The sequence below is a fragment of the Epinephelus lanceolatus genome, chromosome 3 (assembly GCF_041903045.1).
Source record: "Epinephelus lanceolatus isolate andai-2023 chromosome 3, ASM4190304v1, whole genome shotgun sequence".
NCBI lineage: Eukaryota > Metazoa > Chordata > Actinopteri > Perciformes > Serranidae > Epinephelus > Epinephelus lanceolatus.
In genome coordinates this window covers 28,456,636-28,565,417 of record NC_135736.1, presented here as the reverse complement: position 1 = coordinate 28,565,417, position 108,782 = coordinate 28,456,636, and the positions used below count along the sequence as shown (strand labels likewise).

At 39.8% G+C, this 108,782-nt stretch overlaps 5 protein-coding genes across 8 annotated transcripts; 1 reads left to right on the top strand and 4 right to left on the bottom strand.

The window, feature by feature from the left end:
* Positions 1–262: 262 nt before the first annotated feature.
* spag5 (sperm associated antigen 5) lies at positions 263–14,994 on the bottom strand. 2 transcript variants are annotated; one of them, XM_078166219.1, is made up of 25 exons: positions 14,863–14,994; positions 12,948–13,010; positions 12,726–12,854; positions 10,341–12,634; positions 10,057–10,249; positions 9,773–9,889; positions 9,525–9,617; positions 9,287–9,421; positions 8,777–8,896; positions 8,581–8,673; positions 7,679–7,813; positions 7,467–7,560; positions 7,218–7,365; positions 6,998–7,048; positions 6,326–6,500; positions 5,536–5,669; positions 4,870–5,038; positions 4,426–4,567; positions 2,761–3,007; positions 1,597–1,729; positions 1,404–1,484; positions 948–1,097; positions 759–833; positions 525–605; positions 263–442 (listed from the first exon to the last, which is right to left on the bottom strand). In XM_078166219.1, exons 2-25 carry the CDS (start codon positions 12,984–12,986, stop codon positions 371–373), a joined length of 5,100 nt encoding a protein of 1,699 aa, XP_078022345.1. In that variant the 5' UTR covers positions 12,987–13,010; positions 14,863–14,994; the 3' UTR covers positions 263–370. The 2 variants fall into 2 exon arrangements, with proteins under 2 accessions (XP_078022345.1, XP_033479013.1); XM_033623122.1 differs by lacking the exon at positions 14,863–14,994 and adding an exon at positions 13,466–13,571.
* Positions 14,742–21,781, bottom strand: trmo (tRNA methyltransferase O). The gene is made up of 6 exons (XM_033623439.2): positions 21,572–21,781; positions 21,166–21,323; positions 18,886–19,060; positions 18,014–18,171; positions 17,195–17,788; positions 14,742–15,154 (listed from the first exon to the last, which is right to left on the bottom strand). Exons 1-6 carry the CDS (start codon positions 21,658–21,660, stop codon positions 14,919–14,921), a joined length of 1,410 nt encoding a protein of 469 aa, XP_033479330.2. The 5' UTR covers positions 21,661–21,781; the 3' UTR covers positions 14,742–14,918.
* Positions 21,782–24,523: 2,742 nt separating this feature from the next.
* hemgn (hemogen) lies at positions 24,524–26,898 on the bottom strand. 2 transcript variants are annotated; one of them, XM_033623547.2, is made up of 4 exons: positions 26,703–26,898; positions 26,237–26,315; positions 25,139–25,770; positions 24,524–25,003 (listed from the first exon to the last, which is right to left on the bottom strand). In XM_033623547.2, exons 1-4 carry the CDS (start codon positions 26,764–26,766, stop codon positions 24,897–24,899), a joined length of 882 nt encoding a protein of 293 aa, XP_033479438.1. In that variant the 5' UTR covers positions 26,767–26,898; the 3' UTR covers positions 24,524–24,896. The 2 variants fall into 2 exon arrangements, with proteins under 2 accessions (XP_033479438.1, XP_033479437.1); XM_033623546.2 differs by having other exon boundaries at positions 26,225–26,315; positions 26,703–26,896.
* A 4,552-nt stretch (positions 26,899–31,450) lies between these two features.
* Positions 31,451–39,991, top strand: anp32b (acidic (leucine-rich) nuclear phosphoprotein 32 family, member B). Its single transcript, XM_033624723.2, has 7 exons — positions 31,451–31,675; positions 34,051–34,200; positions 34,293–34,415; positions 35,284–35,476; positions 35,815–35,939; positions 36,046–36,112; positions 39,312–39,991. The coding sequence occupies exons 1-7, from the start codon at positions 31,622–31,624 to the stop codon at positions 39,392–39,394; spliced, it is 795 nt and encodes a 264-aa protein (XP_033480614.1). The 5' UTR covers positions 31,451–31,621; the 3' UTR covers positions 39,395–39,991.
* Positions 39,992–49,571: 9,580 nt separating this feature from the next.
* On the bottom strand, positions 49,572–107,842 carry coro2aa (coronin 2Aa). Of its 2 annotated transcripts, XM_078166218.1 has the most exons (13): positions 107,551–107,674; positions 80,658–80,746; positions 70,157–70,357; positions 64,505–64,621; positions 61,935–62,084; positions 61,243–61,422; positions 58,967–59,083; positions 56,467–56,571; positions 56,284–56,380; positions 55,047–55,159; positions 54,816–54,906; positions 52,754–53,013; positions 49,572–49,848 (listed from the first exon to the last, which is right to left on the bottom strand). In XM_078166218.1, exons 3-13 carry the CDS (start codon positions 70,355–70,357, stop codon positions 49,714–49,716), a joined length of 1,566 nt encoding a protein of 521 aa, XP_078022344.1. In that variant the 5' UTR covers positions 80,658–80,746; positions 107,551–107,674; the 3' UTR covers positions 49,572–49,713. The 2 variants fall into 2 exon arrangements, with proteins under 2 accessions (XP_078022344.1, XP_033479908.1); XM_033624017.2 differs by lacking the exon at positions 80,658–80,746 and having other exon boundaries at positions 107,551–107,842.
* Between the last annotated feature and the right edge of the window lie 940 nt (positions 107,843–108,782).

Genomic DNA, 108,782 nt, shown 5'->3' with positions numbered 1-108,782 from the left:
TTAACTAAATCCTGGGCAAGTTTTTAATTACCTGCTTTGATATAGAAATGAATGAAATCTAAACAAAATACAAACCCAGTGATGAACACACAGGTCTGACATCTGACACTGGAGAAATGTGTCAAATTTAATGTCCAGCTTGGAGCATCACACATCTGTTGGTGACATGGTGACACAAAGTTGCCAAACATTTTGAAAACATTTTTAATAATCATTTGCTCTTGAAATAAAAAAAACAAACATAAGGAGCAAAGACAATCCATAAGATATTAAAATTTTATTTAATTTTAATCATACTAAAAATATGAACACTTACAGCTAAAACACAACACAGACATAAATACAATAAACATTGGTGACGACAAACACGTCAGCCGATATATTCAACAAGCTGCTGGAGTTGTTCGCAATTCTTCACGACCACCGGCAAAGCGTGCAGAGTCTGTGTGGAGAAAATGAGCACAGTCATTATCTCAAATATCCACACATGCAGTACATATTCATGACAGAGGAAGGCACCTCACCTCTCGGACTTTATTGATCACTCTGCTTAACGTCTGAATCTCATTCTCAATTTTCTGCTGATTGGTCTGGTAGATGAGTTGCTGTAAGAGACGTTACAACATTGTGAACATACTGGATTACATCCTCATTTAAATGACGCTTCTTCAGCTCTTTTATTAAATATTAAAATATTTTATTCCTTTACATAGTCAGCAGTGTCTGTAACTGATACAGCACATCAAGCCAATACTTACAGATCTTTTTGCTCTATCGAGGAGTTTAGCTCTGGCCTGCTCCGCCTCCTGAAGACTCAACTTCAGTCTCTCCACCTGCAGATAAAATATCAAAGGGACCTGTGTTAGAGAACCTGAAGTGTCAGCCTAAAAAGGTATCGAACTACACTGTATCTGGCAATGCTCCCACCATAAGTGACGGGATCGTACCTCTCTCAACAACTGGATCTTCTCTTCCATGAAATGTGCCGGGTAAGCTGATTGGCTACCAGCTTTTCTCAGCTCCCCCCGCAGGAAGTGAGACTCTGCCTTTGACTGCTGGAGCGAACGACGGAGCTCAACCACCTCCTTCCGCAATTCCTATGGAAATATTGAATGAAATAAAAATTACAAATAAAAGAATAAAAATAAAAGAATGCTAACTGATTTACAAACACACAAAGAACATAGAAAAAGGGGGGTAAAAAAATCTAATTAAAGAAATTAAAAAACAAAGAAAAGAAAAGGATGTGGGGGCTTATATCTATACATATAAGACATCCATCTCGTCTACCTGATCCAGAGCTGGTTGCAAAATGGTGTAGACGTTGAGGGCACAGCCTCCTGTAGCATACATATAGCCAACTGTATTCTGAGTATTTTAAAAATAAAGATTTTGTTCCTTACGTTACTCTCAGTCCTGTGTTTATTGAGGATTTCCTGGGTCTCTTGTATTTCCGCCACCAACTTTGCCACAGTTTTCTCATCCTGTGTAAAGACAAGTCATCTCTTAAAGAAGTCGGTGCTGTTTTAAAAAACTCATTTTGAATTTTTGCCAGGCATCACAGATGAAGTACATACTATTCACAGTTGGTCTTACCAGAGCTTTCTGCTGCAATGCATGATTTCCCTTCTCAAACAGGCTGTTCACACGGCTCAGTTGATGCTTCAGCTCAAACACCTCCGCCTCATGTCTGTTGTTTGCAGCCTGCTGCTCCACCTGCAGGCCAGAGCTGGAACAATGCATGAGATAATGTTGGAAAAGAAGGAATACATACAGACATACACAGGCTGGACTTTTACATTAAGCTTCTGTGAGAAATACTTTTTTTTTCTAAAAATGAAAAATTCAACTTAATGCAAAAGAAAACTTGACAAATCCCTGATTCATTTCTCTCAGACGCAAAATTCATAGAACATAGATCCAGGAATCTTTAGCTATATTTACTAAGACAATTATTATCACCTCTTCTTTGTTACAGATCTCGATACCAAACCTCTGACAAAGGCCCTGTATGCTAAAACAGTGGTTCTCAACCAAGGGTCCAGTTCAGGACCTCCCGGACCCAGAAAACTAAGGAATAGCTTGTTTTCAGTATTTAATTCACTTTAGAAGGGAGCCAAATGCAAGTAGGAGCCATAAGAGTAACTACTCTAATCATAGGTTTTACTTTCTCCTCGGTTATCTCCTCAACAGGAGTTTACAATGATAGAATTATGAAGTGAAATCTTACCAAATGGGGGTCTGTGACCTAATGTGTATCAGTTTAGTGGTCTTTGACATAAAAAAGGTTGAGAACCACTGCGCTAAAACATGGTGAAGTGAAGTAAGGTGTCTTTCACATTAGGTGCTCCTATCACTTCAGCAACTAATAGTCTATTAGTAGCAGCAGTACAGTCTTATTACATGGCAGCAATATAGCTAGTGCTGGAGGGATTTATTCCTTAATTAACAATCAAAAATATTGGAGATTAAATTTCTATGGATCAATAACGATGCAAGTCGTTTATCAAGCAAAAAATGCCAAACATTTTCTGGTAACAGGTTCTTAAACACAATGACTTTCTGCTTTTCTCTGTTATATAATTGCAAATTGAATATATTTTCATTTAGGACTGTTGGTCGAAAAAAATAATTTGACGACCACACCTTTGATCTGGAAACTTGTGTTGGGCTTTATATTTTATCAACAGAGTGGTTCATTGATGAATCTAAAAAAATATTAAGTGACCATTTTTATTTCACACATTTTACAGGACTTACATGGTGTTGCGCAGCTCCTCCAGCTGAGCATCTTTACGCTGTCGCAGCAGCTTCAGGTTGCTGAGGAGCTCTGTGACGGTGCTGCCCAGGCCAGCCAGCAGCTCTGCCAGGCTGCTCTGATCGTCCTCCTCGGGCTCAAACTCTACTGCGTTCAAATTCTTTTTAGGGGTGACGGCTGTGATGCGGGTGAAGGCGCTCGTCTCGCTGAACAAAGGTGCACATTGTGGCTCAGGCGAGTCTGAGGGGACTGAAGAGACAGTGAACTACAACTTAGATTGCCTTAAAGGGTAAATTTGGTCATTTTTAACCTGGATCTGATTTTCACGTTTTTGTGTCTCAGTGAACAACATTTCTTTAAATTGGTATAACAGCGAAACAGGATACAACATAACAACTCAGGGTATTCATGAATCGTTAATGTAAGTCCACTAAAAGTGCTTGTTTTTGCTACTGACAGGCTCAAATTATTATTATTATAAGTGTCTAGGTGTGTTATGGGAAGGATCCCAACAGAAGCAGACCTGTTAGTTAGAGAGTAAGATCCTTTTTGTTTAACCAAAAACAGCCCCAAGACCACAATCGCCAAAGCCACCAGACTCCATTTAAATTTCAGAAAAAGATCTATCTCTGTAGGGATCCTTTCCATAAGTTGCCAGACACTTAGAATATCTATGTGAGTCTCTCAGTGGCAAAAAAAACGAACACTTCTAGCGGACAAGAAGAGACATTGCGAACATGCCCCGAGTGTTTACACTGCAGTCGGTCTCACTCAATACTAAACCAATTTCATAAACTGTTGATCCCATGAGTCATTTAGACACCAAAAAATGAAAAAAAAAAACGGGTCCAGGTTGAAAAATACTGAACCTACTATTTAAATTATTAGATGACGTTTAAGCCGCCACTGAACTAAGTTTGAGGCATGTAATTAAATGTGGCATGCACAATTTTCAGCGTCACTATGGTTCCAGTAACTACAATGCTACTTCTGCAAATCAATAACTGCTTCAAAATTACTCTGAGACGTGTTAATTCAAAATACAGAGAGCAATATAAGCCGTACATTATCCGTGAGGGAAATAGCATAACTGCAACAGCAGATAATGTGGGAAGAACAAGTGTAATAGAGTATTAAGGAAAAGGACATTTACAGCATGAGAGCATGTCCTTCTCACCTCCTACTAAGAAACATTGTTAGTTAATTTTGGGAAAGCGACTCTTTACCATTCTTCACAGGAAGATATTTATACTCCCCTTTCATATATACATGGCATGGGTCTGCTGAACACTCATTTAACCCAGGTTTGAGCCATTCAAATCAGACTGCTGTCACAGGTGAATCTCTCATGTCACCGTTTAGACACACTTGTTTGCACCTGCTGACCACTACAACTACATTACACCATGTTAAATAAAATTTTCATATCAACTCTCATCCCCATTAGAAATAGATGTTCAGCAAATCAGTGCAAGTGTCTGACTGGAGTTTCACTAAGGTTAGGAGGAGGATCATGAAGCAAGGTTGGATGATGCAAGGTTGACCCACTCAGACTGATTACCAGCGTGGGTTTAACCAGCTGCTGAGTAACTGACTGCTTTTGTAAGTAAATCAAAGCTGTAACAAGTTTATACTATGAAAGACATATGCAGGGTGAGCTACAGTACCTGGTTCAAGAGGTGTCTCTGCTCCGTCTTCCTCCTTCTCAGCAGTTAATGCAACAATGACGCTGTCGACAAAGGAGCTCGAGGGGTGACGACGCTCCAAGTTGAGGACTTGAGACTCTTTATCCAATAGTGATTCTGGTTTCTAAAGTAAGACATAAAGGCCTGCATGAAAATGTGTTTTCTCCACAGTGCTACAGTCCACTTACTTACAGTTCATTTCAGTTTTTTTATTTGTAAACCATGAAGTTTGAGCCAATGCATGTCGAGAACTGAAGAGTCTCTCACATGACTGAACATGAACACAATTAGAGGCTCATTCTCCAGTCAACTACAGTTACAGCGAGGGCACGTATGTAAGACAAAGGTGGTGAAATCCAGCTGCTCTTCTGCTTTAGGCTGTGTTTAATCTCTCTAAACAGATAATTGCGTATTCTTTTGCGTTACCTGGTCATTAAGAGCTTCATGTACTTCATTGGTCGTTCCTCGCAGTGTGTGATGTAGCAAAGTGATTTCAGTGACTGCCTGTGCCAGTTTCTCTCCGAGCTCCAGCTGGGTTGCACCAGCTCTGGATTTTGTGGTTTCCAGCTCCTCCTGCAGACTCCTGTTCTCAAGCCTGTATCACACATACACAGACAAGTTAACATTTAGTACACAGACTAAATGTTGAACAACTTTCATTTGCTGTAAGATTAGCACCAGAGGTTTAAATTTAGCTGACCGAAGACTTGTTTACACACTAAGGATTTTATCTTGATCAAATACACTATAAAGCCATTATTTCCTTTCGCTTTATATTTGCTACCTTCATTCACACAAAATGAAAACAAATCTGTTTATTAAAAAGCTTGTTTAACAGATATAATACAGGTATCTAACACAATATATAAAGTTTATCATGCTGCAAAGAACTTTGTAGGCAAAGCACAATTTTTTTTTTTTATGTAACCTAAAACACTGGATGATGACAAAATGCTGCCGTAATTCAAACAGATCTAATCAACATTTCTCACTTGCATATAACTGCACATCAATACATCATCATCTAATACATTTTGGTTTTCTTTATAAGATAAAAAAGCGAAGGTGATTCCATGGGTGCTGTTAACTTACTGAAGTTGACTAAGTTCTCCTTTCAGGTCCTCGCACTCGATGTTCCTCTCCCGCAGCCCCTGCAGGTTGGCCCTCAGCATACGCTCACTTTCAGCCACCTGCTCCCTCGCCAACTCATTCTCCATCTGTAAGAACTGACACACAAACACAACAGAAAATTTTAAAGCAAAAGTCACGTATTATGATGACAGCACCTTATTGAAAAAACACTTGATTTTTAGATCAAAAAATAACTGCTGATCATTTGAAATCTTTTTTAAATGTTACCAACAAAGGCTCAAATTTAAAGAATAAAGAAACTCAGCTCCATGTTGGCTAAAAAGCACAAGTGATACTACGGGTAAAGAATGGAGGACCAGACAACAAGCAGAAACAAAAAAATGAACAAAAAATGAATTACAGCAGTAAGAGGGCCTAAATCATAGAATAATTACAAATCAATAATCTACTAAAGTACGGTAAGTCAGGGCTGCATGATAAGGGAAATATGCAATAACATTGAATATCACCATACCGATGTTACTTGTAACTGATATTAAAACACACTCAGTTCTGCCTTTCTGCTGCTTTAAGTGTACAGCGAAAAACTAACAAATTGTTCGCTGAATTAAAATATGAAATGAAAATGATTTCAAACATTTTTAACTAAATGAACATTAACACAAAGGGCAATATATATATATTTTCTTTCAGCTAACTCAAACAAAATCCCCACATCATGCAATATCACATACTCATCACATACTATACTGTACAGCCCCACTGTTAGGAATATAATCTAAAAGCTTACCTCGTTCATATCCCGCACACCACTGAGTTGTGTGCAAACATCCTGGAGCTGCTGGATTTGCATGGTCTGGGACTGTGAGAGGACCTGCAGCTGACTGAGCTGCTCCTCACTTTGAGCCAGAGCCTGACTCAACTCACACACGCGCTGCTCCGACTGACCCAGTGACGTCTCCAATCTAGGCGCAGACAAAACACAGGCAGTGGGCACTAGTTTCAGTATTTTAGGTGACATTTGTAGATGTGTGGCAGGGAAAGAACAAGGTCGCCTATTGGTCCCATTCTGCTGTCATAATTCAAGTAGTTTGAACTCTTATTTTGGGAAACTTCACTGCGTACTGGTGAGGGCAACTTGTCAGCAGCAGTAAGGATAAGTGCCCCATTAATGCCTGTAGAGCTGATTCTCTACCCGAACCCAATGTGTTTGCAAACACATAATTTTACTAAACTGGTCTATGAATGCATTCAGAAAGTTATCAAGGATAGAAAGAAATCTGTGACAAGTTTTAGTCCAAATTTTGACAAAGGCTTTTCTCAGATAATCTCCAATGTGATTTTGCTTTAACTTTCTGATCATATCATTGGCCCCTTTCAAACGGAAATGCTTTTTGCATTGTTATGCATTTTCTTATTGTTCCACCCCTAATAAACAGACAAAATCAAAGTCACCACTTACTCATTGGCTCTGTCATTGGTGAGCTGGATGTCCTTCCACGACTGCTGCAACCTGAAACAACAATGCATTTTTTAGCACCAAGCTGTGCATCACTCAGTTTCTGCTTCTTTAAGATCCCCCTTGATAAAAATGTTTCAGTAGCATTTCACCATATGTTTCCTTTAATGTTCCTGAGCACATGTATGTTATTAGCACATCAGTGTTGTTGTGGGTGTCATACTTTGTAGTTTCGGCACCAAGGGCCTGCTCCAGGAAGGTGTAGGAGGCCAAAGTGGAGGAAACAGTAGCAGACAGCTCCGTCACCTTCCTCTCCAGCTGACCCCTCTCTTCCTCTCTTTCTGTTAGCTTCTGACGGAGCACACCCATCTCTGAAATGTAAGGATGTCAAGGAAATGTTAGCACATTTATAGGCTGATAAGGAAGAACAATTTGAAAAGAAAAGTAGAACATATTTATTTCATCTTTTTACCTGAGGTCAGAATTGTCACCTGCAGATTTAAATCACCAATCTGTTCTCTGGCAGTTCGGAGATTCATATTAGCTTGGTCCAATTCTTCTTCAATCTGTTGAGTACAAGTTCATGTAAAAAAACAAAGAGTCATCTTCATGATCTGCAGCCATCATCATTCACATACGACAAGAGTTGCAGCAGTTTTAGGAATTAATTTATAAACATCAGACCTGCTCTCTCTCTTCAACAGCTTGGTCTCTTGCAGAGAGATACTCGTCCCTCTCAGTCAAAGCAGCAGCTGCCTTCTCATTCAGCTTCAGAAGAATGGGAGCAGTTTTCTGCAGAAGACCTCTGACTGCGCAGAGCTGTGACAAGATGAACACACAAATGCATCTGTATTATGAGCATTTATCAGGGTTCCCACAATTTTTCATGGACAAAACTTTAAAAACTTTTCCGTAACCTTTCATGGACCCATAAAAGAAATTCCTTGCTAAACTTGCCTGGCATTTTTTTTTGACATATCAGCTTCAAACTCTATTCAAACATTTTTTCAGCTCACTGACATACATAAAAAGGGAAACGAAACACGTGGAGAAAATGAAGAAACGTATGTGATGGTAAACAAAACGCTGTCAAACACTGACCCACATTACAGCTACGTTACGTCAACAGCTACAGAAAATAAATTTGCTGTTTTATTACCTTATCCACAGAAGATTACTGTAACAATTTCATGACACACAACAGAAAACCATGACTTTGCCAAAAAACTTTAAATGATTTTTACTAATTCCTTGACTTTTTCCAGGCCTGGAAAATGTGATGGTGAAATTCCATGACTTTTCCAGGTTTTCCATGACCACGAGAACCCTGATTAATGCATTTAAAACAAAGTCGTAAATGCTGTATCCACTCAAACGCCACATTAAAGACCAAAATTATATGACAGTACTATTGTGCTGTTATTATATTGTGAGCAAATGCCAGAGATCAAACAACAATTTAAACTTTCTCATCTTTGTAGCTTTTGGCAGACGGTGACTTTTGGAGATTTCGACATGCTTGATGGTACCGTTACATGCCTACAGCGCTTATAACATTCACCTTTAAAAAGTGATATAAAACATACTTCTTTCATCAAAGTGGATTGTTCCTCCAGTGTCATGGACAAAACATCAGTAACAGACTTAAGCATTTCAGCGTGGGCCTGGTTTAATGCAACCTGCATTAGAAGAGGGAAAAAAGAGACATTAAATACACTCTGATGGATGTTGTGCTGAATAGATTAAAATAGACCTGTTTGTTGCCTGTTCTCTGTAAAGTACCTGTTCAGGGTACGTCTGGTCTAGGGCAGCTGACAGTTCTTGCTGAGACCCAACAATCCTCTCCAGCGCTGAGATTTCTGTGGCACAGTGTGTCCTCAGCTGTTCCATCGCACTGAAGGCCTGGAGACAAAAACACATTTATGCTCCTGGAACAAAGGATGCTACGAGAAGCAAAAAGCATATTGCTGTAAATAATCTCAGACAACAAACATGTTATAAATTTTCTTTGTAAGGCAGCTTGAAGATTTTCATAACCAGAGACAGAAAACTACCACTCTCTAAATGCCTTAATTTGCTCCTCAATAGCAGCACAGGAATTATTCAGTTATTCTATTTTATCTTTTCACAACCAAAGCAAAGCCAAAAGCCCTGGTTTTACTGGCCTCAACAATACCAATAAAAAAAAATCCTCAACGTGCAGCAGAACCACTTGAGCAATAATTAGGAATAGGTACGAAGACAAAACATTTATTGAACTACCTAGGTGAAGAGATTTGTCACTGTACTTACTGCCTCCTTGGCTGTGAAGGCCTCCTCCATCTGTGTCCTCATGTCATCTCTTTGGTGAAGAGCATCTTGGACCTTCTGCGTCATTGTTGTCTGCGTCTTCTTTGTTTTCTCTAACAGAGACTTCATCTGACCGTACTGAATAACACAAGGAAAACACACATCAGCTAATTCATACCCACTGGATACGTACACAAAGAGCATGCAACTGATGTCAGATGGCAAAGACATGTTTACATACATGTGAAACAAGGCTTTGGTGGTCTTCTCTGACAACGTCTCCTATTTGCTTCATATTAGAGAGAGCAGCATCTGTGTCACAACTCAAAGAAGTCTGTTGGGACAAATATACAAACAAAATCAGGCGTTTCAATGCATTCTTTTCACTAATGTAAATCATTAAAACGCATGTGCCAGTGCCTTTTATCTATTAAGTTTAAACATGGCATTGCAGCATAGATCATGTGTTACAGATTGTTTATGTCTCACCATGGTGACCTTCATGTCCTGCATACACTGGCTGAGGTTCTGCAAAGAACTTCCATCCAACTCCAACTCACCAATCCTGCTCAGAGCCTCCAAATATAAGTCTCTGTGCATTGAGGTCTTTATAAAATACAAAACAAATAATCCGTTAAAACAGAGATTGTGGATGAACTAAAAGAAACTCAAGATGTCATCACAGCGAAATAATTAAATCTACAACAGTGCAAACTCTAAACGCTTCACATATCCCACTGTCAACCCTTATAGATGTCAGAGTGTGTCCTTACCTGACTGAGCTCAGTGTGGTCCGTCTGCACTAGTTTCTCCCTGAGGTCTGACGGTGCAGGGCCTGCAGAAGGACATCCACTAGCCCTGGATGCAGCCAACTGCTGCACCAGAGCCTCCACCATGATCATGCTCGACCTTAACCTCTGCTCCAGCTCTTGTCTGGGAAGACCCTCTAGGCTGCCTGGAGGTACACTGAAAGCACATCAACAGAAGGAAACAGTGAGAGGCAGACACAGAGAAACCATGTCATATACAGCCTAACTAATCCAGAGGCAACACTTACTTCCACAGGAGAGGGTCGGTCAGAGTGCAGGAATCCACCACAGAGAAATCCCTCTTTCTCTCAAACTGGCCAGATGTATTGACGCTGTGGTCTGACCATTTAACAGGAGTGGCGCCCACACAGATGCTGCGGGATTCTACAGGAGTAGCTTTTGCCGACGGGACCGTGACAGCAGCAGGAGGCAGAACGGGAGCAGAGACAGCAGCAGGTCCCATCTTTCCTGATGCCAAGAAAAGAAACTCCGCCATCTGCCGAAGCTGCTGCTGAAGGGGACCATCTGGAATCAAAGGTATATCCAGAGCCGGCTTCTCCACTTCAGACTGAGGCACTGCACAAGGCTTTACACCCACATCCTCAACTGGCTCAGGGACTGGGTCTGGCTGGAGCTTGCAATCTAATGCTGTAGAGTTAAACCGAGGATGTGGCATGGGGCTCTCCAAGTGCTCTGTCCACAACACAGCTGGGTCGATATTGGACGGAGCCACAACGCTCTTTTCACCCTCAAGAGAAGACTCATCAGCTAAAAACTGGTCAAGGGCAGGACGCTTGAAAGCCTTTAATACAGCGAGAGAGGCTCTCCTAACAACAGGACTGAGGATCCCAAACGCTGATGCTACTGAGCGACGGTCTGACAGCATTTTCAAAGCATCAGGGAGGTTTTCCCACTGGGGGTTTTCTGCAGAGTTACCGAGAATTGGTCCATTTCCAGATGAACCGAGTGCGCTGTCTTTTGCCTCATTGGATTCTCGGGGTTCACTGCTGGTTTGCACTTGAGATACGTGTTCCACAAGTGTCTCCACAGGTGTAGGAGTCTCTGCTGAAGCTGCAGTGGGGCTACAGTCTGGAGACTCAGTTCTGTGAAGCACTGAAGGCAAGGCACTGTCGTCAGGATGCACTGAGTCCTTTTTTGATGCCTCTTGCATTTGACAGTTAACAGATTCATGATCCAATTCCTTCAAAGACGTGTGAGTCTGTGAGGATGTACTGATAGCTGGTGCATCAGTATCAACCACAATTTCATCAGTATCCATTTGGCTGTTAGGTTGTTCATAGTGACCTTGAATGTGATCCTGTGTAGCAGAGGTAGGTACACTATTGTTGTCCAACGGCTGGCAGATCACTGCCTGGTCGTCAGGGAGAGGGACAGTCTTCTGAGTGTCATCTGACATTACTACTTCACTTCTGGCACTGATGAAAGAGCTGATCATAACGCCCTCTTGACTGCCAGTCTGGCTATTAGTTTCCACCAAGCTTATCTGTTTAACCTCATCCTCAACATCAAGTCTGACTGGTAATGACTCCTGGGAAATGGGACGATTGCCACTTGGGGTTGATGGGTAATTTTCAAAAACACAGTATTGGTGATCCAAATGATCATTACCGTTTTGTACATCTTGGTCACCAGCTAACACGCTTGGATCTAGACCATAGTTGTACGACTCACTGCAGGTCGCAGTTTGGTCAGCTGGCAGAGGAACAGTCTCATCTGCAAGTCTGGTGCCATGTGAAATTTCAATCACACCTCCAGTGCAGTTAAATGATTTGAAAGTGACATCACTCAGTCCATCAGCAGGCTTTTCAGGACTACCGGTGGTGTCAGAGGGAGTGGTGATGACATGATCACCATTTTCACCGCTACAGTAGGGATGATCTGCATGTTCTGCTTCACACAGTTGGCCACAGACAGAGATATTTGTTGTATTCATGCTGTCCTCTTGTAAAGGTTCACCCTGCTGTGCCTTAGGCAGAGGAATGGTCTCATCTTGAAGTCTGGTGACATCAGAAACTTCCACCTCACCCCCATCACAAACAAAGGATTTCCAAGTGATGTCTTTCTTTCCACAGCAGTCACTCTGAAAAGCTCTGAAATCTTCTGTGGCACATCTGTCATCCAAGCCACCAGTGGCCAGTGTAGTGTTTGAATTTTCACGGAGACATGCTGCGTTAATGTCAACCACGGAAGCATCTTTCATCTCAGGATTATAGTAGGGGTGTTCTATGTGACTACTGCATGACTGAACTATCATACTGTCAGAGATGACTGTTTCCTGTGTTTCACACATGGTTTTCATCGCCTGATCCTTGGGCAAAATGATACTCTCTTCCTCTGCACACAGTGAAGAGCCTGTAACTTCAACCTCCCCACCGGGACAGATGAAGGATTTAAATGTTACATCTCCAAGTCCACAAGCTGTCTCAGTAGCTGCCACATCAACAGTAGAAGCACTGATCTGAATCACTTTGGTGGCTGGAGAGTGCATGTGTGGCTCTGGATCACAAAGATTAGATTCGCCCTGTTGATTAGAATGAATGAAAGGTAAGGAAAAAGTCACAAAGAAATGTGTAAACAACATGAGCATTTTCCACATATTAGTATGAACCCACCTTGGGTGTTTTCACAACATCAGCACTGAGCAATGACTTTGATTTGAGTCTCGATGACGGCGTTGACAGATGCAGCATTTCATTCTGCAGACTTCTCAGTGGGGTACGCTCTCCACATCTGCTTGAAGGCTGACATCAACAGAAGTCAAACATAATATTATAAGCTTGTTTGGTCATAATTTAAAAACATAAATTGTGCACAGCAGAGCACAAAAGTCTTACCAAGCCTCCCCCACTGGAACTTGACTTCCTGGAGGACATTACTGTGGAGCTGTGAAACTATTACTGCAAATGAAGACACAGAATTTCATATTAAATGAGTATTTAAAAAAAAATATTTGATTGAACTGCTTGGTTGATGCTAAAGATAAGACGGTTTCTAAAGAGAAATGATAACCAGCCAACTTTAGATAACGTTAAGCGCTAACGTTATTGATACTACGTTACGTATCGAGTACAGGCAGTGAACCATTAGTAACGTTTATACTCATTGGTGCGTACATAAGCGGTAACAGCTAACCAAACCTAATTTGTAAGTATAGTGTAACACTAAATTATCAAACAGTGTGTTGGTAAGAATAACTGTAGCAAGGGCGGAGGGCTAGCAAACTCGTCGTAAGCTAACGTAAGTTACGTTAACTAAAGTTAGTTTGTACACGCCTCACAACGGCAGCTAACGGACATTTTAAACTCACCAAACTATAGTATATAATCTGTGAATTCAAGTAAAAGAAAATTACCTTCAAACTTTTACAAATAAACTTTAACCAACGTTGAAAAAGTGAGGAGAGCAGGGTAAACAAACCCTTAGCGTCGAGCAGCCATCAACCGCGTTTCATTCAAAACACAAATGTCAGCTCTGCTATTGGTCCTTTTATCTTCTTCGTTGGTTGTGTGATGCACTGGGCGCACGTATCACGTGCTGCCACACACTGTTGCCCTCAACAGGAAGTTAATGTCACTACTCCAGGGCGTTTTTGGTGATTACATAAAAACTACAACTGTCTTCTGTGTTGCCTTTTACTGCAGGTATTCATATTAGAATTATATGCTTAAACATAGTCAAGTTTAGTATATTATTTATGTAGCGCCAAGTCACAATAAATGTTATCTCATGACACTTTTCATCACTTTCATTACACATTTTCAAACATAAAAATGACTCCCATCATTGTGTCTCTTAATAGTCACCATCTACCCTTCTAATGAAAGACGTTTTTGATATTTAACCTGGTAAATCAGAGCCTTCCTTTTAGTTAAAGTTAAAAAAATACTCTTTTGCTTCACCGGTCCATTCAGGTCATCCCTTTTTCACATTCAATCCCCTCCTCTGTTTTTTTAGACACTGTGTATTTGTGTTTCCACCAAACATTTCTCAAAAGATGACTCTCAGTGGTTTTGTCATTGTTACCTTTAATTTTATCCAAAAAAGTATGGTAAGGCTTCTTCAGCTGAAGGTAATAACCTAATTTAAGTTATATAAATTCAATGCTTAAAGAATAATTTCAAGATTTCACTCTCTTCCTCCCCCCGACTCAAAAACACATCTGTAAAGCTATAGTTAGAGAGTGATGTAGGTATGGTTTATGACTTATACCAGTGATAAATTACAAGGGGAAAAAAAACAAAAAAGCCCACTCATTCATGATGATTCAGTTGAGTAGAGGGGCATTTACTTTCTCCAAATTAAGAAAAAAGATATGAAAATGGAAATGATACAGAAAAGAAACCTACACCAGAAAAAAACAAAAGAAATCTTGACCAAAGGTAAACATGCAAACAATTTTCGAAATCACGACGTTGTGCAGGCCAGGTGGACAAGCCATTAATACTTCATGAGAAGAGCTTGATATTGTAGTACCTTTGTACAGTCACTACTATTCTAGATAATTTTTACCGGACCAGCCATAGAAATGAACTACATCTTTTATTATCTACCATTTCTGCCCCATTATTACTTCCTGTCAGTAACAGAGCAGATAAGGACAAAAAACAAAAAAGCATTTGTTTCAAAAATCTTTTATTAATTCTACAGATAAAAAATTTTATGTTCCACATCTTTTATATGTCTGATTTAAAGAAAGTCTACATGATCAATCACACCACTGAAATACACATTTGTATGTAGAGAAATTACCTGCAAATAGTGAGAAACATTTGACAGGCTTCGTTTTTGAGTCTTTCCAGAGTTTCTCACATTGAGGCAACGTGCTGCTCCACAGGTCGGACCTGCAATACCTCAGCAAAGCCTTGTCCAAACCAGCAGGTGATGTCAGCCGTGTCCAGGGTGAAGAAGAACAGTCTGTCTCTGCAGCGTGTCCGCCTGTAGATTGACCGTGGGTCTGCTGACAGCACCCCTCTGATGGCCGCAGCAGCCTCCTCCGGACTGCGCAGGAACTTGAATCTGGGTCTGTCACTTTCAGAGGCTCCTGTGTGACATGGAAGTTGATGGGGTTTTTTTCAGTGGAAGCACTCTGTTATACTGTGAATTATTTATACACCCATCATTGTCATCAATGTCAAATATAACTTCATCCTGACAGAAGTACATTAGACAGATAATCTGTTAAAAAAAACAGATTCCTCCAATTCGTGGTGCCTCTAATGGCCTTACTGTATACGAATGAAAACAACCAATCAGACCTGATGAGTCCTGCCTATTTGTTGCCTCAAATGTTTTCAACTTATAGAGTGCTCTAGGGATGACGCTTTTCTATAGGTGGAAGTTAGCGTGCCCTGGGTCGCTCAGGGTTTTTTTCCCTTGGATTTCCATTGGAAGCTCTGTAGAAAATACATTTATGATACTTACATGTTTTGTTCAGCAAGATAATCTTCACAAACGAACACCACTTTTGTGATTTTTGAAGTCTAAATGAAATCATCATAAGTAAAATCTACCATTAGGCTATAAACAAACTACACCACAGTCACATGACCTTGGCATTGCCACCACAACAGCATGATGAAGTTCTGTAGTCTCATGTAGCCACATGTTAGCAACCACCATTTTTAGACACACAAAAGCTTCAAAATTCACAAGTGGGGTATTTACTGATGTATTTTATGTTGTAGAACAAAATATGACAGTCTTATTTCAGGCATTGGACCAAAAACCCATTCTTAAACCAAATGACTTCAAGACAAGGGAACTAGGAGTGTGAAATTTTCCGAGTTTTAGGACCCATTCCTGGGGCACTCTGTTTTAGTACTGTTTAAATAAGAATGTTTTGTTCTGGCCTCTCGGTGATGCTTGGTGTGTTGCATTACTATTTCCAACAAGGCAGCAGGGTCACAAGCTTTCTCATTTTACAGCAAAACAGTACAATAACACATGTGTCTGAAAACATCTGAGGTGAGAAAGTTTGACAGTTTGACTGCAGCTCATGAGCAGTGATTGACATGACTGATAGCTGTGTTAGAGACTCCGATTGGTTGTTTTCAGTGCTACAGTAAATTCTAGCAAATGCCTTTAGAGGCGATAGGAGGAAGAGGAGGTACATAATTTTTTTTCACTATCTGTCTCATGTATAACTGTGTGGATGTGGTGACACTTCCAGCACATATGAAAAAGAGTTATTTCATAGAAGTTGCCAACAGTAGCTGTAATCTAAATTAAATAAGTATGATATAAAATCTTTACTTTAATAAAAGGCTTTATAGTTTAACAAATATTTTTATTTTTAAATAAAATATAGTTCGTAGATTACGTACTAACCTAATGAAATGTGTATAATCTAAAATAAATAATTTCAAAGGATCCACATTTTAGTTAGCCTACGCATGAACTAAGAGTTAAACACTTCAATTCACACTTTTTTTATTGTGTGTGTGTGTGTGTGTGTGTGTGTGTGTGTGTGTGTGTCCTGACATGCACTTCAGATTAGCCCCTTTCTCTTGATTTGCCTTTGATATTTTGTTTATGTCCAGTGTTACTTCCTGTGGTTATTCTGTGTTGACTTGCCGCAGACATTTTTAATTCATGTTTAGTACATTTATAATACATTTCTCTTGTATAACACGACTAAGATGATAGAAGTGTAAAATAGGTCAAATAATTTCAAGGGACATATATGAGGAGGTCCCTGTTACATACTTTATCTTGTCAGGGGTCCTTGGCTGAAAAAGGATAAGGAACCTCTGCCATACATAACCACCCACTGCACACCTGTTTTGTAACATACTTGTGTGAACATACTGGTTCTGCTTTGTCATGTTTTTGTTTAGCTCTGCTGTCGCTGATTTTAGCTGTATGTCGACTGTAAATTATCCTGCGTGAGCACACTGAGAGCAACTTAAAACCGGAGTCAAAGGTCCCTCTCTGTGTACACACACTTTTCCAATAAAGCGGATTCTGTTACTGGATGCCTGGTTTCATAATCAGGTTTTTCATAACAGCACCCTCTTGTGGACACAAACAGAACATCACCCTTTTCTCTGTTAAAAAGGGTAGTGTTGAAAGTTTGGCTTACCTGACGTGGGAACAAAGTCTGCTAACTGCCTTTCAGCATTTGGGGTGAAGCGCACCTCCAGACTGCCAACAGGAGGCTCTCTGAGCCACCCAGCTATGGTGCTGTAGGCCTCCTCTCCATAGCAAGGGTGGTCCACTGTCGACTCTGGTGGTTTGGATTTGGGGGAATCTGACACTTGAACCTCACTGGCACAACTCAGCTGGCAAAGGTCACCTTGGTTCACATAGGCCTTGACCTCCTCCAGCACATTGTGGAGGTCTTTGCGGAGGGAGAACCGAGCAGTGACTGACTGAGATGAATCTGTGACTGGAGTATCGGCTTCGGATTTGTCTCTTGAGAGAAGTCTCCTCAAGTCATCGTCATCAGTTCTTCCACTTTTTAGGTCTGACTGCTCCTCTGACTCCTTGTGGAGGTTAAATGTGTCTGTTGACTCCTCTGGTGACCCAGCAGTCGCCTGTGGTCGCCCTGTGTTTGAATCATAAGGCTCAGAGCCCATCCTGGTGTGGGGGGAGTCGTACTCTGGGATGTAGGGTTTGATGTCCAGGACCGGGGTGCCATCAATCATGTCAATGTCTGACAGGTGTATTGTGTCACCTAGAAAATATAAGCAGGAATGCATTTGTTTCTGTGGCTGAGGTTAAATTTGACAACTGAATATTAGACTTCTACTATATTTAATTTAACTGGAAACAAGAAAAAACAATTTGGTATTCAGAGTTTAAAAATGCTAACATGTTTACATTCTGCCAAATTTGTAAAAAGCTCCTTACAAAGACAAATACACACAGTAGCCATTGAAGAGTAGACACATTTACTCACCTACAATTTTATCAAGTTTAGCTAAAGTCAGGCCCAAGGCATTTGGTCGGTGTGGACTGCGTGTCGAGTACACTCCGACTCTCTGACCGTTGAGTCTAGGAGGCTTCACTTTGGCTTTATAACTCAGGTGCCCATTTTTGTGAAAGACAAAGATGATCCTGTTGGAAACCACATGTGGAAAACACATATGGCATGAAATAAACAATAGATACATAAAGTCTGTATGTGTGCGAAGGTGGTTATGTCGAAAGGGTCAAAACACTGTTTGCAAAATGGAAAATTAAATCCTAAATCATCAGTCTACAAGTAATATATAGAAAGACAACAAAAACATTTGCTGCTAAAGAAAAAAGTTACAAATATTACCTGAAAGAAGCAAAATAAAGTTGTTTATACAGCCCTTAATAGCAGTCTGACATGGCCTCATACACTCTTATAAGACAGGTGGAAGGACTACTCATTCAAGGTAAGAAAATATAAGATAGAAGACAGAAGATAGAACTTCATTTGTCCCGAGGCAAATTGCTGGGAAAGTCCGCAATTCACCTCAAATGTCTCAATGAAAACGCACTTCAGCAAGTTTTAATTTATACTTTGTTGCATTCAAGTTATAAAATGAAAATGCTTTGTGTATCAACTGTATATAAGACTAAATTGAGTTTGTAGGCACACCTCAAAGACCCACAACACTTCAATACGGTGATTATATCTGTCTATCCAGCTATCCATCTATCCATCTATCTATCTATCAAACTTCCGCAATGACCTACAAAAACACTACTCTCACTGCAACTCCAAACTATGGACTGGGCTGTGACAGATCCACAGAGATGAAGTTCAAGCATGCAGTTCACCAACTGTATGAGACTCACCAGACGTGGGAGTACTGCTCCAGGCCCACCAGAGCGTGCTCGGGGTTATTGAAGACACTCTGCTGGATGCGCAGTTCGGCTCTGGAGGGACCACAAATGGTGGGCTGTCTGGGTGTGCCGTTCTTCACAGAGAAACAGGAGCTGATGAAGCCAATCGGGACTGTGTGGATGTTTCCTGGAGTGTTAAACAGACAACAACATCGTTACGCTTTATAACATTTACAGCGCTTTTTTTTCTGCTGCTTGTAATTTATAACACAGTAACCAGTACTCTGCACCTTCATTCATGAGTTCCACTGTCATTTATACTTTGCTCCTCGCATCTTTTTTTCTACTTTTATTTTACTGAACTACCATAAAACTTCAATTAATAGCCCGAGCTATTATTTGCTTAAATCACTTCTATTTGGGACAGGCCTTTAATTCCTTTCACACAAAACTGTGGCTAAGCAAAGATCTGAACTGTTTATTTAAACCAGTATGAATATTACTTGTTTAAAATTTTGGCTTCAGATAATATATCAATTATGAAACATTAATTTGATCTAGCTCTGACAGACAGCACATCAAAGAGTGAGACTTAGGGCACTCGAAGATTAAGGTACCTGGTGCACTGACAAACCACCACTTTATCCTATTAAAACAATACTCACAACTTAATTAATTTTTCTGAAAAATCCTTTTGATTCTTTTGATCTGAGGACCCTTATGGACTAAAGGAATATGAATAACTTACAGGGTAATCGAGGAATAGACACATGATTTGAGATAGCCGACAACACAGTTTTATAAACCTGAAGAACTTCTTTAAAAAAAAAAAAAAGAAAAAAAAATTAAGTGGCAACTAGACAAGGCGTCTAATTGAGACAAGGGTTTATGTGTCAAAATGTGTAGCTGCACCAGGCTAGTAGAAGGGACTTCACTTTTTTCTTTTTTTTAAACACCACATTATTCAGCATTTTATACAAGCAATACAGTTTTTACATGACTCACACAGTACACAGTACTTTGATCATTGTACAAAGTAACGTCTATCCAGTTTTAAGATACGTACAGTGAAGTGTTCAAGTGCAGTAAGATGTACCTGACATTCACACTTGCGAGGAAAAAGAAAGGAAATGAGATACCTATAATAATGATTAATAAATAAATGTGTTTATGTGTACATACAAACATACCTGTTTGACTACATGTGCACTCGTGAGTACAAAGAGAAGAAAAAAGAGGAAAAACAAGGGAAAAGCAAGAGAAGGGAAAAAATGTAAATAAATAAATAGAGTAAACTTAAAAGTATAAAAGTGGGATGGGAATAGAAGAATTTACAAACTCATTACAGGACTCCACCTCTTTATAAGGGGCTAGGCTTTTAATTGAAGTTTTACAGTATGTACTGTATATATAAATGATACGTATACAAGTTTATCTAAGAACTGAAATGATTTATCGATTGACACAAAAATAATCAAACTTGCTAATTTATTATACTGTAAATTTATGTGGATTCTCAACTGCTGGGTTACAAGTTGAAGATGTCATCTTGTACAACTGTGATTGGCACTTTTTTGTTGACTATTTTAGTGACTTTTTTGTAACTAAGTTACTAATCAGTCAATTAAAGAAATCAATCATTAAAAGCTAATGACAAAGCCCATCATTTAAGCTCCTCCTCCTTATACACAGAGCCCCACATGGGCTGGGACTGAGCTACATCACTAACTCCCTTGTTAACTATTTGCCTCCAAGAACACTGCGATCCTCTGCTGCTGGTTTATTGTAGGTTCCCAGCAACAGCCAAAAGAAGCCTTTGTTAATTACGCCCCAAAGCTATGGAACAAACTACCTATAGATGCCAGGGACGCTAACACTAAATATTTTTTGAAGAATGGAAAAACATATCTGTTCACTCTAACCTTTAACTAGCTCTGACTTCCTGATACAGGTCTGACACTCTTTATTTCTACGTTTCATGCTGCTGCAACTCTTTAAAAATCTTACTTGATATTATGATTTATAGTTTTACAACTCCATGTCTTACACTGTTTTGTGTCCATTATGTCTATTTTCATGTGAAGCACTCAGTGCTTATACTGCCCTTATTGTAAAGCACTTTTATTTCACTTTGTATACTGAGCATTTTTGACACATAAATTTCCTTTAGGATAGATCGAGTTCTTTCTTATGTGATGTGATGAAGAAAAACTAGATTTTTTCTTCCTGCAGAAGTCCTGTCTTTTACATCACTGCTGTGGGTGACTGCACAGTAGAACTAATGGTAATCACCTTGCTCTAATGCAGCCTGTGGTGACACTGCTGGTGGAGGCAGTGGTGGTGGTGGAGGCTGGTCTTTAACAGGTTCACAGGGTCCAATCTTTGACACAGCCGACTGAATGGATATCATGTGTTTGCGCTGAGCTCTAACTGCACTGTCCAACATCTGCCTGTTAAAGAAGAGTACATACCATGTCAGCAGTGGTACAGATAATATGTGTATGATGTTATGAGTGTCATGTCTGCAGAGAAACAGGGCAAATCTTATACAACTTAACGTACATAACAGAAAATATACTGATAACATGTCGCTTAACCTTACTATACACCATGTCTAAAGAGAAACATTTATAGTTACAGCTGTCACAAAGGTCAGTGGTGCACTCTGTTGACTCAATGTGCGGTGTTGTGAACATACCTCAGGTTCTTTATTTCTTTTCTCATCACAGAAACCTGCTGCTTCAGGTTGTTAATGTGCTCACCGCAGCAGTCACACACAGGGCTCATCTTACTGTTATACAGGACAACACACAGTCCTGAATAAGTTAGCCTTTAACTAGCTGCTACTGCTAAACAGCAACAAACCCACACGCTGACGAAACACGTGGGTGTTTTTCCATGCGGAAGCACATGTTGACTTCCTGTTGGCCAACCAGCAGTGTTTCAGGTGATCACATAATAACTGACAGCTAATCTGAGCAGCTCAACAACAACATGTTATACTCTGTAATGTGTACTGTAACATACATGTTGGTAGAAAACACTGCTTGGGGCCGGTAAAGCATGAACTACGCATGAATGTTGCAGGAGTCTTTGATAAAGTTGCACTGCAGGTGTTATGTCAGCAGAGGGCAGCAACAACTATGGCTCATTATTTACTATTTTTTTAACAAGCTTTATTGAAGAATGCAGAACAAGAAGCCCACACAAAAGCATCCAACAATACACTGTACAATCAGAAAGTCTGGAATGTATTTACTCAAGTATTGCTTTTGGGTACATTTAGTTTAGTCTGTTTTAATTTAGTTTAGTTATTTTAAGAAGGGACAGTGAAAATTAATAAATACACATGGTAATCTTGGCCTTCGCCTGCAAAATATCACTCAAATAAACACATGCTGACCAGGAAAAGACTGAAAATGACCACAAAGACATGCAAAGGAACTGCCGAAGGAAGGACACAAATTTACAGATAAAAGGTCCAAAACAGCTACAAAGAAACAAAATAACTACAAGGAAACACAAACCACCAAAAAATGACTTCAAAGAAATATAAAACGACCATAAATTGAGTTCAAAGAGACAAAAAAGTATGACAAAGAGACATTAAACAACCAAAAGAGACACAAAAATACTTTAGAGAGACACAAAATGACCTCAACAAGACACAAAATGACTACAAGGACACACAACCACCAAAGAGAGAGAAAAAAACACAACAAAGAGAAATAAAACAACATAAGTGTCAGAGGGCCCATTGGCCTTCACCTGCAAAATGTCGCTCAAATAAACACATACTGACCAGAAAAAGACTCAAAATGACCACAAAGAGACACAAAAAGATGCAAAGTAACTGCAAAAGGACAGAAATGTACAAATAAAAGGTCCAAAACAACTACAAAGAAATACAAAATGACTACAACGAGACACAAAATGACCAAAACAGACACAAACTGAAGCTAAAGAGACCTCAAAGAGTCACAAAATGATAACAAAGAAATACTAAACAACCACAAAATGACTTCAAAGAGACAAAACATGACAACAAACAGACACAAAACAACCAAAAAACACACAAAATGACTTAAAGGAGACACAAAATGACCTCATAAGAGACACAATGACCAAAAAATAAATAAAATGACTTCAAGACACACAAAAAGACCTCACAGAGACTAAAAAGGACCACAAAGACACACAAACCCACTAAGAAAATGACAAATGACTTCAAAGAGACACAAAACAACCAAAAAAAGACACAAAATGACTTTAAAAAGACACAACATGACTACAAAGTGATATAACAATGCCAGAATTAGCCAAAAGGCTATTTCTCATCTGTTGTCCCTTGGCCAAGATGTTACACAAGGCTATCTAAAATACAACAAAGCACAAAAAATAAACAAACAAACAAACAAACAAATCAGGGCATACAGTTTAAAAGACTTCTTTGAACACATGAAGAAGAAATGATTCTTTTTTAAGTCACACGAAAGTAATGATCATAAAATGTGTGATTTGGTGCCAAAACTTGAGGCAAAGTTGATACAATATAAAAGGACATCCAGTTATTAAGAACACTAGAGGCATTTACTTGTATCTCAGAAGGAAATATTTTTCTGCATTAATCTCAGAGATTGACACTCTACAAATTCAGATTTTACACAACATATAACATTGTCTCACTTAATACAATGCATTATCATGGATGAAACAGAATATAAAGTAGTTACAATTCCATCCTTGGAAGAATGGACTTCTAGTTGTTATGGAGTATTTTGACATTGTGGTGTTGTCAGTGTTGGTAAGGTTTTGAAATGTAAGGCTACAGATAAGGCCTAGTTACCCTAGGTAAAAATATAATAAGTAATGTAACTATTTTAATTACTGTCTAAAAGTACTGTATCTCATTACATTTAATTACTTTACTAACAAATGTTTTAAACTGGGCAATAAAGCTGAAAATGTCCAGAAATAGACTTTGCCAAAAGAAGGCATGTCTGCATGATGACAAGACGCAAATCAACAGAATTAAAGTTTTATTCTACAAATAATCTTTTAGCTAAGTTAAAGTGGATGTAACCCCTTTATGATCACCAGTATTTTGATTAATAACTGTAATTTAATAACGTGTTTTCTCTGCAACTGATTACAGTTAGATTTAATTTGTAATTTAACTGCATATAACTGCCTACATGTAACTAGTTACTCCTCAGCACTGTATCCAAATACTCTTCCACCTCAGTATATCATCAACAAAATAAAGGTTTTACAGGCAGATTAAGTAAAGCCAGTTATTCCAAAGGCCTATAAGAGCAGAAAACAAGATTTTTTTTTTAGAGTATTTGTATTTCATCTGATAAAATTTGACCATAGTTAAATTTCTCCATCTAAGTGGAAAAAAGACAAATTCTGGGTGATACAAAAGCAGAAAGATCCTCAAAAAACTAAGCAATAATAAAATACAATACATTTATGTCTCATAGGAGCCTGTACAAACACACCATTATAATCTATGATCTTCACACATTTTGTAAGATAGTAAATAGAGGGATTAATAAAAATCTATTAATAAATTTAAAGGAAATCTCTTTTATTGTATTACTGATCACACATTTATCACATAATAATAATGACCACAGTTAGATGATTGTAAGCATTTTTATTTTATTCGGTGAAAAACAACTTTTACAAAAGTCTATCAAATAAATCCACAATTACAAACACAATCATTACCAGTGATTTATACCATTTACTTTTAAATACAAACAAGCAAAATTTGCAGTTTACTAAATGCAAAATACAAAATAGAATTCATGAGCTTCGCAGTGAAGCACACCACCAGAATAAATAAGCATACAGGTTGGGTTTGAATTCATACATTTGTCAAATAAGCAATGCATATATGCTCAACGTGTTTGTTCTCTGCAACCAACAGGCTGCACACTAACCAAAATTATACTCAGGTACAAAGAGGATGTAGTCTGAGTCGAGGCAGTATCTGAAAAGTGCGTTTTGGAGAATTAGAATCCTGGGAAATATCTTTGTGGAGGAGGCGTTGAGGTCAAGGTTAGAGTTGAGAACGTTTCGTTTTGTTCGGATACGTTGATCAACGGTGTCTCAGTCAACTCTAAAAAAAAAAAAAAAAAAGACAGGATACAGTTAAAATTAAGACAAATTAAACTCTTCAATCAGGCAAATGTTCTTATGTTTCCACACCATTCATCCTCCTGAGTCCTGGCAATTATAATTTCCTCTGTATTACCTTCATCAGCCTTTTTGTCTTGAGATGGAGCAATGTCTTCTTCCTCATCTGGGCCCAAGTCCTCAATCAGGACTGGGGCAAGGGGCTCCCTGCCTTGAGACTCTGAGTAGAAGGTCACCTGGGGAGGAGCTGTGGGAGGAGCAGGATCTGCAGCTGGAACAGGGGCTTGGGTCACAGCTGGAGCTGGGACAGTGTCTGGAGCTGGAGCTGGAGCTGAATCTTGGACAGGTGATTCTTGGACAGGGATTGGCGCCATATCCAGAGCTGCAGCTAGAGATGGAGCCAGAGCTGATGGTGAAAAAGAGGCTGGTGTCGGGTCAACGAAAGCTGGAGACGTCAGAGTGGGAGCAAAGATGGGGCTTTGGATGGATCCAAACACCAGTGGAGGAGCCGGGGTGGCAAGGACAGTTGGAGGTTGTGGTTCCACAGCAAGTGAGGGCGTCAGAGAGCCTGGTGTTTGATCTGGGATGAACTCAGCAGGCTCAGGCACCACCACTACTGCAGGAGCATCTGGAGGGTTTTCTGCCTCCTCCAGAATGACAGATATCTCCGGTGGGGGCTCGCTCTTCCTGGGCCTTCCCCTCCTCTTCATGCCACCATCAGCCCTGGGTCTTTTCCTCTGTCTCTCCACCCTGAGAGAGTGCAGCAATTGTAATCAACCCAAACAAAAGTGGACATTGATACAGCTCTTTGTGATTCTTTGGCAAAAGCTAATAGTACAAAGTCCTTGACCTGGATCTGGGGCGTCAATAGAAACACCAGAGCAACCTTTGGTTTCCTCTTGCTCCATATTCAATATAAAGCAGAGGAGTGATAAGCAGCTGGAGTGCTGATAATGCTTCAACCGCGCATTGTACAGTGCAGTGTTATATACTGCAAGTTTTGTTAATGCAGCCTCACTAAACATTCCTGAATCAATCAATCATGCTTTTTATTTTTACTCTGCATTGCTTCAAAACAACTATTCACTGTATCATTGCATTAGTACATACTGTCCGCACTGCTAAACCTATGACGGTTAGTCAACATGAACATAGCTGTAAATGTAGGTCACTGCACACTGACTGTGCTTTTTTATAAATTTACCCCAAAACCCACTGGTTAGTCTCCTTCTCTTCTGCTTCAGCCTTTCTCTTCCTGAGAAGGTCCCTGTCTCGCAACCTGCGACGGATCCCACCTATAAAACAGAGAAAACATTATATCAAGGGCCGTATGAAATCATAGAGACACAGAGAAGTATATTTTTATGCATGACCGGTAAATGTGAGTGACGAATGGCACATAAAGATGTGTTTATGGACATTTTTTCTTTCAGCTACACACTGGCAAGTCTTTGACTGGAACATTTCCACACTATACTTTAAATAAAGGCTAAAAATGTCTCTCCTCTGTAGTAACAGCAGCTTATCTGTAGATTAAAGTATTTCTGTCTGAGCTGACCAAAAGCCTCCACACAGCATGTGGATGAATAACCGGTTCATTCAACTTTCTAGTGCAGGAATACTGCAGTAACAACTTAACAACTTAAAAAAAAACAAAACGTGAAGAATGTTGTAAAAGTTACCTTGGTCCTCATTGGGATTTTTATATTCCGACTCTTGTGTCTCTTGTTGCAACGTCTCCTCCATTCTGAGTCCTGCTATGAATGAATTCAACTCATTGAAGGCGCGCAAGCACAGAACAGAAGACAGAATAACTTCTGACTGTTTTCTATTCCCACCCCTTCGTGAATTATCTGGTTAACCATTACCATAGTGCTGGAAGAGTTCTTGCAGCTTTGGTCTTATCATATTTGTGAAGCTGGAGGAGTTGGCACAGTACTGACAGACAGAAAAAAAATGACCAGAGCAAGTTATGTGAGGGCAGATAGGGACAGAATATTTACGCTATGTGGTGACAGGGGAAATGCATGTAGAAGATGGATTATTAGACTGAAATGTTGTCGTAATAAAACCAATGTACAGACTGGAAATTAAAAGAGACTCCTCTGTTTTGCAGACAGGTTTATGAGCAAGCCTGCAGCTGATAATAAAACTATAATGCTGCTGTTGCTTATCAATGGCACAAGTACTGATTTTTTTTAAACTGTTATTCAATGTTTAACTTGCTAAATATTGTTGACACACACCCTGAATTGATGACTGAATGTGTCTACTGAGCACAGGCCCAGGGGCCCAAAAGTGTCAGAGGGCCCCTTGGCCTTCACCTGCAAAATGTCACTCAAATAAACATGTACTGACCAGGAAAACACTCAAATTGACCACAAAGAGACACAAAAAAGATGCAAAGAAACTGCCGAAATGATACAAATTTATGAAAAAAAGGTCCAAAACAACTACAAAGACACACAAAATGACTATAAGGAGACACAAAATGACCAAAAAAGACAGAAAATGAACCTAAAGAGACAAAAAAATTACCTCAAAGACTCACAAAATGATGACGAAGAAATACAAAACAACCACAAAAAGACAGAAAATGACTTCAAAGAGACAAAAAATGACGACAAATAGACACACAACAACCAAAGGGGACACAAAATGACTTTAAAGACACAAAAACCATGACAAAGAGACACAAAATTACTTTAAAGAGACACAAAACAACCAGTGAAGACACAAAATGACTTTAAAGAGACAAACAAGATGACAAATAGACACACATTTACCAAAAGGGACACAAAATGACTTTAAAGAGACACAAAATGAATTTAAAGGGACACAAAATGGCTTTAAATGGACACAAAACAACTACAAAGACTCACAAAATGGCCACAAATGACCTCAAAGACACACAAAATGACCACACACAATGTTATCACAGAGATTCTATGTGTCTTGCTCTTATTTAGGAGAGGTGGGGCCTTCTGCTTATTTGTGCTCAGGGGTTCATTGTCTCATAATCCACACGTGGCAGTTGCAAACAGGTCAAAAGTTATATGAAACTCTGAATATGATATAAAAAAACCAGCAAATTTCTAAAGCCTTGCATGTTGCTTTTTGTATAAATAACAATAATCCCCACTAAACATACTAAAAAACATTTTATTTGTGATAAATCTGTCTTGTTCTAAGAATGCAATGTGTTATAAAGAGCTCTGGGTAGGCTGCTGTGTTGAAAAGCTATCAGATAGCCTTTAGAGACCAAGCCAGAAATCCTGTCTTTAGCCGGAGAAGGGGCATACCCATCTTATCTCACAGATGGAGAGCTGCTCAGTTGGGGTGTGTTCTCAATCTTCTCACAGCACATTGAGCCCTGATGTGTGTATTTGAGCCACTCAGAGAAAAAAGCTGCCCAGCAGAGTAAATAACACTCAACTGCCAATTGCCTCCAGCACTGTAGGGGAAATGTTGAGGGTCTCTTGGTTAAATTCAAGGAGCGTCTTTCAGTTCACACACACTTCAGAAAATTACAGTAAGAGAACTGCATGTTAATCTGAACTACCGTCTGTCTGTCTGTCTGTAGTACATTCTATATGGATGAACCTATGAGTGTAGACAAGATGCAGTCATGGGCGGACTGTGAGGCAATGGACCCCTGCGCACAGATACGCAAAAGGCCCCACTACTTCTCCTATAAGAGCAAGACCCATGAACTTTGGGATGGTTGTGCATCTTTTTGTTTGTTTGTGGTGCATCTTTTTGTGGTTTTGTGTCTCTTTGTTATCATTTTGTGTCTCTTTGAGGTATGATTGTGTCTTTTTGGGTCATTTTGTGTCTCTTTGTAGTTCTTTTGTATCTTGTTGTGGTTGTTTGTGTCGCTTTGAGGTCATTTTGTGTGTCTTTGAGGTATACTTGATTCCCTTTGTAGTGTTTTTGTGTCTCACTGAAGTCATTTTGTGTCTTTTTGTAGTTCCTTTGTATCACTTTGTAGTCATTGTTGTGTCTTTGAACTCATTTTGTGTTTCTTTGGGGTATATTTGTGTCTTTCTTGGTCGTTTTGTGTCTCTTTACAGTTCCTTTGTATCTCTTTGAGGCTGTGTGTTTCTCTTTGAGGTCATTTTGTGTGTCTTCGAGGGAAATTTGTGTCTTTTTTTGTCTCTTTGTGGTTGTTTTTGTGTCTTTGAACTAATTTTGTGTCTCCTTGAAGTATATTTGTGTTTTGTTGCTTTTGTGTCTCTGTCGTCCCTCTGCATGTCTTTCTAAATGCTTCACATCTCTTTATAGTCCCTTTGCAGGTCTTTCTAGTCATTTTCTGTCTCTTTGTAGTTCCCTCGCATCTTTTTGTAGTCATTTCGTTTCTGTTTGAGATAAATATATATTTTTGGTCATTTTGTGTCTCTCTGTAGTCATTTTGTGTGTCTTTGTAGTTTCTTTGCATCTCTTTGAGGTTGTTAATGTTTCTTTGGGGTCATTTTGTGTCTTCGAGGTATATTTGTGTCTTTCCTGGATGTTTTGTGTCTCTTTGTGGTTCCTTTATATCCCTTTGTAGTCGTTTTTATGTCTTTGAAGTCATTTTTTGATTATTTGGAGTATATTTGTGTCTTTCTTGGTCGTTTTGTGTCTCTTTATAGTTCCTGTGAATCTCTTTGTGGTTGTGTGTGAATCTCTGAGGTCATTTGAGGTAAATTTGTGTCTCTCTGTAGTTGTTTTTGTCTCTTATAAGTCATTTAGTCTTTTTGGGGTATATCTGTCTATTTCCTTGGTCATTTGTTGTCCCTTTGCACGTCATTCTAGTGGTTTTGTGTTTCTTTGTTGTCCCTTTGCATGTCTTTGTGGTCTTTTTGTGTCACTTTGTGGTCATTTTGTGTCTCTATGAGGCTGGTACAGGTTAATTTGAGTGACAGTTTACAGGTGACTCGGGGGCCCCGGACACTTTAGGCCCCTGGGCCTGTGCCCTGTAAGCCTGTTCAGTAATCCATCCATGGATGCAGTGGAAAATATAATTCACCTGTTTTGTTCAGGATAGATTTTAATGTTGAAAAAACTCATCTTGCAAAGCCCATGCAATACCAAGTATCACAACCTCCTTCTCTGACATACACTGACTAGGATGAACAAACTGTCCCACTAGTAAAATCAAACAAAACCTAACACACTTATAATCACACATGCAAACAACCTTGAACATTTTCCAGCATCTCCAGTATCAGTGTTGATTTCCAGCTGGCCAAAAGACCGCAGTTAACTCCTCAGCTGATAAATGTCCCGCAGACATAAGGATGGACTTCCTCCAAGTATCCACATCTCTCCAAATGACTGATTATTATCAGCACTACTGTTACAGCCACAGCGCAGAAAAGGCTGTCACTCACTCACACACACACACCCCTACTGTTGCACTATGAATCTCATATTTGAGGAATGTCATAGCAGATATTACAGTGCCACCTTCTGGTGCACATTTTCAAGTACCAAGCGCTGATTAAAAAACTGTTATATTGATGTATTATGTAGCCTACATAAAACTTGCACAAAGCATAAACTATTAGGATGATGTACCTTTAACAGTGACATGTTGGCATTATAGCTTGGATCCTGTGGTAATGTGTGTTATATCTATGCACTATAAACCTTAAAATAGATCCATAATTTTATTAAAATACATAATAGAATTGCTGATTCATAATTTAATGTATAAAAAATCAACAATTCCTGCTAAGTACACTTCTACTTGAGGGCTCTGGGGTCTCAGGAAGTAAAGGGGGGTGGGGTTGGAGGGGGTGCCCTGCTCTCCATGTGCATATACAATGCTCTCTTTACTGCAAACCAAACACACCCCTCCTTTCTCGCAGGACGTCCAAACGGTTAAAGGAATCTGGCATTTATGAACCACAAGTACAACACAATTTATCCACTGTGCACTTTATTGATCATAACGGGCACAAAGGGTTACAGATTCATCACTGGCTGGGCTACAATTGCAAATATGCAGCTGGCAAACAAAGGAAGGCAACAGGTTTAAGTGGGGATCAACACAGGAATTCCTCACCACGTTGGGTTTTCACCTTATTTACACATTGCATGTGAAAGTATATGAATATGACTTTAAATATATGAAACGTGGCTGTTTCCAAGCTGTAGAACTTTAAGAGAAGCAGATAAACAAAGTTGACCATATGACCTACTTTATCGACGTCTGACTGGTTGAATGCTGTTTAGCTGCACACATATGTTCTGCATTTTTTTGCGTGTAATAAATTTGACTACACCAACAAAAGCCTCTTATATTCACTCAACATAGTACAGTAGTTTCCTTGCAGAAATAAATTGCACCATAGCACCGTTTCGGGGCAGCGTCATGTTTTGTGACTGCAATGCCTTTATAGAGGCGATGGGCGTGCTGGACGCAGATGGCGCTGTTGAGCATATATTTTGTTTCAGTCCCGTTTCCCTCCATGGTTTCTCCTCTCTCCGACTAACTTAGCGTTTGGCTCAGTTCATTATACAGTCCTATATTCTCCCTCCATTAGGGCATCTCTGCCTTTGGACTGAAGATCCCAACAAAACCCAAGAGAGAAAAGTTTTACTTTCATAGGGCAAGATGGACATGAGCAAGAGGATCCACTTGGAGCTAAGAAACAGGACACCGTCTGATGTGAGTCGTGCTTTTTTAAAACCAACCCTTAGTTTTCTGGTTAGCCTTGCTAGCCAGCTTGCTACTTTTTTGCTTTGCGAGTGACCTGTGTGGCTAACGTAATGGTGACCACATGGGCTTTAGGTTGTGATTCTCGTTCATAATAGGGCGGAAAACACTCGCACAACAAGCTTAATCCTTTATACTGGTCTGGATTGGGCGTATGGGGGCAAGGAGAGGAGAAAAGCTATATTCAATCGTTACTTTGAAACGGCGATTCCCCCTCAGCTTGCTGGCATTATTGCAGTGCTTTAACCGTTTCGCAGCCTCCTTGGTCAGTGGTGCACACACGATCCAGCTCGACTCCCCCGTTGTACCACAATTAGTAAACTTCTTTTTACGCTGATATGTGAACACATTTGCTTCCTGCGCCGCGTTTGGCATTCACAGAGCGGTATATTTTATACAGACCTTGGTAGCCATGTTTGCTGCTAGCATAACTGCTAAAATGGGGCGCTTTTTAAAATAACACAAATGCTTTTTTTACAACTCCGAAGCCACGGTGCTGAAAATGAGTTTTTGTTACATGTTAACGGGGCCGTCGGCGATCACGAGTGATGTGCTGAAATTTCTGTGGACTACGTTAATATCAAATGGCCAGATTCAGCAGCGACAACAAAAAACAGTCGCTTGATTCACGAGTCATCCATACCTTGATCACTTAACGTTAAGCCACTGTTACTATCACCGAAAGCCAGTTGGTATTTACACGCAATGTAGCAGGTAGCCAGCCATTCCTGTTAAAGTGGGTTGTTTAAAAGCCACGTTTAAGCTGTTGCAAGTTTTTTTTAAAGGGAGTGTGCAGCGGTTTATTCCCAAAAATAGCTAACACGCTCGTACAGCAGCTGCGTTACCCCCTTTTCATATCGTTGCATCCATTTGCTAAATATTGCATACTTCTTTAATGAAGTCTGGTGATCAGATGAGTCGCAGTCATTCAAGCAGCAGCAGCAGCCTAACTTAGTATTTTTGTTCCCGCCATATTACCCTCCTCGTTACACCGAGCAAAGACAACAAAATACACCTATATACATGTTAAAAAGCCCAAACACAACTGTTCTGTCGACTAGTAATGGCTGTTAAAGCTAAACTTGGCGTTGTTTGCCACTAAACGGATCGATGTGTTGGCCAGCGGCTTCATTAACCGAGCCAGCCTGCTTGAATGACACGGAGATCCGGTGCACCGCGCTTGATGCGTGGGCAGCCAAAAACTCGACGGTCGGCGTTTCCTCTCGACTCATGCACGATATAAAACTCGTTTAACATCGTTAAAATCACTTAGATAGCGTGTAAGTAGCGGTAATTACTCTTTCTAGGCAGCACTTTTTTGTCATTGAAGTGTTCAGAGAACTGCATACTGTGTCTCAGGAATCGCCATGTTGTCATTCTGTCGTCTTTGAAGCTCTGGGAGAAAGGAACTGTCTCCATCTTTGTTTTTACTAAATTTCCGTTCTCAATATATTTCCTTCGCCACTTCGACCTGAAAACGACGTCGTGCCCTGTAACAAACCGGCAATAACGGTCGTTCTCTCGACGACAAGGAATATTCCACTTCCCACCATGAAAGCTGGTTTAACGACAAAAAAAGAAAATCTGTACTAAGGGTGTATTCGCAATCCTTTCCGTTGCTGTTGGGTTGGCTAATGGCGGGCAGACAGACCTCTGTAGCTGCTCCTCTGCTGCACGGCAGCGTTTAAAAGGGGCAATGGCTAGCCTGTAGCGAGCTAGCTCACTAAAAATCATTGCATTTGTCATTAGTGACTGCATCAGCAGGCCATGGGAAGCTACTGGCTTTCTCTTCCTCGTTTCCACGAAATCACTACATTATCCGTGGTGCTCAGGTGAACGGAGCACACGGGTGTTTTTAGGTGGAGACACAGGATCCGTTTCGGTGCTTTTAGTTGAGAAATCGTGATGTTTGACGGTTGACAGCAACTTTTTTTGCAACGTTTTTGTCCGACACTGAATTGCGCAACCAGTGTTAGCTTTAACTGAGTCAAAGTAACTCCGCCTTCAGACTTGTTTTTCTAATATTTTACACCAACTACGAAATAGCTTTTAATTACTTTACACCAAGTAAAGGGCCATTTTGCTCAACAACACCCCCTAATAAACACATTATAATTATGCTGTTTGCCAACTTGTTTTAATTAATTTGTTCACAAAGTTATATAACTGTGTTTCAGAAATGCTATTTTATAAAACATTTTGCAATATTTTTTATTTTATTTCAACATAAATTGTAATTACAGATGAATAAAAGCAAGTGTAGTTTCACTAATTGCATTAAACTGTATTGGTTTTTATGGTAATATATTTATTTATCTATATTTCAGGTACGAGAACTCGTCCTTGACAATTGTCGATCAGCTGAAGGAAAAATCGAAGGCCTCACAGCTGAGTTTGTCAACCTGGAGTTCCTCAGTTTGATAAATGTTTGCTTAATGTCAGTTTCCAACCTGCCTAAACTAGGAAAACTCAAAAAGGTAAGAAAAATGATGTTTCACCCCAGTACCTCCTGTGCAAGAATTGTGATAAAGTGTCTGCTGTCATAACGTTTCTCTCCACCATCTTTCAGCTGGAGTTGAGTGACAACAGAATCAGCGGAGGCCTTGATGTTTTAGCAGAGAAACTCCCCAACCTCACACATCTAAACCTGAGTGGCAACAAATTGAAAGACATCAGCACATTGGAACCGTTGGTATGTTTTTCAGACATGTTAGAAGCAACACACCACATGTGTCCATCTGCATGCCTCCAGACTGTACGCTGTGTGTTTACTCTGTCTTAGGTGGGGGCAGACATGGTGCTTTTTGTGACAGATTTATCATAATTAGACAAAGCATTTTAAATATTTAGACAAAAACTTCTATGCACACAATGTCATTAATGTAAATATGATTACAGTTAGTTAGCTGTTATTACCCCAACCCATTGCATACAAATCACATACATGTTTCTAATTCCAGCACTGCTTTGTGTATCTTTATTCAGATATCAATATTTAATCTGTTCTTGACACTAAACACACACTGCAGCTGACCCTAAGAAGAGTTCAGGAGAGATCCTCCTTATCAATTGCAAATTTATTGAATACCCACTTATATGAATTTCAAATAATGACTGGAAATGCATTTAAGAACAACAACAAAATAGTAGACCTTTGAGAAAACTGCATATAACATTCTCCTTGTTAGAGGTGTAGGAAACTGCCATGTATTTATTTTTTGTGTAGATTCAGTTGCGAAACATAATATATTTAAAGTAATTGAATAAAAACAAATGCAAAATAGTTTTTTTACTATCCAGATAATGATGTACCTTACCAATAAAGTTAGTTTACATTGATGGAAAACATATAAATCCATCATTTCCACAAATTAGTTCTCCTTACAGTTTCCCAGTACAGCCAGTCACATTAATGAGATCTCTTTATAATTGATATTGGATATAAATATCAACACCCAACCTTGTACTCAGCACACTCACACTAGCAGCTAGTACCATAAAGACAAGACAAGACATGCAGCAGTTTGTCATCACAGCACCTCGCTTCATCTGATCAACAGAAAAAGCTGGATAACCTGAAGAGTTTGGACCTGTTCAACTGTGAAGTGACAAACCTGAATGACTACAGAGAGAGCGTGTTCAAGCTGCTGCCACAGCTCACCTACCTGGATGGCTACGACATGGAGGACAGGGAAGCCTCAGACTCTGACGGAGAGGTGGATGGAGACGGCGTAGATGACGATGAAGATGAAGGTGAGAAGTTTTTCCAGTATCTCAGAGAAGGCTCAAGGACGCCTTACTAGACAGTTGAAAAAAGGCAGCAACGCAGTAATATACAATAATAAATCATCATCATCAGTGCAGAAGTCCACAACAGCTGTAAAGATACCAACACAAGATGAATACACCACTAAATAATATGAATACAGTTCACTCTCATCATGGCTGCCTGCCTGAACCTTTGTTTTGATTTCCATAGCAACACTATTTAATAAACTGCGCCCTTCACTTTGAACATGGACTTTATAACTGTTGGACTTTGCATGATTCCACTCTGTGGCTGACCGGCTGTTGTTGCCTTTGTATTGCAGAGGGAGAGGAGGAGGAAGATGAGGACGGAGAGGAGGAGGACTTTGACGAGGAGGAGGAGGATGAGGAAGACGAAGAGGAGGTAGAAGGAGAAGAGGATGACGATGAGGTCAGCGGGGAAGATGAGGTAATTAAAAACACAAAGCTCGACAGAATTATTTGGCTGAAAATCTTCTTACAAGGAGTTTGGATTCGTCGTTTCTGTTTTAACTTGTACACTTTTGTCTACCAAGGAGGAAGACTTTGGTCAGGATGGGGAAGTGGATGAAGAGGATGATGACGACGAAGACGATGAAGACGGTACGTACTGCTTCTGTGCTTGAACACAGTCCCACTCACATTAAAAAAATGCATTCAAGCCAAAGCACCTTGAAAACTTATTTCAACACAGTAAACTACTACTCTACGTACAACACAACAGTTCCTCAAACTCTCCGTCACAACTCCAAACTCTCCACAGGGCAAATAATTGTTTTATGTTTGTATGTCCTAATAGGTGGGACATTTCTTATTCTGCCCTGTACTTCAGGTGCATTAAGTATGAGGAAACTTCACAGATTTTTCATAAGCCCTTTTAGATAGGAATTGTGCAAATTTGCAGGAAAGCCCAATCAGTCTTTTTTCAGCATTGGCAGTATAAAAACAAAATTGGGGAGTGCAGCAAAATGCCGCCTACCTACTTTTGTTTATACAGAATGCGCCTTTTTCAGGGTAATGGGGGGCGTGAGCAAGTAACAAAACGTCTAGCTCAGCGTATGACGTAAACAGTGATATGGGAGGGAAGCCGCAGCTGGTCAGTCCCTTGGTGATTCTCTCGTAAGTCGGCCTGTTCTTCATCGTCCCCATCATTTGACAGTTAATGGCCTCTTTGTTTGCGAGGGCAAGGAGGGCGCGCAATTCCTTGTCTCCCCAGTTGCTCATCTTTACAGTGTCTGTCAGGTTTGCGTTTCCCTCTTGCTACTAGCTGTTCGCTAATTCCTGCTATCAGCTGTTTCCTGTTTATCCACCGCCAGTGGCTCGCACATGCGGCGTCATCAACAGTTCCTCCCACAAGTCATCAACAACCCCTCCCGTTGCGGAAGGCCGCCTCGGTCTGTTTAAACTAAAAGGGTTCTGCCAATATGACTACCCTACGAGGCGGAAAATTGGGCGCCTCGGATCAACTCGCCAATCTGGCTCTGTGTGTCTAAACGCTCACAGCTTGCCAGCAAAACAGCCCAACATTCGCGGAAAATCTTGCAGTGTAAAAGGGGCTATAGATTGCGTTAGAGTGAATCATGCAATCTTTCTTCATTAAAAAGGCACTGAACTATTGTTGCAATGAACACTGCAGACAGAGACCAGAATCCATTGATAGTCATGTAACATAGCGACTGAACACACGACTTACCAAATCAAAAAAAATTTACTGTGATTTGTATACTCTGCAGGATTTTCTTAAAAAACAATACAAAGTAATCCCTCTCAGTCATCACTGATGACCCACTGGAAGTGTGTGGTGGTGTATTTATCTGCAGAGACTCTGCTCTCTGCCTGAGTTACCTTATTGTGCTCTTATTATGCTGTGTTAGGGACATTTTTCATTTTGGGCACAGTGCACAGGTGAGGTTAGGACTGTATGAAAGGGTAGCAACCAGGTGCCAGACTCTAAGCAGCAGGCATCCAAGGAAAAGCTATGAAAATTGTAGACACATTGTCGAAAAAACACAAATAAAGCAAGGCACAAAGCTTGTTACACAACGAGCGTGAATGTTGGGTTGGCTTTCACTTTTGCTGGCAAGTGTGTTTACAAACAGTAACTGAATATTCCTGCATATTCTACCTTTAACAGGGTGTCTGCAGGTCCTTTTAATAAAGTCTTAAATGTCTTAAATTCAGTTTTATTAAAATTAGGCTATAAACGTCATTTAAGAGTCTGAAACTTTAATTTGTGAGGTCTGAATTTCCAATAACATTTAGACTAATTTCATTTACATCTTATAATTTCTTTTTGTCAAAATGAGTCAGGTTCTTCTGCGTAAAAGTTCACATTTCTGATGTTACAAATCTTTAAACCCACCACTGAACCTAATACTCGTTTACTTTATATTTGCACTTATGTTTTGGCAAAATGTAGATTAACCTGACTCACTCTAATAACCATATTCCTATATAAAACGGCCTCTGCATGGGACAACGTACATATACTACTTACCTTTATACTTACCTGCCTTGCTTAGATAAGATAAGATACACCTTCATTGATCCCACAATTGAGAAATTCCAACATTGAGAAATTGAACAAGAAAAAGGTGATTTGTCCAAAAATCAGTCTTAAATTTGGTGATATTATCTTGAAAAAGCCTTAAAAAGCTACTTTTTAGAATTAAAAATTAAAGGTGCAAAATAATTCTACATAGCGTCATAAAGTAGGGCCTTTAGTGGTTTTAAAGGCTGCATGACAGTGAAGTGATGTAATTTCCTGATTTTACCATACTGCTCCAGCTGCTCAGTCACCACATCCACATTACATTGTGTAAATATTTGGTGAAAGCATCAATAATCAGCCCAATAATATCATCACAATGTCAATATGAAGGTATTTGGGTAAAAATATATAAATAATGGTATTTGATTTTCTCTGTTGCCCAGCCCTACTCTATTTTTTATTTTTATTGAATAATCAAAGGTCAGTTGTCAAATGTAGGAAACAAATTGTATCTTTAACGGTACTTAAGCTGCAGCTTTAAATAAAAGAAATGTGTGCATTGAATAGTGAGTACATGCACATATGTGGGGACCACAGCGAACTTGATAATGAATTATAAAAACTTGATATCAGGAATAATATGACACCTGCTGGTGGTTCTGCTTACTGAGGCTGCTCTGCACAGGAGAGTTTACAGGGCCTTAACAAGAGACTACTACAGTGATCATACCCATTACTGACCATTCATTATGACTAAAACAAGACACTGTACTGGGATAAATTATGTATTGTCTTTGGGGACAAAAAGATATGAGAATGTTAATTGTTTAAAGCAACATCTGAGGAGTGAGGTCCGGTTAATTCCAGAAAAATGTCAATACTGAAGATCCATATCTGACACTGTTTATTTTCAGCTCCTAATCGTGTAACTTCATATCATGTAGAGACAGCAAAACATGATAGGCACCATTCTTAAACACTGCCCAGACTCCCAGAGATCCCACCAGAGGATGTCTTTAATAATGCTGAAAGATATAAGTTGTTTGTAACAGTTAACACTAAATAAATGTTAAGAGCTCTGCATATGTGTTGAGATATGTAACACATAAAGATTATATCATGTTAAGATTGTAAAAAGGAAAAGCATAAATCCAGCATGCTGTGATTCCTGCATGATTAAAGGCTTGGAGTGAGTCAGGCTGTTGTTTTTTGCAAATGGAATATTAGATTTGTAGTTGCTGTTGTGCTAAAATTGGAGTTTGGTGGCACCATATGACACCACATGACACAGATTTCCTCTTTGCCTCTCAGAAGCAGAAGCTCGCAAAGGCGAGAAGAGAAAGCGAGACCCAGAGGATGAGGACGACGATGATGACGACGAAGACGACGATTAAGAGCAAAACTGAAAAACGAGAGCCTACCGAGTTACCCTTCCTCCCCCACAAACCCGAACGTCCGCCCTCCTACAACTCACACCGCCTTTGTAATCCACGTCTACCCCCCCAGCTCTGAGCTCTTTTTAAGGGGCAAGACTGTACCGGATGGGTGGGCCGAGTGGAGCTGCCGCCCCCTTTTTTTCTCCCCCCTCTCCCTCATGGAACTGAGAGCCACCCAACACCCTCCACCTCACCCACCCCACGGCCCCGAGGTTCTCAGGCAGCCCAGCACTCAGCATTCCACAATTTCACTGTCGATCCCTCTTTATGTATTCCCGTGTGAGGACTTTGGGACTGGTATCTAGTTTTGGGTCTGTGCTTTTAATATTTTGTTGGATGAATTATTTTTTGTTGTTGGGTTTATTATTTCTCATTTTTTTGTCTTTTTTTTTCTGTTCCTTATTTTTTCCCAATAAAATTATTGCTATAGCAGCTGTGCAACCAGCGAGCCATGATTTTTAGTGTGGCTGCCTGTTGCACAAATCAAGGTTGTAGCTACATTTTTACTTTCTGTATGACAAAAAAAACAACTTTGTAAATAAAATGTTAACATTTTGTGCTTTTCTCTCTTCCTGCCTTGGTTTTATTGTGTCCCAAAGTCAATGTAAAGAGATGATGTGACGCCCTTGTCCACCCCTGCTATTACTCTGTGATTATGTTCTCTGCACTGATGGTGACTGCAGACAGCAGTCCACAGGAAAAGCTTTGTTTCTAGTCTTAAAATGAGAGGGTTTGTTTTTTATTTCTCAAGTCTGTCTTGATACAATCCTCACATGTCAATTTGTCTGTGGAAATAGTTATTAGTCACTGTCATCATTACTCCTCCATACTCTTCATGAGGAGATCTTTTCTAGTGATTCCAGTGTTGAAGATGTGGGACAAAATCCCAAGATTGCTTTCTTAAGTTTGCTTGTAAATACTTCATGAGGCCTCCACAGTCTGACTTAATTTAATCAATACTCAATATGCAATTCCATCTGTAAATAACACAAAACCAGATTTTTTTTAAGACTTGATGTGGCCAACTCAGACTTCCGAAGGCTAAATTTTCTGTCTACAGAATGATGACTTCACAATTTGTCCCCCATCTCTTACACTGGTCTAGGAAGGGATCACTCCAGCACCACTATGGACAGGAAAAATAAGTACAGTGGTGGTTCCCTGCCACACTCGGCTTGATAAGCCTTTGACAAAGTCACGTCTGCTTGGAGGGCCTCTCATCACAGCCTGCATATCTCTGTGAGCTGTGAGCAGTCAAATCTGTCCCGACTGTCTCATTTGAAGAACTTTTTCAGGGCTGAAGAGGCTAAAATGTTGAGGATTTCACAAGACTAAGACATAAGTCATTTTGTAAACAGCAATAATACAGTACACGTTTTGTTCTTTCCTGTCTTGTTAACCAGTAATGACCTCTTGTGACCTCTTGGAGGGGCCCGACCCCCAGATTGAGGACCAGTGGTAGTTTACCCAAATGTTGAATGACATGGTTATTTGAGTGTTGTTTTAGGACAGAAGAGTTTTCCCACACAAGTTATGTAGTAGCTTGTAGCCAGGGGCGGAGCCCGACATAAACACTTGGGGCTCAGCCCAAACCTGAGGGGGTGCAGGTGCGTGTTCCCTTGGGGAGATTTTTTCCTATTTACGGCAGCTATTACGCACTACTTTTCAAGCCATTTGAGATTACAGAATGCCAAAAAATAAGAGTTGCTAAATCATCCTGTAGAGACGACACTACTATGTATTTAAAGCCCTTGAGATCCCGCAACAGGGCCACAATGGAGTCTTTTCATTGTGCTGGCTTTGCTTTTTTATACAGAACCAAACAACACAGGTATAATACCGCTGTAGTGTGGGAATTTAGATAGCATGCCAGCATTCCAGAAGCAAAAGAGTTGGACAGCATGACAGCGGCGGCTTCTAGTGTGTCATATAACACATTGGCAGCGCTTTCTAAACAATAACAATGGCGTAACATGGCAATCACAATCATTTACTGTCCCTGTTTTATGGCAGCTGATCTCGACCTCTACTCGGAGGGTAAGGAGCTTGCGGACCTCATTGTCTTCCAAATTTTGCGGACATTTTCAGTTGCTGTTCTTCTTTGAGTTAGCTGCTAACTGCTGCAAGCTGCTTTCTTAATCTCCCACTGGTGGGTCGCACACATGACACTTCGTCAAATGTCATGCTTGTCCCCTACTGCTGAGTGACCCTTTTACACAAAACATTGATTTGGCACTGTTAATACCTCCGCTGCTAGCTTAAAGGCGAAACAACTCTGTCTCCCTATTCCACAACAGTACCTTTTACATAGAATGGCGAGCATTTTTTTCACTCCTGAAAAGAGGCAAAAATAGTTTTCAAATTACACAACAAAGTTATAGAACGAATTTGGCATAAACAGCATTACTAATCTTGAAATCTATTTGTGTTATACTAAGCAGGAGCAGAGTTCACAGAATTAATGTTTAACTGTTAATTTAAATCCATGCTGTAATAATCTGTGCTGCTCTAATTGCAAATCAAGGACCCCCAACAAGTAAACGTGGTCTTCAATACTCTGAATAGAATATTAGGAGAACAAAAGAACATTTACTCAATTATATTAGATGTCTTTGGGGAAAAGCAGAGTAGCATAACCACAAGGGGCATATCTGCCACTGCTTGTAGCCTGTAGTGTATCAACAAAACAAAATAATCATTTTTCAATCTTCATGAACAGTGATGTCACCCTGAGACGGAGAGCACTGGTCTGTAACGCCTTTATTTTTAACATTCAGCCCAACAACAGCAGCTAAACTGCATTACAGTGCTTTTGAGGAGCAATAATTTGTTTTTAAAGGTTTTAAAGCTGCTGATCTTCTCCGGGCTGCTGCTTCTTTTGGAGCCCTTTTTTTAACTTTAAACACAAGCCAGGCAGTCGTGTACAGATGAAAAATGTTGACCGTCTACATGCTGCAGCCTGAAATACTCCAAATAGTCAACAGTTAACTGAGGAAGATACAGGACCTGCTGTTTGTGCAACAGAAATAGCTAACTCTGCTCAAATATTAATGGGTTTTAGCCACTGAGTGAAATGTTGTTATACTTTAATTTATTGTTTTAGGTAAGATAATATTCTGATCTACTAGAGAAGAGACAAACTGCATTTCCAGAAATATTCAGTTATATTTTATGTGATTAATATCTTAGAAACAATATTAAATGTAAGGGTGTAAAATCTTTTTCAGTTTTAACTTAGTACATTTAACATAATTTTAAGACATCACAATAACTGCATTAAAATGCATGCAGACCAGGCACAGTGAGGCTCATATAAACCCAGCAACAACCCTTTAATGAAATACTTTATTAAATCAGACAGTGAATTCTACAGTCGACTCCGCAGCTACATTATTGCTCCAGTATATTGTAAGAAACTGTCAGAGTGTGCATGCTTTAATACCGAGAGGTCTCTGGAATGGATTGATATTGTTGTTCTCATTTGGCTTGTTGAGATGTTTTTCTGAGGACTTGGTATTGGCCACATTCATAATAGAGCAACAGAATGATGATCCATCTATTACAAGTGTTTAGCACAGCAAAGCAATCATCGCTGCGCCACAACATTGTGGTGATTCGTTCATAAGATAACATGAAGAAAACAGCAAGAAAAAGATTTGTGAAGAAATGGCTTTCCTTTTTCATTCCACGCTGCTTATTGTTAATAATTCATACTAATGTATAACAAGTGGAGATTGAAATTATACTCTATCTGCACACGTGAGGCACTGACTGACACAGGGTGGTGCACCACAGATATCGAAGCATATGAGTGGGTATTTGTTGATCTAGCTGGCAGTGAAGTCGTTATTTTGTTGTCTTAGTATCAGCTTTGAAATAGGAACATGTCACCAAAACTACAAACATCGAATTAAAGTCAGTCATTCATAAATTCAGTGCTGCACCTGAATTAAGCTGGTGACCTCAAAATGTTAGCAGTCATAATATCCTTTTGGTCCCAATCTCTAAAATGCTGCATCCTACATTTCCCACAATGCACCCAATAGCATATTTTTGGTGAGACCCTCCCTAACTGGCAAACATTCATGTCTTTAAAAATCCATACAACCAGTTTATTACAGAGGCTTACTGTTTAAAGAAGACAGAGGGCATTATTCAACTTTTATGACTGCTTGAGGAGTTCTCATACCATTCTTCCCCTTACAAATGAAAGTTGAAATCATACCCTATAAAACTCACCCTCGCTTGATTCAATACAGTCAGAGGTTTTGCCTCCACAGCCTGACCTGCTCTGGTATCACAGGGGCCAGTTTCACAAAGGCTTGGATCTGACTAATGGACTTACTGAGACTTCAGATAGACACTGAAATTCATGAGTTGCTCAAAGCTGTCTATTTTGTGAATTGTGGGTAAACTAGGACTTTTTTTCCTCGCTAAAAAACATGGCTGACTGAGCAGCTGTGCCAAATCCACTCATCTCTCTTCGCACCAACAGAAAATGTTTGCCTTCTGGAGAAATTCAACAGTTACAAACCGTTACAAGAACACAGAAAAGACTTACAAACATGGCAAAAGATGCAAAGAAAGAGATGTCCAAAAGGAAAGAAAAACTCAAAATCAGGTGAAATACCTGGGCAACAGTATGCACCGTTCGGCTACGGTTTTTGGGTTGAACGACATGTTTCCTTGAAATGGTGTGAATGGTCTTTGAGGTATATTTCCTCTCGTTTGGTGGGTGTGTCAGAGGTGTTACCCAATTGGCAGTGATCAAATTCTAGTAGATTTTACTTACTGTATAGACTATTTTTGTTTTTATTTCACACATTCTTTGGCTGAGTAACATGTTTCCCATGCCAGTAAAGCCCCTTTGAATTGAATTAATGCCACCATATTAACTGGCAGTGCGCCTGATTAACACAACAAGGTGTTCATGTGCTACCGTTTCCATTTAAATAAACAATTGCTACATTTTTTTGAGGCTGATCGCAGCCCTAGTTTGTGCCACTGTTAAGTGGGAGTAGCATGACTTTTGAACTAACTAACTAATCTAAGAGTAAGTCAAGACTGGCCTTACCCAACAGACCAGTCTAAAATATCCTCATGAAACCTGCCCCAGTAGCGCCTCTACTTGTGTTACTGTTTCACTACTTTGGCATTATCCTGTTATTAATGTGTAAAATTGTTGGAATGCCCCTTTAACAAGACTGAATAGCTCACGTTATTCCGAAATATGAATCGGCGGTATATGAATTAACAATACCTGAGTGCTTAAAGGTTCTGCACACCCATGGTCCACCCACACAGATGTTTAAAAGCCTTCTCATTGGGACTGTAAAGACAGTTTGATTGTCAGCCAGTAAGTGGAAACACCTGTGTGTGGGTGTATGGGGCTTTTAACAGGAATATTCCTGAGGTATATTATTCTCAGAGGTTTAAGCTACAATAGGCTGGAATAGAAACATTGGAGTTCAAATGATTAATTAGTCGATCATTAATCAGAAACTATTTTGAGTAAGTAAGCTTCACAACCCAACATTTCCCTTTTATTTATTTAGTTTGACAAGGTTGCACATGCTACCTACCTGGATGGCTAACTGGCTAAGTCGATAGCATGTGTAGCAACTAGTTAAGCCAAACGTAGAAGCTACAGAAGTTTGCTGACTGTGCCTGTTAAATTACAGCAGAAGCCTCTAGTTGGGTGATTCAGAATTATATTAGTATTGTTGTTGCTCTAGCTAACAGGAGCTGGCTGGCTTTGTTTGGTAGCAGCTGTTGAGCTTGAAAGCTTAAAGGTCTAGTGTGTGGAGTTTAGTGAAATCTAGTGGTGAGGTTGCAGACTGCAGCCAGCTGAAACTTCTCCAGTGTGCCAAGCGTGTAGGAGAACTATGGTGGCCGAGGCAAAACCGTGAATGGGCCTATCTAGAGACAGTGTTAAGTTTGTCCATTTTGGGCTACTGTTGAAAGAGGCGGGAAGAGGACCTGCTCCATATGTAGATATAAAAGGTTCATTTTAAGGTAATAAAATCACATAGATTGTAATTATTAACTAATGAAAACATAGTAATCAATATTCTATTCAATTTCTGCCAATATATCCCTTTAAATCCCTCACACTGACTGGATATAATTGAAATATGACATTATAAAATAACTCAACATGAAATCCGTTATTAGAAAAAACTGTCACACTAAAATAAAAAAAGACTTTTGAAAATAACATGTCTATAATTAAATCAAAACTATATCCAATACAACGGTTATGAAAAACAATCATGAAATAACATTTCACAATAATTAGTTAATTTTAATAATTTCTTTAAGGATTTTTTATCACACCAATTATTCATATGGTTATTTTAAAATGTTTTTATTTATATGTTATTAAACATTTCGATAGTATGTGATATAACACAATCTGCTGTTGACAGTTCAGTCACTATAAAACAGTGCTGAATAAACGGGCTCAAAAATGGCAGCTGCTTTGTTATTTAGCTAGAGATGTGCAGTATTTATTTGTGGTATAAACTGCATCAAGCATTGAATTCCCAAGTTAACCAATGATTGTTCTTTAGATGCACAGTGCTGACATTTTAAACAATCATTTGTCATTTGAATTTCCAGGCAGACTTTTGAGATGCAGGACATTTATAAAAAAAAAAAAAAAAACAAATAAAATATTTTTTCGGATGGGGAAAAATCTATTTGTATAAACGCTGGTTGGAATGGCTCTGGAAGTACAATCAGTCACGTTCAACTGTTGTGATGTGATCAAACAGCCAAATCAGTCCTTGAACAACTCCACTGACCGACTGTAAAAACAGCAGCGCACTGTGGGAATGTGTTGAGACTCGTCCACCAGCAGCAGTGGTGGTTTAGAGTTTAAACTGGCTGGGGCGTAGCTGCTCCTGGACAAAAGTCAGCCAGAGATGAAGCTGTGCTGGAACTGTCTCTGCCAGAGGTCAAAAGGTTCACAATTGTATTGAGGCCAGTGTGTCTGTATGTGTGTGGGTTGGTGTGGCAGTTTCCATTTGTTACATCTTTGACGAGTGGTAATGAAATGTAAGCCAAATCTGGAATATCATTATGGTGCTTGTGCCTCTGACTACATAAACACAGGCATGCATGATAGTTTGTGCTGTATCTAAGTGGTTATGTTAGGGTGTACAGCTATGTTGTTTGTGTTGCCTAATATCTGCAAGCGCTTCAGTAACATGGATGCATATTTACATGCCAATCAGAACTGACGCTCTCAACATACAGATGAGAGACAAGGGAATGTTTGAATTCTTAACGCGACATATATGAGAAACTGGTCTGACAGCACCATGGGAAAAACTGAACATCATTGAGGACTTCCTTGAGAGAAAACACATTTCTATATGCCATTAGGATTACTGACTGCTCGGTGTGAATTTGTGTACATTTTACAGTTATGTAAGTCTTTGCGGTTGCATTAACAGATCATCAAAGCTAAGCATTAAAAAAATTAATGAGTTCTCTGTCACATTTAAGTAAAATGTTCATATTAAGGGATGAAGTCTCCCTGTTGAGCTCAGTTCTGTTCCACGAGCCTCGTCCAGGCTTTGTCATTACACTTGAAATGAAGTGAAGAGGTTTCTAACAAAGCTGAAACATCATACTGGGAATCTCTCTATCCATCTCCTTGTCCAATTAGTATTTATCAGCCCTGTTGATTTAAAATTGATCTTATGTCTTCTTGACTTTGGTAACAGCAGTTATTAAAATCAATCTCTACTCAAGGTCCACTTACTTCCAAAATTCATCTACTTATGAAAACTGTTTAAAGCTCTAGAACAAGCGAGTAATAGGCCTTGAGTGTAGGCTGCATTTTAAACTGTAAATTAACTCTGAGTAGGGCTCGGTATTGGTACTTGATTCCAATTAAGATATTGATCGAAATAACCCAGTACCAAGTAGTACCTAGTGATAGTTAGTACCAAGTGATCCTGGACTGTCCTGACTCTGCAGACTGTCTGTTGTTGCCATCACCGATCCCGCACTCATCCCAGCAAATGGTCAGTTCAACGTCTGCCCGGTTAGTACAATCTAAAGGCCCTGACACACCAAGTTGACAGTTGGCCGTTGGTCAATGTTAGGCCATCGGTGAGTGTCTATTGCCCTAATAGATGTGGTGTGTCCTGCACTGCTGGCCCTCATTGTCGCGGTCGGGTTTTTTCCCACCAACTCATCAAGTTGAATCAGCGACGGCGGAGCCCATCCATGAATCACTTGGATCAAAAGCTCAGCTCAGTGTATGAGAAGAGAAATGGAAGTGAGGAAAGTAAACAAACAACTAAAGTCAAGAGGGAGTGAGACTAAAAAAAAACTTGTTTCATTAGGTAAGATTATTTTTCTTTATCCATGGAGCTCTTTAGCGGAAACATTTCCTGATAGTTTGTGTTGTTGTCCACTGGTGCACAGTAAATATGCTCTGTTCTTTCAACACTGGATTGTGTTGTTAATGTGCTAACTGGCTAACTAGCATCAAGACAGTCTTCACCGTCACTGTCCCTTTTTGAATGACAAATACAGACTACCGCCCTGTGCTGGTGTGGAGAGTTATTTCCTCTCATGTAGGCGCAGCACATGTGTGCTGGTTGGCCGTCAGCTGTAGTCTTTGGGGTGTGTTCATGTGCAACTTTTTGGCCAAGACACAGGCGACACAAGGTGACGCAGCAATCAGCTTTCATTGCGGCTAGTTCTCTGAAGTCGGCTTGGTGTGGCTGGGCCTTAACACAGCAGCAGCTAACATTCAACCATTTAACCATTTGGTAACGTTAGCCATGTGATACTAACAGTTAGTCCTGTCACTGTGCATGCAGGCAGACTCTCACCAACTGTCCCCGGTTGGCGGGTGTAGTTTGGTAGAGAGAAAGTAGTTCCTACATGAAACTGCTCACAAAAAGGCTGTGGAGTATCTTGAGTAACCGCGTCATGAGTTCTGGAAAGAGACATTATTGTTGAGTTTTTCAAATGTATTTTTGGGCGCTTTGAGCACCACAAGCACCACAAGTGCCGTCTAATTCCATTACATTAGAGACAAGGCAAAAATCTCTACGGCCGATAACTCAAACACTCTGCAACTCACACCACAACAATCTAGACTGATAAATAGCTCCACAGGTGAGAGGGGAAATATGTATTTTTGATTTTGGGGTGAACTGTCCCCTTAAAATACAAGCAGAAACCCCCAGTGTCATGTTTCAGGTTTTTACAATAAAACCACCGTCTTAAAGAAAACACATTCAGGACTCGTGGAACACAAACTAACCCAGAGGTGGTGCAGGACTGTGGCTCTGCAATGGCTTTAAACTGTTTCTTCACAGTGACTCCACATCAGGAAAAATTAAAGCAGGCTTTCCGTCCTTTTTAAAACAGTTTGCGTGCTGTATTTTCCAAAATTACAATCGCGAAATTGATTAAATTGAATTTTTTTTTTCTTTGACTGTACTTTAAAATAAATAAAAAAATTAAGAACTGCTACATGGCATCAGTTACAGAAATGGCTTACATAATAGCTGCTGAGAAACGGATTGATTTGTCACCAATTTTCCAGTCATTCAAAACTAAAAACAAAAATGCAGCTCAACAGAACGAATGAACACAGCTGAGATCATGATACTGTCATTCATTTAGATCGCTCTCATTCAAGCACACATACATTAAAATACCACAGCCATCTCCACTTACAGTAGTTTAAATATTGAAAAACAAAACAAAAAAAAAAAAAACAATCACCAAGCATAGAAAATAAATCCAGCGTTATCGTACAATCACACAGGATGTCTGCTCCAGCCCTGCAACAACTTTCAAACAGCACGCAGACAGCCACATCATTCAGTCAAGACAGGCACAGACATCCTTTTTATCTCTCAGCTACAAAGAGCATAAAAAAGCTAAAAATTACAATTAACTTGCATAGCTGTGAAGCATAAAAAAAATAAAAGGGGTAAGGGTCAACAGGTGCAAAGAGTTTTAAATCATGTTACAGCTGGGTGAGACTCCGTGTCTGAGTGTATGTACACCAACAAAGAATATGTGCACCCTGTGTGGAACTGACAGACAGAAAGAAAATACAAAGTCGAGGCTGAAATCACCCCCGTGTGTGCGGTGAGTATGGTGGGCTCATTAGAGGAGAAGAGGTGAGTCAGGACCCTAAGAAGAGGTGTGGTGGTTTGAAGGCGGGGTTAAGTTTGTACAGTAATGCATGTGTTCCCACGAGGGGGTGAAGGTGAGGTCGTGGCTTGGGGCAAGTCTTAAAGTGAGTGAGTCTGGGAGTTTTTGATGTTCTTAATCTCCAGCTCCAGCTGTTTGATGCGGACGTCCCTCTGGCTCAGGAGGTCCCTCAACCGTCGGATTTCCTCCTGCTGCTTGTGGAACTTCAGACGCAGCTGCGGATGAAACACATGCACAATATATTGGAATATATCAGGGGTTTAATTTACACCAGATACGGAGGAGACATGTACTGTTTCACTACTCTTACTGCTTCAGTTTCAGTTGAATGTACTAACTAAGAAGGCAACCCAACACCTACTCTTTGTTAAGGAAGCTGAGGAGTTTCGATCAATCATGAAATTGTTCTATTCTGCCTTTATTGAGTCCGTTTCTTTTAACATTGTCAAGAACAAGTTGGAGAAGGTGGTCAACTTGTGCTGTAAGATCAGTGGTGTTACTTTAAATAACCACCAGCATCTGTATGAAGAGAGGGCCACCTCTAAAGCTCAGTCTTTTGTCTCTCAACAGGGTGGAGGTTTTGCCTCCCTATACATAGCACTAAGCGGCACAGATTGTCCTTCGTCTCGTCTGCTAATGCTTATCTTAACCAGCAGTGACCACTAATTGTCCATGACTTACCCCTGACAGTGTGAGATACTGGATTCTATGTGTTTGTATTGTTGTACTCATGACTACTGTCTGTGTCCCAAATTGCCCCTTGGGGACATTAAACCTTACCTTACATTACTAAAATCTCTCTGAACCGTTTCCTCTCACCATCTAGTCTCACGTGACCAGCCTCCCTTATTTTGGAATGGGAGTCTGGGGACATTCGCCTTTCGTTTTGTAATAGAAATGGGCGGGGATATCCAAACCAAGTGACGGCGTTGCCATAGGTACGGCACGCTGTAAATCCTTGATTTCTCCAATCTTGTGGACGTTGCAGCTCTGCAATATAGCTGAATCAAATGAAATCATATCCATTTTAATCTCTTCTTGCGATGCACTGAACACTTCCTTTTCTGTTGTACTACGGACAACAATTCAGGGAACAGCAATTCCGGTGTAGGCGGGTTTAAGGCAAAGCTAATCAGCCGTTGGTCGAGGAAGTACAGAAGTACACGGATTTGGATCCAATCACATCACTGCCGCTGGGAGCCAGCGCTAGTTCTATTACAACTTTCCTATGGGAATGTCCACAGATGACAGAGTCAGCCAGCGTGCTGACATCATCAGCGTCTGTGTGAGAAACTACTCACCATCCAACTGCCATAATCCGGTTAATGCTGATAAAGGATGGGTATCAAGAACCAGTACAAATTTAATATCAGTTCCTGACTGGTCAGTACTGAAATAAGTAAACTCTGAGACAAACAGTGCTGCTATTGGCATCCTCATAAACCCTCTTGATTCTTCCAGGAGACTCTCGTTTGTCATTACCCTCGCACAGTTTCTTCCCAGGGTCACAATTCACTTGTATTTCTCCCAATTTACGACACATTTCCACACCTTTTTTTGCTTCTCATTATCAGAACCTGTTACTGACACTGTACAGCATCAAAAAGCCCTACGTCTTAACCATACAGCTGCACCAAATGACATTCCTTGGCAAACACGTGATGCGGAAGTAAGCTGCTTGCGCCTTTTTATGCGCCTTGTCGCCACGTTTAACTATGATAAGCATGTCTAGATGGCCATAATTGGTTTGTGAACTGCTGTTTTGAAGCCTCCAGTTTGGCATTTTGGCCGTCGCCATCTTAAATTTCTCCAACCAGACATGCAAATATTTGGACACGAGGGTGGAGCTGTAGAGATGCAAGGGGTATGCCAGAGATTTAAGCAAGTTTACACCACAAGGGTGAATTATTCTGTATTTTTTCATGAGAATTAAAAGTAAAATTAAAAGTATTTAAAATAAAAAGCTGTTGCAGTGTACTTATTGTTTTGTTACCAATATACAGGAAACAAAGTCTCTGAAACTCACATTTTTCTGGGGGAGGACCCTCAAACCACACAGTTTTGGTTTTCAAAATACTCCCTATTTTTAAGGTCTCACGTCTCAAGGTTGCTAAGTATGGCTGTCGGTATTTGCATAACAGTGATTCATTCTAACATAGCTGGCATTTTAAAATTCCTTAATGTCCCCTAATGATGACAAAGCTGTGTCAGGTGATTATGTTTAACATTACATAGCTACATGTTTACATTCTGCGTTCTTCAGTAATGGCTCAAAAGTGCAAGCTCACTTTATGAATGTTATTTTTCTATTGTTATCTATTTCGGTAAGCTCCAGAGAAGCGCTAGGCCTGCTGTAGTTTTTAGCAAACATCACTCAAACAGGAGTAGACAGTCATCACGAAATAAACTGCAGGGCCTGTGTTTATTGTAATGAAGGAACCGTGACACACACATCTATTATTTTAGTCGACAGTGGATACAGAGCAATAAAAAATATCAGTCTCTGCATACAGAGACAATACTTAAGTAGGATTAGTTTAATGTTGGTTTTGGTCTTTTCATGGGATTTATTGTCAATAACAAAAATATAGAACATCACCGGCCTTATCCTTAAGCTTTCTGAGCAGCAGCTGGTACGTAGTGGGCTTTTTTTTACCCCAGGTTTTGCCCCTCAGGTCACACAGAGACTGCTCTGACCTGATTGGTGGAGCTTCTTTACACAGCCTGACAGGACTAAAAATAAGTACTCAGCCTCCTCTTCATGTTTATTGGGAAAAAAATCATTAAATTCAAGTTTTTATTTACTGCTGACAGTGTAATTGTATTATTTTAATTAAAAGAGGCCAATTAAACATCAATCAAAGTGACAACTATTTGATTAGATTTTTATTTAAGTCTTGACATTCTTTATTAATTAATTCTATTTTAATTTTGTGGTTAGAAAACAGTTTTATCTCAGTCAGTAATTTTCAGGGTTAGTGCATTAACAATATAAAAGTTTAGGCCACATTTCTAATTCTTTAGTTGGACTTATGAAATTATTTATTTCGTCATAAATAACACTGACATGGTTTTAAAAAAAATTGTGTACAAACAGCAGGATATAAAATCATCAAATACCTCATTCTCTGTCTTGGGTGGAGAGCAAAGTGTGAAGTCTTCCCCATTGCTAACAGGTGTCCGACCCCTGTCGTCCCCTGTATCGCTGCTGTCCTCCTTGCCATCTTTGGTTCCCAGTTGGTCCTGAATGTACGTCAGCTGCAGCATGCCCGGTCTGTTGTTAGACCTGCAAGTGTCCTGTGAGATTCCAGTCACCTTGCTCATCTCTGAGTACGACTCTGCTACTTGACTTCCAGGCTTCAGAGACATCAGCACCGGACCTGGAAGACAAAGAGAGAGACAAGAGGATGGAGATGAGCTGGATGATCCTGAGAAAATGTTCTCAGTGATTAAATCTGATGAATTGTTATTGTGTGTGAAGGGGGGAGAGAGAGAGATAATGACATGCAGCAAAGGGCCACAGGCTGGAGTCGAACCCGGACTGCTGCGGCAACAGCCTTGTACATGGGGCATCTGCTCTATCCACTAAGTCACCGACGCCCTGCAGTAAGACGTGAGTTCCTGCTGGGCGATGCGATGGACCCATGTGAATGATGCAGAATACGCAAATGAAACAGCACGAATGAAGTGAGTTGCACAATTTTGTGTCACACGCTTATTCACAAGAGTTGAAAAAAAAAAAAAAAAAAAAAAGAACCAATTCACACTGCAAGCCAATCAGCATTGAGATGCTCCAGGGACATATGGCGCTGAGGACGTACCGATGGAATTTCATTCGTCAATTCAGCGATTTCACGCGTATTTGACGCAAGTTATTTGCGTATATGAAGCGAGTCAACACAAAATATTCTGCCATTCAAAATTCGAGTTTTGTGTGAACACAACATAAGTGACTAATGCCAACAATATTTTTTTTAATTGGTCCAGTACTGAGTAAGAGGGCTGCGGCCAGCAGCTGTGAAACAGTCTACAATGTAACCACGAGGAAGAATTATGCACCGTTAATTTAGGTCCTCTAAAAGTTATTGTTTTTGCCACTGACAGGCTCATATCATTATTCTTAATGTTTGACAACTTATGGAGAGGATCCCTACAAAGATAGAGTAAGATCCTTTTTATTTAACTGAAAACAGCCCCAAAATCGCCACTTAACTGCATTTAAATAAACAATAATTTTATCATGATAAAACACACTTCATTCTAAGTCCACAGAAACAAAATAAAACTCACAGAACAGCCTTGGTTTGTCTTTTCACTGTTTTAACAATCACCAGCTCTGGTTTGGTTGAAACAAACCCCTCACTCAAACAGTTAGATGTGAAAATATGCTGGCTCTATACACGCTAAAATTACAGTTTATTTCAATGGAGTCTGGTGACGATTCTGGGGCTGTTCCTGGTTAAACAAAATAAGATCTTACTCTTTCACATAAAGGTTGATCTCTGTAGGGTCCTTTCATAATGTTGTCAGACACTGAGAATAACAATCTGAGCCTGTCAGCAACAAAAATTAGCACTTTCAGTGGGCATACATTGACAATTCATAATTGCCCTAAGTGGTTCGCGGATTCTGGCTGCAGCCCTGTCACTCAATACTTGACCAATTTCAAAAACTGTGCCTATTTGTCAGTAAGATACAAAGACATGGGAAAATAGGGTCCAGGTTGAAAAACACCAATGTTACCCTTTAAGTTACTACCAGTAGACCTTTAATCCAACAATAGATGAGCTACTATAGAACTAAAACAGTGAAGAAAAGTTGTAAATTAAAGTACGTACTCAGAATATAGGGCTGGGCAACCATTTGATTGTATCATAAATTGACTATTGTATTGTGATGATAAAAATATCTGTTGACAAAATCAAAATGAAAAGAATGTATGTAACATCAGTTTGTATTTTTTACATGACATATTTTGGATTCATTTTGCCTGTACTGACGTCTCAATACCAAAGAATTTCTCCTGTATTTCACCACCCAGCCCTGCTTGTATTTGCTTTTCTTTTTAGGTATATTTGGACCCTTATTATGATTTAGTTTGGAGCAGTCCACCACCAGACTGTTAAATCCCTCAGCAGCTCGCTAACATATACAAATGTCTCACGCACACATTAATTCTGACCTTTATCGATGCCGCTGAGCCACTCGTCTGCAGACAAAGCAGGTTTGTTACCCGCCGTCATTGGATAAATGTCTTCTTGGTATGACTCTGACTGGAAATACATACACAACACATATAAACACATGTACACAGACACTAAATTAGATCTCCATAATACATTACGGTAAAATTGGGTGCATTTATTTTATATGCTGTGGTGCTTGTGGTTTGTGTGAGTCGATGTTCTCTCACCCTGCGGGGTACGATCATGGAAAGAGGCTCAATGAGACTCTTGATTGTCACCAGTTTGTAGAACCTGAACACCTCACAGGAGCTCACATCCAGACCTCTCTTTGGCATCACGCCTACAGGAAGACACACATGCCAAGGATATGATGTACATTACTATCTTTAGTTGTATTTTTATGAGCACTGAAGTGGAAACAAGCAACTTTACAATGAGGCAAATACAGTCACAGCAGCCCTGCACAGGTCAGGTGTACGCAGGGGCATCTCTAAGATTTGACGACAGATAGAGCCCGGTCCTCTGTTGCCCCTCCAGCACTTTTTTTTCAATAAACAAGCTGACCAGATGTGGCCTATGGGCTGCAGGTTGAGTATCACTGATGTAGAGTTGAGTGCTGTTCATTTTGCAATATGCAGAAGTGTTAAAAGCCCTTTCACAACTGCACATATATGTTCATATTGTGATGGAAAAATCAAAGGTGGCAAAGTAGGACCACACTCACCTTGAGCAGTAAAGAAATTATCGGCTTTTTAACCCTTTTAACACCCACTTCAATTAAAATATATTGATCATTAGACCTTCACAATGAATCTGGAATTAATTTCTAAATGATTGATTATATTTTCGGACTCCTTTGAAGTTGGGGAACACCATATTTTTAAGGTTTCAGTTGTGTACTCTGCTGTGCTTTGAACCTGGACTTGTTTTTACAACAAAATGTTCTTTTAGAAATGACCTCAATGCCCGAATATATCTGATCTATTGATACATTTATTACATGTTGAGTCTGCAAACATTTCTCGTGGTGAAACAGTGGCTTTTATCTCAGTTATGTCTCTGTATCTTAACAGCAAAGAGCTGCTGCTGTTCAGTTCCATAAAAAACTACCAGTTATACTGGTTTCTGAACTGTGTCTGAACGTCTTCCATCCATCAATATTCCTGAGTTTAAAGCCTAAAAGATAAGTGCATGTCTGTCTGTCTGCTTGTCACTTTAAATGACCTACGACCTCGCTGTGATCAGCTGGTTTGCCTATTCAAATATTGCAGGGTTATTTGCACAGCAGCTTTGCTTACAGGTGTTGTCGAGTCAGTACAGTCAGGACGCAGTCAGAGACTCCCAACAGACACATTTTACACACATACCAGTGAGAAAATAGTCAAATGAGACCTCACACATACTGAGGTTTGATTAAAAATAAAGTACACAGTAGCAGTGTATTTGTGTGTGTGTGTTTCTTACCCATTCCTTTCTGAGGTAGGTGCGAGCGGTACTCTGTTAGGTAGTGTATATACGGTTTCTCTGAGCTGATCTCATAGTACCTGATATTTCCGTCACCCTGACAGAGACAAGAGAAGTCTTTATAACAATAATATTACAATATATGAATGTATGGACACTTCCTGCTTACTTTCAGACACCCACCTTCCCAGCAAGGTAGAGCATGTGTGTGTCAGGGTCATAGAAAGGAAAAAGTACTCCAGATGAACCGTCCAGGTTCTCCTCTAACAAAGGCACAGACAGATCGTCCTACAAAGACACACACACAGATAAAAAAAAAACACACTTAAGCACCAGTAACATGGACACCATTCCCTATCATCAAAACACTCAGTCATTTAAATCCACTTCTATATAAGAAGCACTCTCCAGTGCTGAATTAAAAACACTGAGTGCTCCCTAATCCGTGCCTTGGCTATAATCTTCTACCCATGATACACACACACACACACACATACACACACACATCAAAACACACCAAAGTTCACCAGTTTGTCCACTAGATGGCAGAGCTGTGTGACAGAGAGAGTTTCCTCTTAATGTTGAGCAGCATCTCAGACATGAGATCACACAGACGGGTGGAAGAGCGAAAGTGTGCTGCATGTTTTTATCTGGTTTTTCTACAGTCCAAGTGTTTGATTGAGATGTTAGGATATTTAGAGCAGAACAGATGAAACAATGAGTTATTGTACATTATTTCCCAAAGTTTAATGTCCAAAATATTAAACATAACTCACCTTCACCCTTTGAAACCTGAGCAAATTGGCTTGATTTCTTTTAGAAACATGGGAAGAAGGCAATGAGCAACGACAGAAGAAATGACCAAAAAAATATGAGCATGAAATTAGTAAAAAGATCAAATTAAAACAAGAAAATTTGTAAAAAATAAATAAAATAAAATAAAAAAGAGAGACAGACAAAGAAAATAAAGTTCAAAACAAACAGAGAAATGACCTGAAAAGAGTGATTAAAAATTAAAATAATTCTGTAACCTAATTCTAAAATGTACTAGGAATAATAATAATTACGAATATAGTTGTTCTCTTGCTTTTTTTCCCTTTCTAAACGTACATCTTTGTTTCTGCTATTTTTTTATCTATTTTCTGAAATCTAACTTTAATTCTAATTTTCAAATTATTGTCTTATGTGAAGGGAGACTGGCAATTAAGAACTTCATTGTACGGTGCAAACCGCTGAGTTTTCTACTGTGCATATGAAAATAAACTTCTTGAAACTTGAATCTTGAGTCTAGATTTTGTTTTTAAATAACTTTCTAAATCTATGTTCTTGTTTTGCAATTTGTGGGATGCATCTCACCAAGTTGCTCACCGCCTTTATTCCCATGTTTTTAAAAGAAATCACATCAATTTGCTCAGGGTTCAGAGGTTTAAAGGCGTCTGAAAGCAGCACAAGAAAAGTGATGTCGCTCCACGTTTCAAAGGGTTTATTTATCTTTTTTATAATTATTTCAATATTCAACTGTTCTTTTTTATTTTATCATTGTCCTGGCCTCCAATATTTATCATGATGTATTCCTGGAAATATAGCTAACTAGACTTGTGATGTAATATGCTGCCCATCATTTCATTTTTTTCAAATTATTAATTCTCTGCTTTTAGGAATGTTCTTGTATCTTGGCTCACAACTTCACCCACAAAATGACCATTTGTATATCAGTCAATCACAGCGTGTTACCATTGATTTTGTAAAGAAAACTTTTTCTTGCATGCCCCCTTGGTGAACGGAGTATCCCAAAAAGGCGAACAGTCCACATGATTGAAGTAAATGGGGACTGCGTTTAATAACAGCAAAGCTATATCAAAACATTGGTTTACAAACACTTTCAGACCTTATGCAGAACAATCCAAGTCTCATTTATCCAGTCGTTTGCTCAGTACTTCCCAAACACATGCATTTTCACTAAAACATGATTTAAAACAGTCAAGGCCGAGGAGTGTGCTTGGGCACAAATATGCATTTGAACTCTGCTCAAGCAGAGCTTGTGAGTCGTAGGCGGAAGTGTTTTATATTGTTACTTCTTAATGAAATGCATGTGTTTGGAAAGCACTGAGCATACAGCTGGATAAATGAGACTTGGATTACACTGCACGAGGTCTGAAAGTGTTTGTAAACAGATGTTTTGATATATATATATTTGCTGTTGTTTAACACCTGCACTATTTACTTCAATTTTAAAAGAATGTTCACCTTTTTTTGGATTCTCCCCTCACCATTAAGGCATGTGAGAAAAAGATTTCTTCATCGATTCAATGTAACACGCAATGAGTGACTGGCGGTCCAAGAATGTAACAAATTTAATATTGAATTAATTGAGATGATTATTAAAAAGAAAAAGCCTGTAGTGACCACAAATAGCTGATCTCATGGTCTTCATCAGTGAATGGAGCTGGTTCAGGTGTCACTGCATGACCACAGTGTGGAGCTTCAGTCACCTGATAACAAGTGACTGTGTTTGTCATCACATGACAGAAACTCCACATATGGACACCTGATCCAGCTCCATTCAGAGTTGACGATCATGAGATGCAAGCGTAAGCCTGGTAAAGAAAAAAGACATAAGGTGGTCCTTTGAGATGAGATGATTTTGTCACAGAGTACTTCCCATGCTGTCAGTTTCTCTCACCTGATCCCACAGAGCCATCTGTCGATGGTTCCAGCGTGAAGTGCCTGATGTGAAGAGCATCTTCATGTTACCCAGGAACATCACCTTACTGGCTTTGTGCGTCTTACAGTTGGCTTCCTGCGAACACACAACATATATTATGTGTTTAATGTTAAAGCTGTGGACTAATAATCAGATTCAGATTCAGACGACTTTATTTGTCCTAAAAAAGGCTATTTAGTTTCTCTAGTCTACCCGGAGCACAGTCACAAACACAAACAACCATCTTACAACAGCAGCAAACAACAGTATGTCAGAGACAATCGGCCAGTATATGGGCAAGAGGTGCACACAAGGACCAAGTGCAGTTCAAGTTCAGTGCTGATTCATAAATTAAGTACAATCACAAGAAAGTCACAGAAAAGACACCTGAACAAACCAAGTTATCATAAACCACACACACATATTCATTTAAAACAAACTTCTGTCGGCATTCAGCAGCCTGATAGCCGAAGGAATGAAGGACTTTGATTATCTGTTCGTTTTCCGGGGTGGCGCGGGGGGGGGGGGGGGGTCATTACAATGAATTCAGTGGACAGGATGTGGTCAGGTTGCCTCACTATTACTTTTGCCTTCTGGGCCACACGTTTCTCCCAGAGGGAATGCAAGTCTCTCTGCTGGGGTCCAATTATTTTGGAACAGACATTAACAATATTGCATATGTTGTTCCTATCCTCCATTATACCAGCAGATAAATGAAAATGTTAGAAGACTTTCAGCTCAACGCTACGGCACTGTGATGTAATGTTCCTTATGTTTCCACGTGAGCTTGTTTGGCAGGCGAGGGAAAGTGAGAGCAGACTGATATAAAGTGTGTGAGTCACTGGTTGGTGACCCCGAGGTCTGCGGAGTTATGTTCAGGCCAGAGGTGTCAGTTTTGGCTGTGTGGTGCTGGATGGGTGCCCGGGCTGGGAAGGGGAAAAGGAGCAGGGAACTCCCACTTATGCAACTATTGGCTATAGTACTATTGACTATCGTACGCGGCAACAAAGACTCGTGGTTTTTAGGTTTTATTGATTGAAAATATCTAGATTTTCAAAAGAAACATAGTTTTTTTCACTTCAATCTTAAAGAGTTAAAAACATTTTTTGTGACATTGACATGTCAGCTACAACAGCATAATAGAATAATTGAGAGAAAATAAGAGCTAATGAAACAAAACCTGTGGGCAAGTACACATTTTTACAGCCTTAAGGATTAGTGTATCTACTGATTATCATTCCAGTCCAGTGTCGTCTTTTTGAGTCTAGTAAAGTGTCCATTTTTCCCATTTTCTTAATAGTTGTGCTTCTTGTAGTCTCAGTATGTGAGTCAATTTCTTCATTAAAAATATTTCACAGCCATGTTAACCATGGCCACCTTCGTTGGTGATATTTCTTTACCAAGGACAATATCAATTTAACTAATTTTAACCCAGATTTTTTTGTCCAGCCATATCCAAAAGTTGTGTTTTCAGCCCCAGTAATACATTCTTCACCGCAGTTTGAATTAAATCAGGTTATTTTGTGAAGAGTGCATCTCAAAAAATGAGTCCTTAAAATTAATTTGAAAAATAATAAACAGATCAGCTACAGAGTGTTTTTACTACAAATCGCATTTAAAAAAACTTTTACCCAGATTTTTGTATTATTTTTTTTTTTTTAAATTAGATTTTGTTATTAGTTTTTTAATATCTAAAATAAACTCTTGTAAATCCTCTTTGTTTTTAAGGTCCGCTGCTGTCGGATTTAGGGGCATCTATTGGTAGAAATGGTACATAATATTTATAATTATGTTTTCATTCGTTGACCTGAAACTAAGAAAACGTGTTTTTGTTACCTCAGAATGAGCCGTTTATATCTACATATAGAGCGGGTCCTCTCCCACACAGTTTGCCATGTTGTTTCTACAGTAGCCCAGAACGGACAAACCAAACACTGGCTCTAGATAGGGCCATTCGCATTTTTGCATCAGCCACTGTAGTTCTCCTACACGCTTGGCACAAGGCAGAAATTTCAGTTCTGCAACCACACTGCTAAATTCTACCAAATCCTACAAACTGGACCTTTATTAAAAGAACAAAACCAAAAATAACGGCCCTAACTACACGTTTTCTTTGCAGTGACATGATACACTAGATGAGCTGGTGCCTATTGTGGTAACTGTCTTTAAAAATAAGAGCGTGCCCAAATTTAACCGCAGAACTGTCTAAAAACACAAACAACACATAACACACACACGGACACACGAAGCATCACCTGCAGGAGGTTTCCTGAGCGTGGCTCCATGAGTCGGACTATCCTGTCCTTGCAGGTGGTGGCGAAGAGGCTGCCGTCTGTGTTGAAAGACATGGAGAGGACGACATCTGTATGGTGGCTGATTGTCCGCACGGGGTTCTTTATCACCTGCTCAGGACAGTCCAGGTTCCAGATCATCACCTGTGGGTGTGAAAGGCACACAGAGGCTTGGATCGTTCTGTAGGACATTCACTTATCAAAGTTAACAGTTCAGACTAACAGCAGGTTTCATCTAGTTATATAAATACTGTGACATTCCACTAAAAAGTCTGAAATAATTTCCTTATTTGTGTGATCTAACTTCACTTGGTTTCTATATTATATTCAGGGCAGATACAGTTTGACATGGACTATTTGTCATTTAGAATTTATTACATCTCCGCTTGCAACAAACCAGTAGCTCAGAGTGAAAATTATCTGAGTTCTTGTGCTTATATATGGAGTCCTTGTCATACTTGATCATGAACTTGTTTCAGGCCTGTCGCCGGGAGCAATTTATATCATGATTTGTTAACCAGGAACAAGCTGCTACAAACAACTGCGACCTGTTTGACTGCACTGTCATACATAATTGCTTTCAGTAAAATAAACAGTGTGTCCTCCTTATTCATTTTAGCTGTGTCTGTGTTAGTGTGTGTGTTTGGTTGTGTTACCTTGTAGTCATAGGCCGTACTGAAGAGGATGTTGTTAGCAGTCGGGTGCCACTCGATGAGGCCCACTCTGCGGCTGTGACCCTGAAGCTCCTTCCACGGTACTGTGAGGGTCTTCAGCACGCCATGAGGAGGGATTTCCCACACTTTCACCTGTAGATACACATGCACAGGAAAACACATTAACAAACAGACAGTGGTGGCATGTAACTAAGTACAAAACTGAGGTACTTGACATGAGTCTTTTCTTTACAAGCTGTTCTAATTTTACTTTGTTACATCTTGGAGGGAAATATTGTATTTTTTTTTAATATACTTAATTTTTATTATTTTTTTATGAAAAGAAAAAGGCGGACAAAACCAATGGCAACAGGCAGGGACACTATAGGTGAAGGTAAAATGCTTAACATTGTGTGAAACAAAACGAGAAGAAGCAAGGTTACATTGTAGTATCACAGATCGTTATATCCATGATTGTCTTTTAAGATCACAAAGGTCCTTATGATCCTTGACTTTGACTCCTGGAAAGCCAGGCTATTTTTAAGGAAGTAGAAATCTTCCACAGGAAATACTGTATTTTTTTTTTTACTGCACTATGATTTACAAATTCAGATTTTTGCAAACAGAACCTTTTAAGAGCTTCTAAAGTCTGATGTGTTATCATAAATTAAACTACCAAACACTATATACAGGCACAGCTGAAACGATTATTAGTTGATTAGTCAACAGACAGAAAATTTTGTTTTCATATAAAAAAAACATTTCACGCTTCCAGCTTCTTAAATGTGAAGATTTGCCACTTTTCCTTTGCATTGTTTTGATAATTCTAATGTAATTCTAATAATGTTGAGGTTTGCACTGTTGGTTGGACAAAACAAAGCACTGTGAAGGTGTCACTTTGGATAATTATGATGGTATTTCCTCTATTTTCAGATCTTTTTCAAACCAAACAAACAATCTGTTAATGGAGAAAATAATCAACACATTAATCCATAATGAAAATAATCACTAGTTACAATCCTGTACAAAACAGATAAAGATCATCACGACAGTAAAACAGTAAAATCCTGCTTTAACAGTAATACAGTTTTTGTGCAAAGCACTTTTATTCTAAATACTTTATGTTTTCCTGGTTATGCTTGCCTACAACACTGATTCCAAAAAGTTGAGGCTCAGTGTAAAACTTAAAATAACAACAGAATGAAATAATTTGCAAATCCTTTTTGACATTTGTTCAATTGCAAACAGCCCAAAGACAAGATATTTAATGTTCAAACTGGTAAACTTTTTTGTAAATACACACTCTCTCTAAATTGGATGCATGCAACACACTGCAAAAAAAGGGACAGGAGCATGTTTACCACTGTGTTACATCACCTTTTCTTTTAACAACTTTTAGTGAGCATTTGGGAACTGAGGACACTGATTGTTGACATTTTGAAAGTGAAATTCTTTGTCCTTCTTGCTTGATATTCAACTAAAGTGGCCCAACACTTCGGAGTCTCTGTTGTCATATTTTGCGCTTCATAATGCACCTTCAATGGCAGTCAGGTCTAGACTGCAGGCAGGCCAGTTTAGTAACTGCACTCTTTTACTGCGGAGCCTCGCTGCTGTAGCATCCCACAACTTCCCCAGTCTTCTGTTGCCCCTGTCACAACTATTACGAAACATGTTTCAGGCATCAAATTCATCATCAGTAACAAAAAACTATAAAGTTTATCAGTTTGAACACTAAATATCTTGTCTTTGGACTGTATTCAATTACATATAGGTGAAAAACATTCTCAAATCATTGCATTCTGTTTTTATCATCGTTTTACACAGCCTCACAACTTTTTTAAAACTGGGGTTGTACTTTTCCATAAAGGTCCAATGTGCAGAATTTAGTGGCATCTAACTGTGAAGTTGCAGAAGAGTCAAAATGAAAAAAACATGAATGGCCCTTTCTAGAGCCAGTGTTTGGTTTGTCTGTTCTGGGCTACTGTAGAATTATGCGGTGGACTCCATGTAAGAGAACCACCTCCTTATGTAGAAATTAACAGCTCACAAAAACACGGTGAATATTATATCCCACCTCTGACAATGTATCCGCCTAAATCCAACACACTGGACCTTTAAGTAAAATTGTCAATGCAGGACTTTAACTTGTAACAGAGTACCAGTATTTTTTACAGTGTGGTATTAGTACTTTTACTTAAGTAGGGATCTGAATACTTCCTCCACCTCTGCAATCACACACACAAAAAAACAATCTTCACTCAACACCTCTAAATCTATGAAAAATAGGCACTAAATAAATAATCTAATCGACTGAATACAAAAAATAAATGACACTCTCAACAGTGAAAACAGTCTTAAACCCTGTTGACTCGTCCTTTCTCTCGCTGTGTACAGAGGTTCGTTCTGTGCCAGGTCAGAGCTGAGGAATGTGTGGAATGACTTTTAGTTCATCTTGAAGGCTAAACAGCGAGGCAATAAAACAATATCCCTGCCGCTACATGCACATATTCCAGGGGAAATGATAACACGTCAGTGAACCATTTTGAAAATGTACTTTCTGTATGTGTACAGACCGTGGCGTCCTCAGAGCAGGAGGCGATGCAGTAGTCGTTGAAGGGATTCCATTTGACGTCTAACACGTTGCCTCTGTGGCCCGATACTCGGGGGTGGTGAGGGTCCACCTTACCTGCCTAATACACAAATATAACAAGAAATAAAACACAGGACATAATAACTGACATGTGTATTATTGGGTTAAAGCAATAGTTTGACTCTTGGGAAAATGTGCTCAATTGCTTTCTTGAAGAGAAGACTGACTCCACTCTCATGTCTGTACAGTAAATCCATGGCTAGTTAGCTTAGCATGAAAATCACTCTGGTCACGCTCTCCACAGAGGTAAGAAAATCTGACTACCAGCACTTCTAAAGCTCTCTTACACATTACAGCTTATTTGTTGTGGACCACTAAACCAAAATTGAGCTAAAACACACTAAAGCCTCCGTAGAGCTTCAAGGGGAACTGCATGGTCGGATGCTAATTATCTGTGGGTTCGTCTTTCATAAGACATGGCGTCACTTGATTCTTTGTAAAGCAATACTCCCACTGATTTAGCATTGCACTCCTATAACATTGTTGGACTTATGATGGACAGTTGACAGGAAAGCTATCAAAACTGTTGCATCAAAACCAAAAATATCATCTTTTGCCTACATTACCCAACAACGCAACCCAATGCAACTCGACCACTAAGAGCTCAAACTTATGCTGCTTTCTATTTCGAGTCGGGCATCCCTGTTCATTTGCTTGAGAAAACGTGGAAACCTGTAGCAAACTGATGTTTGTATGGCAGGTACTGGAGCTTCACGAGCATCTACAGAGAACCTAAACCAAATACCACAGCGTCATCAGCAAAGAGCAACAGCGCATAAAATAACTCAACTATCTTCCTCGTCTTTGCTCATTAAAATAACATACAACAGCTCAAAATTTTCTACTTGGGTGCCAAGCGTAACTGTGTGAACCAACAGAGCCAATAGCATGCGGCTGTTGTGTACATTCATCTTGTGTGGACGGAGACGGAATTACGCACGCTCGCAAAGACTATAGTTCGGCTTTAGCTTCTAACTATCTTTGTCTCTTTTACCTGTTATTGCTGCTGAGTCAGTTTGACATCCTGGATATATCCTTCAAATACAGACTGTAGACCCCTCTGTCTGCTTCTCTCTGGAATCACGGTTTAGTTTTTCCAAAATATTTCTTCAGGGAGTGCAGTTAGTTACAGTGTGGGCTCCATGCTTACTCCAACAGCTTGTGGACCATTACAAAGGGGCGGGGCTTAGCGAAAGTTCAATTACTTCACATCCTTTACAACAATAAGAACCATGGACCAGTTCGAAGAAAGGCTAGCGGAATAAACTAGAATATTATCACTTGTATGATCCCGCTTCTACAGATTATATATATATATAAAAAAAAAAACATAAGTCACAAAAACTTTTTAAAAGTTAGCAAAAAGCAGCGAGAGTGCAGGAGGGAGAAGATACTGGCCTTTTATACATTACTGTCCTGGCTTCTCAAAATAACAAATAAATCAAAGACCTCCTGGGAAGGAATTTGAAAACCACAGGTCCAAATCAAAAAGAGTTCTGACCCCAACACACGTGTCAAATTACATGCTACACGCAATCCACCACAGTACTATATAGTGCACATGAGAGGTGCCCGCACCAGCCTGCACAGAACGTGTAGGCGCACAGCCACAGAAGTACAAATTAGACAGACATGCCCACAGATGTTTTTTATTTCTAAACTTGTAGTCTATAACCCAAACCACTGCTGACTAATATAATTTGGGCAATTATCAGACTCCATGCAGCTCCCCAAGATCTGTATGCTGGCTAAAGTTCCCTTTTAATATAAAATATCAAATACAGCAGCTTTAAAGACAGCCAGCTAGTTTCTAAATATCTAAGGACAGGACAGGATGATCTGTGCAGGTTAGCACAAGTACGCCGGCCTGCCAGCACAAACTCATCTTGGCATTAACATGTAATGACTCAAACTGCAGGTGGAATTACACAAAATGTTTGTGACACACGCCCTGATATTTGCTGATCCTGTTACAAGGGAGCAGCCACTGAGTCCTTCTGAAGAATTTCTGCCTCAACATGACCGCTAATTATTCAGTCTGTACGAACAGAACCTTCCTGCTGACACACACACCTGCGGGCGAGATTACTGTGCAGGTGAGGCGTGTTTGGAACACAGTAATGACGTAACCATTACCTGTGCTTTCCAACAAACCCAACACATGCAGGAGTAAGTAGAACACAGCACTTGTGTTCTTGTATTGGTGTCTGTTAACTGCTCTCTCTGCAGAACAATAGCTTATCTGTGAGTGCACACACAAAGATAGGAGGTGAAGGGCAGCAGAGGGGGGAAGTTTCACCTCCTCGAGACAGTGAAAGGAGGGGGGGGGGGTCAAAAGATGAGTTATGTCATTCCTAAGCTTGTATGCAATTCCTGCCCATGCCAGGAGGGTGGTGATAATTCACCGAGATGATTTAGAAGATGGAGACAGGCGGAGAGAGGGAGAGAGCAGGGAGAAGTGTTCAGCCTGATGGATCGCTCCAGACTGGAGATATACAGCAGGACTGTAAATTTAGGCAGCACACGAGTGAGGAAGTCTGGCTCGGTTTATTTGAGAGATCGCTATTGTTACTGATAACACCGGTGGATGTGATAATATGCATAAATAACGCCAGGGAGAGCGTCTGATTGATCAGGTTTAAGGTGAGGTTGGTGTGGGAGATAAGACAGAATAATGAGGAGGAAAAAAAAGACCACATGCGATGTTTAGGTTGAGGTGAATTATCTGTCAGGGGTTTCCTGGTTTTTAGAGATTATTTCGGCTCCACTGCTGCCGTCCTATTTATAATCTGAGAGCAGAGCTGTCTCTTCCAGGTGCACTGTGTGTGCAGGAGCAAAGAGGAACCATGAACGATGGATACTCAGCAGATGAAACTAATAAAATAATTTCTTACTGCAGACAAAACTTAATAAAGCATCTGCTCATTTCAGTTATAAGTGCAATTTTTCACAATGATTTACCTAATTCCTCCTGCTGTATGTCTAACTGGAGGAAACCTGCAGCAGTTTGCTCACTGGCAACTGTATCAACCATCTTTTTAAGCTAAACAAAAAAATTATGATGAACTACAAGGACTATAATCTTGCTTTAAAACCGGCTCTCCTAAAAAATGTGTATGCGATACTGATGATTTGCTTTATTATTCACATTGACATTGTGTTTTCTGTTTCGGAGACGGGATTATTTTGTGTTGCTTTGCCCAAAACAATCAGTATCAAGAGACGCATCTCCTGGGAGCAGTTCATGTTTTTCACAGAAATCAAATAAGTATGCTGACCTAAATGTTCATTACTGTAGGTCAACCATACAATAACATCTACAACTGTTGTGTCGATCTGATATTGTGATTTTTTTTGTCACTATTGTTCACTAAAGCTTTAATATGCAACGTTTATAAAAATAACTTTCTATCATATTTGCTGAAATTGTCACTATATCCTGACAGTAGCACATAGGACAGATAATCACCTCTTGCTCCTCCCAGTGCTTCTAACAACATTGCCAAGAATCCCAAACCAAAACAACTTGTCAGAGCCAGAGGCCTGTACTACGAAGCCAGTTCAACTTACCCTGGATATCTTTTTGTTATCAGGTTTGACAAACCCTAACATTAGCCATTTGGATAACCAGCACTACAAAACTGGTTATCAGCTAGTTCAATCAACTCTGGGTTTTCCTATCCAGCAACAAGCGTGTTCACGTGACAGAGGCAGGGGTGTTAATTGCAAGCAACATCATCAGAACCATGAAGTAGGCTGCTTCATATCATGAGATGAAACGGTAAGTGTCTGGGACTGCGAGACAGTAAAGTGTCAGTAGCATGGGATGTAAACGACAATCTGTAATCTCAAATCTCAAAGACTTAAATTACATGAGGTATCACTAGGCTGTATGTGACATTAGCATAGAGTATTTTTTTGCTATTAAGTTGGATGATGATGAAACTTCTCTGAATATGTCACATAAAACACTCCTATAGTTAATGACTGATGAGGACTATCTGACTGAAATGGTGCATTTATAATAACTGAAGCCAATTAACAGCATGTGGATTATTTTTCTAATAAAGTATTAGAGCAGATTAGATGTTCAGCATAAGTTACCAGGGTAATTGGAGTCCCTCACGCAGTGTCAGTCATGATGCCGCTTTTTCACCTCATAAGAGGTTGGAGCTGGAAATGACATCACACCTGAGCTGATCGCATTCCAATACCACAAGGCTGTTAGCTACACCACTTCAAGCCAGTTTAACAATTGTTAGCAATACCAGTTGAGCATTAGACAGTATTATGTGCATATAAATACCATAGCAACACATCCACAGATAGATGTTGGACAGGATTGTGTATATTACTGTTTTCATTAGATACTAATAAGACACAAGTGCTAATAAACAGTATATAACTCCAGCTTTCACGACTGTTCACTGCTACCTTCACCATTGATGATTCACAGAGCAGTCATATTGGAGTTCGAGGTTGTGGTTGGTTTCCCAGTTGGAAATCAGATTTCAGGGAGCAATCCAGCTAAAATTTTCAACTGGGAACACGGAACTTCCGACTTCCCAGTACAAATGAAATGCACCATCACTGCTCATGCAGAAGCTGCGCTGCCACAACAGCGTACATGGCAAAGACAAGTAAACAGAAGAAGACCTGCACAAGCTTTTTCATTGACAGTCTTTGCCATGTACGCTGTTGTTGGCATAGGATAGATGGGTAGTTTTTTCATTGATGGTTGTTGTTTTTGCAAAACTCCTCCTGAAGCTACTTGCTGATGATATTGAGCTTGCACATGGGAGGAGGTCTGCGCAGCGTCTGCATGACACTGTGATAGAAGCTCCTCCTGGCTCTGATTGGTTGTTTTCATTCAGGTGTGGTGGATTCTTGCAAAAGCCATTAGGAGCACTAGGAGAAGCTGGAGGCACCTTATTTTTTCACACATTATCTGCCTCATGTGCTACTGTCAGGATATAGTGACAGTTTCAGCAGATATATAACACAGTTATTTTTATAAAACTGAACCTTAAATGTAGCTGCCATTTTATGATGGATTATAAAAAACTTGAGATGTGTCTTAGAAGAAGAACTGTTTGGGAGTTTTTCATGTGTGGAGCTGTGGAGAGGATGCAAAGTTATTTGCAATGCAATTGTTTATGCTAATGAAGTTCTTCCCTGTCAAATTTTCCCCCATCGCACCTTTCATTTCATTGCAAGCCAGTACAACAAAACCACCATCTACTACAACCTCCATGGTAAACCTTACCAACTTTCAAGAAAACTAAAAACTAAATTCAGTTGTTTTCCACCCGGAGAAATGTCTGAATGTGTGCACAACACCAGACTTGATTCAATCATTGAATTAAGTGGCGATTCAGAGCTCTGGAGCAAAGCAATTTGTATCTATATTCCCTAATTTCCCCCTGTAGCGTAAATAAATTGTACCCCTTCTCAGCATATATCGACAAAACATATTACAGTATCCATTATCAGCATCCTGAGTGAAAACATGCACATGTCACTTTAAAAAGCTGACATCAGACAGTAAAGCCTGCCATGAGATGGAGATACTCACATGATGGACAGACAGGACCAGGAAGGCCCCTCCCCCGGCACACTCAGTGATGACTGCCAGGAAACGTGGGTTGACAGCACAGAAGTTGTTGTCCTGGACGCTGCGTGTGATTGGCACGCCATCATAGCAGCTCTCCTTGGTGGCGGCCTTACCAAACACGTGGCGGAACTTGGAGCTGCGGTACTGAGGGCGCCATGTCATCTGAGAGAGGAGGGAGGGAGAGAGGGAGGAGAGGTCAGTCAAGGAGAATCATCTCTCACAGTTATGGTGATGGAGCTTTTTATAGGTGTTGATACTCCTGTTCCTTTCTCTCAAGTAATGATAGATGTGGTTGATTTCATGCGCAACAAAGACAGGCTGGCGTGCTTGCACAGGCGAGGTGATATGAGTAAGGAAATTCCCTGATATGCAAATTACATAGGTTATTTTTCTCTACAGAGGGTTTGGCACACCCACCAGTAATATAAGCATGCCAGAGTAATTGCTCTATTCAACAACAGTAACAATATAAACAGAGTAACTGCAGCTAAGTGTTAATGAGAACAACAAACAATAAGGTACCACCTTTGACAAACACTCATTATTCACCTTTGTAGCATTTCTTTCTTTTTTTTTTAATCTTTTTTTAATTTGTTGTTGCAAAAATTGATACATTCCGCATTTAATTTAAATGTTTTTAAACAAGTACTTCACTGCTGGAAATACGGTCTCTTCATAAAACTGCAGAAGACTGGCGCAAATACTTTGAAATTGGTGCTAAATTACCAAGACAACCAGAGAAAAAGGGCTGTGGCATTTGCTATTCCTTGGGAGGTAGAAAAAAACACAACTACCAGAATGCACTGTGCCGCACCAGACCAATCAACACTCCCACTGGTGGATAACGTAATTTGAGTTTCCCATCCACAAATAATATGGCAGTTGGCTGGTAACAAACGATTTGAACTACAGTTAACAAGTAAGTTAAAATATGTCTCTGAAGACATTTCAAGTGAGAAATAGGCAATGTAAAAACTGAATATTTGTTCATATATTACAGTTTGATTAGAGTTCTATCTGTGTGGCAAAAACAGACAGAATATGCAGACAGTCATTCAGTTATATTGGATGGGAGATTTTCCATATAATTAACAAAAGGTTGCCATATTTTATAGAAAGAGTGTAAGTTATTGTCTTACAACCGTTTATTTACATACACTACTCATATTGTTATATACAAAGCTGGTTGAAAATCGGCAAAGGATCCCTTCTATGCATTATGTAAAACACTTTGACTTGCCTTTGTGTGGAAATATGCTATGCAAATACACTAAGGTGTGCTGGGGACGGTTAATTTCAGGATGTGGTCAACAGTTAAGATCAGGAAGTTATAGATATTTGTGTGAAACTCTGTCTCTGGCCATGTTTTGGTGTTCCACAGGGTATCATTTTAGTCCCACTTGTTTTCCCATTATTTGTTAATTATGTGAGTTTTTGCTTGTGCCTTACTCTTTATTTTTAAATTACGATAACTGAGCTGTTCTTGTGTCCCAGAATAATAAATATATACTTAAACAATTACTGACTGAAAAGCTTTTTAAAGTCTGACGGCTGCTGGTAAATAACGAATCACTTCATTTGGGTCAAGCCAATGCAATGTGTTAAAATTAAAACACAAATATTTCTTAAGTATATGGGTTGTATTTTAGGTCAACATGTGTTTGGTGGGCATCTAAAGAACCAGGTAACAATAATGATGACTCTGGTGACTTTTTCTTTATGTCAGTACTTCCAAGCTTTGTATTTTGGATTGTAACAAGGAACACAAAACAGGCTCTTATATCAAGTTAAGGTCAGCACTTATCAAAGAAAATCTAAATATTGATGCTATAAAGTGGAATACACCTTAAATTGGCATCAAAACATTGGCAAATGATTCATGTGAAGACTTTGTTTATGGTTTAAGAACAGGATTTATGAGTTTACTGGGTTTTTTTTTCTTCATTAGATAATTTGTTTGTGCTGAAAATAACGTTCATGGTCATGAGTGTAATGTTTGTGTCACAAACAGATGGCTTGTGTAATAATGTCAGTGTTACTCTGACTTTATTAATATTTCTTGGTCAGTCTCCAAATAAAAACACTAACTGAGTCAATTATAATACAGTGCATAAATACAGAGCTGTGAGACTTCTCAAATCCTGAGTCTCTTTTTAGCCACTTTCCTTAGGCCAGTCGATGCATATGTCATTATTGTGAGAGATAAGTGGCTGTAGTCCGCTGGGACCAGGCCTGGCCAGCCGGCATGTCTACTCTGCTACTCTGCCTGGCTCCCTGCCTGCCTGCTGCATGGTCATTACTTATGAATTAGGGGTGGTGGAGGTTGATGGACAAGATGTTAACGCAAAAAATGGATGCAAACAACAACACAGTGAGAGCAAGAAAGCAAAGGGGCAATGGAAATGGAGCAAAGCAAAACATGAAACCCATTAAATATTACAGTTTTCCTACTGTCACATCACCTGACAACAAATCCAGTCCTAAAAACAATGACATCATTTTGCTGTTTTATGTGCACTGCCCACTGGCCTTTCAGATGATGGCTAAATAAATACAAGCGAGATGCAAACAGAGCGACATCACAGTGAGTGTAGTAAAAATAACAGCATTTGGTTGGTGTGATGCAGGTGTGGCTGGAAAGAAGCTGAATGAGGAATCAAACTGACAGACAGAGAAATATCTGGTAAAAAATAAACAAAGCAGGAGAGTCTCTGAGTAACAGAAATGCACGGGTGGAGATCATGACTCCCCATGTCTCGGTTTACTCTTCCACCTCTCACCTTCTACCCCGAGGCTGTCGCAGAGAGCCTCATGCTGTCACACTGGAATGTTTCCCCACCTGAAGATGAGTTTCATTAAACGTCTCAGGTGTTTAAGAGTCTGGCTGCTTCCAAGACACTATCAGTCACATCGATATGACCACCCTGGCAGCTAAACCTGCAGTATTCCCATTTAACAAAAAACAAATTTTGCATCTCCTCAATGTACGAAATCCTACAAGAAGCAGTGTCAGCAAGAAAATGTTCCTGCACAAGATGGACATCCCCCAACTTCCTCACAATAATAAAAAAGTGTCCAATAAATACTTTAACAGTTATGTGTCAAATTACTGCAAACATGCCAAGTGGAAATAGTGCAACAAAAATTTAACAAGTGGCAGCGTTTTCATTATCGATTAATCCTAAAATCATTTTCTCTAATATATGAATTATCCTTTTGTCTGTAAGTGACAGGAAATCATGAAAATTTCTCGCCACAAATAATTTCATGGAGTCTACAAACATGTCTTCAAACAGTCCAAAACCCAAAGATATTTAGTATATTATTAGGAAAAAAAGCAGCAATGATGATGTTTGGTATTTTTGCTTGAACAAGGGTGAGGGAGGCTGTACGTCGGCACAGTGGTGCTTGTAGCTAAATGCTAACATGCTTAAATTGGCAAAGGCTAACGTGGTGATGTTTAGGGAGTATACATTTGACCTATGTTTAAACTAGTGTGTTAGCATGCTAGCATTTGCTATTAGCACTAAACAAAGTACAGCAGGTATGAGGTCATAAACTAAACTATTAAACAAATAAAAATTTTGGCCCGATGGTGGTGCTCAATGAAAAATTTATGAATCACAGAATTCATCCTGTTGGGAACATGAATGCGAGAGCCAAATTTCACAGCAATCCATCCAAATTTCACTCAAAATCACAGATATCAACCTCATGGTGGTGCTGGGGAAAGAGTTAATCATCCGGTTACTTTAACCTAAAAGATGTGTTTTGTATTGAACTAATACAGGATGCACTTTGTTCCATATTTTTTAAAGTGAGATACTAGTACAGACAGCCATTTGTATGAGATAGAAAGAAACCCTCCTGATCTTTCATCCCTCTGCTTGTCTGTCATGTTACGTTACACTACTCAAACAGAGAATGCATCGTGAGTCACGACAAATGAGAGGCCACTGTCATTCATGAGTGCTGTGACAGTGTTGCTACAAAAAGGCTGACAGCAGTGCAAGTAGGGCTGCTGCCCCTTGAAAGCTGGAGATTCAAATCCCCAGTCGGAGACCCCTCAGTGGACTGAGATTGCTTCGAGTTGAGCAGTTTTTTGTTTGTTTTGTAACTAGTCAGTGTGCTGTGCAGTGTACTGGGGACGTTTTGGTCCCTAGATTTTGCTGCAGAGTGAACGCTCTTGACTTTTACATTACTTTTTGGAACAGACAGCTGCAGATGTGTTGTAGTGGCATAGAGGAGAAAATTTCCACTGTACAGCTCCTAGATAGCATTATCTTCTCTCTTCTACTTGGAAGTGGTGACGTTACAGTGGGCTGTTGAGCATTTACTATCCACCGTTAGCACAGTTAGCTTGTTTCCGATGTTATATTAACACGCTGTCACATTTTATATGGAGAAAAAACAAGTTTGTGAATATTTGTTTTAAACGGTGAAATCTGATTTTACTGTCAAAAGTCTGACTTGGGTAGAGCCCTGGGTGCAAGATTTTAAAAATTGCAACTACGAGTGTAGTCCACCAGCAAAAAAGGGGGAGGGGCTACAGAAGGGAAAGAGACAATTATTATCAATGGTTGGGATGTGTGAGTAAGAATGTGTACAAGGCCAACTGCACCTTTTGCAATCGGGTTTTCTCCATAACTCACAGTAATATGAGACATGCATGCATCGGGAGTATTTTCATATAACCCAACTCACCCCGCTCTTGTTGGCAAGAAGTTGGCAACCCTCAGGATCTCCAAAGTCATAAGGACTCGTGGCATTTGTAGCTCCACACCGCTAGCGTGTCCTGCATACCTCAAGTAATCAAACTATTAATGGGAACCTGTGCCTCTTTACACATACTTTGGAATTGAAATGCATTCATGTTGTGATTTGCTTTAGTTGCTGTCAGTTATTCCAATTATGTAAACTCATTTGTCTCTGATAATGCATGTGTTGCAATGCACAGTCATCCTAAATACATTCTTGATCATCATCACCTCTTATCAGCCTTTGAAAGACAAGACACCTGCCCTTATTTCACAATAACAAAACAGATATACTTCCTCGTAGGAGCTTAAACAGACCAAACTACAAGAGAGGCTGACATCCATGAAGGCATGAGAGGAATCAACTACACCTCACTGAGAGAAACAAACTATTATCCGCTTTAAATTTCTACATTTGACTAAGATTCTGAATGCATCAACCAGTCGGTGCAATGCTCAGTAAGCTGCGCACATGCTATGCTGTGCACATCTGGGTTGATATAATCAGCATTCATGTATTGCTGAGGCTTACAAGACCAGAGGGAGAGGCTTCCAGGGCAGAAAGCTAAGACATCTTGTCACATCTAAAGCAGGTTGTAATCAGGCCAGTGGCAGCTTCCCCTCAGCTGTGTCTTGCAGCAGGTACACAGCAGGGTTGCATGGTGGGCGGCCTGCCTTACAGAAGTGATGACGAAAACACTATTCCGGCTATTTTTACACCGGCTTCTTGCTGATCAAAAGACCGTCAGGCACATTCAGTGACAGCAGAAAAACTGTTTAATTCACACGGCTTCTCTGACAGCCTTTGTGTCTGGCAAAATAACATAAAAAAATACAGCCCTTTTTTGTCAGAGGGAAATTTATTTTAGTCCGTGACCAGTGAGTCACAGCAGCAACCGCAATAAGGGGGCTGTAAAAACAGTCATAAAGCTAAACTGAAAATACAGATATGACTTTAAAAAAGAAATACTGTACATCTGGTTTGCTCTGCCAGAGGTTCTGTGTAGGTCTGAACTTGTATAGAGACGTGCAGAGCATACGTATGCACCTATTCCTCACCTACAGGCTGTCTTTTAAGCACCTCATAACTCATAAATGCATACACTAGCAGCCACTCCTCTCTTTGGCTTGCCAAGGCTCGGTGCTGGAGGAGGGGGAGTTCAAAGTTTACTTACTGGTGTCAAGATATCGGTTACCTAAGCACCGTTGGGCCTGAAGGTATGAGCAGAAATACAATTTGGACCAACATCTATTATCAGTACCTCCAACTGATTCTCTGTAAGGACTTTTGGCCCTCTCTCGACCTAACAATGACGACCCCACGATCCCAAACCTGATCCAAAAACCCACTACTTATAAACCCAAGCATGCAGCAGCCCCGCCTTCTCAGTCTGTCGATGTAATGTTTTGTAAACGCTCCAAGTGAAATTAAAGACGAGGAAAGTACAGGTGTGAACACACGTCATGCCAGTGTGTTAACAATATGTATGTACACCTACTCATTGTTCTTATCCCAGCGTGTGAGACACACTTCCCCCAGTCCAGACTGTCTGCTATCACACACAGATGACAGCTCTCAACCTCTGTCTTGTAATAGGATAACAGCCACACTGGTAATCCAATAGCTGCTTCATTTGCTATAGAGCACACGTGTGAATGAGTATGAAAGGATAAGACAGACTATGGCCGAGTGTCCGTCTGTGAGTGGCTTTACCTGGGGGATCTTCGAGCTTTGTGTATGCATTCAGCATATACATGAGCTATAAATGACTTCTGAGAAACTATGAATCCACATTTTCTACAAGAGGGTGTGTTTGTACAGATATCCACACAGTCACGCACAAACCCACGCAAAAATAAAAATCTCTTAAATCTTAGTTTCATCCAACGTGTCGACATACGCCGCTTAAGTGTCATGATCTGACACCATGCTGTTATTTTTTAAAGTACTGTTGCAAGCGATGGCATCCACGATTACACATTTAGATGTCCAGATTAGCTCACAATAGCCCTTTATTCTAGGAGGCAGTTTTACAGGTCAACAGACAGCAGTGAATCAATGATTAACGTATATAGGAGTCCGGTGGGCAGGGTGTGGAAAATATGAATGAAGCCAATCGACTCATGGATGGAAAAACAACTCTGCAGTGGGATTTACGTTATGTATTTTAAAAATATTGACAATAAATGTGTTGTGTTGGAAGGCTAGTGAGTTCCTAATCAGGCTGGCACTGACTCTCTCTGTCCCTCGGCAGCATCTGTGAATCTGTGGTCAATATGATAGCGGAGCGATCCAAATTGGTCTTTTTCTTCCAGCCTATTTCAAAGACAAGATAAAACTGAAAATGCCAAGTTTGATAATGTAAATATGCTGGCAGTTAAGTTGCATTGTGGGTAATGTAGGCACCAGGTTTTGGTAAAGAAGTCTGTTACAACTGGACATGACGCTATGATTAAAGGATCATTACGATCTTGTTTTCTGGAGTTTTGACCATCATATCTATATGTTATCGTACCATCATATCCATTAAAATGACTGTGAAGATCTGGGAACAAAGTAACTTTACTTTAAAGTCAGAAGCAGCAAAAAAACACAAGCCAATTTATTTGGTGGTAAAACATTTCAGTGAAAAAGTTTTCAACTTTCCCCCCTAGTGTTTTCCATTTGTTGGCGCCACTGTCACAAAGACAACCAGATTGATATACATTTTCCTCAGAGCCTAACTACTAAAAACTTTGGTTGTGCCACCATCTGCCATCTTCCACTACTGAGGACAGTAACTGCAAAAAACTTATACTGACACTCTTTGGTGACTGGGGACAGCTACCGATAGCTACCAGGGAAAACACAAACGCTGTCCTCTTCCCGTTTTGGTTGTGCATTGGTTGACGTGTTTCCTTTGTGCCTGAAATTAAGCCTTAACTTTCCTGGGAGGTCAGGACCCAGTGGCAGACAGGACTGCACTGTGAAAGCGAAGCTTATAGGGAACAACTGAAACACTGATGGTGTCACGATTTTATAGCCATTACTATAGCCCGACTGATATCCCTGTTGGCCAATAAAGTCAGTGAATATTGGCCTGTCACAGCTATCTTCATCTGCATCAGTATCGGCATACATGTTATCTGATAAGCACCAATATGAAAACTACTCTATAGATATAGATACAGATATAAATAGACTGTACCTGCATCAGTCAGGCTCTAGTCATGATGTCATGCAATCAACATTTCCTTCATAATGATAGGTTAAAACCAAAAAACGTGTTAATTTCCACTTCAAGTGAGTGCTCCTGTAATGTTGGTACTAATCCCTCACTGCACAGAAAAACTGTGTATGCATGACTACAGCAAGTACCCAAAGCTGGACCAGAGAGTGAGTCGGTAAACTCTGATCCTCATAATCCTAATTTTACTCTTCAAACACATTCGGCTAACCTGCAGGTTTGTTTAAAACCTGTATAATCATCTGACTGCAAAGTGTCATGTGCAAAGTAAGGCTTTTTAAGACACTGCATTCCCAGATCTCAGCAATCTACTTGGTGCATGTACCATTGTTTTTAGAGGTAGAGATAACTGCCAAACCTATGAGAATGAGACCAAAGTGTTTGTTTAGGACTGATGGTGTTTGCATCCATCTACTGATGCTTTATAAGGGCAGGTATCACATTAAATCAGTGGGAGTTTTCCATCATTGCCCACTTGATGAGAGTTCACTATTTCTGTGTCCTTTAACAATTAAAGAACATCCACGTGTCATTCAAGAGTCTTTCTTTATATTGACACAGGTACTGACACACACACACATCAGTAAGGCTGTGCCTGTGTGTTGTGCCAATCCAATGCAAAACAAACACCAAGTACAAACACCAAGCCATATTTTTTTAATACCTAACTGATTCAAATATACTGGGATGTTTCTCACAACTAACATTTTCCCTGGCGTTTGAATGAAAGTTTAAACTTTGACTCCTCAACTAGTCTAAAAGAAAGAAAAGGCTCAGAAAACGGTCAAACGTGAGCACAATTTCATCTATAAGTTTAAACATTGTCTGAAGGAACATAGCATATATGTTAAGAGCCATTTGAAATTGTTAATCATATTTAATAACCAAATCGTATTTTAGATGCCGCTGAAAAGTGTGGCACTTTGCACTGTGCAGTATGAACATTGCAATTAACCCTGCAAAACAACAACTCATGAAATAAAAGTTAACAAATAAGAATTACTTAAGTTTTGGGGAAATTCTTTTAAGAATATCAGTCTTTAGGAAAAACGCCTGGTTGAATGCAATAAAATAATGATGGTTTTAGCAATAACTTTATTTTTGTCCGACTAGTGAGGTTAGCAACGTTTCACTGACTAGACGACTAAAAGTGAACATCCCTAATATAAATTTGTTTAACCCTTTTTTAAAAGGTCTAATCTAACAACTGAAACTCCCGTGCACCAAGTGTGTAGGAAAACTACTGTGGCCAACATGAAACCATGAATGGCCCTATCTAGAGCCAGTGTTGGTTTGTCCATTCCGGGCTACTGTAGAAACAACATGGCAGACACACTCTGTATGTAGATATAAATGGCTCAATCTAAGGTAGCAAAAACACAACAAGTCTTATTTCAAGTTGATTTTTGATCTCATGAAAACATACTTATTACACATTCAACATTCCAGTTCTGCCAATATATCCCACTAAATTTTACACACTGGACCTTTAAGTTAACAACCTGCTCAATGCATCAGTGTTAAATATAAAACTTTGCAAAAGTTAGAAACATTTTCCTGTTTAAATGAGGAACTATCTGATGAAACAGGAAGCAAAACCAGCCTAAAAATCTAATTAAATGGCAACTTTGTGATACTGGGTGCTACAGAGACACAGTCTGGTGAGAACCCAAAAAGGCTTGAGGTTGGAGCTCCCTGAGCTTCACTTCCACAGCTGTGACGAGCAGCTCTGCATGCTCATAGGTTCATAAACCTTGACGTGAGAAACAGGATACCAGGCTTAATGAAAAGACCTCAAACAGACTGCGATTCAAACCACAAGGCACATATTTCAGCGAATGGTAGTGTTTTGAAGGGTGGACGCCGCCATAAATAGCCATCTGTGGTGGTGGAGATGACTTGACTGGGACGGTGGATGATGATGTCATTTTCACTGTTGTGGAACGGCTTCAGTTTCATATTGACATTTTTTTCTTTTCTCTCTTTTGGTTGTCAGCAAAAAATAGAAACTACTTCCACGCTTATGGAAGCGAATGAGTGGCTACTTGTCCAAGTTTGAGCAATAGGATAATTAAACTAGAAAGGAGCGCAAGTCAGAGGCTGCTGTCAAATAAATCTGCACTGTGCAGGGAAACTTTATAAAAATAGTTTTTCAAATATGCACAGATTCGAGGAGGCGAGGAACGGTTGAAGACGGATTTTTGTTTCATCTTGTTCAAGCCTGTATTCATGCACACTCACTTTGAATCCCCAGGGGAAAAAGTGAGCTCACAGACACACACACAGACACACACACAGTCATACATTTGTGTGGACAGAGGTCTAAAGAGTAACAGCTCAATAACAGAATTTCATTGAAGGATCTGAGGAAGTAGGGCATGAAAGAAATCAAGAGACAACACGGAAGAGATGGAAAAAGAGTGCAATTAAACAAGTGGGAGTGTGTGAAAGTCAAACTGGGAGCTGAGCAGCACTCACCCTGTCGAGAGAGTCAACACTGGCACTAGAAGAAGCAGCGGGTCCGTCAGTGAGCCAGAAAAAGTTCTTAATCTGAGTGGCAAAAAACCCTGACCAAAAAAAAAAATCACTCCGCTTGCTTTATCTCAAGCACATGGAGCAACACTGCTTCTACAAACACACACATGCACAACACACATACACACACACACACACACACACACACTCACACACACATACAGAGCCTGTCCAAGTCGTACTACGCTCCTGTCCGAGCAGAGTCCTGACCAAGCTTCTTCTTTGATGTGCACACAGACAGTCAGAGGAGACGCCGGGTGTGTGTGTGCAGCATGAAGCCGAGTGCGTGTGTGAACAAGCAGGAGGGGAGAGCGCAGGAGTGTGTACACTCCCCGAGAGGGAGGTGACTACAAGGAGAGAGAGAGAGAGAGAGAGAGAGAGAGAGAGAGAGAGAGAGAGAGAGAGAGAGAGCAGCAGGTAATCACACTCCCTCTCTCTGAGCGCCGCTCCCACTTGTCACTCCTCCACAGTGTTTGCTCAATCAGGATTTCTCACTCGATCTTTAAAGAGAAGGAGAGGTCGAGAGGAGGGAGAGACAGAGGCAAAGACGGTTGTCCTCACCTTTGTTGCTCAATGATAAAATGACTCATCAGACGTGTCCTTTTTACTAAATTCATAGCTAATAAACACACAGATAACTCATAAATGTCTATTCCTAGATAGTCTTAGGGAAGTACGATGACGACAGAAGTGTTAAGTTTACTGGTGTGGCACCTTTCAAACACAGAGTCAATTTAAAGTTCTTTCAAGGCAAGTAACTGCATTTAAAGGAATACTTAACCCCAAAATGATCAATTGAATGTCAATTACTCATCCCGTGTCAACATCATGCCAAGCCAACAGAAGGGAATAGAGGAATAAGATGATGTTGGCCAATCAAAAGCCTGAAAAAGTTTCCACCAAACACTTTCCGTACGGTACCTTTGGAACCAAAAGTAACCCTTCAGACATGGTACCTAGACCCTAGGGTTTCCACCACAAACAGTACTCTTAAATGTGGGCGGGGTTGTTGTCACTCACTGCTCTGTCCAGCACTCACTGTATTTCCTCATTACCGGTGACACAGATGGTAGTCAACATTTTCAGAACAAAATAAATCAGGCTGCAGTGGGAGTGTCTCTCGATTATATTTAAAAACAGCAGGTTTGTGCATTTAGTCCTTCTCAGGCAAGCTCTTGGGTTTACTGTTGCCAGAGCCCACAGGAGCAATGCTCTGCAACACTTTTTTGTCTCCGAGTGAGGATTAGATTATATGCAGTTCACATAACCCGGTCGAAATTTATATATATTTTTTAAAAGCTTGAAGATCCACTCATTACTAAAAGTGTATGTCGTATAAAAACTAAAGTAATGGTCAAAGTTGTCATGTTGAATATTTAAGGTGTGCTGATGGATTCATGTCTACAGCTCATGAATTGAGTAACACAACAAGTTAATGTTCCACCTTAAAAGTCGCCAGCAGTTGGCCCGGTGAATTAAGCTATATTTTTCTCCGACTCCAGCTGCTGTGAGAGGCAGCAAAACTTCCTTTCATTTTATAGTTACAGTTTACTATTAAAACTCTCCACAGTATGAACAGTGGTTACATGAGCCTCAAAACCAGCCACAGCTCAGCCCTGAGCAGAGTGACCGTCTGCTATTTACCAATCAACAGACTGCAGTGTTCACAGCTCCACCTTTTAGTACCAGATCTGTGTGCTAGGTACCCCAACAGAGGGGGACCAAAAATGGAGACGATACGAAATGGTTCCATTGGTACCATCCACAACTTTTCACAGTGGAAACTGAAAAAATGTGTACCGAACTGAACTGAACTGAACTGTACCATACCGCTCGGTGGAAACAGGGCTTATAGCACATTCTGACACCTCTGTTCCTCAATATACTGGAAGAGTAACTGTACATTCACATCCATCACTGCATGTTGCCTCATTTGTGATGCCTAACAAAGTAGATAACGGCACACACTCTGACTTAATAAGCCAAAAACTCCCTACATCAGCACTGGAAATGGAGTTTCTGAAAATCTTAACCCTCGATGTACTTTTACAAAAGGTCATCTTAAGTGCTACATTGTACTGGACTTGCTTTAGTTTCTTGAAGACCTCTCCTCCAAGAGGTGAAACATCTTCAAGAAACTCAAGCAAGTCCAGCTGCCTACGATATAGCACTTTAAATTACCATGACCTGGATGACTGAGAATCTTCACCAACAAGTTTACAAAAGGTCAGTTTTTAGTGACTTAAACATAATTTGCATGTGGGCAAAATGCCAAAAGTTACACTTTTAAACAAACCCGTGTACGTGTGAAATAGGCCTCATTTATCGAATGCTCAGTACTGCTACTTGCTAAAACTTAAGTATTTAAAACACTTCTTCTAAAACAGTCCTACGCATAAACAAGTAACGCGCCTGGGCACGTGCATGTTTGAACTCTGCTCATGCCTTCCATTCAGTCGCCCTGGGGTGCTACTTATCAGTGTGTGAGACTGATATGCCCAAGTATTTTAAATAGTAAGGTTTTGGTGAAAATTAATGTGTCTGAGAAGTACTGAGCATACGATTGGATAAATGACACTTGGAATATACTGCACAATTTGTGTGAGAGTTTGTAATCAAATGTTTTGATTTAGTGTCACTGATATTAAATGTGGCCCCCTTTACTCCAATTCATTCTCTGTTTTTAGATTCTTTGTTTGCCATGGAGACATGTGAGAAATGTGAGTTTTCTTCACCATTTTGACGTTACACCGGACAAGTACCTCATATACAAATGATCATTTTGGGGGTAAAGTATTCCTTTAAACAGCTTTTTAAAATAATGAAGGGGAATGAGTTTGAGTGCAAGTACTGCTCAGTAGATACTGTTGCAAGTTACCCCAAATTTATGAAGGGAAATAAAAGTGCAGGAGAGGAGTTCATTAATCCCAAATAGAAAATAGGACATCCACATGGCCTGCAGTGGCTTAAAGGGCTATTACTGTGATTTAGTATTGTACTTCTACTAAGCTGAGAAACTTGCAAGTAGGGCTGCAACTAGTGATTATTTTCTTGATTACTTATTCAGCCTATGAAACATCAAAAAGCACTTCCTTCGAACTGTTTGATTTGTTTGAACATGAACCGAAACCCAAAGATATGTCATTTACTTGAATGACAAAGAAGAGCAGTAAATCCTCAAATCTGAAAAGATGGAGCCAGCAAGCATTTAGCGTTGGTCGAGCATTTTTGCCTGAAAAATGACAATAAATATCCATTTAACTGCAGATTCTTCTCTTTTTTCGATTGATTAAGTACACCTGACTTGACTTATCGGACTACACATAGAGGCTGAGATATTCCAGTCATCTTGATTATTATAACGCTCTACACACTGGTCTACCTAAAACTATTGCAAAATTACAGGTCATTCATAAGGCTGCTGCCAGGGTTTTAACAAAAACCAAAAGAGAGACAATATGATTCCTGTTTTACGTAACCCACACTGGCTCCTTGTATCTTTTAGAATTGATTTTAAAGTCCTTCTAGTAGTTTTTAAGGCCTCGCCCCTCTTACATCATAGACTCCCTATCACCTTATATCCCTCCGTGACCCATGAGATCCTCCACAGCTGCTCTTTAAACTGTTCCTAATGTCACTACAAAAACTTTTGGGGATGCATCTTCTAGCTGCTATGATCCAAAAATATTCAACACTGTCTTAAAATATTAGACTTTCTGGCTCAATGGACAGTTTTAAATAACAACTCAAAAACATATCTTTTTTAATATAGCCTATGACTAGCAGATGTGTGTTTTAATATTCTATGATTTTCTTTAATTTCACATTGAATGAGTGTTGTTTAATTGTATGGTTTTATCTCTTTGCTGTGTTTGTATCTGTTGCCGAATTGCAATTGGTAGAAAATACACTACTGTCACCTGCACACTATCTCCCTTGTAATAAAGGCAAAATGCAGTTTTTTAATCTAGATCTGAACGAGACTTAAGTTGGGACACTTTTTCTGCATTCTATTACCTTTTAAAAAAATCCTGACTCACTGTGCGTCTTTTCACTCATTCATAAGTGGCACTGTGTAAGAGTGAAGGCCACACATTCTCACACCAAACTTATATTTCCACTTAATATTATTATCTCAGGCTGTCCCTCTAAAACCATCTGTCCTCTGTGAAGTTCAATCTGAAGCTCCTCAGACTCAAGAACCTTCAAGTAAAAAAAAAAAAGATATGATGTGCACTCAAAATTCAATTGACTAAATTGTTTGGCAGAATTCCCAGCTGCTACAAAACCCATGCAGCCGTTCACATGGCTTCAGCTTGACAGCGGTGGTAATCACTCCAGGTCAAACTGAAGCATTACATAATGGCACATTAGCACTGGAGGCTAGGAGAACTAACAGGTCGATAGCAGGGCTGGCTGAAATAAGCTGGCCTTCACACGGTCAAACGGGGGTGTAGCCGCGAGGCAGATCAATCTTTGTTATTGCACAAACGTGCATGCCTGCATGCCAGTTTCAAAGTAATCAGATCATGATGAGTTTTTTTTACCTGCAGTGGTTAGATGGTAGTGAGTTGCAGATATTTAAGGTTAAATTTTAACCCATATTGTTCTGTGTAGATATTTCCTGCGGGTTTAATGACTTTTTTTTTTTTACCTTTCTCAGTTTCACCCTTAACCTGCAGCCTGTACGTTTTATGTTAGATTTTTTTTTTTTTTCTGTGCTCTTTGAAAAGTTGTACCTGCATTATTGTGCTACTATATTATCATGAGATTAGTGGCATAAAATGGTCTTAAAATGACGATAGCATCGTTTATCGCAATCAGTTCTGGGGCATTATATTGTACACCAAAAGTGGTTATTGTGACAGGCCTGAATGTTCTTACCACACACACACACACACGCCCACAGGAACACACACCCACACACGTATACACTGCTGATACAGCCAGCCACAAACATGTCTCTCCCCAAATACACAACAGAGTCCAACGGTCACACACACTGTCTCTGGGATAAGACACAAACTGGTACAAATGTGGTTGGCTCATCAAAGGAACAAGGTTTAACTCGGTGGAGAGAGCGCTGAACACACACCTAACCTGAAGATCAATAGACATATATAATGTAACCTCATTTATCTATAGAATTAAAATATATATTTATATATATCTTAAACCAGCTGTTCTGAAGAATATATCAAGATAATTATACAGATACTGACACTTCCTGGAAATCCTTAGAGACCTGTGGTTGGTATAATCAGGGTAAACATGACACACACACATCACTGTGCCAAAGGTGTGTCCAAGATATCTGGCAGACAGACAGTGTTAGTGATCAGCCAGTGTCACCATGTATCTGCTCCTCTTATCAAAACAGACAGACGGCTCTGATTTATGAACCTTTTACTGGCAGCCCAGGCTCCACTTGTTGTCTCACACTGTAATTCCTCCTATTCAGCTCTTGGCTCTGGATCAAACCTTGGCGTTTCTAGTGCGTGTGTGCATGTGTGTGTGCGTGTGGCAATTATCAATAAGGACAGGGTATGAGTCCTAAAAGCTTGTGACTCTTTCCAAAGAGCTGGAACCACAAAGGCTCACTCTCTAATGACAGATCACACAGTCGCAGACTAATAGCTGGCTGCTGTGAGAAAATAGGCCAGAGTCTTTGACACCACAGAGACACAATGACCTTCCCTTCCTCACTTTGTCATTCCTGATTAGCTGTCTGTCTCTGTTTTGACTGTAAAACACCTGGTTTCAGTGCCAAGTGCAATCCTGTGTTTCAGTTTGGGGTTTGGGCTTTTGGGCTTTTCTGCACTTGAGCTGAGTGTATTTCATTGTGGGCTTTAAATGCTCAAGTGTTTGCACCAACTGAGCAAATAGTCCCATTCAGGCATATACTTAGCTGAACAGGTGCGGTCAATAACTGGATAAGTCATCTGGAGCTATTGACGTCCAGTGTACACAGAAACCTCCATTAAAGACAGATTAATTTACAAGTGTCACTCAGAGAGTAAATAAATGACTAAATGACTGCTCAGGGCAACACCACCCTCAAAATAATAAACATTATGCATCACTTTATATGGCACCAGCATGCGAGTACCGAGCACATGAGAAAAACAAAGTCAAGGTTTTTTCAGTGGATTTTTTATTTGCATGTTGCTGTGGTTTTAATGCTTTTCTGTGCAAATGAGGAGCCACACCTGCACAAACACACAGGGACGACACTTATTCTACAAGTCCTCACACAGAAAAACATTTTAAAATGTTCTCATTTATACTGTGGGTGGCACAGTGGTGCAGTGGTTAGCATTGTCAGCTCACGGCAAGAGGGATCCTGGTTTGAACCTGTGGTGGGGGAGCCCTTCTGTGTGGAGTTTGCATGTTCTCCCTGTGTCAGTGTTAGTTTTCGGGTTAATTCCTGACTCTAAATTGTCCATAGGTGTGAATGTGAGCATGAATGGTTGTGTCAGCCCTGAGATAGTCTGGCGACCTGTCCAGGGTGTACCCCACCTCTCACCCAGTGTAAATTCACACAGTAAATTGTGATGTCCATTTCTTGCTCCAACAATACAATTTTTTGAAGTTTTTGGATCGTGTAATGAATCAGCTTGAATTTTTTAGGTGATAAATTTACTGGATCAGCTGGAAAGTAGACGCTCCATCACCCCATTTGACCTCCTAACATGTTCTCAGTTCTCACACGTTCTCACAAATTTCAAGAAAATCTGCAAATCCCAACACATATACTGCAAAATAAAAAAAAGCACATAAAACCTTCTCACTGCTGCAACAAGACTTAAATGTGCAGTACGTGTGAGTCCAGACAACTGTGAGGACAAGCTTACTTAAAACATCCGCAGTAACAAAATGAAGACATGAATGATCAAGTTTCAGATCATAATCTGCTGATGTGTCTCAACATGTAAAGGTGTGACTAAAGCAAACTTATTAAGCCACTGGCTAACATCTCTGCCACAGGGTTTCAACACATCTTCCACCTCAAAATTCCAAACTTTTCCACACCAGATTTTTCAGACCATATCTGACCTCTGAGTACAGCCAACCGTCAGAAAACGTGCATTTATCCATTGTGGCTGATCAGTCCACACTCCTCTGCAGACAACTTTTCACTGTCAAACATCTCCACTCTAAGAGGAAGTAAACTAACCGGTGCTACCTCTACTTGTATTATTGTCCCATAACATATTTAATTCATATTATATTATTGTTTTCCACATATATTTTAGTCTCTTTTATAAATAAGAACTGAAAATAAGTTGGAAAAAAGGTAAATTATAATTTTAATTTTCTTTGCAACTGTGCAGTCTTCCTTATTCACTGTGTCCATGGAAACAATGATGAACGCAGTCATAAATGTTTCTTCACCCAGACATCCAATTTAATGATATTCCTGCATTTCTTTCCAACTAATTGAGCATAGCTTTAGTTCAGGCAGGACACCATGTCAAGCTCAGCTCACATCCCAGCTACATCAGCTGATCTCAAACAGCCCAATCAACTGATGGAGCAGCTGATTGATGGAAGGGAGTCAGCTGATAGATCACATGATTCCTTTCTATGCAACCAATTGGTGAGTCTCATTCAGGGCGCCCTATTTAAACTGCTTTTGCCTGCTTACTGTTGCTGCTTCCTCTGCAAGCCGCCTCCACCCCAGCTCCTCCTTTTCATGTTGTGTTTGACTTATCAATGTCATTTCTGTTTGTCATTGATGCTGCTCTGTTCTGTTCCCAGGGGTCTTTGCTCTCCCTGCCTTAGGCTTTCCATGTAGGTGCGTGGAAAAGCATTCCTGTGTAGGTCTAGGAAAGGCAGAGGGGCCCGAGGACAAAGCCATGCCACCGATTATAATACTGCAAATGGAAATAAAGTTTTCTTTGACCAGTGTTCCTGACTGAAATTCTGTTGCAGATGGCTGGATAGCTTGTTTGCAATCATGTGACTATTATGATGCATGAAATTCAGATGGAGGACAGGAAGTGATAAATCCATACACTGTGTGAGGTGGAGATAGAGGAAGGTGACTTCATAACTTATGTTGGATGTGATCCATACAAAACAAAGAAGAGTAATTCTTCCCACAACCTGACCGATCTGCCCAGTGCTGGCACAACTGTCGTTACAACCTTATCCTCCAGACCTCCTGATGTTATTAACTTTATACTGCAAGCTGATGAAAGTGTACAAGAGTACAGTGGATGATAACTACTTTGTGTGCAGTTGGGTCCATGACTGAAAGGATTGCTGTCTTGTTTTGTTTTTTTGCAGGGTGAGTAAATGTGCTTGAGTACAACTGTCTTTTATATCTAAATTCTGTACATGGATGCACCACTGTCAGGCTAACGTTACTAACTAACATTAGCTAACTTGAGCTACTGTTTTCTACCTAAAACCTCACCTGTTCCCATAGGTTTGGGGAAACGCTGTTAAAAATCTGGGTCAGTTGTCAGCAGCTGTCACATCACATTATAATTGCATCCGACTCCAGGCACGTCAACACAACGCTTTAAATCTTTCACTTCCCCCTTTTACATCCAACTAAAGTGGCCTTTGTTTTATCCCAATATGATCAATTGAAACAGCACAAATCATAGACATTTGTGCAGTGTTGGTAGTCTCTGCCACCAGCTGCCTGCACTCGATCTGCACAGCACACCCATCTATGACGTCATATGGAAAGAAACAATGTGCATTTTGGCACTTAAAGGCACTTGGGTCAGAGCTGTGAGGCTGTGACGTACCGGTGTAGAGCAGCTCTGCATTGGAGTGTGCATTAAGTCAGACGCTATAACATCTCTCTCTGGCCCATACTCTCTCACAGTGTGTTAAACAATTTGACTTTGCTCGCTGCCTGCTCCAAACAACATGAAAAACACTCTGCTTTGATCTATTTATTTTTAGACATTCTAAATTTCATATTTTAGAAAACAGAGTAGGGGCAACAGTCTGAAGACACGTATTTTTCCATACTTTTCCTGACCTGGAAATTACAAATCAAATTCCATACTGCCTAGGAACCCTGCTGCAGGTCTGAGTTTGTTTCTAGCTACTGTTTCAGAAAGAAAAATCCAAAGCCTCCCCTGGTGGAGTCACGTCAGTTCAGTCAGGTGATGATTGAGTTGTGAAAAAGGCGATTGCAATCTAAAAACAGGAAGTGATGTGGGCAGCAAAGTATTTGATAAGATGATCTGGAGTCATTTCTAAACTATGTTGCAGATGTCTGTGGTTCCAAATAAAATGCCACATTTCATCATATGGACGACTAAAGTACACCATGTGACCGTGATCTCACCTCCTGTTAGCTTAAATGTTACATGACTCACATGTTAGCATGCCTGTGCAGCACACCGTGTTCCTTCATATCTGATTCACTCCAATATCTGCATCAACACAGCTGTTCCCATTCAGTGATATCACAGCCTCACTCACCTGCTTACATCAACGTTGGCAGCGAAACACAGGTTGTACAGCCAATAATTCCTGAACTTACATCAAAAGAAACGCTTGGGAAAAAAATGCATTTCACTCACTTTTAAACGATCAAGACTCACATGAAAGTTAAAATCTTGTTACTGAATATTTTGTGTGGACTTTGATGATAGTAGACAATAAAGAATATAAGTTTTCAGATGAACACACACAAAAGTCTGGCATCCAGAAGTACTACTACAACATCAGCTGGGTTTGACGAGCTAGAAACTAAATCAGTTCCTTTATTGGCTTAAGAGGGTCCAGCCTCAAGACAAGCTGGATGGAGGTTAGTGTGCACAACACATAATGATCTGTGACAGAGAGACACAAACAGTTAAACCTCAGGCACCGAGCAGTTTGTCAAGTACTACCCTCCTTTGTTGTTGTTGGTGAAGCGGACCTTCTTCATTTTGTTGGTTTGTCTGCTGAATGACACAAGAACTGGAATCAAAATTACACTTTTTGTTCAGACAGCGTGTTCACAGGAAACATAGGTTTCGTCACCAAAACAGCTTTAGGTTTAGGCAAGAAAACAACTTGGTTGGTGTAAAATAAAGATCATGGTTTGGGTTGAAATAAGTCTGTTTGTTACATAACTTAACTTACATAAGAGTTAACAAGTATGTTAAAGTAAATTTGATGTATGTCACAAAAAAATCAAAGCTAAAAGTTTCACACGGTGCATGAGCAGCAGTCTCCTGACCCCAGGAACAGCGCCGATCTTTAAGTCCCGCCCCCGGACGCAGACTGACCAATCATAACATAGCATCAGACCAGCTCAGACCAGGGTCCGACAACTACTCAGCTGTGCTCCATTGACTCTAATGCAGTCGCTTCAGATTTCATTCATTTTCAGGCTGGTTTTGTGGATTTGGAGCTAAATGTTGTGCCTGGGGCACATCGTGTATTAATGATACTTGTTACCTGAAGAGGTTGGAAAAAGATATATGCTTCTTCCCTGTTTCAAAACCAAAATCAGACCCTGAAAAGTGTAGGGTTAGCTAGCTAGCTTCTGAAGATATAGCCTACTGAATGTATACACATGCTGCTTTTGCTTGGCAGCGGCACGGAGGGGAAGCCAAACACCGTTCATCTGCACACACTGCGATGCCACACTGCTGGTTCAATATCAGCAAAGTTTCCCTTTATATTCATTGTCTTGTGTGGCGATCAGCAGTGATGTGGTGGTTCACTTTTACACTGTGATCTGTAGCCTATAGTTCGGCTTTAGCTTCTAACTATCTTTGTCTTTTTAACCTGTTGTTGCTGCTGAGTCAGTTTGACATCCTGGATATATCCTTCAAACACAGACTGTAGACCCCTCTGTCTGCTTCTCTCTGGAATCACTGTTTCATTTTTCCAAAATATTTCTTCAGGGAGTGCAGTTAGTTACAGTGTGGGCTCCATGCTTACTCCAACAGCTTGTGGACCATTACAAAGGGGCGGGGCTTAGCGAAAGTTCAATTACTTCACATCCTTTACAACAATAAGAACCATGGACCAGTTCGAAGAAAGGCTAGCGGAGTAAACTAGAATATTATCACTTGTATGATCCTGCTTCTACAGATTATATATATATATAAAAAAAAAAACATAAGTCACAAAAACTTTTTAAAAGTTAGCAAAAAGCAGCGAGAGTGCAGGAGGGAGAAGATACTGGCCTTTTATACATTACTGTCCTGGCTTCTCAAAATAACAAATAAATCAAAGACCTCCTGGGAAGGAATTTGAAAACCACAGGTCCAAATCAAAAAGAGTTCTGACCCCAACACACGTGTCAAATTACATGCTACACGCAATCCAAAAATATGATAATGTTTCTTCAGGGAGTGCAGTTAGTTACAGTGTGGGCTCCATGCTTACTCCAACTAAGTACAATCACTCAAGTACTTCATTTAAGTACAATTTTCAGGTACATGTACTTGAGGTATTTCCAATTTATGCTACTTTATACTACAACCCAGTATCAGTCGTAAAAGTGAGACTATATCCTTATACGTCTTCATCTGTAAATATATACTGTGTGCGCTAATGTATTTATTGACATGTTTCCATTGGTCTTCATTTGACAGAACAGGGAAAAAATGAAGCTGTCCTATTAAGAAATTACAGGCTACTTAAAAATTAAAAGGAAATTCTCCCCCACATCCTACGAGGTAATTATAATTATGGATCATGTCACATCGTAGCACAGGGAAAGCCTGTGTCTCAGGTCGTAGCCTCCTGAGGGTCCCTGTTATCTAGTATTAATTACAGCCAAGCTAAGCTGCTGAGCAGACAGCCAGTGGCCTCTGCAGCAGAAGCTCCTGACACAATTAAAAATATTCCGCATCAAAGAGAAGAAGGAAGAGGGAGGAAAATATGCAATGGCAAAAAATGAGGTTTGATGTTCTAAAATTAGCTCAGAAGCTCTGCCTTAGGATTTGATATGCTAAAGAGATGCATTTTATTGCAGACTTTACTATTTGGGATAAATATTAAATGACAAATACGCTGACGGGTGATCAATTATTCAGCAAAGGCGATGACTTGCTCCTCAGCACAGACCAAACAAGTCACACTTAAATTAATACAGTGAGCGTCACCAGCCAAGGCCACCCATCCATCCAGCCTAACCATAGTAACTGTAGTCAAGGTGAGTTTCACTTTCTGTGACTCAGGGGGATTAGCCTGCCTTTATATAGGCACAGCCTCTTCCTATAAACAATACACAGACAGCGTACCGCTGCAGTGCACGCCCCGCTATCAGGCTGAGGGAGGCCACCGCTAATCAGATCAACCACATTAGCTAACTGCATTAGCGTGTTGTGATACTCGACACACAGAATGTGCAGAATGCTGGCGTGTTGTGTCTGTGACATCTAAAACTGAGGAGTAGACCGTTTATAAGAACACTGTGAGGAGCGTACAATCACAGCATACAGAACATAATATCCTCACCTCATGTTATTTTACATTTTGGTTTTGTGTTTTCTTTATTTAAGATTTGTGTCACCTGTCTTGTTGGTATCTGGGTCATGTGACTGCCTCCCGTTAGTTCCTGTTACTATATAGGTGAGGCCACACCCTTGCTGTCTGTTTTTAGAAATATGTTGGCTTTTGTAATGGAGTGCCTGGATTGCCTTCCTGTGTTTACTGTACAAAACATAAATGTTGGTACCAAATTTCATGGTAATTCATCTAATAGAAGTCAAGACACTGACTTCACTATAAACTAATGTCTATAAACAGGTATCAAGCGGTGTCATGATCCATCTATCTGGATCGATATATCGATTCAGTGATCAACGATCCAGTATCATCTATGCAAAGTGAAAACATTGATCCATACTGTCATCTTTAGGATATGCTTTTATTTTGAAAGTCTGTCACCCTCAAACAGCAGCAGGCAGATGGCAAACAGCCAAGAGAAGGACGATGAGGACAATGTCATTTACTCGGGAATAAATCAGCAGAATGGAAATATTTTGGATTTCAGAGAAAAGAGGGGTCGACAGACGGAGGACATGTCGTACGTATACAATACCGTTACGAGATAAAACATGTATAAAACTGTATCAACGATGTTGGGGCGAAAGAACGTGCACGCAGGCTGAAATCCAAACTCGCTGTTCTGTCGGGAGCAAAGTATGAATTATACACGGTATTTGTTATGTTATAATTGGAGAGATGTCCGCTAGCTGCTAGGCTAGTTTATGCAATATAAACATACGTGAGCTAATAATGGTGACTGGCAAAAAACAACTGACATGTTTATGAACCTTAACAGTTGTTATTGAGCTGAATTTTAAACCTTTGTTAAATGATCTTGTTTTTAATCTGTGCCTTATTGCTGTTTGGAGAAGTTTGCCTTCAGGTCTTTAAGCCAAATAGTCCTGAAATTTTAGGCGTGAGATGATGGTTTGGGTTAAAATGAAAACATCTCTTCCAGAAAGGTCTCTCTGACAGAAAGCCCTAAAGGCATATTTATTCCATTTGCTGTTTTATTTGTGTTTGTGGAGTCAGTTTAAAATGAACCATACTACTGTTTTTATTATGTATGTGTTGTTTTTATCTTTTATGGCCAAAAGCAAAAAAGAAAGGGGTGGCAGCTTCCTCTGTAATCAATTCTGTTAAATGGGCAGATGATATTGTCTTATACGGATCATAGATCCCTGGATCACATCGCATCGTAAGCGTATTGTGGCAGACTTTATAGTATCGGCAAATATCGTATCGTTGTCTAAAGAATTAATATAATACTGTATCATGATGAAACTGGTGATTTACACCCCTACAAGTATCTGCATATGTATGCAGAATCTGTAGGCAACGAGATGAGGTTTTGATATTGGAAGCATTCTGGTTCGTTTACAGTCTTAATAGTTTTGAACAATCACATGTGAGTAGCAGGTAAACAGTCTGTGTGGAGAGCAAAAGAGGCAGAACAACAAAATGAAATCTCAGCACCCATAATTTAGCTTTTTATTAGCTTTTTTTAATGTATCTGCTGTCATGTGCCGATATCTGCTTATAGCGATTAGTCAAAACGAGAGGCACATGGAAGCTTGCGAGATCGGATCAGTCCGAAATATTGGCCGTGGCTCACAAAGGTTTATCGTTGTCAGACTGACAGCCGAAGGGTTCAGAGACTGACTAAAAACCACAATGTCAACATGCTGAAGGAATCACGCAAAAGTTGGTGGATTACCAAAAACACAAGGGTTCACCCTCTGAGGACCATGACTGTTTGCACAAAGTTTCTTCATATCCATCCAATAGTTGCTGAGATATTTCTGTCTGCATCAGTGATGGACTAAAGTTACAAACCCTGTTAACAATACTGAAGCATTCACTCTATCGCTCCTGTTGAGTCCAACAAACAAATGTACACAGTCGTCTTGTCAGGGAGCAAACATACATTTGCTCCGACAGCATTTTTCATGAGATACAACCATTAAGGCTACTTTAGGGCTCAGGGATCAATACGGTGAACACACCACACACACACACACACCACACACAGGGCCTAAGTGTAAGAGGCCATCTTCTCTTCATGAATAATGAATCAGACTCTGCTGACCCATCTGCTTCTCGATTAAGACCCTCAGAGTCCAGAAAACAACAGGAGCATGCACACTGAAACAGGACTGCTTAAATAAATACATCCTGTAGCCGCTGATGGACAGTTTGTTACAAACTGCAAACTACAAACTAGTTTATCCTATTAAGGCCTATAAATGTTGTTAAAAATAATATGGAGGTGGAAAAAAAATCACTTTCTTTAGTGTTAACAGGTTATAAATACATGTTAGTTAACTTTGCTTTGTTTTAAAGGTTGGGAACCACCTCCCGCTCTATTTTTGATTTTCATGACCCATTTTTATTATAAAGATGTTTTTATGATAAATGTATTTACTCCTGTTATGCTCCATGCACTAATGCTGTTAGGCTTAAACTGTTGAGCCTGAACATATGAACTTGAGAGGGTGACCGGGGATCAATGGAGGACACGGACATGGAGACCTGGATGAACCCAAGACCATATATTTCCTATGCACACATGCACACATGTAACCATGTCATGCATTGCAGCAGTTCATATAAATAGATGTAAAGGAAATACTGTGAGCACAACAAAGCATTTAGCCCCGGGGACATCTTCACATATGTCCCTTGGAATAATCTGATGTAGTCTTGTTTTTTTTTCCAAGTCCATTGTCTTAGGTATGTGACAGAACAACACAAAAGAATCAATATAGATTCGTCAGATTAGAAAGTCATCTATGAACTAATTCTAAAGTACGGGCCCCACTTTGAGAATCGCTGCTCTACTGGATGTCCAAATCCAAATGAAGTTAGTAGCCGGAGATAACGTGTTATTACCTTATTCATATAGTATGACCCATATTTCTTTGTATTGATGCTACTTCAAGTTACTTTATTAATTTTTTCATACTTTGTTTTTATTTTTCTTGCGTCAAATAAAACAAGCAGATGTCATTTCAGCCGTTAGGATAGGAAACAGTCTTAAACTGAGAAATGGGTTAAAAGTGGTGCAGCTGACAGATTATTTTCTTTGAGGATTCTGAAAATATATTTACTGTAGCAGTAAATAAAAAAAAAACAAAAAAACAAAAAACATGACGTTGGTCTTTCAAAGATCGGACCCGAAAATTGGTCTTTCAAAAAAATCAGACCCTTGAGTCTGTGACTCCAATGTAAAGTTAACACATGAGACAAAGAAACTACAGAACATTAAAGGTGGACCAGCAGTGTCATATTACAGACAGTTTGGTTCACTCTGTGTCCTACTGGAGCGCTGAGCTTTCCTCTTTCTTGTGGCCTTCAGTGTCGCCTCCCTGCTGCCTGAAAAACTTGTACAAAAGCACGGCACGCTCGACACTGCACAAAGCCAGACTCCCTCTCTCTGTATTTTTTTAAGTAATCCCCTCCCTGTTTGCTCCACGTGGGAGCAGATAATCCTCAAACAGTCGGACAGCTGTCATGTCAGAAACGTGCAGGACAACCTGCCATGACTGATCTGAGCGACAGTGATGTAACACTAAAGAGGAGAAACACAAACACATCTTTTAAAGCTTTTGTTTAAGGAATCATGACGCTGTGTTGTGTCAATGAGCCGGCCCTGCGGTGACAAGAAACAGCAGAGGCTGGTTTGGTTCAGGGGGAAGCTGGTGGTCTACAGGCAGTCTGCGTGTGACAATAACAGTGAGAGGTTCTGTGGTCACGTGCAGACTCTCCGGTTACATAAGGGCATTTTAGGATTTCCTAACCCATTGTCAGGACGAGTACAGTAATCATCCTGAACATCCACCAGCAGATTGTTTCCTAAAGCCTGTGCACTCAAATATGGCAGATTTGTTTGAATCAGTGTGGTTGCTGCCTCGAGGGCATCAGGCACCAAGTGAATATAAAAATCCATCATCAATCATCTTCACTGTGATTTCAAAGATTATAGTTGATTACAACACAAAGTTTCAGATGATGAATCCACTTAAACTTTGAACATCTGCCCCGCTTGGTAAAGTGTTGATTATACAGATCAGAATCATACGACACAAAGAGGGTAAAGAGAAGAATCAGAACAAAACAAAGCTGAATCCATCCAATTGGTCAACTGAAACAATGCACAAATATAAATCAATTTAAAAAACTACACAAAAATATATTTTTGGCAGATATATAGACGAGGAAAGGTTGTTAGGGGAGTGCATATTTATCTTGTAACACTGGGTGGTACTTTGACTGTGAATAAACTGGGTTTATTACTTGTTCATTTAAATAGGTGGTAAATAGACTGGGGATAGTTGTATATTTGTTGTAAATATGAGATAAGATATACTTTATTGATCCCCCGAGGGGGAAATTCAAGTATCACAGCAGCACAAGACAAAATCAAAGGACATTAAATGACTAAGATTAAAGAGAAAAAGTAAAAAATTAAAGATAATAATAGATAAAGATATATTTAGGAATTTGTCATTTGTAATGTAAGAAAGGGCCAGGGATATATAAGTCTTTCTTCTACCTACTCCTCTTCGGACACTGTTATCTTTGTCTTGTTTTTTTTTAATTAATCTTTTTTATTAGTTCAACATAAAGTCATTCAGTTCATCCAACTGTTGGTCAGACAAAACAGGAATAACAAATTGTGCAATTTTCATAATTCACATTTTATAGATGATTAATCGAGATAATATTTGGCCCACATTTGTATTGGCTCTGGCAAATACGACCATCTCATAGCAGGCAATAAGCCAGTGTTAGTACAGAGACTGCTGAATATGACTCTTAACTACTTGTGCTACTGTTACACTACATTTTAGCATTTAACCTTATCTCATAATCATAATAGTAATAATAATTAGAGTGCTCACTGTTTAGCAAGGATTACATAGGATGATTATAATTACTCAACTGCATTTTTAAGTAACATTGTTTAAGAATCCTGACAGAGTGAGTATGGATCTGTATCGACAGGTTCATTGACGGTTTGAGAACAGTGGGCACAAACAACTTTAAGTCCCCTCTGGCAAGTCTTTATAGGGTTTAGTCAGGAGTAAACCACATGGGGAGTGGTGATGGTTGTGATGGTGATGGTGGTGGAGTCAGAGATCTCAGGCCCCTGGGGGCTTTGTTCTGGAGGTATAGTCATGTATGAGGCATCATGTAGTGAAAGCATCAGGTTCTCCACCACCACCACCTCGAGGCATTATGTGTGGTTTGACTCTGATAGTGGAGCAACAGAGGACATGTAAGGTGACCTCATTCACCCTCAGGCTGTTTGTAACTTGCTCCTAAATCAGTGATATAATTCAGCATAAAGGCAAATAGGAATACAGGGCACACACACACACAGTTTTAGTTGCTGCTAACAGACTTTGATTTGCTGCTCAAAATGTTTTCCCCCGTTTTATACTGTTGAACATTTAATATCTGTTGGTTAGCTAACAAATAGCCTAATTTGAAGATGGCGTCTGAGGCACTTTGAAGTCATGATGGTCATTCATCGCAGTTTATTTACCTTTTTAGACTAAACTATTCCCTACAGCCGAGCTCTGTGAGGCTCGGACACAGTGGTGCTTTGAGCTAAATGCTAACGTCAGCATGCTAACTCACTGACAGTTTAGCGGGTATGTGTTTATGGCCATTTTAGTTTAGCATGTTAGAGTACCACTATCTGCTAATTAGCATTGAGCACAGAGTACAGCTGAGGCCAGTGGTGATGTCATTAGTTTTGTAGGTACAGAGTGATGCAGGAATGAGTCCTTAAACCAGGTAATGAGTTAGCATTAGCTCCCCCGGTTCTCTCGTCTTGAAGTCAACAATGGGCTGTTTAAATGGGTTTTATATTCCACGTTACTGCATGTACATTGGGATATTGGTCTGAAAAGTATCTGCAGCTCTGATATCAACAGGCACTGAAGCATTAAATAGTCCCGATATACTTTGCCTGACACTGAGACATGGTGTTAGCAGGGTTAAAATGTCAAATATTCTCTCGTTCCAGCTTCTCGAATATGATTATCTTGGGATTCATTGATAATATTGAAACATAAATTAGTCACAGACCTCTAAATTAACCATAAAGCTGGAGGTTATTACCGTCCTGTGTTCATCAGCACATAAACACATAGCGCTCAACAGTCTGACCTGGTTACATAACGACTTGACACCCTTTAATTGGTTTCTTCACCTCAGTGTGGAGTAACAGCTGATGAGCCATCAAAGTGCCACAAACTCGACACATTCAACAGACGTAACACTGCTGGAGAGCAGCGTGTAAGATATCTGTGCATCTGGAACAGCTGGACCTCCTCTTATCAGCTGAGGCCTTTGAGTCATTTGCATTAAAGTGAGAATACATCAAAACCATATCAGCCTGCGACCGATATTTATTTTCATTTAATTAGCCAGCAAATTGTATTACTTTATTAAGATTTATTTATTTATTTATATTTATTCATATTTTGTTTTATTTTATCCACTGTTTTAACTTGGACTTTTTTAAGCTTACATTCTCTCTCTGTCTCTGTTTTTTCTTTTTCTTTTTTACTTACATCATTTCATTCTCGTTTTTTTATACATAATCAGCACTGTTGGTGCGAGCTTGAGATCCAAGGTTTTTATTGCCAGGAACTGCTTCTCTGTAATTGTTGTGCATATGATAACAAAGAACTTGAAACTTGAAAGTACTATGTTCCTTTGATTGCCTTTCTATAAAATGTCAGAAAATAGTTTAAAAAAATCTTTTTAAAAATTTTTTTTAAAAAAAAGGACCCGTCACAATCTCCCAGAGCCCACAGCTTCATCTTTCTGTCTTGTTTAGCTTGACCAACAGCATCAAGTTCAATCTTGACTAGGGCTGACCCAAAACTTTGAAGCTTCAGTTGTTGCCATTGTCACTGGTAATCAACATCCAAATCAGTATTTGAATACTTCATTATTTGTTTCGTTGTACTTCCACCACTAAACTGAATTGAGGCAAGCATCAGGGCAAGTGTCCTCAACGTAGTCATTGAAACGTCATCATTCATTCATTTTCCATAATCGCTTATCCTCTTGATGGTCATGGGGGAATTGGAGCCTATCCCAGTTAACACTGGGCGAGAGGCAGGTTCACCCTGGACAGGGCTGACACATAGAAACAGACAACCATTCACACTCATATTCACACTTACGGGCAATTTAGAGTCACCAATTAACCTGCATGTCTTTGGACTGTGGGAAGAAGCAGGAGTACCCACGGTGAGAACATGCAAACTCCGCACAGAAGGGCTCCCCCACCCTGGGTCCAAACTAAGAGCCCTCTTGCTGTGAGATGACAGTGCTAACCACTACACCACCATGCCGCTGTCTGACAGGGAGAAGGAACAGGTGAGTCAAATTGCAGCCCAACATGTGGCGTCCCGCGTTATTAATAAGGAAACACATCGCAGCGCTAAGTCCTTCTAAAGTGGGGTTGGGTGCTGGCGGTCCCGCTGAGTCCCATTGATGCTTCAAATATCATTACGACCCAAGCTTCAATGCCCCAAAATGGTATTCAGTCCTTATCTTGACTCTCTATTTAGTAGCTTATCTAGAGCTTTCTATCATTTTACATGATCGTCATTGGCAGACAAAGTAATGCCCAAAAGTCAAGGAACTGTAGATGTTCAAATTATTACTAACACTGCTCCACTAAGCACTTCATATCCACGTTGGCTTAACAGTCCCAAATCCCACAAAATCCCATCTTTCATAAAAGACTGCAAAACACTGAATATTTCCATCTGAGAACCTGGAAGCAATGAATCTGAGATATTTTTGAATATAAAACTTAACCGAATCTCACAGTTGACAGAAAATAAGATTTTTCTGTCAACAAATCAGTCTGTTGTTTGATTCAGCTCCAGTACAACACATCCTGCACAGTTTGTCTCATTTTCACATGAGATCAAAAACACCTGCAGTTCAGAGTCCGATCTTAAGGGTAAACATCAACAGGCGTCTGAGGTAATTAAGGCACATTGTTTGTCCAGAATACAGGTTATACCTTCTGTTATTTGGCAATCACTTTATAGCACAACAGCAGAGAAATATAGGCCAATAACGCCCTCGGGCTCGAGGGCATGTTTGTTTAAAAGCACGCCTGCAATTCACAGCAGTTATTACAGACGGTAGGACTTTGATACTTGTAACTGTATCATCTCAGAAACCTGAAATCCACTCTAGTTATTGTTTTGATGTGGGCGACTATAGTACAGGATAAACAGTAAATAACTGAGTGAAAAAACTACAGGGTCTGTAAACAGCTCAGCTTCTACAGAGCAAACAGCACCAGTCACAGGTTGGACAAATGTGGGAGAATCCCAGGTATGTGTTAACAGTTTGTGTGATAACATGCCAGAGATAAAAGGCAGCATTTTATGGCCTGAAATGAAAGTGCACAACAGATTTCACTAGAGACAGAGTAGAATCAAATAAAAGAGAGTACAATGTCCTTAAATACAACAAACTCCTCATTAAAAAAATAGTATGAGTCGTGAGGATGTGTTGTTTCACCCCAGTTTAAAGCCCGGTGAGGTTTATTTTTGGCTGCAGCAGTTTTCTGTTTCCCACAAGTTAGAGCGCAAACTCATTAGTCTAATGCTGATTTTGGCAGCAGTTTGCCATTAGGTAGATGACAGGCCTACTTAGACGGATCTAGAGCTGGCACGACACCTCTTCACTCCACACAACTCCAGAAGTCAGGACTCGTGTTGTCACACTCACACTCAGCACATTACTGCCTTTCACGGTCACCATGCGGATTTATGAATGAAAAGCTGGTGGTTACAACCCGCAGGTTACTTAGCAACAATCACGAAGGGCCTACATATACATTTGCATCACAACCTTATCAAACAATGTCCGCCCAAGCCAAAGTGTAGTAACTGGGACAGAGCAGTGGGCAGTGTGTTACATAACAGCGTTTAGAGAGACAGTCCTCTCACCTATAGTGCTATTTATCAATATTGTTTTGGTGCAAGTTCTCGAGTGTTGGAGATATCGGCTGTAGAGATGTCTGCCCTCTCTGCAATATAATGGAACTAGATGGCACTCGGCTTGTGGTGCTCAAAGCAGCAAAAAAAAATACATTTTCCAGAAATCATGACCTGGTTACTCAAGATAATCCACAGACCTTGTTGTGAGCAGTTTCATGGTGAAACAATTTTTTTCTACTGTACTACACCTGCTAATTGTATACCCACCTAGCAGCACTGAGCTAGCTAACATTACAGCTTAGCCAAGGAGGACGCCATTAATGTTTACATCTCGCTCTTACAAGCACAAGCCTCTCGTCCATGAGTAAATGCATGCTTCATTCTGTGTGGTGGTAGCTTGGCAGACAGAAACTGCTCAGTCTCACTCCAAAGTCGTCAAAATCCGGCGCTTGAGCAGTGACTTCTGGCGTCACACACCATTGAAAAAAGCTGTCCTTTAACATCCGCATGATACGCGGCCAGTTGGAATTAAAATTTAACAGCGGCTGGTGGTGTCAGGAGGAAACATGGTGGGACAAGACACTTTTCAAAGAGACTGTATGTAAGCGGTAAAAGAAGACAATGCATGTAACAGGCAGAACTTGACGTCTCAGGCGTCCCAGAACATCAACAACCAACACATCGGATGTACCTTGTACGTCTTATCTGGACATGGAAAGTCCATGACCAAACATTGGTATGTGACAAGGTTGGAGTGAGAATGCGTTGACTCAAAACAAGGTCTGTGGATCACCTTGTGTAACTGGGTCATGATTTCTGAAGAGAGATATTGCTACTGAGTTTTTCAATTGTATTTTTTTGCCACTTAAAGCACCACAGGTTGAACACCATCAAGGCAGACATCTCTGCGCCGATATCGCCAACACTCTGCAACTCACACAAAAACAATCTAAAGTAACAGCCTAATGGGTACAGGGCAAAATGTGTAGTTTTGATTTGGGGGTGAACTGTCCTTTTAGACTGAATAAAATATTAAATCTATGGCCTAGACATGACCTTTCATCTTCAAAAGGAATAATTAAACCTTTTGTGAAGTGCAGTGTTTCACCTTCTTGCCTTGAGTCAGATGAGAACAGTGATTACACTCTCACATCTGCGTGTCTAAGTTTGTAGTTAGTGCCAGAAAATAAAGAGCTTAGCTTATCTTGAAGACTGGAAACAGGAGGAAATAGCTAACATGGCACTGTAAAAAGACAAAACTCCAAAACTTAAGTTTGCACATCATGTCTAATTGGTTAAATCTGTAGCTAACAGTAACACAAACAGAAATGTGATTTTAGGGAGAGTTTTGTCCAGTATCTATTTTTTCTATTTATAGGGCTGGGTTAAAATAATCTATTCATCCAATTCAGATTGATCTTCATTTGAATGACCCAATATCGATTTATAAAGTCCGAGATCAGTCTTATAATATACGCTTTTTTACACAGATGTTTGAAGCTTTAACCCCGTTAATCTCGCCAGTAGTAGATGCTAAATCATAAACGACCGTAGTCTTGAGAAACTCCTACATTACCTGTACTTTCATCTGTAACTGTTAGCTTAGTTTTTTACATTTTGTTGTAGTTTTTTTTGTGCTGCAGCAGCCGCTGACCACCTTTCACATTCTAGCGAAAATTGGTATTGTTACTGAAATTTCCCCAATCAAATCGATATCAAATCGAAAATCAAATTAAATCTGGACTATTTGTGAAGTCTGGAGTGAGTCAGGCTAGCCGTTTCCCCCTGTTTCCAGTCTTTATGCTAAGGTAATGCTAATCACCTCCAGGCTTCAGCTCTGTACTTAACACACAGGCAAGAGAGTGGCACCAATCTTCTCATCTAACTCTCAGAAAGAAAGTTAATAAGTGTGTTTCCCCAAAATGTGGAGCCCTCGCAAGTACACAGACATACAGATCATTGTTTAGGCCTACCGTCCTGAGCAGACTGTAGTAACTGACGTCACTGTATCTGTGGTTATTTATGGATGACATGAATGGATTGTACGGGTTTTTTTTTTTTTTACACATACTCTTGTCATGCTGATGTCGAGTTCATAAAATTAGAGTTAATTTACATGATTGTTCATTCTGAGTCGGTCCTCCTGCAGCTCAGTTTGATCTAATGCTAACAGATTTGGGAAATATGTATAGGCATGTCCCATACTTATACACCATGACATAAAAATAACCAAAAATCACATGTGAAATAAAACATATTATGGCCGTATTGGTCCATAAACAGTAACATTGAATTATTGACCGGACCAATATTAGACTGTACTCAAGGCCACACAGTCCGAACGCCCTGGACCTTCCTCTGTGGACGTGATGCCACACCAGAAGAGCCAGTTGGCACAAGGTCCTGAGTTTCTCCCACTGCTTCCACGTGTGGTGAACATTAGCCTCGGGTCGTTAAACACAGAGCTCTCAAACTGCTTCTTCTTTTGTCTTAAGTTTGTTTACGTCCGTCCAAACAAAAGTGAGTAAAAACAATGAACCATCTGGTGGTGAACTGGTGGACGGACAGAATACAGCCACCCACAGAGCCCCATAATAGATTTCACTTCTAACTAATGATGTGTTTGCAGACATGAAGGTGGCATTATGAACCAAACGGGTACAATACAGTGCATTCTGGATACTGTTGCTGATGGGCCACAACCAAAGATTTAATTTTTTATTCATTTTCTCACACTGTGCGGTCTGTTTAATAAATTGAGATTGAGTTTTGTCCAACAAATAAAAAAAACAAAACAAAGATATTAAATGTGCTGGTGTAAGGTGGAGAAACCTGACCTAAAGAATTAATAATTATGAGTATTATTGGGGGTTACTTTTCTTTCTATTCGATTTGACTAATCAATTAATCAACTCGTGATTTCAGCACTACATAAGAATATTATGATGTTTCCAGTGAATGACATTTCTTGTCAGTCAATATTTGTATAGATTTTATGATCTACCCCTTAAAATGATTAAAATCAGTGGTTTCTAAACTGAGATGTGGGAAACCTACAGAAATAAAATAAATTGTTTTATTAAAAGCTGAAACAATTTGTCAATTAATCTATCAGTCAGTCATCACAAAATTAATCAGCATTTATGATAATCAGTTAATTATTAAATTATTTTTTCCCAGCAAAAATACTAAACATTCAATGATTTCAGTCTCAATTGATGTTTTTCTTTAACATATATGATAGCAAACTTTTTGGGGGATAATGGGATAAAACAAGAAATTAATAAAGATTTGTCATTGTGCTCTGAGAAATAATAGCTATTCTTAACTATTTTCTACATTCTCATGACGAAAACTTTCCACTGATAAATCAAGAAAACTACTGACAGATTAATCGATTATATAAAAAAATGACCGAAACGATGAAGGCAGCATTTCTGCTTCATAAATGAGGTATTGTTGTGAATTGATTTTCTTTCAATCAAGTTATCAACTCTGAATTGACACGTCTTTTTGTGTGGCATATGAATTTGTGTGTAGTTTCGGTCTTTTTTAGTTAATAACAAATAAGTATTTGTCTATCTGCTGCACGTTTTTATAGATTTTTGTAACTATGTCTAAAAAATAATCTATTTCAGTGGTTAAACTAAAGAGGGATGTGGGGAAGCTTCAGGCGTTCGTCAAACAAAATAATGGTCAGCTTAATTTAAAGCTGAAATGATCACTAGATAAATCGATGTTTCAATCAGCAGATAATTCATCAGCACTGAAATAAAACCAGAAATTGATAGTTTCGGTCAGTCTTTCTAGCAAATTTTCACCTCATGTTTTTATCAAATATTGCAAAAATAAGATCTATTTTAACTTTTAGAGATACAGAAACTGTTGTATATGCTTGTATCACTTCACATCTTAAGTTATTGTGACAAACTTTATTCCTGTCTTAATCAAAAAATCTTGAAATGACAACATATTGTACTTTTCATGTCACACCAGTTTCAGCCTCTTTTCATTGGCTCCCTGTCGGTTTTAGGATTGATTCCAAAATCTTATTGATTTACTTTTAAGGCTCTTCATGGCCTGGCTCCAGATTACATTTCAGACCTGACTGTCCCTTATGAACCCATGTGTAGTTTGAGATCCTCGGGCAGAGGATCCCCTCCCCTTTAGTCCAGACTGAAGACTAAAGGGGACAGAGATTTTTTTTTGGTTTGAAGAAAGGTATTCGCACATCCAACTGTGTCAGATGCAGATGCATTGGAAAATATCACCTGAGTCTTTGAGGAGAAAATCCGGCACACTGCTCTTGTTCAGCTTCACAATTTACACACTAACATTTCGGTCCGCCTGCACCTTTCGTCAAAAGTGTTCAGGAGTGGTACTTTGGTGACATTTTATGACATTTTAGTTTTGTTTTTCACTCTCCTCATGTTTTAAAATGTGTTAAGTTTTATTGTAAAGCACTTTGTAACTGTGTTTTGAAAGGTGCTATTTACATAACGTTAATTATAATCATTATTTTATTCGTCTTGTACACATAGATGTAGACATTGGATGGGACGCAGGGGACACGTCCCCCTCAATATTTAAAATGTGCATTTGTCTTCCCCCCCAAATAGTCGCAAAGGACTTTTGTTTTGACAAAATTAAAGATATTCACACCATAAATTGATCCTGAAAAGGAGTTTAATGCCCCGAAATTTCTGGCCCAGGAGCTCCACCCCCCCAAGTGTTAAAATGAAACCTATGGCCTTGCTTATATGACAGTGAACTGAATATCTTTGGGTTATGGACTGTTATATAACAAGAATTTTGCAGATTATGTTTTGGGCTCTGGGAAACAATACTGAGCATTTTAAGACAGTTTTCTGACTTTTTATAATCAGAACAATTAATTAAATAATCCTTAGTTTTATTAAACACTGACCATATTTATTTGAAGTTCTGCAAGTGAGAAAAAGGAGCATTTAGAAATGTGTTTAGCCTCAGTTGAAACAGCTGTGCACTTTGGTGTCATGAAACAACACACTGAATCTGCTCAGAGTCTGTCTGCAAGTTAAAGCACCATTAAATAAGCTCACTGGTCTGTGTGACAGAGATATAAACACATGCATTATAACCTCTTCTACAACCAGCTCAAACACCTCCTCACACACTTGTACCCTGGAGCTGTGTTTCCTGCCCGGTCAGAGGAGGCTGAGCAGCCGCATGGCAGAGCTGCACGCTGCAAGTGTATCAAGCCTAAAATAAAACTGTCCGACTCACAGCAGCAGCAGCTCAATCCGTTTATACTGAAGAGCAGCGCTGTAAACACACACGCCTGCAGCATGACGAGCACCAACATGCTGCAGGAGTTCACACTGAAGTAAACTCACCTTTGAGACGGTCATATGGTGCAAGAGGCGTCGGCAGGTGGTGGTAGTTTTCCCTGGAGAGGACTGGGTGAAGTGCAGCGGTAGTGGTGGAGGTGGTGGTGGTGGAGGTGCCGGGCGGAGACGAGTCGTGTTATAACACCGGGGCTTGTGGCATGGTGGTCATTTTAAAGTCATGATGCTCGGCTCGACCTTGAGAGTCCCCAAAAATAATGATATAAAAAAATAAAAGCTCACAGACAGAGCATGTCCCTCCTGAACACACCACACTGTCACCATGAAAAAAAGAAAACAAGAGCCGGAGGAGGAGGAGGAGGAGGAGGAGGGATGGAGCACAGGATGCGACGAGAGAGGAGGAAGAGGAGGAAGGAGGAAGAGGAGGGAGGGGCGAGGCCATCCAGGTTGATTACAAACATACTGTATCGTCCAAGAGTGATAAAAATACCAAAAGTGCATTAGAAACTGATCTTTCAAAATAAAACAACAGTTAATCCGCTTCAAAGCTGATTTTTTTCTTTCATCAGGCGAAATAAAATTTATTATGTACACTCAAATAAATTATTTAGTCTATTTTTCATTACATTAAAAATTCCATCCAATTACGTCAAGTAATTCTAACATAAACCAAAAAAGCACTACTAGATATAATATGAATATAATATTAAAGGTCCAGTGTGTAGGAGGAACAGCTCATTTAGGGTCAAGATTAGATACTAGGGGAGGGGGGGAAAATCAATACAGTGTAGTATCGCGATATTTTGCATGGTGATATTGTATCGATACACAGATACGGTATCGATCTCTTATACATTATTATTTTTGCAAATACACATTTTGATACAACTTTTGCTACTAGATTAATAAAATCAATTGATTTTTCTGTCCACTAGATGGTGCTGATGTTTTTTTTTTTCCTGGTGAGGTCAGCAGAGGTCTCTGGTTCATCAAAAACAAAGATGGAGGCACCAGAGAGAGAAATCAGAAATGTGCCATTGGCATTTAAATCAAAGATCATAATTTGCAGTTGAGCACAAACGTAATCAGTCGCAATATATTGTATTGCAATACTCAGCATATCGCAATAATATCGTATGTTGACCTATGCATTGTGATAATATCGTATTGTAAGTCCTCTGGCGCTTCCCACCCCTATTAGGTACAGAGACGTTCATTTTGTCTGTATTTGTGCGTTTCCTGAAAGCTTGTGGATACCGACGAAATGGAGCAGTACCACC

Bases quoted from the DNA above. Each gene is read 5' to 3' on its own strand.
- spag5 (XM_078166219.1), bottom strand. From the start codon at position 12,986: ATGTCCTCCAGGAAGTCAAGTTCCAGTGGGGGAGGCTTG. The intron at 12,855-12,947 runs GTAAGACTTTTG...TGTTGATGTCAG, and splicing joins GTTCCAGTGGGGGAGGCTTG to CCTTCAAGCAGATGTGGAGA. The intron at 6,501-6,997 runs GTAAGTGGTGAC...GTCTGCGCCTAG, and splicing joins ACCAATGACAGAGCCAATGA to ATTGGAGACGTCACTGGGTC.
- trmo (XM_033623439.2), bottom strand. From the start codon at position 21,660: ATGAGCCCTGTGTGTGACTGCTGCGGTGAGCACATTAACAACCTGAAG. The intron at 19,061-21,165 runs GTGATTACCATT...TTAACACTCCAG, and splicing joins ACAGGCTGCATTAGAGCAAG to GAAACATCCACACAGTCCCG. The intron at 17,789-18,013 runs GTGAGTAAATGT...TATATTTTCTAG, and splicing joins TAAACTTGATAAAATTGTAG to GTGACACAATACACCTGTCA.
- hemgn (XM_033623546.2), bottom strand. From the start codon at position 26,766: ATGGAGGAGACGTTGCAACAAGAGACACAAGAGTCGGAATATAAAAAT. The intron at 26,316-26,702 runs GTAACTTTTACA...TCTGTTTTATAG, and splicing joins AAATCCCAATGAGGACCAAG to GTGGGATCCGTCGCAGGTTG. The intron at 25,771-26,224 runs GTAAATTTATAA...GCACTCTCTCAG, and splicing joins ACTAACCAGTGGGTTTTGGG to GGTGGAGAGACAGAGGAAAA.
- anp32b (XM_033624723.2), top strand. From the start codon at position 31,622: ATGGACATGAGCAAGAGGATCCACTTGGAGCTAAGAAACAGGACACCG. The intron at 34,416-35,283 runs GTATGTTTTTCA...TCTGATCAACAG, and splicing joins TCAGCACATTGGAACCGTTG to AAAAAGCTGGATAACCTGAA. The intron at 36,113-39,311 runs GTACGTACTGCT...TTTGCCTCTCAG, and splicing joins CGACGAAGACGATGAAGACG to AAGCAGAAGCTCGCAAAGGC.
- coro2aa (XM_033624017.2), bottom strand. The intron at 61,423-61,934 runs GTAACACAACCA...TCACACCCACAG, and splicing joins GTACGGCCTATGACTACAAG to GTGATGATCTGGAACCTGGA. The intron at 53,014-54,815 runs GTCAGAATTAAT...TTTGTCTTCCAG, and splicing joins GCTCAGCGGCATCGATAAAG to GTCCGGTGCTGATGTCTCTG.